The sequence below is a fragment of the Heterodontus francisci genome, chromosome 30, assembly GCF_036365525.1.
Source record: "Heterodontus francisci isolate sHetFra1 chromosome 30, sHetFra1.hap1, whole genome shotgun sequence".
NCBI classification, from domain to species: Eukaryota; Metazoa; Chordata; class Chondrichthyes; order Heterodontiformes; family Heterodontidae; genus Heterodontus; species Heterodontus francisci.
In genome coordinates this window covers 25,044,116-25,169,638 of record NC_090400.1, presented here as the reverse complement: position 1 = coordinate 25,169,638, position 125,523 = coordinate 25,044,116, and the positions used below count along the sequence as shown (strand labels likewise).

General features: G+C 44.3%; 2 protein-coding genes across 8 annotated transcripts; both read left to right on the top strand.

The window, feature by feature from the left end:
- Positions 1 to 20,229: 20,229 nt before the first annotated feature.
- On the top strand, positions 20,230 to 79,668 carry LOC137346632 (uncharacterized). 6 transcript variants are annotated; one of them, XM_068010241.1, is made up of 4 exons: positions 20,230 to 20,330; positions 44,089 to 44,162; positions 67,161 to 67,352; positions 79,236 to 79,668. In XM_068010241.1, the coding sequence occupies exon 4, from the start codon at positions 79,244 to 79,246 to the stop codon at positions 79,559 to 79,561; it is 318 nt and encodes a 105-aa protein (XP_067866342.1). In that variant the 5' UTR covers positions 20,230 to 20,330; positions 44,089 to 44,162; positions 67,161 to 67,352; positions 79,236 to 79,243; the 3' UTR covers positions 79,562 to 79,668. The 6 variants fall into 6 exon arrangements, with proteins under 6 accessions (XP_067866342.1, XP_067866343.1, XP_067866339.1 ...); XM_068010242.1 differs by having other exon boundaries at positions 67,140 to 67,352; XM_068010237.1 differs by lacking the exon at positions 67,161 to 67,352 and adding an exon at positions 39,123 to 39,208 and having other exon boundaries at positions 20,245 to 20,330.
- A 3,907-nt stretch (positions 79,669 to 83,575) lies between these two features.
- Positions 83,576 to 113,406, top strand: LOC137346486 (caspase-1-like). Of its 2 annotated transcripts, none has more exons than XM_068009948.1 (9): positions 83,576 to 83,900; positions 85,743 to 86,015; positions 92,234 to 92,278; positions 98,992 to 99,113; positions 104,088 to 104,264; positions 106,105 to 106,339; positions 108,965 to 109,093; positions 111,322 to 111,431; positions 113,029 to 113,406. In XM_068009948.1, exons 1-9 carry the CDS (start codon positions 83,888 to 83,890, stop codon positions 113,119 to 113,121), a joined length of 1,197 nt encoding a protein of 398 aa, XP_067866049.1. In that variant the 5' UTR covers positions 83,576 to 83,887; the 3' UTR covers positions 113,122 to 113,406. The 2 variants fall into 2 exon arrangements, with proteins under 2 accessions (XP_067866049.1, XP_067866048.1); XM_068009947.1 differs by having other exon boundaries at positions 83,577 to 83,900; positions 92,231 to 92,278.
- The last annotated feature ends 12,117 nt before the right edge of the window (positions 113,407 to 125,523 follow it).

Here is a 125,523-nt window from a genome sequence, read left to right as displayed (position 1 = left end):
CTGTGGATGGGCCCAGAGAGGTGGGTGTCATCAATGTACATGTGGAAACTGACTTTGTTTTTAGAGGATGTCGCTGATTGGCAGCATGTAGATGAAAAATAGGAGGGGGCCAAGGATCGGCTCTTGGGAGACACCAGAGTTAACTGTGAGGGAAGGGGAACCAAGCAGACTTCATTCCACTGCTTCCTGGCCTGCCATCCCTAATATTTATTCCATGGCATGAAATTTTCTGCAGAGGCAGCAGTCCAGCTGCCAGCGCCATAAGCGGTGGGCACCCAATCAGAGGGCCGGCAATTCAGTAGCCTCACCAGTGCCACCACGAGCAGTGGCCATTGCTGTGGCTGCACCTGGAGGATGAGGGCGCATCCATGGCCGGTGCCCTTGAAGCGGGGTATGTGGTATTGGGGGAGGCTGGGGCCTGGCTAGCATACCCCTGCAGTCAAAATGGGCCTTGGTGGACAGGTAGTGCCTTTGCCACAGGGGTAGCCATTGCCGTCAGGGGCCCCCTCCATGGGCCAAAGAGTGCTCAAAAAGAAGGACCCCCCACCCGGGAGCCCGCTTGGGGGGGTGGCCACCAGGTTTCACTGGATGATCTCCCCATATGGCAGCGAGCCACTCAGCTGCTGGAAAAATGCCCATGGAGGTGGGAAATGGCCCTTTATTGGCCACTTAAGTGGCTCAATTGGGCTCCGGGCATGTGCTGTCTTTCCTGCTGCTGACAAAATAGCATGGCAGTGGGAAGATGTTGGGCATGCCACCTGATGCCTACCCATTCCATTTTGCCAGCCTTTCCGCCTTCCAGCCATTCTCAAAGGGCTAGTAAAATTCAGCCCTGTGCCACTCCCTCCGCACAGGCTCTCGCCTCAGTTTCCCACTGCTGCCTGACTCCCCACTTCTTTTCTGCTCAACCCTACCATCCACAACTTTTGTTCCCTATCTGTCCTCTATATCTCCCTCCTCTGTCCTCCAGTAATCATTTCTCAGCTATTCATGGCCTTCTCTTGTGCCACACAATCTTCATTACTGGGCCATTTACAGCTTTTTCCTCTGCCCCTTAATCTTTCCACTTAACTCTTTTACTTCAATCTTTGCCCCTGCTCAGCCTGTTTGTTAGCTTCTCCAGTGTTGGAAATGCCAACGAGGGGGGAAAGCCAACGAGGGGGGGGAATGCCACTGAGAGGGGGGGAACACAGTTAGGGAGGGAGACAGAGAGTGAGAGAGAGTGATCAAGATCACTCCTGACTGATGGACATCTATCGCTACAAGAAATGTGTGGGCAAACATTGACTACTTAAAAAAAAGGTATCTCACTAAATCAGTGAAGAGAAAGTAAGTCAACAAATTAATCTTTTCATTTAAAGCTTCTTCACAAAAATGCACATTTGTTGTTCTGATTAATAGTAAGATAAATTTTTAATGCCTTTATCTTTCAGAAATTGTTTCACTGGCCCCCTATGTATGACAAAAATTGTAATGTGGCCCCCCACGCGAGAAAGGTTGGATAACCCTGATCTAGACCTTGGTGTACAGGGCACAATTTCAAAATTTGTGGATGATACAAAACTTGGAAACATTGTGAACTGCGAGCAGGATATGGACAGAGACAGGTTGATGGAATGGGCAGACAAGTGGCAGCTGAAATTTAATGCAGAGAAGGGTGAAGTGATTAATTTTGGCAGGAAGAACGCGGAGACACAATATTCAATAAAGGGTTCAATTCTAAAAGGAGTGCAGGAACAAAGGGACCTGGGTGTATATGTGCATAGATCATTGAAGGTGGAAGGACAGGTTGAGAGAGTGGTTAATAGAGCATACAGCATCCTAGACGTCATTAATAGGGGTATTGAGTACAAAAGCAAGAAAGTTATGTTAAACTTGTATAAAACACTGGTTCAGCCTCAACTGAAGTATTGTGTCCTGTTCTGGGCACCACACTTTAGGAAAGATATGAAGACATTGGTAAGAGTGCAGAAAAGGTTCACAAGAATGGTTCCAGAGATGAGGAACTTCTGGTACTTGGATAGATTGGAGAAGTGATTCTGGGTACTGCCTGTGTGGAGTTTGCAAGTTCTCCCTGTGACTGTGTGGGATTCGCCGGGTGCTCCGGTTTCCTCCCACAGCCAAAGACTTGCAGGTTGATCGGTAAATTGGCCATTGTAAATTGCCCCAAGTATAGGTAGGTGTAAGGGGAATTAAGGGAAGGTGGGGATATGGTAGGAACATGGGATTAATGTAGGATTAGTATAAATGGGTGGTTGATGGTCGGCACAGACTCGAAGGGCCTGTTTCAGTGCTGTATCTCTAAAATAAAAAAAAATAAAAAAGTTGAGAGGAGATTTGATTTGATTTGATAGATGTATTCAAAACCATGAGGGGTCTGGACAGAGTAGATAGGGAAAAACCATTCCCATTGGTGGAGGGATTGAGAACAAGAGGGCACAGATTTAAGGTAATTGGCAAAAGAAGCAATAGCGACATGATGGTTAGGATGTGGAATGCACTGCCTGAGAGTGTGGTGGAGGCAGGTTCAATCGAGGCATTCAAAAGGGAATTGGATTGTTATCTGAAAAGGAAGAATGTGCTGGGCTACAGGGAGGAGGCCGGGAAGTGGCACTAGATAAACTGCTCTTTTGGAGAGCCAGCACAAACACGACAGATCGAATGGCCACCTTCTGTGTTTAATAATTCGGTGTTCAACAATCCCCTCTTTGCGATGGTTCATAGCCCCCTCCATTCCAACATTTATCTTCTTCACTTCTATCAGCCTTCCTCTGCATTTCATGATCTTCAGGTCTCAGCTTTTCAATTTGATCTCTGCCTCTTCTTGCCCTCTTTAATTCTTTTCCCATTCCTTTCTCCTCCAAGTTTCATCTTTTCCCACGGATTATAACCTATCCCAACCTCTCCTCTTTCTACATCAAAACATACGTTATGGCGAGGAGATAATGGCCGGGATTTAACGACACAGAAGTGGATGGCACTGGAGGCAGGGGGGCTGTAACATTTCCTGGACTGGCGTCAGCACAGCCCTCCCAACGTTACCTCGCCTTGGCTGAATTTTACGAGTGGCTGAAGGGAAGATGTGTGGGGATGCCGCTTGTGTTTTCAAAATGGGCAATAGACAGTCACTTAAGTTAATTAATGAGGTAATTGACCGCAAATTAACGGGCCTGTCCAGATTTAACTGTAAGCACACCGGGTGTTGGAGCCTTGGCAGCTTATAAAGGGCGGCAATGAGACAGCAGCTGTTGCCATTGCTGCACTTGGCAACCATGGAGTAAGGCCTTTCTCTTTATTCTGTTGAAAGGAGTTGGGCAGTCATTGGATTTAGGGTTGAGGCCCCCTTGATGTCATTGTGCTTCTGGTAGGGGACTCACTAGAGAGGAGCTGGAGAGTGGGCAGGATTGGAGCAGCTACTGGCAGGGTATGCAAGTCAGAGTGGCAGTGCCCAAGAGTCATGGACATCATTCAATCCAGAGGAAGGTCCTCCAGTGAGGAAGAGAACCTGAGTTAGAGGGAGGTCCGGGCTCACAGATCGGGACAGCAGAAACCTCCTGGCCACCTGCAGGGGCAGCCTCCTGATGGGAAGGTGGCAGAAGGCCACAGAGGGGACCGTGAGCAGGCACCAGCACAGAGCTGAAGGTACCCTGCAGCAAGGATATACAGACAGAGGAGAAGCTACCTCCAGATGTTGGAGATTGCTGAAGTCTGCTCCTTCCCCCCCAAGAGGCTGTGACCGCTCTATGTGCCATAATGGTGGAGGAGGTGAGCTCTGCTTGCAATGGTGGTCATCAGGGTCACTGTGACCCTGAATTTCCATGTCTCAGGTTCATTCCAGGAGCCCGCTGGAGACATGTGCAGCATCTCCTATTCAGCCTCACATCACTGCATGAAGGTGGTGACAGATGCCCTCTTCAGCAGGGCCAGCCACTACATTCATTACCGAACTGATCCAGTCAGGATCAAAGCCAGAGGATTCCCCACCATGGCAGGTTTCCCCTAGGTACAAGGTGTGATAGACTGCAAGTATGTGGCCATCAAGGCTCCCACAGGCCAGCCAGTGATCTTCATTAACTGGAAGGGATTTCATTTCCTCAATATGCAACTTGTCTGCAACCACCATCAATGGATCCTGCAGGTGTGTGCACGGTATCTTGGGAGCCTCCTTGCATTCTCCGGCACTTGCAGGTGCCACAGCTTTTCACCACTCCCCATCAACACCACTCCCCCCCCACCACACCCCCGAGCTCCTTCAAGGATGGCTACTTGGCGACAAGGGATACCCGCTGAAAAGATGGCTGCTGACACCTGTGAGGAACCGTAGAATGGAGGCTGCGAACACTACGACGCGAGCCATGTGGCAACCTGCGCCACCATCGAGTAGACCATCGATCTCCTTAAGATGATATTCATGTGCCTGGATCGATCCGGTGTGGCACTTCAGTATGTCCCAACAAGGGTCTCTCGGATAGTAGTGGTCTGTTGCTCCTTACACAAGCTGGCACTGCATGCGGTGGGGGAGGCCTTGGCTGATGAGGACTTAGTGGAGCGCGAGAAGTCCCCAAATGAAGAGGAAGATGAGGAATCTGATGATCAGCTGCAGCATCCTGAAAGACATGAGGGGCTGCATGGAGGGTGCAATGATATAGGCGCAAGGGAGGATCAGGAGGCTGTTATGCTCTTATACACACTAATGCCACTTACCTCTGCTCTGAGCCCAGAGCCCCTCGGCCACTAGCACCTGGTGCTTCAGTATGAACACATAACCCTGGTTGCCCCCAGCCTGCCCTTGGGTCAATCCATGCCACTCTTACATTGACAGAGGGTTACAATGGATGGAAACTTACGTAAACCAAATCCAACATTTATTACTAAAAATCATCTCACACAAGCAGAGAGTCTTTTAACTATCCATTCACCCGTGAGGTCCAAGGAAACCTGGTGCTTTTTCTTAACTATTTTATGAGTGCTCCTACATGGTGCTCCCCTTTCGCTGCCAGCAGTGGTGGAGGCAGGCTGCTGACCTCATCACCCCATGGCCTAGGATGATCTTGGAGACAGTCCTCTGGCTGCTTGAGGCCCAGAGGGTCATCGCACTACTTGAGGTGCTGATATCACTGGCAGAGGGGCCGAGCAGCCTATGTCCACTCCAGTAGTGCTCTGAGAGGAGTCCCCGGAAGCTGAAGGCTCCTTCTTTGTAAGGCACACTTGCACCTCCCTGCTGGCCTGAGAAGGATAAGGACCTGGTGGAGACTCCAGGCGCCTCGTCCCTCTCTCACCTTGCCACTTCTGGATAGAACTCATGGATAAGGCAACAGCATGCAGGTCTGCACGCATCTTCAGCATTCACTAACTGGCCTGCTGGATGTGGCTCTCCATCAGAGTTGCTAATCTCTCCATGGAAGAGGCCAGGCACTCAGATGAGAGGGAGATCGCAGCATTCAAGGCCTGGATGGAGTCCTGCACTGTCCAAGCCAGGGGGCGCAGACTGTCTGGAATCCCCACCAGATCTTCAAGCACCTCACACTGGACTTGCAGCATCTGCCACCTCATGGTTGACTCCAGAGGCACGTCATCGGCCTGGAGCTTAGAATAGACCTGACCTCCCACACTCCTCCTAGTGTCAGTGGCCTCGGCTGTCATAGCCTCCACTAGCTGATCAGGCGCATGTGTGGTGCTGCCACCAGGTTGTGACCCTGATTCTGCTCCCGAACGCTTACCCACTGAGGTGCAAGTATCTGCACTAGTGTAGGCTGCGGGGGAATGTTGTGACACTGTGCCCTCTGAGATCCCCTCCACCTTCTCAGAGATGGACGACTGTCCTCCGGAGATGGCAGCTCTCTGTTCTTGTGATTGACCTGCGAGAGGGAACAGAATGACCAGCACTCCTCTCGTCTCCAGACAGGAGCCCACAGAATGGCCTTCATCTCACATTGATGCCTGTGTATTGGAGGACACATGAACACATCCCTCATGCTCACCTGAGGCTTCCCTTGTGCCCGCTGCTGAGGCAACTCACCCTCCTGTGAGTGCATTATTGCCTCCCCGTCCACGATGGACCAGCTGCCATGGTAACCTGCCAGCTCTAGAGCCTCCTCCTCCGTGGGCTTCACGATGGCGATCACTGGGAGACCGCCACTGACCCAGGCCCTCTCCCTGGCTCCTGGGCCCTCTTCTCCTGCGGGAACAAGGAAGAATAATGTTAGTGGCTGCACTAGAGCAAACACAACGCTTAATCAACTTGCATGCTTGATGCTGTGTCTGGGGCCAATGGCATGCATGTGCTATTATATCTCTCTTGAACCACCTGGCAAGGGCCAGCAGTGTGAGGCTCATTCGCATAGACAGAGCTGCAGCCATTCTTTATGAAGGAGATGCTGCAGCCTGTACCTATTGCCACCGACATGGTGGGCTCTCCATCCTCACCACCACTGATTTGGGTACTCACCCAAAGAGTGGAGAAGGTCATTGACACATTTGCGACACTGGAACCAGGTGCTCCGGATGACCCCACGGCTGCTGACTTCCTCTCAACCTCGGTCCAGGCTTGCTTGGTTAGGCAGGGAGGTCTCCTCCTTCTGTCCATGGGGAAGAGGATCTGCTGCCTTGCCCGAGTAGCCTGGAGGGGAACACGCAATGAGTCTTCACTGAATGGTGGATCTCTCTTCTGCTATGCCTACAAGGTTGTTTCTCCTGTGCCTTTCTTCTGAGGATGCTGGAAGGGTCACTGGCAGCTGGATGCTGGAGGGGCCACTGAATGCTGGAGAGGCCACTGGCAGCTGGATGCTGGAGAGGTCACTGGCAGCTGGATGCTGGAAGGGTCACTGGCAGCTGGATGCAGGAGGGGCCACTGAATGCTGGAGAGGTCACTGGCAGCTGGTTGCTGGAGGGGTCACTGGCAGCTGGATGCTGGAGGGGCCACTGAATGCTGGAGAGGTCACTGGCAGCTGGTTGCTGGAAGGGTCACTGGCAGCTAGATGCTGGAGGGGTCACTGGCAGCTGGATGCTGGAGGGGTCACTGGCAGCTGGATGCTGGAAGGGTCACTGGCAGCTGGATGCTGGAGGGGTCACTGGCAGCCGGATGCTGGAGGGGTCACTGGCAGCTGGATGCTGGAGGGGCCACTGAATGCTGGAGAGGTCACTGGCAGCTGGATGCTGGAGGGGTCACTGGCAGCTGGATGCTGGAGGGGCCACTGAATGCTGGAGAGGTCACTGGCAGCTGGATGCTGGAGAGGTCACTGGCAGCTGGTTGCTGGAGGGGTCACTGGCAGCTGGATGCTGGAGGGGTCACTGGCAGATGGATGCCTGAGTCCTTAGAAAATGTTTGCCGGGATGAGCACTGCAGAGTCGGAGGGGGAAGGCCTTTGCCACCCGCTTCCACTTCTGCCTTCTCTTTCCCAGCAGGTCCCGTAAAATCCCAGTTAATGAGAGGCTTTGTTTGCTTTCACAATTTGGCTCATATATTTTTGTTAAAAAAAATGACATTAGGATGAGGAAAGACACTGGGGGCGAAATTGGGCCCTGTGGCATCTGGTTTTTGGATGCCACGAGGCCTGTTAAAGTACCAAAATGGAATCCATGATGTATGCACACAATTCAACGGGATGTGTGTCGAACTCATTTGTAATGTAGTTCGTGGGCACGTACTGAACAACTGCTGGCAGCATGCAGAACAGACATGTCATGATGTGAATCAGTGCAATACTGATTTGGTGCCGACGCTGCTAATTAGGCTCCAGCCTATGTCCGCTCTTAAACTCACACATGTTAAATGACGTGAAAGAACCCCCACCAGCTCTATTTAGAGGGATCATGAATTACTTATATGTTAGTTTCTGGATTATTTCTGCTGGCCGTTGCCGTAATTCTACACATTTTGAGTGCTTTTCAATACTTGTTCAAAGTTTCAATGGTCTACAGGGAATGGGCTTGCTGGTGCTGAAGTACCTTTTTGGTGACGTAAAGGCTTGTGCACAAACCAGTTTCTCCCTCTTGTCATTGAGCATGACTGGCAGAATCAGAAGAAGCCACACAGAGCAGGACAAGCTGCCAGAAGAGGGAGGATAAGGAGGGAGAGGAGGAGGAGAAGAGTGAGGATAAGGAGGGAGAGGGAAGAGGAGGAGGAAGAGGAAAGGAGGCTGCCACCTAGACAGCCATTTTCTGCCTGGACTCTATGTGAGCAAATAATTAATGAGCGATACTAGTAACCTCAACCTCAATTCCCCATTAACCAGCAGTACCACACTCCTTATCTTTTGTTTGTCACTGACCATCATAATGTCCTATTTCCCACAATGCAAACAGAAAAGCCAAAATAAAGTATACATTCCCACGTAACTTTCTAAATTAAATCATGCCATAGTGAATAGAGAAATAAACTAAGCACTCTCGTGCATTCCCTTAATGCCTTTTCCGTATGCCTTTGTCTGTCCTTGTGCTTCTATGACGTGCTTCCTCAGTGGCTACAGCATAGCTGGTGAAAGGCTGCAGATGAGTTTGGATGGCAACCTCGAACAACCATCTCAGCCTGGGCTACAGTCATCTAGGCTGGCGGGCTGGCAGGGAACAGCATGGGCATTGGCAGAGTGGCAGGGTGGGAGCACAAATGCTGTCATCCTCAGAGAGGACAGCAGGTTCATACTCCATAGGACCACTTCCACTCTCCCGAGGCAGCACCTCAACCATCCTGGTAATGTGTTAGAGAGCTGATTGCTGTGACACCCTGGAGGCTCCTTTGCATAGTGGTTTCCAGAGCCATGATGGTAGGAGCCTGAGCTTGCATGGCAGCACTCAGACATTGGGTGGGTGCTGCTTTTGCTGCAATGGAAGCTGAGATATCAGCCCTCAGACACTGCATCATGGTTGGTTCCACAAGTCTGCTGCTGGAAAAAGCCACCTGTTCCATGCTGGAAAGGATGAGCTTCAAGCTCTGCACAAAGTCCTGTGCCACATTGGGGCCAGGATCCTCCATGCTCGTTGATATTGAACGCAGGCTTTCTAGCAGACCTCCTTTTGCACCAAGCATTTGGATGGTTACATCCATCAGCCTTCTTCTGCAGACTTGCCAATCAAAGACATCATTTGAGTCCTCTGCAACCTTGCCCTCCAGCACCTCTGCTATCCTTTCACCCTACACTGGCTGCATCACAATTGTGCCCATGACGTACAGCTCCCACCTCTATGCTATCCTCTAAATTACATGCAGTGTCAGTATCTGAGCTGCTGGTTGAGACTGTGAAATCGAGTGATGGTGTGTCTTCATCTTCACTGTTTTCTTGCTCTTTCTCCACTGGTTGGGCAGGTTGCAGTTTTGGGGTATCTGAAAGGAAAAAGGGACCAGGGTTGGGTTGTGGTGAGGGGAGAGGAGTAAGTAAGAAGTGTGTGCTTAGACCATCGACTGCCTGTGAGTCAGAAGAGATTGTGGAATGAGGAAGAAGTGGGATGAGAGAAGGAGGATTAAATATGTAGATACCCTCATGTTCAATCACTTCAACCCCACTGGTGGCCATGGCCTCAACATGGCTCTTCCAATAATGGCTAGCATTGTCTGCTCCATGGGAGTTAGAACATGCACTCACACCTCTCCCCAATAGTTCCTGCTGCCACCAGTTTTGCACCTCCTTCTCCTGAATGATGCGGTCTCCTCTACACTGGGGAGATCAAACGGAGGCTATAGAATCAGAGAATGGTTACAGCACAGAAGGAGGCCATTTAACCTTTCATGTCCATGTTGGTTCTCTGCAAGAGGCACTTAGCTAGTTCCACTTCCCTGCCCTTTCCCATCGACCTGCAATTTTTTTCTCTTCAGGTGTTTATCCAATTCCCTTTTAAAAGCCACTTTTGAATCATCCACCACCACGCGCTCAGGCAGGGTATTCCAAATCTGAACCACAGGCTGCGTAAAAGTGTTCTTCATGTTGCTGTTGGTTCTTTTGACATTCACCTTTAATCGGTGTCCTCTGGTTCTCGATTCATTTTCTAATGGGAGCAATTTCTCCCTATCTATGTTGTCCAGAAACCGCATGATTTTGAACACCTCTATCAAACCTCCTGTCAACATTCTCTTCTCTAAGGAGAACAACGCCAGCTTCTCCAATCGATTCACATAATTGAAGTCCCTAATACCAGGAACCATTCTCATAAATCTTTTCTGCACCCTCTCTAAAGCTTTCACATCCTTCCAAAATTGTGTTACCCCCGAATTGGGCACAATACTCCAATTGAGGCAAACCAGTGTTTTATAAAGGTGCATCATAAATTCATTGCTTTTTTACTTGATGCTTTTATTTATAAAGCCCAGGATCCCTATACCTTTTCAACCACTTTCTCAACCTGCCCTGCCACCTTCAACAATTTCTGCATGCATATCTCCAGGTTTCTCTGTTCCTGCATCATTAGTAGCATTCCTAATAACGATCATTTGTTCCTGCTGGGGGACTTTAACGCCAGGGTTGGGGCCGACCATGACTCATGGCCCTCCTGCCTTGGGCGCTATGGCATTGGAAGGATGAATGAGAATGGACAGAGACTGCTGGAGTTGTGTACCTATCATAACCTCTGCATCACCAACTCGTTCTTTCATACTAAACCCTGTCACCAGGTTTCATGGAGGCACCCCAGATCACATCGTTGGCACCAGCTGGACCTCATCGTCACAAGGCGAGCCTCTATAAACAGTGTCCAAATCACATGCAGCTTCCAGAGTGCGGACTGCGACACCGACCACTCCCTGGTGAGCAGCAAAGATAGACTCAAACCAAAGAAACTACATCACTCCAAGCAGAAGGGCCACCTGTGCATCAACACTAACAGAACTTCTTATCCACAGTTGTTACATAAGTTTCGAAATTCACTTGAAAAAGACCTTCAAAACACTCCTGCAGGGGATGCAGAGACCAAGTGGGCCCACATCAGAGAAGACATCTATGACTCAGCAATGACCACCTTTGGCAAACGTGTGAAGCAGAATGCAGACTGGTTTCAATCTCACTTTGAAGAGCTGGAACCTGTCATAGCCACTAAGTGCACTGCACGGTTGAACTACAAGAATGCCCCCAGCGAGTTAACATCTGTAGCACTTAAAGTAGCCAGAAGCACTGCACAAAGAACAGCCAAGTGCTGTGCAAATGACTACTGGTAACTCCTATGCAGTCGTATTCAGCTGGCCTCCGACACCAGAAATATCAGAGGAATGTATGATGGCATTAAGAGAGCTTTTGGGCCGACTATCAAGAAGATCGTCCCCCTCAAGTCTAAATCAGGGGACACGATCATTGACCAACGCAAGCAAATTGACCGCTGGGTTGAGCACTACCTAGAACTGTACTCCAGGGAGAATGTTGTCACTGATACGATTCTCAATGCAGCCCAGTCTCTGCCAGTCATGGATGAGCTGGACGAACAGCCAACAAAATCGGAACTCAGTGATGTTATTGATTCTCTAGCCAGTGGAAAAGCCCCTGGAAAGGGCGGCATTACCCCTGAAATAATCAAGAGTGCCAAGCCTGCTATACTCTCAGCACTCCATGAACTGCTTTGCCTGTGCTGGGATGAGGGAGCAGTACCACAGGACATGCGCGATGCCAATATCATCACCTCTATAAGAACAAGGGTGACCGCGGTGACTGCAACAACTACCGTGGAATCTCCCTGCTCAGCATAGTGGGGAAAGTCTTTGCTCAAGTCGTTTGAAACAGACTCCAGAAGCTGGCTGAGCATGTCTACCCTGAGGCACAGTGTGGCTTTCGAGCAGAGAAATCCACCATTGACATGCTGTTCTCCCTTCGCCAGCTACAGGAGAAATACCACGAACAACAGATGCCCCTCTACGTTGCTTTCATAGATCTCACCAAAGTCTTTGACCTCGTGAGCAGACATGGTCTCTTCAGACTACTAGCAAAGATCGGATGTCCACCAAAGCTACTAAGTATCATCACCTCATTCCATGACAATATGAAAGGCACAATTTAGCATAGCAGTGCCTCATCAGACCCCTTTCCTATCCTGAGTGGTGTGAAACAGGGCTGTGCTCTCGCACCTACACTGTTTGGGATCTTCTCACTGCTGCTCTCACATGTGTTCAAGTCTTCAGAAGAAGGAATTTTCCTCCACAAAGGTCAGGTGGGAGGTTGTTCAACCTTGCCCCTCTTAGAGCGAAGACCAAAGTATGGAAGGTCCTCTTCAGGGAACTCCTCTTTGCTGACGATGCTGCAGTAACATCCCACACAGAAGAGTGTCTGCAGAGTCTCATCGACAGGATTACGGCTGCCTGCAATGAATTTAGCCTAACCATCAGCCTCATAAAACAAACATCATGGGACAGGACGTCAGAAATGCTCCATCCATCAATATCGGCGACCACGCTCTGGAAGTGGTTCAACAGCTCCCCTACCCAGCCTCAACTATCACCAGTAACCTGTCTCTCGATGCAGAAATCAACAAGCGCATGGGAAAGGCATCTGCTGCTATGTCCAGACTGGCCAAGAGGGTGTGGGAAAATGGCGCACTGACACGGAACACATAAGTCCAAGTGTTTCAAGCCTGTGTCCTCAGTACCTTGCTCTACGGCAGCGAGGCCTGGACAATGTATGTCAGCCAAGAGTGACGTCTCAACTGATTCCATCTTTGCTGCCTCTGGAGAATCCTTGGCATCAGGTGGCAGGACCATATCTCCAATGCAGAAGTCCTCGAGACGGCCAACACCCCCAGCATATACACCCTACTGAGCCAGTGGCGCTTGAAATGGCTTGGCCATGTGAGCCGCATGGAAGATGGCAGGATCCCCAAAGACACATTGTACAGCGAGCTTGTCACTGGTATCAGACCTACTGGCCGTCCATGTCTCCGCTTTAAAGACGTCTGCAAATGCGACATGAAGTCCTGTGACATTGACCACAAGTCGTGGGAGTCAGTTGCCAATGATCGCCAGAGCTGGCTGACAGCCATAAAGGTGGGGCTGAAGTGTGGCGAGTCAAAGAGACTTAGCAGCTGGCAGGAAAAAGGACAGAAGCGCAAGGGGAGAGCCAACTGTGTAACAGCCCCGACAACCAATTTTATCTGCAGCGCCTCTGGAAGAGTCTGTCACTCTAGAATTGGCCTTTATAGCCAATCCAGGCGCTGCTCCACAAACCACTGACCACCTCTAGGCGCTTACCCATTGTCTCTCGAGGCAAGGAGGCCAAAGAAGAAGAAGAGTCCCATTAGAATTCTGCCCTTTAATTTATACTGCCTCTCCACGTTCTTCCTATCAAAATGTATCACTTCACACTTCGCTGCATTAAATTTCATCTGTCACATGTCCACCCATTCCCAGGGATGGGCACTTACATGTTGCACCACTGACATTTGACAAAACTATTAACTTAGCCATGGACATGAGGGTGATTAATCTGTATATAAAGTATATATCCAATCTAATGCCATCAAAACACAATCCAATTTAAAACACATTTCTCCCTCTCAATAAAGTAGCTAAGCATACAAATATCAATGGAAAGCAGAACAACTGTATTAGCTAACTAGCAAGCAAAATAGTATGCAATGCCAATGTGAATTACTTTTGCATTAGCTTTTGCTGCTAGGTTACTTTAAAACACAAGGTTAAAGGCTTGAAGCAGGGGTGCCCAACATTTTTATGTTGGGTCCACATCACAATTTTTGTCTTACGTAGGGGTCAATGAGACAATTTCAAAAAGATAAAGGCATTAAAAATTTATCTTACTATTAATCAAAACAACAACAAAGGTGCAGTTTTGTGAGGAAGCTTTAAATGAGAAGAGTAATTTATTGACTTACTTTCTGGTCCCTATGTTTAACACTGATTTAGTGAGACACCTGGCATTTTTTGGTTTGTACAAGCAGTCAATGTTTGCCTGCACATTGTTATAGCAATGCGGAGTATTCCGGATAGATGTCCATTGTCTGGAGTGGTCTTGTTGCTGTCTCTCCCATTTCTTTCTCTCTGTGTCTGTCCCTCTCTCTCTTTCTGTCACTCTCTCCTCCTCCCTCTCTGTGTCCCCCTATCTGTATTGTCCCCCCTCTTTGTGTTGTCCCCCTTTCGCTCTCTTCCCCTTTTCTCTCTCTCGCCCCTTTCTCTCTCTCTGCCCCTTCTCTCTCTCTCGCTCTGCCCCACTCTCTCTCTGCCCCTTCTCTCTCTCTCTCTTTATGCCCCTTGCCTCCCTGTGTAAATTCCCTTTTAGGTCCCTAATTGGCCCCACTCCTCCTTTTACCACCTTTTTACTATGTATATGCCTTTGGAAGGCTTTTATGTTAGCTGCCAGTATCTTTTCATATTCTCTCTTTGCTTCTTGTATTTTTTCACTCCCCCCACCCCCCCAAACCTTCTATAATCAGCCTGCTTCTCAATCGTATTACTAACCTGATACCTGTCAGTCATATGCATCCTCTTTTCAGCTTCATCTTATTCTTTATCTCTTCCGTCATTCAGGGAGCTCGGCATTTATTTTCCCTACCTTTCCTTCTTGTGGGAATGTACCCTGACTACCTGAGTTATTTCCTCTTTAAAGGCAACCCATTGTTCCATTGCAGTTTTGCCTGCCAATTTTTGCTTCCAATTTACTTGGGTCAGATCTGTTTTCACCCCATTGAAGTTAGCCCTCCTCCATTTAATTATTTTTATTCTGGATTGCTCCTTGTTTTTTTCCATAGCCAAACTAAACCTTATGATACTATGATCACTGTCCCCTAAATGTTCCCCTACTGTCACTCAATCTGCTTGTCCCATCTCATTCCCCAGAACTAGATCCTGCAATGCTTCCTTCCTCATTGGACTGGAAACGTACTGATATAGACAATTCTCCTAAAAACACTCGAGAAACTTTTGTCCATCTCTGCCTTTTACACTATTACTATCCCAGTCTATATTAGGATAATTAAAGTCCCCCATTACAGCTACTCTGGAATTCTTACACCTCTTTGTAATTTCCTTATAAATTTGTTCCTCTATATTTTTCCCACTAGTTGGCCTATAGAATGTAATGGTATCTCTGTTGTTTCTCATTTTAATTCTCCACCCCAGTCCCACTCTGACATTATATAATAAATCAAAGCAAAATTCTACTGATGCTGGATATCTGAAATATAAACAGAAAGTGCAGGAAATACTCAGCAGGTCAGGCAGCATCTGTGGAGAGAGAAGCCGAGTTAACATTTCAGGTCTGTGACCTATCATCAGTATACGCTAACCTTTCCGCCCTCGGCCTCCTAAACTACTAAAATGAAGCTCAAAATAACCTCAAGGAACAGCACCTCATCTTTCGACTGGGCACTTTACAGCCTTTCGGACTGCACACTGAGTTCAACAATTTCAGATCAAAACTTCTGCCCCTTTTTTATTGGATGGCACCAGTTGGTAAGTCTGCTTACTCCATTTACACTTCCTCTAGACACATATTTTGTTTCCTTACTTGTCCCGTTGCTATCTCATTTTGCTTTGCACGATCATCCCTTTTGTAATTTAATCTCTCCTGCCTTCCAATCTAGCACAGACCTTGTGTTCTTTCATCCCGTCCCTGCCTTGCTTATAAACTGTTACATCTCAAAGTACTCCCAGTTCTGATGAAGAGCCATCGACCTGAGACATTAACTCTGTTTCTCTATGCACAGATGCTGCCAGACGTGCTGAATATTATCAGAATTTTCTGTTTTTATTTCAGATTTCTTGGCTTTCAAACTACTTTGCTCTTTTTTTAAAATTCATTCATGGGATGTGGGCATCACTGGCTAGGTCAGTATTTATTGCCCATCCCTAATTGCCCTTGAGAAGTTGGTGATGAGCTACCTTCTTGAACTGCTGCAGTCCATGTGAGATAGGTACACCCACAGTGCTGTTAGGAAGGGAGTTTCAGGATTTTGACCCAATGACAGTGAAGGAACAGCGATATAGTTCCAAGTCAGGATGGTGTGTGACTTGGAGGGGAACTTGCAGGTGGTGGTGTTCCCATGCATTTGCTGCCCTTGTCCTTCTAGGTGGTAGAGATCGCAGGTTTGGAAGGTGCTGTCTAAGGAGACTTCGTGCGTGGCTGCAGTGCATCTTGTAGATGGTACACACTGCTGCCACTGTGCATCTGCGGTGGAGGCTTCTTGAGTGTTGTTGGAGTTGCACCCATCCCAGTCAAGTGGAGAGTATTCCATCACACTCCTGACATGTGCCTTGTAGATGGTTGACAGACTTTGGGGAGTCAGGAGGTGAGTTACTCACCGCAGGATTCCTAGCCTCTGACCTGCTCTTGTAGCCAAGGTATTTATATGGCAACTCCAGTTCAGTTTCTGGTTAATGGTAGCCCCGAGGATGTTGATAGTGGGGGATTCAGTGATGGTAATGCCATTGAATGTCAAGGGGAGATGGTTAGATTCTCTCTTGTTGGAGATGCTGTATTTCTACAAGGTCTCCTTCACTATCTGAGGAGTCACGAATGGTGCTGAACATTGTGCAATCATCAGCGAACATCCCCACTTCTGACATTATGATTGAAGGAAGGTCATTGATGAAGCAGCTGAAGATGGTTGGGCCTAGGACACTACCCTGAGGAACTCCTGCAGTGAAGCTGAGATAATTGACCTCCAACAACCACAACCATCTTCCTTTGTGCTAGGTATGACTCCAACCAGTGGAGAGTTTTTCCCCTGATTCCCATTGACTTCAGTTTTGCTAGGGCTCCTTGATGCCCTACTCGGTCAAATGCTGCCTTGATGTCAAGGGCAGTCACTCTCACCTCACCTCTTGCATTCAGCACTTTTGTCCATGTTTGAACCAAAGTTGTAATGAGGTCAGGAGATGAGTAGCCCTGGCGGAAACCAAACTGAGCGTCACTGAGCGGGTTATTATTTTTTTTATTCTTTCATGGGATGTGGGCGTCGCAGGCCAGGCCAGCATTTATTGCCCATCCCTAATTGTCCTTGAACTGAGTGGCTTGCTAGGCCATTTCAAGGGCATGTAAGAGTCAACCACATTGCTGTGGATCTGGAGTCACATGTAGGCCAGACCAGGTAAGGACAGCAGATTTCCTTCCCTAAAGGACATTAGTGAACCAGATGGGTTTTTACAACAATCGACAATGGTTCCATGGCCATCATTAGACTAGCTTTAAATTCCAGATTTATTAATTGAATTCAAATTCCACCTTCTGCTGTGGTGGGATTCGAACCCATGTCCCCAGAGAAATACCTTGGGTCTCTGGGTTACTAGTCCAGTGATAATACCACTAGGCCGCTTGATGGCGCTGTTGATAATACCTTCCATCACTTTACTGATGATTGAGAGTAGACTGATGGGGCGGTAATTGGCCAGGTTGGACTTGTCCTGTTTTTTGTGTACAGGACATACCTGGGCAATTTTCCACATTGCCAGTGCTGTAGCTGTACTGGTACAGCTTGGCTAGGGGCATGGCAAGTTCTGGAGCACAGGTCCTCATACTATTGCCAGAATATTGTCAGGGCCCATAGCCTTTGCAGTATCCAGTGCCTTCAGTCGTTTCTTGATATCACGCGGAGTGAATCGAATTGGCTGAAGTCTGGCATCTGTGATGCTGGGGACTTCAGGAGGAGGCCAAGATGGATCATCAACTCGGCACTTCTGGCTGAAGAGTGTTGCAAATGCTTCAGCCTTATCTTTTGCACTGATGTGCTGGGCTCCCCCATCATTAAGGTTTGGAATATTTGTGGAGCCACCTTCTCCAGTTAGTTGTTTAATTGTCCACCACCATTCACGGCTGGATGTGGCAGGACTGCAGAGCTTAGATCCAAGTCAATGAAGGCCAACATACCATTTGCCTACCTAACTGCTTGCTGCACCTGAACGCTTGCTTTCAGCGACTGGTGTACAAGGACACCCAGGTCTCGTTGCACCTCCCCCTGTCCCAATCTATCACCATTCAGATAATATTCTGCCTTTCTGTTTTTACAACCAAAGTGGATAAACCTCACATTTATCCACGTTATACTGCATCTGCCATGCATTTACCCAACTTGTCCAAATCACATTGGAGCCTCTTTGCATCCTCCTCATAGCTCACATTCACCCCCCCCCTCCCCCCCCCCCCCTCCCAGCTCTGTGTCATCTGCAAACTTGGAAATGTTACATTTAGTTCCCTCACCCAAGTCATTAAAATATATTGTGAATAGCTGGGGCCCAAGCACTGATTCTTGCGGTACCCCACTAGTCACTGCCTGCCACCCTGAAAAAGACCTGTTTATTCCTACTCTCTGTTTCCTGTCTGTCAACCAATTCTCAATCCAGTGTACTACCCTAGTATATTACCCCCAATCTCAAGTGCTTTAATTTTGCACACTAACCTCTTATGTGGGACCTTATCAAAAGCCTTCTGAAAATCCAAATACACAACATCCACTGGTTCTCCCTCATCTATTCTACTTGTTACATCCTCAAAAAACTCCAATAGATTTGGTGAGAATGATTTCCCTTTCATAAAACCATGCTGACTTTGCCCAATCCCGTTTATGCTTTCTAGATGTTCTGCTATCACATTCTTTATAATAGACTCTCACATTTTCCCCACTAAGGCTAACTGGTCTGTAGTTCCCTGTTTTTTCTCTCCCTATTTTTTTTAAATAGATGGGTTACATTTGCCACCCTCCAATCTGTAGGAACTGCTCCAAAGTCTATAGAATTTTGGAAGATGACCACCAATGCATCTACTATTTTCAGGGCCACTTCCTTTAGTACTCTGGGATGCAGATTATCAGGCCCTGGGGATTTGTCAGCCTTTAACCCCATTAATTTCCCTAGCACTATTTTTTTTTACTAATCCTTTACTAATCCTTCAGTTCCTCCCTCTCACGAGACCTTTGGTTCCCTTACATTTCTGGGAGGTTATTTGTGTCCTTCTTTGTGAAGGCAGAACCAAAGTATGTGTTTAATTGTTCTGCCATTTCTTTGTTTCCCATTATAATTTCCCCATTTCTCACTGTAAGGGACATACATTTGTCTTCACTAATCTTTATCTCTTAACATATTTATAGAAGCTTTTACAGTCAGTTTTTATGTTCCCCACAAGTTTACTCTGATACTCTATTTTCCCCCACTTAATCAACCTCTTTGTCCTCCTTTGCTGAAATCTAAACTGCTCCCAATCCTCAGGCTTGCTGCTTTTTCTGGCAATTTTATATGCCTTCTCTTTGGATCTAATCCCTAATTTCTTTTGTAAGCCATGGTTGAGCCACCTTTCCAGTTTTATTTTTGCGCCAGACAGGAATGAATAATTGTTGTAATTCATGCACACGTTCTTTAAATATTATCCATTGCCAATCCACCGTCAACCCTTTTAGTAAAGTTCCCCAACCTACCATAGCCAACTCGCGCCTCATACCTTTGTAGCTTCCTTTATTTAGATTCAGGACCCTAGTTTCAGATTCAACTACTTTGCTCTCTATCTTAATGAAGAATTCTATCATGTTATGGTTGCTCCTCCCCAAGGGACCCTGCACAACAAGATTGTTAATTAATGCTTTCTCATTGCACATTGCAGTCTGATAGCCTGTTCTCTAGTTCTGAAAAAGGGTCACTGACCTGAAATGTTAACTCTGCTTCTCTCTCCACAGATATTGCCAGACCTCCTGAGTATTTCCAGCATTTCTTGTTTTTATTATAGCCTGTTCTCTAGTTAGTTCCTCAACGTATTGGTCTATAAAAACGTCACGTACACACTCCAGGAAATCCTCCTCCACGGTATTATTGTTAATTTGGTTTGACCAATCTATATATAGATTAATGTCACCCATGATTACAGTTGTACCTTATTGCATGCGTCTCTAATTTCCTGTTTAATGCCATCCCTTACATCTCCAATACTGTTTGGGGGCCTATAGACAACCCCCATCAATGTTTTCTGCCCCTTAGTGTTTCTTAGCTTCACCCATACAGATTCCACATCTTGATTTTCCAGAACTTCATTTCCCAAGGGGGGGGGCAGTGTTTCTGGAATAAAAACAAGAAATGCTGGAAATACTCAGCAGGTCTGGCAGCATCTGTGGAAAGAGAAGCAGAGTTAACGTTTCGGGTCAGTGACCCTTCTTCCAGTGTTTCTGGAGGTTCCCGAGGGGGGGGGCAGTGTTTCTGGAGGTTGTGGGGGGGGTGGTGTTTTTGGAAGTTCCCGAGGGGGGCGGTGTTTCTGGAGGTTGTCAAGGGGGGCGGTGTTTCTGGAGGTTGTCAAGGGGGGCGGTGTTTCTGGAGGTTGCCGCCTGTAAAGCGGCTCTCGCGCGGTGTTTGAATGCCGCGGCTGCGCCGAGAGACAGTTGAAGAGAGTGGAAGCGGATGAGGGGCTGGAGGGACGCCCGGACTAGCACATTTACCTGTGAGTACCTGGCGCCAGGGGGATAATGACACAAATAAGAATCTAATGTGGGAGAAATTCAAACAGATGAATTAGTCGGTCAAGCATGTGAAGATGACGGCAAGTTGTTGAAATGCCGGCATGGAAGGACTGGCAGCGGCCAGGTTTCTGACTGAAAGTTTTCTCACCGCCCCAGTGCAAGGCTTGTATCTCACTGGGTGCGTCCCTCAGTTAGAAGTTGCGTGATCTACCTACCGATTCTCCTACCAGCTGAGTGTCTTCCCCCAATATCGGTGTAACCACTGCCAAAATGGTGATGAAGTCAAATTGCTTTGAGAGACTCTTCGGGCGATAGATCTTAATGCATTTATTGGACATTCCTGTGCATATTTACCGAGTTAGGGCATCTGCTGCAATAGCAGCATGTTCCTCCAACACGATTCAAGCACAAACACCTTGCACTTTTCCCATTTGAGTGCAGCAACTGAAACAGCTTGTCCAACATAAAGAAAAACAGAAAATGCTGACAATACTCAGCAGGTCTGGCAGCATCTGTGGAGAGAGGAACAGTTAACGTTGCAGGTCGATGACATTTTGTTCAAATTGACCATAGGTCATTTCCTTGAAAGGTTAACCGTTTCTCTCTCCACAGATGTTGCTTGTGCTGCTTAGTATTTTCAGCATTTTTGTTTCTTTATTTCAGATTTCCAGCATCTGCAGTAACACCATCGTCTAGGGCTCCAAACAGTCCTGGGCGAGACAGTGATTTGTTTGTACTTCTACCAACTCAGTATACTGTAATTGTTGCTCACAATGTGGTTTCTTCTCTATCGGGAAGACCAAATATAGATTCAGTGTTTGCTTTGTTCAGTGCCATTCTCTGTTCGTGTGACCTGCACTGCTGTGTTGCATTGCACTTCAATTTTTCACCCCACTCCCACTCTGACTTCTCTGTCTTTGCCCTTCAACACTGTTCGAGGGAAGCTCAATGTAAGGTTGAGGAACAGTATCTTATCTGTCTACAAGGCACTTGCTTGACAGCAGTCTTTATTATTGATTTAACTTCAGGCCGAACCATAGCTCTGCTTCGTTCTCTTGACAGTGGATGCTGATGAAGTAGGATGAGTGTAGTGCTCTCATGGATGGTGGAGGAAGCAGAATGGCCTAGTGCTGACTTGCCTTTTTTTTCCACCAGACTCCTGGGCCACTGGAGACTTTGCCAGGTTTTCGTGCAGCTTCTGTCCAACTTGGCTACCTCTTCAACTATTCACATTAGCTGGGTGTCATATGTCTTTTATCCTTTGCGATTATGGAAACCGGAGTAGGCCATTCAGCCGCCCCTTGAGTCTGTTCTACCATTCAGTGAGATCATGGCTGATCTGTAGCCTAACTCCATCCACTTGCTTTGGCTCCATATCTCTTGATACCTTCAGCTAACAAAGATCTTTCAATCTCAGTCTTGACCATTTCAATTAATGCAATATTCACGGCCTTTTGATGAAAGTTCCAGATTTTCACTACCCCTTGTGTGGAAAAAGTATTTTCTGATTTCACTTCAATATAACCTTGCCCTAATTTAAAAATTATTCCCGTTTGTTCTCATTGAGTCATAATGGCGAAGAAGGAGGCTTTCGGCTCATTGAGTCCATGCTGGCTCTCTGTAGAGCAATTCAATCAATCCCATGCCCCCGTTCTATCCCCAAAGCCATGCGGTTTATTTCTCTCAAGTGCCAATAAAATTTATTTTTGAAATCATTCATTGTTACTGCTTCCGTCATCCTCATGGGCAGCAAGTTCCAGGTCATTGCCATTCATTGCATAAAAAAGGTTCTTCCTCACATCCACCCTGCATCTCTTGCCTAAAACCTTAAATCTGTATCCACAGTCCTTGTACAATCAGCTAATGCGAATAGCTTTTGTCTATCTTATCGAAATCTCTCATCTTGTCCATCTCTATCAAATTTCCTCAATCTCCTGCTCTAGGGAGAACAACCCCAGCTTCTCCAGCCTAACCTTGTAACTAAAATCTCTCATCCTGGAATCATTTTGGTAAATCTCCTCCACACCCTGTCAAGATACAGGAGAGGTACCAAAGGATTGGAGATTTGCAAACATTGTACCATTGTTTAAAAAGGGTGTGAGGGATAGGCCAGATAATTACAGGCTGGTCAGTCTGACCTTGGTGGTGGGTAAATTATTCGTTTCAATTCTGAGAGACAGGATAAAATGCCACTTTAGAAAGGCATGGATTAATCAGGGATAGTCAGCATGGATTTGTTAAGGGAAGGTCATGTCTTACTAACTTGATTGAATTTTTTCAGGGAGTAGCAAGGAGGATTGATGAGGTTAGTGCGAAGAAGGATGAGAGGTGACTTGATAGAGGGGTACAAGATGATAGGCATAGATAGAGTGGATAGTCAGACTTTTTCCCAGGGTGGAAAGGGCTTTCACCAGGGGGCATAATTTTAAGGTGATTGGAGGAAGGTTTCGGGGAGATGTCAGAGGTAGGTTCTTTACACAGAGAGTGGTGGGTGCATGGAATGCGCTGCCAGCGGTGGTAGTAGAAACAGATACATTAGGGGCATTTAAGCGACTCTTGGATAGGTACATGAATGATAGTAGAATGGAGGGTAGGTAGTTAGTTTGATCTTAGAGTAGGTTAAAGGTTCGGCACAACATCGTGGGCCGAAGGGCCTGTACTGTTCTATGTTCTATGTATATGGTTTACATGGATTTTAGTAAGGTATTTGACAAGGTCCCACATGGCAGACTGGTTAGTAAAATGAAAGCCCGTGGGATACAGGGGAAAGTGGCAAGTTGGATTCAAAATTGGTTCAGTGACAGGAAACAAAGAGTAGTGGTCGACAGATGGTTTTGCAAATGGAAAGTGGTTTCCAGTGGTATTCCACAGGGCTCAGTGTTGGATTCCTTGCTGTCTGTGGTATATATTAATGATTTGGACTTAAATATGGGAGGCATGATTGGAAAATTTACAGATGACACAAAAATTGGTTGTGTAATTAATAGTGAAGAGGATAGCTGCAGACTCTAGAATTATATCAATGGTTTGGTTGAGTGGGCAGGAAAGTGGCAAATGGAATTCAATCCGGAGAAGTGAGGTAATGCATTTGGGGGACGGTGGCAAACAAAGCATGGGAATACACAATAAAAGGGAGGATATTGAGAGGGGTAGAAGAAGTGAGAGACCTTGGAGTGCATGTCCACAGGTCCCTGAAGGTGGCAGGACAGGTAGATAGCGTGGTAAAGAAGGCATATGGAATGCTTTCCTTTTTTGGCCGAGGTATAGAAGGCAAAAGTAGGGATGTAATGCTGGAACTGTATGAAACGCTGGTTAGGCCACAGCTGGAGTATTGCGTACAGTTCTGGTCACCACATTACAGGAGAGAGTACAGAGGAGATTTACAAGAATGTTACCAGGGCTTGAAAGTTGCAGCTATGAGGAATGATTGGATCGGCTAGGGTTGTTTTCCTTAGAGCAGAGGAGGCTGAGGGGTGACTTAATTGAGGTGTACAAAATTATGAGGGGCCTAGATAGAGTAGATAGGAAGGACTTGTTTCCCCTAGCAGAGAGGTCAGTTACCTGGGAGCACAGATTTAAGGTGATTAGTAGAAGGATTAGAGAGGACATGAGGAAAAACTTTTTCACTCAGAGACTGGTTGGTATCTGGAATTCACTGCTAGGAATGGTGGTGGAGGCAGATACCCACAATTCTTTTAAAAGTTACCTGAACATGCACCTGAAGTGCTGTAACCTGCAAGGCTATGGACCAGATGCTGGAAGGTGGGATTAGATTGGGCGGCTAGTTTTTTCAGCCACGCAGACACGATGGGCTGAATGGCCTCCTTCTGTGCCATAACTTTTCTATGACTCTAACCAGAGCTTTATAAAGATTCGGCAAAACCTCCTTGCTTTTGTACTCAATACCTCTATTTATGATGCCCGAGATCCCATCTGATTTTCTAACTACTCTCTCAATACGTCCTGCCACCTTCAAAGATCTATGCACATGAACCCCAGGTCCCTCTGTCTCTGCACGCTATTTAGAACTGTGCCATGAAGGATATATTGCCTCTCCATATATATCCCTTCTGCCTAAATACATCACCTCATACTTTTCAGTATTAAATTCCATCTGCACTTGTCTGCCCCTTCTACTAGCCTATCTCTGTCCTGTTGCAGTCGATTGGTATCACCTTCACTGTTTGCCACAACTCCAGGTTTGCTTTTGTTGACAAATTTTGAAATTTTACTCTGTATTTCAATGTCCAAGTCATTTAAAAATGTCAAAAGAGCAGTGGTCCTCGCACTAACCTTGGGGAACACCACTGTCTACCATCCTTTGGTCTGAAAAGCAATCATTTACGACAACTCGCTGTTTTCTGTCCTTAAGCCAATTTTTTATCCAAGCAGACACTGACATTCCTATTCAATGAGTCTCAGCTTCGTTAACCAGCCTTTTATTTGGTACTTTGTCAAATGCTTTCTTAAAATCCATATAGACAACATCTATTGCATTCCTTTCATCAGAAAATTCAATTAGATTAGCTAAACTTTATCTGCCTTTTACAAATCCATGCAGGCTCTTCCTAATTAATCCAACTTTCCTGCACCTTAGGACTGAAATGAATTATTTCCCTATGATATAGAAAAATTAGGTTGAAATAATGTCATTTATAAAAGAAAAAATGCTTATGGTAATTGTGTGACAGTTCTCTGCTGTGTTAATGTATACTTTAATTGGGTTGACACCCATATTTAAGTTGAAGACACAGGAATGTCAAATGAATGCATTAGTCATAGTCATTTGTGGCACAAAAGGAGGCCATTCGGCCCATCGAGTCCATGCCAGCTCTCCACAGGAGCTATTCAGTCAGTTCTACTCCCCCGCTTGATCCCCGTTGCCTTGCCAGTCTATTTCCTTCAAGTAACCATCCAATTAAGCATTCATTACAGCTATTTCCAATACACACCAACTCTAATTTATAAGATTTTGTTCCAGCAGAACAGCTCCCTGTTACGACCAGGTGAGAAAGAGGTCTAGGGTTCCCTCTCAGCCTTCACTTGGTCTTACCGTAACAGGGTTTAATTTTAAATACACCGTGTTTTTAGCTCCCCCTTGGTGAATCCTTGTTCACCACTTTCAATTATAACGCAAAGAAACCAACCCAAAACAGGTTTTCTTGGGTTTAACGAAGAAAGGTTGAAATTTATTAAACTTAAACTCTAATTCGGTTAACGCCTATGGATACATGACGCGCTCATGCTAGCATGCATACATGATACACACATATGCAGATAGAGGCAGAACAGAGCAGAAAAACTAAATTGGAAAAGTTTGAGGCAATCTCTGAAGAGGGTTTTTGTTATGGATCTTCGAGCTCACTGTAGAGTCCTTGATTGTAGGTAAATCTTGCTTTTTGTTGGGACCCAGTATTCTTCTTAAACCTTGTTCACTGTTGGAGACTTTTCTCTCTTGGGGTTCATGTGTCTTCAGTGGGTTTGGAGTTCTGTGAGAAAGAGAGGGAGAGCCTGCCAGGAGAGGTCTTTTCAGTCTAGGATCAAACCGACACACTCAGTCCAAACTGTTTGTATAATTCAGAAAAACCCAGGTTGCCAAACAGGTTAGTCTTGTGACTAGCTCGTCTGACCACGTCTGTTTGTGGATTCTCTGGTCTTAGCTGACCCTGGAATGTCTCTTCTTACACAATACCTGGTGCTCAAAGTCCATTGTGCATTAAATTGGAGCAGGGAATAGCCTCTTTGTCCTTCCAAGCACTGGCTGTTGGGATGCAAAAAATGTTTTTCCAGCCAAGGGCCTGGTTTTTTAACAAGTCCTTTCTTCACTTCAGCAACAGTTTGAAATTTAATGTCCATATGGTGAAATTAATATGCCTCACTCTTGGCAGGTGGGGGTCTAGCATGACATCCCATTGACATTAGTTAAGCTTGGTATAGTTGCTGCAACAGTTTCCCATCCTTCTATTTACTGCAAGATTGGAGCTGCCACATAGACTACAGAGAGCAGCATGGGGAAGATGTGGGAATTTGACAGGTCACTTACTCAGTGTGCAGGCCTTGAAAGAGGGCTTAAAGGTTGTTCATGAGTGGGTTGCTGAAATAAAAGTTGACAAGTCAGCACATGCTAAATATTAGTTGAAACTTTCTCAACTGTTCTTGGTGGTGGCTGTGCAAGTGTACCTCAGATAGTTGATCGCAGGAGAGATTTGTATGACAGCAACATGCTGTTTCAGCAAATATTAAAATTCAAGATAACATGTAAGAAAATGAGCCAAAACAAAGATGTTCATTTATGGACTTCTCATCGAGATTTTTTTTATTGAGAAAACAAGATAGAATTTAGGTCTATATAGCAGGCCAGCATTGACAACAGCAACTTGTATTTATACAGTGCCTTTTAATGTAGTAAAATGTCACAAGGGTCTTCACAGGAGTGTATCAAATAAAATTTGACACCAAACCTCATAAGACGATATTAGGGCAGAAGAGAGAGGTTTTAAGGAGTGTCTTAAAGGAGGAAAGAGAGGTGGGGAGGTTGAGAGGGAATTCCAGAGCGGTAGGGCCTTGGCAGCTGAAGGCACAGCTGACAATGGTGGAACAATTAAATTCAGGGATGACCAAGAGTCCAGAATTAGAGGAGTGCACTTATCTCGGAGGGTGGTAGGGCTGGAGGAGATTGCAGAGATAGGGAGGGGTGAGGCCATGAAGGGATTTGAAAACAAGGCTGAAAATTTTAACTGGGAGCCAATGTTGATCAACGGGCACAGGGGTGATATGTGAACGGACTTGGTGCGGGTTAGGACACGGGCAGCAGAGTTTGGACGATCTCAAGTTTACAAAGGTGGGAGGCTGGCCAGGAATGCATTAAAATAGTCAAGACTAGAGATAACAAAGGTATGGATGTGGGTTTCAGCAGTGGATCAGCTGAGACAAGAGGGCAGAGAAGGGCAACATTACTGAGGTGGAAATCAGCGGTCTTAATAATGGCATAGTTATGTGGTCGGCATCTCATTTTGGGGTCAGATATGATGCCAAGGCTGTGAACAGTCTGGTTCAGCGTTGTGGTTGCAAAGGAGAGTGGTGGAGTTGGTGGCTGAATGGAGTTCGTGGCAGGAACTATAGAGAATGACTTTGGTTTTCCCAATATTTAGTTCTAGGAAATTTCTACTCATCTAGGACTGGAGGCAGTCAGACAATTTAGAGAACAGTAAAAGTGAAGATAAAGTAATAATGATTTAGTGTCACCAAGCATTTGTTTTAAAAGCCTGTATATTGCATGAGGAAAAGAGGGCTTGGGAAGATGAGGAGTTAGAGCCGGAAACTGTTTGGATCTTGATTTCAACAGTGCATGAGCAAAGAGGCAAAACAAATGCTGATAATGGTACAGCTCAGGTAAAACAGACTGGGAGGGTAAAAAGCATCCAAACTGATAGTTAATGGGTAATTTGTGTAGTGTTTGATCGATTGGGTTTGATTGTGTCTGTCTGTCCATTATCTGTGTTCGCTGTGTTTGATTGCTTAAGCCTCTGGCTGCTGTCAAGACGTGCTGAAATCTGTAAGACCTTTATAGTTAAATGTTTTTGTAAATAAACCAGTTGGTTATTTAACACAGTGTGATATCTGCATTGCTCAGAGTTAAATCAGATATCGAATTAAACCCAGTAACCCAGCGAAAGCATAACAAAAACATGGCAACAAAGATGATTGAACAAAATCTAATGTTACCAGTTCCAGAACCTTTCCTTCTGATGCCAGGAAATCCTCCTTTGAATTGGGAGCAATGAATTTCGGGGTTCAGACCTACTTGCTCGCTAAGGGGATGGACAGCCCAGTTATAGCAGCAAACTGTAAGAAAGCAATACTCGTACATTGTTTAGGAGTAGAAGGACAGTGAGTCTTCGAGCAGCTCTCCGAAGCTCTCCTAAGTTTGATAAGGCAGTGAGTGCTCTCGAAAAATACTTCGGGCCAAAGAAAAGCGTGATGATAGAGTGAAATGCATTCCGCCAGAGATCGCAGGGACATGGTGAGTCCATTGAACAATACGTGAAGCAATTGGCATCTACATGTAAATTTGGCACACTAACCAACAAACTGATTCGTGACCAATTAATTGAAAAGACTTCAATTCCACGAATTAGGGAACGTCTTCTCATGGAGGATGATGATTTTACCTTGGAAAAAGCCATAACCTTAGCACTCCAGATCGAATCTGCCATGTTAGATTCAAAGAGGTAACACTCACATGTACCCTTAGACTTGGGGATGCAGATGCAGCTTGCCCAGCCAGCTTCGGTGCAAGGGTTAAGGCCAAGAAGACCTCATCAAACTATGCCCCATCATGGTCAGTTACCTTCAAAACTGTGCTCAAATGGTGGAAATCCTCATCGTCACGATGCCATGTCTAGCTCGAGGGACAAAGTGTAACTCATGTTCAAAATGAAACCATTTTGCGAAGATGTGCAGGTCATCAAAGGAAAAGACTTCATCGGTTCGACACGTAGAGGAGTCTGTTCCTGAGAGTAAGGTACAACATATATATTCCATCGCAAAAAGTAAAGCACCAGGTCATTTTAAGGAATGCTCAGTGGAGAGTGCAGGCTCTCAGTGTCACTTCTTATCGATGTTGGAGCAAAAGTATCTATTTTGAGTGACAAACTCGACCATCACTATTTTTCACAATTCTCTCTCACTCCTGTGATGGACATTCTTCAAGCTTATGACGACACTATCATTCCAGTTTCGAGGATCATCACAGTTCCAGTATGCTACAAAAACGTCACCCTAGACAGCTTCACTATCTATGTAGCTAAAGGCCGAAGCCTTATGGAGGTAAATCTTTTCGATAGGCTTGGATTCAAACTTGGTGACCCCCCAGCGGAGTACACATTAATGTGATTGATGAAGCAGACATGTAAGAAAATGAGCATCAGGAGCTAGAACCTGAACAGAATGGTTCAGATTCCATTTCCGAAAGTGAAAGCACCGAGACCAGCACCAAAGAAAGCCCTGATGACAGCCTGGTGTCCGGCTTCAAAGAAGAGCAGTGGAACTTGCTAAATCCAGAGGGCAAGAAGCGATATGACCAGGAATTTCTGCTAGGGTTCCAGTTCGTAGCAGCTAGTACCCAGAAGCTAGGTGGATTGCCAGCAATCAGCGATGTTGTTCTTGACTAGATTAACCAGACCACATCAATTGCAAGACCTTTAGACCTCTAACGAATCCTATCCCAAGGCCCAGACCTCATGCCATCCTATGCAGATTTCGGAAGGCAGCCACCACGTAGGTGAGCAGGAGCAGTGCTAAATGTTTGATCAAGGAGGTCACAGCACAGGCAAAGGAGAGAACCAAGGAAGTCACATCCTGCAGGGTCACATGAGTCGTCAAGTTCTTAACAAGGCAGTGGCACACAGCCTTCGGTCTGAAGTGGGAGCTAAAAACAAAAAGTGCTGGAGTTCAGTTTTTGAAGTCATAAGTAGTCTGAAAGAAGGGTGACACTAAAAACAATTAAGTGAACCCACAGCCAAGAGCCCTATTGTTACATATGTCATGGACTAGTAACCCAGAGACTGGTTCACATCCCACCATGGTCGCTGGTGGAGTCTAAATTCAATTAATAACAGATTAATTAATAAAAATCAGGAATTGAAAGCTAGTCTCAGTAATTGTGTCATGAAACTATCATTGATTGTTGTAAAAACCAATCTGGTTCACTACTGTGCTTTAGGGAAGGAAATCTGCCGTCCTTACCTTGTCTGGCCTATATGTGATTCCAGACCCACAGCAATGTGGTTGACTCTTAACTGCCCTTTGAAATGGTTTTGGAAGCCACTCAGTTGTATCAAACCGCAACAGAAAAGTCAAAAAGGAATAAAACCGGTAGGACAACTTGGCATCGACTTAGGCACTGGAAATATCAACGGCAGACCCAACACTACAAAATCCTCCTAAGGCCCTGAAAAGTGCCCAGTCTCGCTCAAATTACCCTGGAAGGGGAATATATCCCAAAAGTTCGAACAGGTAAAGCCAGCTGTTCCACGCTGCTACTATGCAGTAGCAACACGTGTAGTGTTTGCCATTAACAGGATGCTGCCGTCAAGCCAAAAAGATGTCCTGCCTGTCACACAAATGAGTATTGATATATGAATTTCAATGCCAGTGTGATGCTAGGTACATAGGTTGTACGTCCCAAACACTGGCGGATTGTATCAAACAACATGTCCCTTCTGCTGTTCACAATGGGCAAGGTACAGGCTGTACCCAACCAGCTCGTGCTTGCAAAACTCAAAACACAGTGTTCAACATTAGATGCGATTCCGCAATTGGACAACATTTGCTAAGAATTATACTGACAACCAATTTAAGATTGTCAGTAGGGCTCGCAGTGTGGCACATTTGTGCGTATTAGAAGCTACATATATTAATTTAAAGGGCCCTGTTCTTTGCAGACAGAAGGAATATGTACACACATTGTGCCTTTTTCACTGAACAAAATAAGTGACAGCCATTTGCTGGTTCATTCCTCAGAGCAATGCCTTGACTAATCAGAGATTGTGTAAGAGTTGACAATTTATTTCAATTAAATAGCTTAGGTAGGGGGTCACAATTTTAAGTTGTATAAGGCCAGGTCTAGGTAATTTAGTGGATATCTGGAACAGGCTGCCACCTCGGGTGATGTATGCCAATACTGAGTTCCTTCAGGTGAGAGCTAGACTTATTTCTGGCTGGAAGGGAGATCACCTCTTACAAAAGATAGGTACTATGAAGAAATATCAGAGCCAGAACGATCTTGTCGACTAGTTTTGGCTGTGTGCTGTGGGTGGTTGGAGACGAATTACCCAGATTTTGTCTCCCACTTGGTTGGCTGGGTTTTTATCTGGCTTTTCGTCTATCTGAGGAGAGCAAAAGGATTCTGGGTGTTGTGAAGTTTATATATTGTGATTCGCAAGGTATGGGTGAATGGACGTAAAAGAGCTCTTGGCACTATTTCAGAAGGAACAAGGGAGTTCTGCCCGATATACTGACCAATGTTTATCCCTTAACTGACATCACTAAAGTAGATTGGTCATTTTCATGTTGCTGTTAATGGAAGCATTCCATGTTCAAAATTGGCTGCATTTTCTACATTGCAACAGTGATGACGTATAAATTACTTTCTTGTGACATCCTGAGGTCATGAAAGGCACTATAAAAAATAAAAGATTTTTGACTTGGATGGACCCCAGTCTTTTTCCATCTAACAGTTCTTATGTACTTTTTAACCAAAACATGCCACCTTGTATTTACTGACATAGAATTGCATTTGTCACATTTTTGCCCATTCCATCATCATATCAATATCCCCTTGTAGCTTCCTTTGGTCTGCCGAATTAATTGCTATACCTTATATCTTAGTATCACTTGGATATCCCTCCCTCCTGCACTATATCCAAATCATTAATCTACACAGTAAACTGAAGTGATCCAGAATAGACACTGCTACCCAATTATAAACACTTTTTGTGAAACTCTTAACTCCTACTCTTCTATTTTCTCTTCTAGCCAGTTTTTAATTCAGTTTGTTACACTCCTTCGTTTCATGTCTCGTAACCTGCTCGTGGTGTCCTGTGTGATGCCACGTGAAGGGCTATTGGGTTTGTCTTCAAAGTGAGAATGTTATGGTAAGGTAAACTTGAACTATGATCAATTTGTTGGACCTAATGCCCAATTTTATTTTGTCCCTACATTAATCTGGACTTTCTCTCAGATCACTGCCTCTGTTGCGGACTGTCCAACTCTAGCTGCAGTGATCATTCAATAGTATGAAGTACTCCCAATGGGGAGAGGCACTCTGAGCACATCTAAGGAATTCGGAAGTGTGCAACTTGTCATTTTCCAATTGCACTCACTGCAAGTGCCGGGTTATGGAATCACATTTTAAGTCTCATGCGAGGCACGGTCTGGCTCAAAACATCTTGAAGTGATGGTTAATGATTGCTCAGTATTTTGAATCTCAAGGTTGTATTGCAGCTTGCAAGTTGGTTGATTTCCAGCTGGTAGGTTGTGGTCTGCATTTTGGCTATGCATTCTACCAGCCTGATATATGTAGATATTGTCTATAATATAATGGATCACTTCATCACTTAGTCATGATGTTTGGGATAGTTTGTTGTTCTACCAGTCTCGCTTTGAAGACGTTAACCTGCTGATCTTAGAAATTAATGTGAGTGATGTTATCTCACAAATTGATGCATCTGTGATGTAGCATAATGTTTTCATTTGATTGAGCCTGGGTGTTTGATCAGGACCTCAAATTCAACATTCCTTTGTTGGTTTCCCCAGTTATGTGATTTGCATGCCACATGAAGGTTTACTTCTCTGTTTTCATTGCTGAATTTAAGTCATGTAAAAAATCAGATCACTCCTCCTGCTCAACCCGTTCCCTGGCACCATCTGCTTTTGCACTTGGCCATTGCTTTTTCCATTATATTTCTCTGAATTCATCTGTCGGTCCGGCCCTGTTTTTGGTTTAACCCAATGATTTGCATCTATTAGAATAATATGCAGTTTCTATCTGCACTTTTCTGATTGGTCAGAGGGTTGAATTGGTGGGTGGAGCCAGCACACAGCAGAACGTTCATCAGCCCCATTTTCCACTGCCAGGGAGGTGAGTTGTGCAAATGAAAACTTTTTTTAGATTTGCCTCTAAATGAGCGATCAGGTCTACAGTGGATGTGCTCAAGGTTTTCACACGTACAGTGAAAGGTTTGTTTATTAAGCACTCCGAGACTATAATATAAAATTGCGACAGACACGTAAAATTTCATCGATGTAATGTCAAATATAGAGATAGATTGAGGTAAAGTTTAATCAGTGTAATATAGGGATTGCCCATTTTTAAAAATAGGACAACTTCTGTTGGGTTTGTAAGTCTTGGTTTGTGAAGTGTTTTGTAAGGTCCAGTGTAGTTTTGCACCTGTGGGCTGACAGTTAGTTAATTAGATATTGTAACATTTTGTTGTAGCATTAAAGATGGCATGGGGGTTTCTGGGGATGACAGCATGGGAGGTGGGAGGGATGATGGCATGTGGGGGATGACTGTGTGGGGGGAGGGGGGTAACTGCCTGGGAGTGGGGATGAAGGCATGGGAGAAGGAGGGGACATGACGGCATGGGAGGGGGAGAGGGATGATGGCATGGGGGATGACTGCGTGGGGGGGATGGTGACAGCATGAGAGGGGAGGGTGGATGATGGCATGGAAGAGGGTGGGGGATGACTGCATTGGAGGTGGGGGGGAAGATGGTGGAAGGGAGGTGTATGGCATGGGAGGGAGGGGGGAAGGGGACTGGGTTGATGGGATCAAAAATGGAAAAACCTACTTGGCCTCATCCTCACCAGTCTACCTGTCGCAGATGCATCTGTCATGACATTATTGGTAGGAGCAACCACCGCAAAGTCCTTGTGGGAACAGTCACATATTCACATTGAGGACACCCTCCATTGTGTTGTGTGGCATTATCACCTAAATGGGATAGATTCAAATTCAGATCTAGCAGCTCAAACTGTGAATTCATGAGGTACTGTGGACCATCAGCAGCACCAGAATTGTAATCCGCACCAATCTGTAACCTCACGGACCGCATGTCCCTCATTCAACCATCACCATCAAGCCAAGTGACCAACTGTGGTTCAAATAAGGAGTGTAGAAGAGCATGTCACGGGCAGCACCAGGCATATCTGAAAATGAGATACCAACCTGCTGAAGCTGCATCACAGGATTACATATATGTTAGGCAGCAGAAGCAGCTTGCTATAGACCGGGTTAAGTGATGCCATAATCAACAGTTCAGATTAAAGCTCTATAATCCTGCCACATCCAGTTGAGTGAGGGTGGGCAATTAAACAACTAATAGGAGGAGAAGGCTCCATGAACATCCCCATCCTCAACGAGTGTCGCCCAGCACAAGTACAAAAGACAAGGCTGAAGTGTTCGCAGCTGCCTTCAGTCATAAATGCCAAGTAGATGATCCCTGTTGACCTCCTTCTGAGGTCGTCTTCACAGTCTTTAGCTACTTTGATTCACTCCGTATAGTTTCAAGAAATATCTGAATGACTGGATACATACAGCAAATGCTATGGACCCTGACAACATTCTGGCTGTAGTACTTATGAAGACCTGTGCTCCAGAACTAGCTACACCTCAAGGCAAGCTGTTCGAGTACAGTTACAACACTGGCATCTACCTAACGTGGAAAAATTCCGAAGTATGTCCAGTCCGCAATGGTTGGCATCCTTCCATCTACGAAAGGTGATGGAAACACAGCAAACAATCCATTTAGGTTGGGTGTCTTCTCTTGGTGCACCTTTTGATGGCTGTGAAGGCCAATCCTTGAGAGGCAGGTTCTGGCACAAGAGCTGCACGTGAAGCTGCCAAGTGACACTGAGTTGTTTTTGACGTTGGTGCCTGATGACAAGCTGTTGTAACAACTGGTCATCGTGGTCGTGCACACCAGTCCACAGGATGTGTCGCCATTTCCCTCTTTCACCAGTTAGTGACTCCGAAGTGCAATAATCGACATTTAGGGCCTTCAAGGATGCTTGCAAGCATGACATGAAATGGAGTTTTGAACGCCCCACTGGTCATCTGGCACTGGCTACCTCACCATACAGAAGGTTCCTGGGTATGCAACCATCTTCCATCCTGTGTCCAATCAAAGCTGCCTCTGTTTGATTAGTGCCAACACACTTAGGAGCTCTGCCTTTGAGAGGACTGCCACATTTGTGATTTTGTCCTGCCGGTAATGCGCCGCAGACAGCTAAGATGGAAATTATTGAGCTGCTTTTCCAGGTAGCTGTAAGTCACTCATGTTTCACAGCCATACAACAAGGTGCTGAGAGCACAGGCCTTATAAACCATCAGCTTGGTCCCAAGGGTCAGCTTGGTATTATTCCGTGCGCGTTTTGCAAGTCAGCCAAATGTGGTAGCTGGTTTCCCTATCTGTGTATTGAGCTCTGCGTCAAGGGGCATATTGTCTGTCACCGTGGACCCGAGGTAGCAAAATTTGTTAATCACTTTCAGTGGGGTGCTATTTAGTGTGATCAGGGGTGGCGATGCAACACCTTGTCCCATGACCACGGTTTTCTTGATGCTTATAGTCAAGAAGAGCAAGTTACAGCATGGGAGAGACAGTCCATGAATCTTTGTAGTTGGGTTCCTGCGTGAGCGACAGGCGCAGCTTCATCAGCGTAGACGAGTTCTATGATCAGGACGCGATGTGTTTTTGTCTTTGATTTCAGTCTTGATAGAGTGTAGAGCTTGCCATCTGACCTAGTGTGCAAGTAGACTCCTTCTATATCTGCAGGGAAGGCGAAGGTCAGGAGCATGGAGAAGAAAATGCCAAACAGAGTGGGGACTAGGACACAACCCTGTTTCACTTCAGTCTTCACTCCGAAACTGACACAAGTGGAACCATCAAACTGTACCGTGCAGTGCATGTTGTCGTGGAAGAAGACTGAGGAGCTTCGGTGGACAACCAGCTTTTTCCAAAAGAGCCCTGCTCTGCTGACGGTGTTGAATGTCTTAGTGAGATCTACAAAAGTAAGGTAACTCTGTTCCCTACACTTCTCTTGTAGCTAGCATATGGAGATGATCATATCCACAGTAGATCTGCCGGCACTGAAACCGCACTGTGCTTCCAGGTACGCTCAATCTGCAAGTAAATGGAGTCTTTTAAGTTTGACCCTAGCAAAGGCCTTCCCCGTAATGCTAAGGAATGAGATACCCCTATAGTTGTAGTCTCCTCTGTCTCTTTTGTTTTTGTATAGTGTGATGATTTTGACATCCTGCATCTCCTGTGGAACAGAGCCTACTTTCCAGCAGAGAAGAAGGTCATAAAGGTGTAGCAATAGAGGGGACTTTCCATGCTTGAGCAGTTTGGCTGGGATTCCGTCCTTGCCAGGTGCCCTCTGTTCACTAGGCGGTCTGTGGCTGCCTTGAGCTCCAGTGATGAGGGTTCTTCATCTAACTCATCCATGACAGGAAGTTGCGGGAGAGTGTCAAGCGCAGACTGGGAGGTGTCCGACTCACAGGAGTACAGCTCACTGTAGTGTACAGCCCTTCGTACATAGCTTGAAGAATTCCTTTGTCACGTGCAGTTGGATTTCTTGTCATAAGTTGATCCAGTGTTTGCACAGTATCTCCCTCTCCATTGCATGGCTGTCTTGGCTACTTTCAGGTCATGCAGTGCCTTAGCTGTTGGGTTTATGTTGTGCATATGTAGACTTTGTTTTTTGCATCAATGACAAATATCATCTCAGCTGAGTAAGTCTCAAACCAGCCCTTGTTATGGGTTCCACCTTTACCAAATGATGCTTCTGCTGCTTCATTGATGATTGAGCTTAGTGCCTTACAAACTTCATCAATGTTGGCATCGGTGCTTCCCGTTAAGGCTTTGGTGGGTAGCAAGCGTTCTAGCGACAGTGCAAAGTGCTGGTATTTGGCATCATTGCTTAGGCAAGGGATGTTGATGTGTGGCGGGCCATCGTGTTTGGAACTGTGGAATATTCGGGGGTGCACCTTCACTCTATTGCTAAGAGAGTGGCTGGTGTCGCAATCTGTGCTATGGTAGTTACGGGTATGAAGAACACTGGGCAGATCATGCCTCCTTGTGCTGACTGGTGCCAATGATGAGACCTTGGGTGACGCCATGATACCTTGTGGCGATGTCTGCCCTGGAAGAAGGTTTTGGTGATGCAGAGTTTATTCAGGGCACAAAGCTAATGATGGCGTTGTCCATTATTGTTGATCTTGCCCACCCTATGACGACTGAGGCACGTTGGCCATGAGTCACTGTCAGCCCAACATGTGTGTTGAAGTCACCCAAGTTGAATAACCTCTCACCATTTGGGATGTTCCTCAGTGTCACCTAGGGAGTCATAGAACAGGACAGATCCAATCCAGATCAGTCTACTCTTAATCCTCAGCAGAGTGATGGAAGGTGGCATCGACAGTGCTATCAAGCGGCGCTTGCTCACCAGTAACCTGCTTACTGATGCTCAGTTTGGGTTCTGCTAGGACCATTCTGCTCCAGACCTCATTACAACCTTGGTCCAAACATGCACAAAAGAGCTGAAATCCAGAGGTGAGGTGATGGTGACGACCCTCAACATCAAGGAGCAATTGGAATCTGGGAAAACTCCAATGGCTGGAGTCATACTTAGCACAAAGGAAGATGGAGAACAGGAGAACCACTGGTGGTAATAACTTATTTATTCAACAAGATCCATTTTACAAAGAAATTCCTCAAATGTGACCTGCATCAATAGAGTGTTTAAATAAACATTCCTTCCACAGCTATAAGTGTTGGTATCATGGCTTCTTTCCTGTGCATCGCACCAATTCCTTGTTGCTTCTCTGAAGGTCAGATTTAATCTTGGCTTTACTCTTCCATGCCACAAACAATGCCTAAGTGAAGGCTATTGAAATTAGGCCTACTGTATCCAAATCAAGAGTTTTCTACCAGATGTATGGCCTTGTTATTGTTCTTCCTGAAGAAATCTGTGATATTGCCATGTAGTCGTGTGTTTGTACATTTGCAAGCCACTCTGTTCTGATTCTGACGGGAGTTACACCCTGGGCAAGGAAGCTTTCTTCTGTGTTGATTCATAATTTTTATTCCTCACGATTGGTAGAGCAATATATTCTCCTGATTTGCCACATGATCCAAAATATTGTAAAGTATGATACCCGCACATATATTTGTGCCTCTCCATCCTGTTTTATGTTGGTTGAAGGCAGTTTACAAGCGGGGATCTTTGTGTGAAGCTTCCTTTACTCTGACATCGTAAATGGAGTGTTCTGTGTTTATTCATGATGCCACAGTAGGGAGTGCAGCTGACAATCCATAGTTCTGTTTCATGATTCACAGAGGAAGAGTTTTTCTCAAGTGTGCTTCCAAACTGTCTTTAACCACTAGTCAGAAAGCATAAAATAGGACGGATATTATCAGTAAGTGCAAAGGTATGTCATTTGTATAAAGTTTAAGGTAATTCAGTAAAAATATATTTTCCTTCCAACTTATTGTTTTTATTACTTGATAGTTTATGTTGTCAATTCTCCCAGTATTTCACAATTATGAAGTTAGAAGAAAAAGGCTTCTCAAGTTCATCAGAATAGCTCTGGAATTTGCATGTCAGTATAGTTTCCATGTAAAATTGATATAGTTTTTACTATTTTAATTACCTAACCATATCAACAAGAAGTTATGGATTATACTGATAGCTTCTATTTTTATGCTGAATAAATGGGAATGTACGAGATGGTGTGCAAATACTGGCCTTCAATATTGGCTGGATGTGTTATTTCAGAAGTGAAGCTGGAGCCGTCGGCATGGTTACCTGAACCCGAGAGTAGTACAGTCTCCCATACATTCTTTCAGGATTTATTTTTTTGAAGGAGTGATGAGGATTGAATTATTTATTAACACTCACCAAGGTGAGGTGTGACAATGCTGGGGTATGGAATATATTTTGAATTTTTTGACATTTGGTGGTTGTATTAAGCACTCATAGGTCAACTATAGCAGGGGGTATTCAATCTAGCAACTCAACCATCAAAGCTTAGGGAACTCAGTTTTTTTTTTCACCTTTTTATTCACTGGTTTACATGTAGTATGATGCAGAGAACTGAATGCATTCTGTTTACTCCCTGTAATGATTTTCTTGATGTCAGTAAGTTTTTTTCTCTGCTTTTTTTTGTTGGGAACACCATATTCATCCTCTGGGTTTCCTTCTCCCAGGCATGGTGTTGGAAGGCTTTGGTCATCCATCCTGTTGACCTGAAGATAACCTGCAACAGAACTGCATCAGCCAGTTCAGATATTTGGTCAGTAAATTTTGGTTATTTATTTATTCTCTGTTTGGCTTACACTCCAAAACTTCACCCTCTTGTGATACTTCCTTTTAATATTCCCTGTCAGTTTAAAGTTCATTTGTGCACAATTTTTCACTTTCATCACTAATGTGTTCCGTACAGATGCCTAAATCTGTAACTGGATCTGTGAATACATATGCATACGTAATTGTGACCATTCACACTCATTGCTATTTACACAATTCTGTTCATTTGAACTTTGAAGTCATTTTGAAGTGGGAGAGGGTAATCACTTGTAAAAAAAAAAGACATAACAGCAACTTGCATTAATATAGCTCCTTTATTGCAGCAAAATGTTTTTTTTAGAGATTAGATTAGAGATACAGCACTGTAACAGGCCCTTCGGCCCACCGATTCTGTGCCGAACATCAACCACCCATTTATACTAATCCTACACTAATCCCATGTTCCTACCAAACATCCCCACCTGTCCCTATATTTCCCTACCACCTACCTATACTAGTGACAATTTATAATGGCCAATTTACCTATCAACCTGCAAGTCTTTTGGCTTGTGGGAGGAAACCGGAGCACCCGGAGAAAACCCACGCAGACACAGGGAGAACTTGCAAACTCCACACAGGCAGTACAAAAGAGGTAGGCTTTAAGGTGTGTCTTAAAAGAGCAGAGGAAATCACAGAATGTTTACATCATGTCCGCACCGGCTCTCTGAAAGCGCAACTTCCTCAGTTCCATTCTCCTGCCTTCTCCCCATAACCCTGCACATTCTTCCTTTTCATATAACTGTCTAAGTCCTTTTTGAATGCTTCAGTTGAACCTGCCTCCACCATGTTCTCAGGCAGCGCATTTCAGACCTTAACTACTCGCTGCATGAAGAAGTTTTTCCTCATGTCACTTTTGCTTCTCTTACCAAATAATTTAAATCTGTGCCCTCTTGTTCTCGATCCTTTCACGAGTGGGAACAGTTTCTCTATCTACTCTGCCCAGCTCTCTCATGATTTTGAATACCTCTATCAAATCAGCTCTCAGCCTTCTCTTCTCCAAGGAAAACAGTCCTAACTTCTCTAATCTATCTTCATAACTGAAATTCCTCATCCCTGGAACTATTCTTGTACTCTTCTGTACTCTCTCCAATGCCCTCACAGCTTTCCTCAAGTGCGGTGCCCAGAATTGGATGCATTACTCCAGCTGAGGACGAACTAGTGTCTTATACAAGTTCAACATAACTTCCTTGCTCTTGTAATCAATGCCCTTATTAATAAAGCCCAGGGTACTGTATGCTTTATTAATCACTCTCTCAACCTGTCCTGCCACCTTCAATGACTTATGCACATATACACCTAGGTCCCTCTGCTCCTGCACCCCCTTTAGAATTGTACTGTTTATTCTATATTGTCTCTCCAAGTTCTTCCTACCAAAATGAATCACTTCACATTTCTCAACACTGAACTTCATCTGCCACCTGTCTGCCCATTCCACCAACTTGTCTATGTCCTTTTGAAGTTCTACACTATCCTCCTCCACAGTTCACAATGCTTCCAAGTTTCGTATCATCTGCATACTTTGAAATTGTACCCTGTACACCAAGGTCTAGGTCATTAATATATATCAGGAAAAGCAAGGGTCCCAACACTGATCTCTGTGGACCTCCACTACAAACCTTCCTCCAGCCCGAAAAGCATTCATTAACTACTACTCTTTTTTTTTTTTCCTGTCACTCAGCCAATTTCTTATCCATGTTGCTACCATCCCTTTTATTCCTTGAGCTACAAGTTTGCACACAGGTCTGTTGTGCGGCACTGTGTCAAATGCCTTTTGCAAGTCCATGTACGCCACATCAACAGCATTGCCTTCATCAACCCTTTCTGTTACCTCTTCAAAAAACTCCAGCAAGTTAGTTCAACATGATTTTCCCTCAAGAAATCCATGCTGGCTTTCCTTAATTATCTCACATTTGATTTTGTCCTGAATTCTCTTTTCTAGAAGTTTTCCCACCACTGAAGTTAAACTGACTGGCCTGTAGTTGCTGGGCTTATCTTTACACCCTTTTTTGAACAAGGTGTAACATTTGCAATTCTCCAGTCCTTGGGTACCACTCCCGAGTCTAAGGAAGACTGAAAAATTATGGCCCGTGCCTCTGCGATTTCTACCCTCACTTCCCTCAGTATCCTTAGATGCATCTCATCCGGCCCTGGTGCTTTATTCACTTTAAGTTCAGACAGCCTATCTAATACTTCCTCTTTATCCATTTTAAACCCCTCTAGTGCCTGACTTACATCCTCTTTCAACATTGCCTGTGTTGCGTCTTCTTCCTTGGTAAAGACAGATGCAAAGTATTCATTTTATACCTCAGCTATGCCCTCTGCTTCCATGTGTAAATCCCCTTTCTGGTTTCTAATTAGTCCCACTCCTCTTACCACCCTTTTACTATTTATATGCCTATAGAAAAAAGAAGCGTTTTAGGGAGGAAATTCCGTAGCTTGGGGCCCAGACAGCTGAAAGCACGTCCATCAATTTGGAGGTGGTGGAGAATGCACGAGACCAGAATTGGAGGAAAACGGACTTTTGGACTTTTTTTATTCGTTCTTAGGATGCGAGTGTTGCTAGCAAGGCCAGCATTTATTGGCCTTCCCTAATTGCTGTTGAGCAGGTGGTGATGAGCCACCTTCTTGAACCACTGCAGTCCATGTGGTGTAGATATACCCACAGTGCTGATGGGGGGGGTGGGGGTGGAAATTTTGACCCAGAGACAATGTAGGAATGGCAATATTTGTACAAGTCAGGATAATGTGTGACTTGGAGGGGAACTTGCAGCTGGTGGTGTTCCCTTGTGTCTGCTGCCCTTGTTCTTCTAGGTGCTGTTGAAGGAGCCTTGGCGAGTGGCCATTGGCTGTAAAGGACTTTGGGACATCCTGAGGTTGTGAAGGATGCTATACAAATGTAAGTTCTTTTTTCCGAAGGGTTGTAGGGCTGGAGGAGGTTACAGAGATAGGGAGGGGCAAGGCTGTGGAGGAATTTGAACACAATGAGCATTTTAAAATGGAGACTTTGCTAGACTATAGGTCAACAACACAGGAGTGATGGTTTTTTGGGACTTGGTGCTAGTTGGGGTACGGCAGCAGAGTTTTGAATGCATTTAAGTTGATGGAGGGTGGAAGCTAGGAAGCCGACCAGGAGAGAATAACAAAAGCATGGATGAGGATTTCAGTAGCAGATGGATCTCAAATATTTTGAGGTTTAGCTGGACAGCCTTGTCAGCTATGGAAACATTTCAGAACTTTGTGAGGAAAAACTGTTTCATCACCTCCTTCAATAGATTAAACCATAGGGTGGCAAATTTCCATGACCTGTGAAAGGAACAAAATTAATGGGCTGAAGGGTATTCGTTGTTTCATATCGTAATCTAAATAGCTGGAGAGAACTTTATAGAATAACATGCTAACCAACCTATTGTCGTGGCATACTGTTAGGTAGTCTGGAAGATGACATGGCTCGTCATAAATCGATAAACTGTTTTTATCCAGATTACCTTCAGTTTGAAAGATTCTACAGGTGTGTGTCAATTTTTAATCAAAGATTGATGCATTTGTCTTTGATGTATCAGAAGAAAAATGTTTTATGTGCTGAATTAGCAATTGGAGACAGTTTACAACTAATAAAATTGAGCAGTCTAATTGAATGTATTGTAAAGTCATTGAGTGTTCATTTTGTATGAATTTTTATTATGAGAGGTTCTGTGAATCACATCAGACTACTGCCTGCCTCTATTCAGCAGAAAAGACAAGCGAAATATTAATTGTAGCATTTCCTGCAAGTGATTGTAATGTAGTCTGACATTGCCGTAGGGGAAATTGATTCTAATGGCCCACTATATGCAAATATATAAAACCCAAAGATTAGAAGTTCTTGTCAAAGAATATCTTGTAAATACCGGACTACTGTTTGGAAATGCTAAACATACTAAGTTCTGTTATATTAAATATGAAACTTACTACAAAACAAAAATGATGAAATGAATTGTGCAATGTTCTTTTTCGGTGCTTGTTTAGCTTCTAGATTTGTGGCACAGATACAAGTTGATTCATGTTATTAACAATGATACCTCCACAGTAAAAAACCTAATTTCTTAGTTCTCTGTATATTCTCTCTTCACCCGCCTCCAACGCCGCCCCCTACCCCAAGCAGAAATGTCACTTCTTAGGTCAGGGAACTGGGTGTCATACTTTATTGAGGGTGCAAGAGTATCCTCACACAAAGTACGTTAGATGAATACATTGTGCATTATCGTACTTGGGTTTGAATTGAGTTTAGACGATAGACGAAAGTGTCTTCCATAGCGGCAGACTGCTATAAATTTGCCACACTTGTCACTAAATCATCATTTTCACTCAGGCCTCAGGATGGAAGTGGTACAATGGAAGGTATACTCCTGAGTTTGCGGGTGTAAAGGACATTAATACCATATTAGGAGGAACTGCACTTGGCTTGTGCTATAACAGGCCTAGGAGCACTTATTGCTGACACTGATGCTAAAAGGGAATTTTATTGAATTCCTCCACACAGACATGCTTTGCACTGCACAGCACAAAATCTAAATATACGTGCAGAAATATTTCAGTATGATTTACAGGAAATACTGTTGGCGAGCAGCAAATATCATGTAGGTTTGAGTGTAACAGGACACTATGAGGAACGGCTACAGTTCTAATGCAATTTTGTTCTAATAGTAATGGCTATATAGCAAAAGGCATAAGAATGCAGGTTCCACAGTGCCTGGGAGTCTTTCAGGAATGAAACGTAGAAATGAGAACATCTGAGTCTGGAAGCAGTTTGAGCAGAAACACTAGTCAACTGTGCATTTTTATCCACAGTTTCTATCCACCTGTGAAAGTTATGATGAAACATGTGAAATTCCTTTTGGCAATGCAGCTACTATCTATAGCAGGTATGTCAGTTTGGAGTTCTGTTGCAGTTTTATAATTATGCATGGAAATGCTTTTAATTGTGTGATAATATTTGCTCTGAAACTCCTTAACATAACGTGGGAAGAAATCTTCAAAAGTGACACAACATATATTATTATAGTGATAAAATTGCACAACTTCAAGTTTAAATTCCCTTTGTAAAGAAATGAATATGTTTTGATAGCCCCTCTTTACATAATCATTTATGCAGTCATTTATATTGTCAGCTTCCAAGTTCTGAACAGTAGGTAGATGCTGGGAGTGCATCAAAGAGACAATATGATCTCATGGAATGTGAAAGAAATTACTAAAATTCTTCCAATTCCCTATAGGAATTAAAGGTAGTAAGTGATGTGTTTGCTTTAATACATCAGGGTAGAATAACCCATTTGAAATAGTCATCTTTTAAGTATACATTTTTGGTGAATTTTGTCTATTTATTTTAAGAATATTACTGCCGGGCAGTGGGACACTTTTTTTAAATTTTGCATCCTAATTTCATCATCCAGGACTCCTATGTCAGGTGTGGATAAAACAGGTTAGGTATAGTACAGGAATAAACAGCACCGAAATAAGCTATTCGGCCCAACCCGTTTGTGACACTGTTTATTCCGCAGTGCAAGCAAGTAGTTCTAATTGTGTATACCCACTTTACCTACCCTGTTCCCATATCCTTTCAACCTCTTTTCTTTTGTGCACCTATTGAATCTAATTTTGAATGTTTTAAATGGTTTCTGCCTCGACCACTAACCCTGGAACTCTTTGCAAACATTATTCTAACTGAGGCACTAACTCCATTTTGGAAAAAGCAATCCGTATGATCTTCCATTAGCCGCAGCAACTGCCACTATGGTCTTTCACGTAACCAAAATTGATAATTTGTCCCAAATTGTTGGCTTTGGACACAGCCTGTAGGAAACAGCGCAAACTAATTTCACATAGACATTTTATAACTGGCAGAGACCTTTTATTTTGTGAATCAGAAATAGATTTAAACCCAAGTTTCAAAATTTAAAGGACAAAATGTCAATCTACAGTGAACCCAACTTTGGAAGTACATCTCCAATATAAGAGTAATGCATGGCTAAACTAATCTTTATTTTACTTGAACAAAATGACATCAATATTTCATAGCAAAGGGCTTCAAACCATAGGGGAAAGGTGGGGGGTTACTTTCTTTTGGCAATTTTGATTTACTGCCATGAGTTAATGGGTTGAATGGCCTGGTCTCACACTGGACATGTGCTTTTATTTTAATTAGCATTCTGATAGTCATTATTGAAGTTTCCCAAAGTACGTGCAAGGACATATGATTTAAGTCCATAAGTTCATCGTCCTTTCAGAAAATGGCTGGAAAAGATGGGAGGTTAGGATCAATCTGATTAACTGAATTGTGTACAAAGAAATCTCTCATGCCAAAGCAAGACATACACCACTCCATTTCTCTCAGTCACACTTTATTACCCAGCATATCAGCCTGTTAGATTTTATATTGAATCAGGACTGGTACTCAAGCTACTATGTCCCTGCATATTCTTTATTTAATTAACAGATTTGAGAACCCATAAGGTAATACATCTGATACGTTTATTAGTTAAAGACAACAGATTAAGTAGTATATGCAAGTAATGCATGTTACATTTTGGGAAGTTGGAGTGAAGGTAATGTTTTCATCAATGAATTTTATCAGATGAGCTGCAGATGTCTCCTGTTTACTTAAAACGCATGTTTAAATAGACGCTGCAGCTGAGACTAGAGGATTAATAACTGGGATTTAGTTTTCTAATATAGTCTAGGCTTTTAATTTCCTTATTTTTCTTTCAGTTACAAACCAACTACCTTACTATACCTTTTGAAACATGATATTCAACATCAGAATCGGTATCAATGTAATTCAGTGACCAGTGTAATTTAACCTTGTAGGTTCAACAGACTACACGAAATGTATCCGCAGTACTACAAATGACTAGGCATTAACCAATGGGCGCAATTATTGTAAATAGTAATTCTGTCTCCATGTCTACATTCACGCAATCTGATGTGAAGGTTAAATGCAATTTCACCTTTTGAAAATGTGTCAAGTTCTAATGCTGTGGATACAGGTGAGGCTAGCAGTTATGTGCATAAAGAACCTTCCTGTGAATTACAGGAATTTTTGTAAAGTTATTAAGTAATCTACATTAATAACACCTTGCACAGACCAAAGTGCCCCACTGTTTTTTAAACTAATGGAAAACAAATAAAAGTAGAAAAACAATGACAGACAATTAGATATAGAAGAATTGAATCCCTGTTGTCTTGAGCTGAGAATTGGTGACAACCTGGGCTCAGCTGGCGTGGGTAAGGAGAAGTGAAGTGAAAATCTGTTCAGGCTAGGATAAGTCAGAAGAACAGCAGGGAACACTTGGACAGGTAGAGAATTCAAATGGGTGGGGTCTTGGTAACACTGCGACAGCTGCTCAGATACCACTACAGGGGAGTGCAAAGCACTATTTGTTTAAGTGAAGTTTTTTTTGTTATAATTTCTGGGATTATTGTTAGAATTTCTTGTTTATTTCTAACTTACCTAATCACATCTCCCTCTAAATGAGCAAATGAATCAGATATATTGTAGGCATTTGTGCTTAATTAACTGTTTTATAATGTATCTAATATTTCAATAATTTACTTATGAAATTGTTAACCGACTGCATTTATTTATTTAGCGATTCAGCATCACAGTTACAATGTTTCGTTTCTCTGGCTTTGTCCAGCTTTTTGCAGCAGCCAAAAAACAAACATATGTAGAAGATATTTAAATATATACAGGAACTTCCAGAAACATTTCAGTAGAAGACCCTGTAAACCACTACCACTGTCATTTCTGTTTGGTATTCATATTGGTGCCTCACTAATCCTGTCCTATTCTTTACAGAAGATGGATGCTGGACCCCACCAGAGACAGAAGGCAGTTGAAGAGCTTGATTACATCTTAATAGATGTCCCATAATGTTTTATTGTGACATTCTGTCTTCTGTAGAGAAATGTCACTCTTCTCTCTGACTCCCATCTCTAACCCTCCACATATTGATTCAGTGAAAAGTAGAGGCCTTTAGTTGCATCTTAACAGGCAAGTCCTGGACAGTTATGCTGTACAATACAGATGTTGGCATTGACAACTATTTCCAGAACTTCTCTAACCTTCGAACTAACACCACTACCAGGAAGCTCTGCATTTGATATGCTTTCAGCTTGATCTGTAATTCTTCAAGGTGGAACACAAAAACTCCTGAGAAACTTAAATATTAGAGTCTCAGGTAAAGTATAGACTGCAAAGAAATCCTCTCAACTTAATGGCCCAACTGTGCTCTCTGTTTGTTGTATCAGATTTCTGTAATCGAAGCCTGGTTACTAAAAATTGTCCCCAGTTTCAACTACAGAACCTGATTCAATACACCTATGACAATGGTTTGCAGCTTTGAGTCATGTGGGAGAGGGGGTTGAGTTGATCATTAGCAGTGGCACAAAATGGGCAATTGCAAATTAACATCCCATTCTAAAATTGATGGGGTGTAAAATCCAATTCACCATCACCTGCTTTGCGATATCACCAAAGAACATTGATCACCCCCTTGATGTCTGTTCACCTCTCTCTTTGTCACTCTCTCTTGATCCAAGTATGGTTACTAAAAATTGTACCATCTCAACAGTAGCATCGGAATCAACATGCTTCTGATCATGGTCCGATGCTTTTATTCTCTCTACCTCTTTTTTCAGATATCAAATATTTTGAATTCCTCAGGAATCCAGCATGAGCAACCAGTCAGAACAGCTGTGCTGTGGCTGTAGAGCATTTAGTTAAGTTTCCCCACCTCTTTGTAAACTGACCAAGTTACTAGGAATGATTATAGCAGCCCTTCAAACTAACTGTTAGATAATTGATGATTTAAACCAGATTTTGATGCTGATCCAATGTGCTATATTCGGGACAATTTCTTAGAACAATATGTTATGGAACCAACCAGTGAACAGGCTATTTTAGATCTGGTAATGTGTGATGAGACCAGATTAATTCATGATCTCAGTGAAGGATCTTCTAAGGAAGAGTGATCATAACAGGATAGAATTTCATATTCAGTTTGAGGGTGAGAAACTTGGGTCTGAAGCTATTGTCTTAAATTTAAATAAAGGCAATTACAAAGGTATGAAGACAGAGTTGGCTAAACTTGACTGGGAAAATAAATTAAAAGGTAAGACAGTAGATAAGCAATGGCAGACATTTAATGAAATATTTCATAATTCTCAACAAAGATATATTCCATTGAGGGAGAGAGAGACTCTGCAAGAAGGATGAACCATCTGTGGCTAACTAAGGAAGCTACAGATGGTATCAAATTGGAAAAAAAGGCATACAATGTTGCAAAGATTAGTGATGGGGCAGAAAATTGAGAAAATTTTAGACACCAGTTAAAGATGACTTAAAAAATGGAAGAAAATAGATTGAGAATAATATAGCAAGAAATATAAAAACAGACAGTAAGAGCTTCGACAAGGATATAAAAAGGAAAGCTAAAGTAAATGTTGCTCCATTAAAGAATGAGACTGGCAATCAATAATGGGAAACAAGTAAATAGCAAAGACTTTGAACGAATATTTTGCATCTGTCTTCATGGTAGAAGACAAAGAACAAAGAACAGTACAGCACAGGAACAGGCCATTCGGCCCTCCAAGCCTGCGCCGATCTTGATGCCTGCCTAAACTAACGCCTTCTGCACTTCCGGGACCCATATCCCTCTATTCTCTTCCTATTCATATATTTGTCAAGATGTCTCTTAAACGTCGCTATCGTATCTGCTTCCACCACCTCCCCTGGCATCAAGTTCCAGGCACTCACCACCCTCTGTGTAAAGAACTTGCCTCGCACATCCCCTCTAAACTTTGCCTCTCGCACCTTAAACCTATGTCCCCTAGTAACTGACTCTTCCACCCTGGGAAAAAGCTTCTGACTATCCACTCTGTCCATGCCGCTCATAACTTTGTAAACCTCTATCATGTCGCCCCTCCACCTCCGTCGTTCCAGTGAAAACAATCCGGGTTTTTCCAACCTCTCCTCATAGCTAATGCCCTCCAGAGCAGGCAACATCCTGGTAAACCTCCTCTGTACCCTCTCCAAAGCCTCTACGTCCTTCTGGTAGTGTGGCGACCAGAAGACACTAAAAGTATCGCAATAATAATTGAAAATCAGAGGGCAAAAACGAGGGAGGAACTTGAAACATTTATCGGGCAAAGTATTATGCAAACTTATGGGTCTAAAGGCTGACAAGTCCCCTGGACCTGATGCCCTGCATCCTCGGGGCTTAAAAGAAGTGGCTGCAAAGAGAGTGGCTGCATTAATCGTAATTTTCCCAAATTCTCTCGATTTGGGAAAGTTCCCAGTGGAATGCAAAACTGAAAATGTAACATTCATTAAGGGAGGGAGACGGAAAGCAGGAAACTACAAGCCAGTTAGCCTAACATCAGTCAATGGGAAAATGTTGGAATCAATTATTAAGGAAGTAATTGGGTATTTAGGAAATCATAATGCAATCAAGCAGAGTCAACATGGTTTTATTGAAAGGAAATCATGCATGACAAATTTATTAAAAGTTCTTTGAGGATGTAACAAGCAGGATGGATAAAGGTAGATGTAGTGTATCTGGATTTCCAAAAAGCATTTGATAAGGTGCCACAAAACGATTACTGCAGAAGATAGGAGCCCATGGTGTTGTGGTTAATAACATGGATAGAGGATTGGCTAACTAACAGAAAACAGAGTTGCGATAAATGGTCATTTTCAGTTTCGCAAACTGTAACAAGTGGGGTGCCACAGGGATCAGTGCTGGGGCCTCAACTATTTACAATCTATAAATGACTTGGATGAAGGGCCTAAGTGTATTGTGGCCAAATTTGCTGACAATATGAAGATGGGTGGAAAAGCAGGTTGTGAGGAGGACACAGAGTCTGCAAAGTGGTAGAGATATGTTAAGTGAGTGAGCAAAAATTTGGCAAATGGACTGTAATGTGGGGCAATGTGAGGTTATCCGCTTTGGTAGGAAGAATAGAAAAGCAAAGTATTATTTCAATGGAGAGAGACTACAGAATGCTGCGATACAGGGGGATTTGGGTGTCCTCGTATTTGAAACACAAAAATGTAGCATGCAAGTACAGCAAGTAATCAGAAAGGCAAATGGGATGTTGGCCTTTAATTGCAAGGGGGATGGAGTTTAAACGTAGGGAAGTCTTGCTACAACTGTACAGGGCATTGGTGAACACACACAGTACTGCTTACAGTTTTGGTGTCCTTATTTAAGGACGGATATACTTGCGTAGGAGGCAGTTCAGAGAAGGTTCACTGGTTAGATTTTTTTTTTTAATTCATTCATGGGATGTGAGTGTCGCTGGCAAGCCCAGCATTTGTTGCCCATCCATAACTGCCCTTGAAAAGGTGGTGGTAAGCTGCTAGCTTGAACCTCTGCAGTTCCTGGGGTGTAGTTACACCCGCAATGCTGTTAGGAAGGGAGTTCCAGATTTTTGACCCAGCGATAGTGGAGGAACTGCGATATAGTTCCAAGTCAGGATGGTGTGTGGCTTGGAGGGCAACTTGTAAGTGGTGCTGTTCCCATGCGTCAGCTGCCCTTGTCCTTCTAGGTGGTAGAGGTCGTGGGTTTGGAAGGTGCTATCAAACTTGCTGCAGTGTATCTTGTAGAAAGTACACACTGCTGCCACTGTGCATCAATGATGGAAGGACTGAATGTTTAAGGTGGTGGATGGGGTGCTGATCAAGTGGGCTGGTTTGCCCTGAATGGTGTCAAACTTCTTGATTGTTGTTGGAGCTGCACTCACCAAGGTAAATGGAGAGTATTCCATCACGCTCCTGACTTGTGCCTTGTAGATGGTGGACAGACTTTGGGGAGTCAGGGGGTGAGTTACTCATTGCAGAATTCCCAGCTTCTGACCTGCTTTTGTAGCCACTGTATATGGCTGGTCCAGTTACGTTTCTGGTCACTGTTAACTCCCAGGCTGTTGTTGATTGGAAATTCAGTAATGGTCATGCTTTTGAATGTCAAGGGGAGATGGTTAGATTGTCTCTTGCTGGAGATGGTCATTGCCTGGCACTTTGTTGTAAAAATATTAGTTGTGTCATGCTCACAGGAAGTACAGTGATGGAAATACAAAAATAAACCAAAGAGTTATAAAAAATAAAATAATTTAAAAAGACTATACGCTTGCCTTTAACAAGATGGAGAACAAAGTCACATGATGCACACCTTCTGCACTGAAATACACATTCATGTCTGCTAGAACTGAAACTCATTAACCTCATCTGCATTGAAATTAAACAGCTCATCCCACATGAATGTGAGCTATCCACAAAATAAGCTAAAACAAAGGCACTCTCAGATGGCATGTCTCTAGCTACAATCATCGCAAAGTGTGAACATCCCTCATTTTATCAAAATGGGTTGAAATCAGATGCTATTATATAGCCCTTCAGAAACTGAAAACCTAAAGTCACATGGGCAAAACTAACACTTTATGAATTTACCTTTAAGGTAACCTTTTTGGAGAACAAAGTCATCAAAACATCAGTCTAAAATCAGCAGCCGCAGAGAGAACATCGAACGCTACCTTGAATTCCAGCACAAGGCTGAGAGAGAGATCAATTCCAGCTAAGACAGTTGAACCTTGTTGAGCCGAGTTGTAACCAACTGCAGCAAGAAATAAGAGAGTGACTTTTTAACAACTCCACTTGTGAAAATCTTCAAACTGAAATGTTGACTGCCAGAAGACTTCAGCAACCCAGCAAGGACAAGACAGCCATGAAACAGGCTTGTAACTTCAAAAATTTACCTTCCAAGAGGATCCCACGAGTTTTTCCTGAAAACAGGAGACTTTTACATCTTCAATTCTTAACACCTCTTACCCTTTACTGTCTATCTTTTAAGTGTACATGTGAGAGTGCGTGCATGCGTGGGTAGAAACATAGGAAAAGGAGTAGGCCATTCGGCTCATTGAGCCTGCCCCGTCATTCAGTACGATCATGGCAGATCACTTCCATGCTTTTTTCCCCAAACTATCCTCATATACCCTTACGTCATTGGTATTTAGAAATCTGTTAATCTCTGCTTTAAACCTATTCAATGCCTGAACTTCCACAGCCCTCTGGGATAGAGAATTCCAAAGATTCACAACCCTCTGACTAAAGAAATTTCTCCTCCTCTATCCTAAGTGGCTTCCCCCTTATTTTGAAATTGTGACCCCTGGTTCTGGACTCCCCAACCAGGGGAAACATCTTACCTGCATCTACCCTGTCTATCCCTTTTCAATATTTTGTCGGTTTCAATGAGATCACCTCTCATTCTTCAAAACGCTAGAGAATACAGGCCCAGTTTCCCCAATTTCTCTTCATGGGTGATTATTGTTCAATAAATATTTAATCTTCTGTTTTACACTCACGAGAAAACCTGTCACTGTGTCTATTTGGCCAACAAAACACAGTGGCTGAAATACCAGTGACCATTTCCCACCTGTCCAATAACAGTTGCCACTTATCAGCCCAAGCCCGAATATTGTCCAGGTCTTGCTGCACGTGGGCATGGACTGCTTCAGTACCTTGAGTATTGAATGGTACTGAACACTGTGCAATCATCAGCGAACATTCCCTCCTGACCTTATGATGCAGAAAAGGTCGTTGATAAAGCAGCTGAAGATGGTTGGGCCTAGGACACCATCTGAGGAACTCCTGCAACAACATCCTGAGGCTGAGATGATTGGCCTCCAACAACCACAGCCGCCTTCCTTTGTGCAAGGTATGACTCCAACTAGTGGAGAGTTTTCCCCCTGATTCTCATTGAATTCGATTTTGCTAGGGCTCCTTGATCACAGACTTGGCGAAATACTGCCTTGATGTCAAGAGCAGTCACTCTTCCCTTGTATCTGGACTTCAGCTCTTTTGCCCGTGTTTGTACCAAGGCTGTAAAGAGGTTTGGAGCTGAGTGCCCCAGCAAAACCCAAACTGAGCATCAGTGAGCAAATTATTGCCAAGTAAGTGCCACTTGATAGCACTACCAATGACACCTTCCATCGCTTTGCTGTTGATTGAGACTAAACTGTTGGGACGGTAATTGACCAGATTGGATTTCTCCTGCTTTTTGTGGACAGGACATAGCTGGGCAATTTTACACATTGTCGGGTAGATATCATTGTCGTAGTTGTATTGGAACAGCTTGGCTAGGGGTACGACTAGTTCTGGAGCACATCTTCAGTACTACAGCTAGGATGTAGTCATGACCCATAGCCTTTGCTGTATCCTGAGATAAAGGGTCTTATGAGGAAAGGTTATGTAGGTTGGGCGTATATTCATTGGAGTTTGGAAGAAAGATTCTGAGGGGGCTTGACCGGATAGATGCTGAGAGGATGCTTCCCCTCTTGGGGAAATCTAGATCTAGAGGACATAGTTTCATAAGGGGTCGCCCATTTCAGACAGAGGTAAAGAAGGATTTCTTCTCTGAGGTTTATGAAAGTAGAGTTGAAGCCAAGATCAGATCAGCCTTGATCTTATTGAATGGCAGAGCAGGCTTGAGGGGCCGTATGGCCTACACCCGCTCCTATTTCTTATGTTCTTCTTGAATATTTTCAGCCTTTTTTTAAAGACCTAGCTATCTAAAGATTGGCTGCATTCAACATAGTCAGCAGTCCCTTTGGAGCAGTATTTCAAACTTTTGACTTCGCGAAGGTCTTTCAAGGCATTCCTTTGTAATTTTTCTCCCACGGGTCTGATTTCTATTGCCAAATCATGACTAGAATGATGGGCATTTAACCCCTCTCTCTGCACTGAAAGAAACACTTAACATGTTTTTGGCACCTCAAAACTCACCCATTTGGGTGGAAGTTGCACAGAGTTTTGGACAAGTTAAAATTTAATGGGAGTAGTTGAGTTTGTGGTGAGGACTTGAGGCAAGTAGGTAATGTTGCAAAGATGAAAGTAAATAATTTTGGTCATGGATAGGATATGTGGTTTAAAGCTCAGCTCCAGGTCAAGCATTGAACAATCAAAACTACAGAGGGTGTGAATGAATAGAGAGACCTAGGGTTGAGTCATACAATTCCTTGGAAATTTGAGTGCAGGCAATGGCATTTTGTGTTTCATAAATAGAGGCACAGAGCTCAGTAGCAAAGAGTTGTGATGAAGCTGTGAAAAGCAAAGGTTAGACCATGGTTAGAGAAATTTGGAGGCCCTATGCTAGAAAGGATATTAACGTGATAGAGAGTATATAGTATAGATTTCCCAAAAGGAAACCAGGGATCAGAACCTGTAATTATGAGGAAAAGCTTTTAATACTGGGACTATTTCCATTTGAGCAAACAAGGCTGAGGAGAATTGTTTTTTTTTAACATTGTGAATCAGGAAAGACTTTCCCACGGAAAGTCAGTTGACAAGATAATTACAAATGAGGAAGGTGGTCTGCCATTTTACTCATCTTTCTGGAAAGACTCCAAAGTCCCCTCATAGTAACACCCAATTGTTTCTTAAACAATTCCAGAATTTTTATCTCAACTACTATGTTAAGGAACCCATTTCATCTATTGATCACTGTTTGTGTGAAAAAGAGCTCCTGGATGCAAGTCCTAATTTTTTCTTTTACGAGTTTAAACCCATGCCCCCTTATCCTACTTTTGCAGTTTAGTTTAATTTTCCTTTTCCATACCGTTTACTATCTATTGAACCTCTAAGATTACCTTTCGCGCATCTCCTGTCAAGGCTGAAAAGCTCAAGATTTTCCAGTGTTTCACAAATTTAAATCTGCCATTTACATGTTTTTCAAGCATGAATGCTTTGGCAATACATCTTTTAAGAGAAACTGGATAAACATTTGAAGATGTTGATTCCAGGCTATGAATAATCTTTTATTAGTGCACATCTGCTCAACAAATTGTTGCTTTTTCCCCCCTGAGATTCAAGCAATCAACGTGACACTGCTTTATTTCCAACAGCAGTCTTGGTCTTCATCTATTCACAAAATAGTTTAATGCAGCAAAGGTTAAAAATTACCAATAATCTCTCATTTCAAAATGCCTTACTCAATGACAAAGAACCATGTTATGTCCTTAGCAATTGTAAATTGTGCAGGCCCTCGCATTTCTTGAGCGGATGGTTTGAACAACAAGAAATTTTCCTGGTAATTGAAGCCTTTGCCTGGAAGCTGACCTGTTATCTCTTGTTATGACCATGCGAGGAAGGGGTCTCAGGCTCCCCTTTTGCCCCTTCTCTGGTTTGACTGCAACAGGGCTTATTCTTTTAACACAGTGATTTAGTTTACCACCTCAGTGAGCACTTGCTCACTGTTCCTCTATAATTGTAACTGAACCAGGCCAGGTTTTCTTGAGTTTAAACAAAGATGTAAGTTTATTGACCTTATCACACTAAACTCGTTAAAATTGCTAAACTATGCAATGTATCCATGCTCACATTCATACAAGAACACAAACTCAGTATTTGAATTCCATTTATTACAGACTGTGGCACACACACACACAGTTAGATACAGGGGGGAGAAAAAGAGTTGGGAGGTTGAAGTAAAGTCTGTAATAAATGGAATTCAAATACTGAGTTTGTGTTCTTAGCTGAAGTTAAAGTCTTGAAGTCCTCAGTAGGCCATGTGCACAATTCGGGCTTGCTTCTCTGGTTCCAGAAGGCAGGAGAGAGGCTTTATCTGTCCTTGTTGCCTGTAAGGATCTGCAGTCATGAGGCTTAGTAGCTGCTACTGAGGCACCCCTGGGACTTGGCTGGAGAGGGAGACAAGAGAGAGAGATGTTCCTTCTTTGAAGTTCAGTTATTGTCTTCTAAATCACTATTAGCAAAACCTCAGAGTTACACAGGTAGTCATGTCATGTGACCACCTCTTTGTTTGAAACACATTTCTGGAAGGCTTTTTGAAATTCAAAGTTCTTCTCTCAAGCTGTGCAAACATACTTGGGGGTGGGGTGTGGTGGAGGGGTTGGCTTTTTCACAGTCAATGGGTGTCGATGGCTGTTGATGACCAATGTTGACAAAACCATTCTAGTTAATTGAATCAGGGCGCATCCCCATTGTTCTGGCTAAAATAGGCAATCACCTCTGACTCCCAGCCAGCCTTTGGCTTCTCTTATGCAAATTGTGCATGGCCATTGTTAGTTATTTGTAATAATGTCCAGTAAAAGGTCTCGGGTAAAGTTTCATATGACAAAATTAATATTTTTCATTTGGCATGTGGGTTTTCCATCACATTATCAGTACTATCCATCAGTACTACGCTGAATGAAATGCGATATTGGAGAGCATTTCATTATATGTTTTTAAAAAATGAGAAAACACACATGGATTTCTCTCATTTACTCTCATCCATTCCGAAATCTTACCAAAGTTGTTGCAGCTTGTCTTTTTACTGCTGTAGCAGTGCTAGTTTAAACGACCTTTTTCTCTTGAGGTTGGTCTGAGATAGTTAGGTGTTGTCCAATGGGTTTAAAGTTTCTTTAAAGTTTGCAATAAGCTGGGAATGGGCAACCCAATAAAGATGTGATTGCTGGGGGAGCTTGGTGTCTGCAAATTTCCATAATTGTCGAGGGTGAGTTTTTCTTTGTGCACAACCTTTAACCCCTTAGCTGCTGTTTCTGCAACATGTGGTTCTAACTCTTCAGGCTTTAGTACCTTGTTAATTTCTCTCCCCATGGTCGTAGTGGGTAATAAATTGGTTTTAAACCCATGTGAGGTGTTTGAGATTTCCTGTGGGCCTTCGTTCTTGTTGGGATCTGCAGGGAGATTGTTGGATTTAATTAGCTCTGGACTTGAGCTCTGATCATGAGAGTCTGCAATTGTGGATCCACTCTGACCTCACTTTCAGTGTTCAGGTGTGTCATCCAAGTGCTGCTCACTTTAGAGCATTTTTGTTTCCCTTTTCTCCTGGTTGTAGGGAGGGTCTCTTTGCTAATCTCCCCTATGTCCTCTTGGACATTCCTGCTCACAGGTATTTGTCCAGATTCCATTGCACTCCCCTGCAGCACTTCGACTGGGTGAGGCATCACCCGAACTGTTTGCCATTTTGGGAACTTTCCTTGTCCCTGCAGGTTTCTGTAAATGCTGTTAGCAGCCATGGTAGGATGCTCCTTTTGTCTTCATTAACGTAGGAAGTTATAGGGTCTAATTTTTCCAACATTTCGGGGTTGGTTGACCGGACAGTAGGGGGTTTCATTTGGGAATCCTTCTTTGACCTGTCCTTTTTGTCCCCGTCCTCCCTAACTCTCCCAGACCTGTGCCTGTCTGTCCCCCTTTGTTCTCAGTAGGGATTCCTCTCAATTCACCACCCCTCTGCTGGAGCATTCTCCAAACGCCGGTACAGGAATTAGGGGTGCAGATTTCACCACAGGTTGGGGCTTTCTCACAACCTGGCAGGTGTGGCAAGTTCTACAGTCTACACCCATGAGGAGTTTTGGCCAGTCAAGCTGCTGCCTATGCGGGCTTTGGTTTTTCATACACAGACATGTACAGCCATTGTAAACTCATGGGCCATTCTTAATATTTCTCTTGGTACCTCGGCGGCACCACTAACTGGTGAACCACTGTCCACTCTATGTTCTCCGGTCTGTGAGGAGAGCTCCACTTCCTCATCAGCACATCATTCTTCACATATAGTAGCAACCAGGGAGTCCCTTTGCTTCAATTTCAGTTTGGGCAGTCTGTGCTAGCTTTCTTAATACTGGGTTGGTTTGCTGAGTCTCAACTTGGGAAGATTCAGTTAATCCATTCCTTGGGTCCTCTAACTTCCTCGAGAAAGTTTCAGACAACCAGACAGCATGGTCATCTATCTGTAGTGCCAGTTCAGTCTCTGCTGAGGTAGCTGCTTTGGCTGTGGCCCGAGTCACTCCACAATTGGGGGAAATGCGGGGACCATCTCCTGCCCCTGCCCTGTCTCTTTGACCTCCTTTGGTCTCTCTACCACTACTGGGGAAGTTACCACCTTCACCCCCACCAGATCATTACCTAGGAGCAGGTCAACCCCGTCCACAAGCAAACTAGGGACAATCCCTACAGTCAACGGTCCTGAAACTGGGTTGCACTCCAGGTGCACTGGATATAAAGGTACGGTAGTACACTGCCCTCCGATGCCATTCACTACCATCCTCGCATTCGCTGCACTCTGAGGGAAAGGTCATTCCTTTTCCCAGCAAAAGGGATCTGGTGGCCCCTGTATCCCTGATTCTGACGATGGGTATGCTTACCCCAATTAAGGGGTATGGGGTAACTTTCCCTTTGGACACAAAATTCTGATAACCTTCAGGGATCTCGTTAAATATTTCTGCACACAGCAGTATTTTTCTGGGTCTTACTGCTGTTGCAGTTTAAGCCACAGTCTGCTCTGCTGTGCTTTCCATCAGGGTCCCTTCTCCTGCACTGGGCGGGTGTGCCCTGATTAACCCTACAGTCTTTCCCCGTAGTTTCCAGCAGTCAACTCTGAGGTGACCTGCCTTGTTACAATGGAGACACGTAGGTCTTCAGGACTCACTCCTGCTTTTTCAGCACTATCTGTTTTGGCAAGAGGAGGGCCCCCTGTGCATGCAATTTTTCTCAGTCTCTCAGGACTTTTTGGGCTCCGATCACCCTCCCACCTTTTATCCTTGTCAATGTTTGTGGGTGACTAGGAAAGGTTTTGTCTTGGGTTACGGACTTGTAAATGAGAGCGAACTCATCAGCCAGAACTGCGGTTTGCCTCGCTCTGTGCACTTTTTGTTCCTCGACATAGGTCTTTATAGAGAGGGGGAGAGAGTTTTCAAATTCCTCAAGTAGAATCACCTCTCTGAGGTTTTCATGTATGGGCCCTTAACCACTCATCAAAAACCAGTTATTTACTTCTCTCAAACCAGATAAGTTTGATCAGCTTGATTCCGGAGGTTTCGGAATTTCCGGCGATAGGCTTCTGGTACTATCACACATAACCAGAATTGTTACAGTGCAGAAGAAGGCCATTCAGCACATCGTGTCCGCATCGTGTCTCTGAGAGAGAAACTCCCTCAGTTCCATTCCCCTGTCTTCTCTCCAAAACCCTGCACGTTCTTCCTTTTCATGTACCTGTCTTTCTTTCTTTCTTTGGCCTCCTTGTCTCGAGAGACAATGGGTAAGCGCCTGGAGGTGGTCAGTGGTTTGTGAAGCAGCCCCTGGAGTGGCTATAAAGGCAAATTCTAGAGTGACAGACTCTTCCACAGGTGCTGCAGATAAAATTGGTTGTCGGGGCTGTTACACAGTTGGCTCTCCCCTTGCGCTTCTGTCTTTTTTCCTGCCAACAACTAAGTCTCTTTGACTCGCCATTCTTTAGCCCTGCCTTTATGGCTGTCTGCCAGCTCTGGCGATCACTGGCAACTGACTCCCATGATTTGTGATCAATGTCACAGGACTTCATGTCGCGTTTGCAGATGTCTTTAAAGCGGAGATATGGATGGCTGGTGGGTCTGATACCAGTGATGAGCTCACTGTACAATGTGTCCTTGGGGATTCTGCCAACTTCCATGCGGCTCACATGGCCAAGACATCTCAAGTGTCGCTGGCTCAGTAGGGTATATATGCTGGGGATTTTGGCTGCCTCGAGGATTTCTGCATTGGAGATATGGTCCTGCCTCCTGATGCCAAGGGTTCTCTGGAGGCAGCGAAGATGGAATCAATTGAGACATCGCTCTTGGCTGACATACGTTGTCCGGGCTTCCATAGAGCAAGGTACTGAGGACACAGGCTTGTTACACTCGGACTTTTGTGTTCCGTGACTGTGCCATTTTCCCATTCTCTCTTGGCCAGTCTGGACATAGCAGCGGATGCCTTTTCCATGCGCTTGTTGATTTCTGCATTGAGAGACAGGTTACTGGTGATAGTGGAGCCGAGGTAGGTGAACTCTTGAACCACTTCCAGAGCGTGGTTGCCGATATTGATGGATGGAGCATTTCTGACATCCTGTCCCATGATGTTCGTTTTCTTGAGGCTGATGGTTAGGCAAAATTCGTTGCAGGCAGCCGCAATCCTGTCGATGAGTCTCTGCAGACACTCTTCTGTGTGGGATGTTACTGCAGCATCGTCAGAAAAGAGGAGTTCCCTGATGAGGCCTTTCCGTACTTTGGTCTTTGCTCTCAGAGGGGCAAGGTTGAATAACCTGCCATCTCATCTTGTGTGGAGGAAAATTCCTTCTTCTGAAGACTTGAACGCATGTGAGATCAGCAGGGAGAAGAAGATCCCAAAAAGTGTGGGTGCGGGAGCACAGCCCTGTTTCTCGCCACTCAGGATAGGAAAGGGGTCTGATGAGGCGCCGCTATGTTGAATTGTGCCTTTTCACGTCATGGAATGAGGTAATGATACTTAGTAGCTTTGGTGGACATCCGATCTTTTCACGTAGTTTGAAGAGACCACGTCTGCTGACGAGGTCAAAGGCTTTGGTGAGATCTTTGAAAGCAACGTAGAGGGGCAATCTGTTATTGGCAGCATTTCTCCTGTAGTTGGCGAAGGGAGAACAGCATATCAATGGTGGATCTCTCTGCTTGAAAGCCATACTGTGCCTCAGGGTGGACATGCTCAGCCAGCTTCTGGAGCCTGTTTAAAACGACTCGAGTGAAGACTTTCCCCACTATGCTGAGCAGGGACATTCCACGGTGGTTGTTGCAGTCACCGCGGTCACCCTTGTTCTTATAGAAGGTGATATTGGCATCGCGCATGTCCTGTGGTACTGCTCCCTCATCCAGCACAGGCAAAGCAGTTCATGGAGTGTTGAGAGTATAGCAGGCTTAGCATTCTTGATTATTTCAGGGGTAATGCCGTCCTTCCCAGGGGCTTTTCCACTGTTGGCTGTTCGTCCAGCTCGTCCATGACTGGCAGAGACTGGGCTGCATTGTGGGCGGTCTCAGTGACAACATTTTCCCTGGAGTACAGTTCTAGGTAGTGCTCCACCCAGCGGTCCATTTGCTTGCGTTGGTCAGTGATTGTGTCCCTGATTTAGACTTGAGGGGGGCGATCTCCTGATGGTTGGCCCAAAAGCTCTCTTAATGCCATCATGCATTCATCTGATGTTTCCGGTGTCTGAGGCCAGCTGAATACGACTTTTGCCAGTCGTCATTTGTGTATCACCTGGCTGTTCTTTGTGCAGCGCTTCTGGCTACTTTAAGTGCTACGGATGTTAACTCGCTGGGGGCTTTCTTGCAGTTCAACAGTGCAATGTGCTTAGCGGCTATAACAGGTTCCAGCTCTTCAAAGTGAGATTGAAACCAGTCTGCATTCTGCTTCTCACGTTTGCCATAGGTGGTCATTGTTAAGTCACAGATGGCGTCTCTGATGTGGGCCCACTTGATCTCTGCATCCCCTGTAGGAGTGTTTTGAAGGACTTTTTCAAGTGAATTTAGAAACTTACGTAACAGCTGTGGATAAGAAATTCTGTTAGTGTTGATGCACGGGCGGCCCTTCTGCTTGGAGTGATGCAGCTTCTTTGGTTTGAGTGTAACCTTGCACACCAGGGAGTGGTCGGTGTCGCAGTCCGCACTGTGGAAGCTGTGTGTGATTTGAACGCTGTTTAAAGAGGCTCGCCTTGTGACAATGAGGTCCAGCTGGTGCCAATGATGTGATCGTGGGTGCCTCCATGAAACCTGGTGACAGGGTTTAGTATGAAAGAATGAGTTGGTGATGCAGAGGTTATGATAGGTACACAACTCCAGCAGTCTTTGTCCATTCTCATTCATCCTTCCAATGCCATCGCGCCCAAGGCAGGGGGGCCATGAGTCATGGTCGGGGCCATGAGTCATGGTCGGCCCCAACCCTGGCGTTAAAGTCCCCCAGCAGGAACAAATGTTCGGTATTGGGAATGCTACGAATGAAATTATGGAGTTCCTCATAGAACTGGTCTTTAACTTCAGGTGGGGAGCGGGGTGTTGGAGCATAGATGCTGAGTCTGTGTACTGGACCAGAGGCGCTGAGCAGTCGGATGGACAGTATGCGTTCCGAGCCATTTGAAGGTGGCTCTATCATGCTAACCAAAGAGTTTCTGATGGCGAAGCCCACTCCATGCTGTCTTGGTTCTTCAGGATACCTGCCCTTCCAGAAGAAGGTGTAGTCTTGCTCTCTTAGAGATATGCTCGCAGGGAGGCGTGTCTCCTGAAGTGCTGCAATGTCCGCATTGAGTCTGCTGAGCTCGTTGTTAATGCTGGCGGTCTTCCGAGAATCGTTGATTTGAGTAAGGTCTTCCAACAGGCCAGGACACATAGTTCTGACGTTCCAGCTTGAAAAACGAAGGGCTGATGCCGCCTTTCCTTTTTTGTCGTGCTGTTTGGTGTGGTGTTACAGTCCAGTTGTCGGGCAATGACCCTGAGCTCCAAGCACCCATTGAAGCAGGTGGACTGTGGTGGGACAGAACCTTACTGACCGGGGGCTGCCTGGTTTGAGGCGGGCGGTAGCTATCCAGTGAGATACGATGACCTCTCCCACTGACAAAGGCAACCCATGACGCCCAATGTCTACGCCAATTGAGCTGGACTCATAACCCGTAACTGCTGCTTTCCGTGTTGTTTTGGTCGCTATAAAGCGACTATGGAGTGACCTCTCTGTGGCGCGTGCCTGGGCGGCTGTATGGAAGTTGTGAGTTGCCCAAGCGTCAAAACCCCCCTTCTCGGCCTTCCTGGTGGGGTCCAAAGGAGTGCAGAGCCTGACGTTTGGCACCGGTATGGCTGCAGGAACTGCTGGAAACATGCCATAGGTGACACATGACCTCCTTCGGGGTTCCGCTCAGGATTTTCTGTTAGGGTTTACTCCCTTAGCCTTGGCCTGCCGAGACATTCACAAGGCAGTGGGGTTGTTAGCTCCTATCCCTGCACAGGGGCCCTAACATGGAGGGAGAGGGAAGGGGGGGATGGGGTGCGGTGGATGGTGGGGGGGAAGGGTGGTGCAGGGGGGGAGGGGAAGTTGGTGCGGGTGCGAGGGGGCTGAGCTGGGCGAGGTGAGGGTGGTGAGCTGGAAGGGGGTGCGAGGGGGCAGCTGGGGAGGGGGTGGGGGTAGGGAGTGCGAGGGAGGATTTGGGAAGGGGGTGGGGGGAAGGGGTGCGGTGGGTGAGCTGGGAATGGGGAACTGTCTACTTCCCAACTAACTCATATGCCCCGAGGATAGCATTTTTAGTCAATTCATAATTTAATGAACTTTCCTCTGGCTACAGGGAATAAACCTCATTGGCTTTTCCTGTTAGTTTGCTTTGCAGCAGAGGGTCCAGCTCTTGGCCGGCCATTTTAACTGCCTTGCAAGCTTTTGAAAAGTTACAAAAAATGCTTCCACGTCTCCCTTATTGAACTTTGGGATCAATTTGGAAGTTTTAAGAGCTCAGCAAATGGCCCTGAGTTAAGTGTAGCCTCCACATTGGCCGTGCTTTCACTGGGGTTACTGTAGAGTCCCCTAGCTAATTCAAGCCGCCTCAACTACTTTTTCTCCTGCTTCTTCTGGAAAGTTCTCCCTCTTTCTCATGTTTCTCTGTCTTCTAATTCGTTTCCTTTGTTCCAGTTGTATCTTAGCTAACATTACCTTTTCTGAATCAGATTCCAACCCTGTCTCTGACTCTTCAGGTTTGAGGGAAGCATGGTCGGCCACAAGTCTTCAGAGTTTGGATTTCTTAGCTTTGGCATGGAAAATGATCCCACTCTGCCCAGCCATATTCCTCATCCCTTCCATCGATGGTGCCTTTTACTTATACCAAGTTATGTCACCCTGGCTTGGGGAGGTACTGGCTTCGGATGTGCATGTTAGCATTCTAGCAACACAAACCACAAGAAAACCTGTAGTAAAGTCTTTTTTTTTGATTGGGATCAATTTGGTTTCCCACTTGCAATTTCTCATCTGGCTAGAGCCCCCAAATTTCTGTTACAACCAGGTGAGGAAGGTGCCTCAAGCTTTCCTTTTGCCCGTTCTCTGGTTTGACTGCAACAGGGTTTATACTTTTAACACAGTGATTTAGCTTACCACCTCAGTGAACATTTTCTCACTGTACCTCTAATTATTATTGTAAATGAACCAATCAGACCGGTTTTCTTGAGTTTAAACAAGAAAGATGTAAGTTTATTAACCTGATCACTCTAAACCGGTTAAAATGACTGAAATATGTAAAGCATCCACGCTCACATTCATATGAGAGGCGCACATACACACTAATAGATACAGAGGGGAAAAAAGAGTTGGGAGGTTGGACTGTAATAAATGGAATTCAAATACTGAGTTTGTGTTCTTCAGGAGGTTGAAGTCCTTGGTGGGCCACGTGCACAATTCAGGCTTGCTTCTCTGGGTCCAAAAGGCAGGAGAGAGACTTTATCTGTCCTCCTTATTGGCTGTAAGAATATGCAATCTTGAGGCTTAGTAGCTGCCACCGAGGCTCCCCTGGGACTTGGCTGGAGAGGGAGACGAGAGAGAGAGATGTTCTTTCCTTGGAGTTCAGTTACTGTCTTTTTTTCTAAAGCACAATTCACAAAACCTTAGAGTTACACAGGCAGTCATGTCATGGGGCCTCCTCTTTGTTTGAAACACGTTTCTGGAAAGTTTCTTGAAATTCAGAGTTCTTAAGCTGTGCAAACATACTTGGTATGGTGGGGGGTGGGGGGGTGGTTGGCTCTTTCACAGTCGATGTGTGTTTATGGCTGTTGACCAAAGTTGACAAAGCTATTCTAGTGAATTGAATCAGGGAGCACCCCCATTGTTCTGGCTATACTGGGCAATCACCACGATCTCCCAGCTGGCCTTTGGCTTCTCATATGCAAATTGTGCATGGCCTTCTTTAGTTGTTCTGTTTTTAAAAGTTATTTGTAATAATGTCCAATAAAAGGTCTCATATGACAAAATTAATATTTTTCCATTTGGCATGTGGGTTTTCCATCACGCTCTCCTGATGATGCCTGCTGCTGATTTTGAATTGTCAATTTTTAACTGCCAACTGAGCGGATAAAGCTCACCATAAACGCTTTTCTCTTTCGGTTTACCTCCTCGCTTTCTTTTCCACCCAGAGCAGAAAATAAGAAATTACAAAGCCACAGTACTTCCAATGGCTACCAGTTGTTCCCTTTGCAGTGATGTTGTAATATGATCTAATTATCCTTGTAGAACCACTTCTGCTGCAAAGGCGCTAGATCTTGTTGAGTCATCTTCCTGCTCAAGTACAGCTCCACTTTGTATGATATTGAAAACTACAATATTATCCGAGCATATTGTTGAAATCGGCAACCTTCTGCTGTCTGATAAACATTGGTTACAAAGCAGTAAGCTTTTTAAAAATTGCACAGCGACCATTCTTTCCTTTTAGGAGATTGTTAAAAGGCCTTAGTTTTGGTTCTTTAAAGACCTCAACTTTTAAGGGCAAGATGTAAGTGTCAGTTGGCCTATATCTGCACGTCATTAAAATGTTTTCATGTTGCTATATGGAATTCTACATCCTATTCTTTGCTAGTGAGATCTTAATTGAGTTCTCAATGCCTTCCATACTTTAGCTTTCAAACTGCACTGAGACACAAAGCTAGAAATTAGAATGCAGCTTGTGCCCAATTTGTGTCCAATATAGAAATTAGTCATGTTTCTGTTTCACAATCCATTTGCTAAATTCATAAAAACTAGTTGGAGCTTGTGCTGCACAATTTCTGCCTAGTTTTTTCAGATCTACAACGACTTGACCTGTGGTCCTTAAAGGGACTGCATGAGACCACGCAAGAAACCAAGTAAGTTTATTTATACTTACCTCAGTTTGGAGGCAGAAGAAGCAAGAGTGCTTCTCCTGCTCCCACATTAACACTGCGGACTGGCTTGGCATCTAAACCAGATGAAATTGGGATGGCCTAGCGTGGTAAGGAGCATTGCTGTTTTTACAGTGAGGCTCTCTTTGACCTCTGGGTGCAGAGATTGTTTCCCTGCACCCATTTGGCACTCAAAAAACAGCTTAACCCAATTTCTCCCTATTTTTGAGATAGGAGTGTTTTTAACCAAATTCCTTTATCTCTAGTTCTTTAGGTAGAAGGCTTTCTTATGCCCCTCATGAGTTTGTTTCATTCATATTTTGAGATCCATCTTCTGCTTGTCTTCACAAAACAGCTTAGCAGTAAAGTTTCGATCTTGGCTTGTGATTTACTTTTCAACAATTGTGATGCGTTACAATGCAAGTCCCATCGATGGAGCTGATGATCTTTTTATAGCCCATTTGAAAACAAGTGATGCAGTCAAAAGCTATGATCAAAACAGAATGATTGGGCAGCTGTGGAAAAGTACTTGCTCCCATTGGTTCTGGAGAAGTTGAATTCCTACAGTATGCAACAAATGGCCGAATGAAGAAAATCCTTCTGGCTCTACAAGGAAATATTGTGCCTCCCCTCTCCCCCTTTTCCATCCCCACCCTGAATGATATCTCCCGACTCCCCTCCCCTGAATATAAGGGACCATTACTTTGGTTCCCCAGCTACATCCTGCTACCACCCAACATCCTGCTGGCCAGCTGGCGCTTCCCTTGGCGTTTTCCATTCATCTTAGCCCCTGCCTTTACACCTCCCATCAACCGCTAAAATCAGCCCTTATGTATTTTCATTCAGCCACTGGGCTATTCACATTTTCTGAAGGTTTGTTTCATTCAAACTGAGGAGTTCTGAGGCATCCAAGCAGGCGCTTCCCCATTCAAAGCGTATATTTCATTCACCTGCATCACAGCTTTTAAATCCCTTTACCCTTCACCCAGGACTGGTTTATTTTGCCTTACTGGTTTCTTGCATCTCCTATTGAAAAGAATGTTACAGAATTAGTGAAGCACCAACATAAATAAAAAGTAATAGATCCCAAAGTACACCATTTTTAATTTTACTTGTCACTATTCCTTATACACCCCCTCCACCCTTCCCTGCAATATTCTTTCTTCTGGTTGGCCTAATATCTTCCTTCCTAGATTATTTTGTCTGGTTTCTAGATCACTAACTGAATTGCTGCAGAAAAGTTCGAGGCTGGTGCATGAACAAACCACAAGGGATTATGGGAAACCAATTGGTGAGATCATCAAACTTAACTGCCTGCTTTCTCAGGCTGGGGTCCGGCATCCATCTCCGATAAAGAATGTGACATGATTAATGAAGCCCATTGCTCTACAAAACACCTTTACCAGGTAAGTAAATCAATATCCCCTTTCCTGGGCAAAAATCGCTTACAAAGAACTTCATGATTCTCTGTTGTGGGCTTTGCTTACACCTGGCGCCAAGAATGTACTCACCATTGTGCTTTTACATATTTAGGGCTTTATTCTCAAAGGATTGTCCTTTACTGCAGTTTTTATTGCAGCCCTCACCAGCCCACCAGCTTTATTGGCAATACAGCATAATAACTGGTTTCCATCTCAATCTGCAATGTGAAGAGTATGCATTTAAGTTACATCTGAGTCATTGTAGGTGATGCATTACAATGCAAGTCCCATTGATGGAGCTGATTTACTTTATATAGCTCATCTGAAAACAAATGGTGCAGTCAAAAGCCATGATCAAAACAGTATGATTGGGCAGCTGTAGTAAAGTACTTGCTCTCATTGGTTCTGGAGAAATTCAATTCTGACAGTTTACAACGAATGGCCAAATGAAGAAAATCGTTTTGACCCTACAAGGAAGCTTTGTGCCTCCACCCTCCCCTTTTTCCATCCCCACCCTGGATGACATCCTCCGACTCTCCTCCCAACCACCTACCTTAATATAGGAACCGTTACTTTGGTTCGCCAGCTACATCCTCCTGCCACCCGACGTCCCGCTGGCCAGCTAGCGCTTCCCTTGGCGTTTGCCATTTAGTTTGGCCCTTGCCTTTACGCCTACCATCAAGAGTTAAAATCAGCCCTTTTGTATTTTCGTTCAGCCACTGGGCTCTTCACATGGAAGCTCAATGCAGTCTTATATGAATTGACAATCCTATAAGGAAAAAGCTGCCTTTTGTTTTATTTTAAAAACTGGCATGTACCCAGATCTCTGGCATACATTGCTGAATTGAGCATTGCAGAGAGCTAGAAAACTTCCAGCAGGCAGTGTGAATTTTGAGGAAAGAAAGGCTTCCCTATCAAAAAAAAAATACCAAGCACCTGTGTTTGTATTTGTGTAATCCAGTAACATAAAAGATCTTGGCTTAAAGTAGCACAGAGGATGGTATTTTGGCAGGGTCCTTGGAGCATGACTTAAGCAAAGAGGGTGTAAGGATAACAATTCAAAAAGCTGAAAATGCCAGTGTACCTTTGTACAGCCAGATCCAATAAATATAACGATAAATATAGTCTCCAGAGAGAGAAGCAATCCAGACACCCCTAGATATTAGCTGGGATCGCACCAATGGTGCACCAATCTGTATTCATAGTGAAATGAAGAGTCAAGAAGAGAGAATAGCTACAAAAGGCTTCAAACATTGTTAAAAATTACAACAGTCCCATTTTTTTTTCTTGTGGTGACATAGGACAATTGTTAAACTCTTATTTCTTCAATTTATGATCCAGCTGTTTGCCTTGGGCTCAGGCTAAAGATAACAGCTTAAAATTGACAAAATAGAAGTTATAAAATGAAGCAGAGCCTCTAAAAGATAGCCAAAAATGTTTCCTGTAAGGTACTTCTAACTGTGATTTACTTGCACTTTTCAAAGGGTGGACCTGGAATAGTAAGAGTGCCATTGAGCAACACTGCAGGTCATTAAATGGAAGACAATGTGGAATTCCAAGCATTGGACCTATGACAAACACATGCTCATGTGCAGCAGCCAAACTATCTCCACAGGGAGCTACCAGGCTGATAGGACATCAGCAGCCTGTTCTTGGTTCAGCCAGCTTCAATAGCCTCACATTGTACAGATGAGGTCAAACAAAACAAATCCATATTGGTCTCAGTAACCTTAGAAACAGGCAGATCATTTATATTATCACATTATGACAAACAAAATAAATACTTCTACTGGTCTCTAGGAACTGTTGTTTAGAACATAATTTTGCCACCTTAGCCAAGAAACAATGGTTTCCTTGGAGCATTTCTAATGATAATGGACTTCAGTGGGAAGTAGCAATGAGTGGATCGAGCAAGGACGGAAGGTTGGAGGTAGTCAGTTGGGATGGGTTAAGGGGAGTGTGAAGCTCAGACAAGGAAGATGGAAGAGTAGAGCGGGAAGACAACATAGCACAAAACAAAAGGGTAGAGCAGAAGTAGAGCTCCATCACGTGAATATAACTTTTTTCAAAAATATACTTTATTCATAAAAATCTGTTTTAAAAAAAAAAGTTACAAAACAGTTCCAGGTTGGCATTCCAGGAAGTGCAAAAGAAATCAGTTCTCTTCAGTACAGAATATGCGTTGCCTCACAATCATTTCATTCCATTTGCATTACCCAGCAAAACCATATTTTGGTGCATATAGTCAGAGGGGTTTTACACAAGTTCCAGCCCCGCTTAGTTCACTATGGCGGGAGGCCTTACACAGTGGCCCTTCCCCATTGGGCCTTTGTGGTGTCTGGCCCAAGCTTTAGTGCGTCCCTCAGCACATAGTCCTGGACCTTGGAATGCACCAGTCTGCAACACTCAGTCATAGACGACTCTTTGCACTGGAAGACCAGAAAATTTCCGGCAGACCAAAGAACATCTTTCATCGAGTTGATGGTCCTCCAACAGTAGTTGATATTTATCTCTGTGTTCGTTCCTGGGAACAGACCGTACAGCACAGACTCCTGTGTTACAGAGCTGCTTGGGATGAAGCTTAACAAAAACTATTGCATCTCTTTCCACACCTGCTTTGCAAAGGCACATTCCAGAAGGAGGTGGGCAACAGTCTCTTCCTCACCACAGCCAGCTTGAGGGCAGCGTGAGGAGACAGTGAGATTCCAGGCGTGCAGGAAGGATCTGACGGGGTGAGCCTTTCTCACCACCAGCCAGGCTACGACTTGGCGCTTGTTTGAAAGTTCTGCTGATGAGGCATTCTGCCAAATAACTTTGGCAGTCTGCTCAGGGAACCATTCGACAGGATCCACTATCTCCTTTTCCCGTAGGGCCTTGAGGACTTTCTGTGCAGACCACTGCATGATGGATTGGTGGTCAAAGGTGTTTTCCCGCAGAAACTTTCCCACGGAGGATAGGTGGCGCGGCACGGTCCAACTGGATGGAGTGTTACGCGCAATGTGGCCAGTCCCAACCTTCGGGACAGATAGAAGCTTAGCACGTAGTGACGCTTGGTGTTTGCGTACTGAGGTTCTATGCAGGCAAAGGTGGCTATCAGGATGAGGGCGACGTTGGGTACATTTTTCCCCCTTTATCCAGAAGTTTAAACATCGTGTCCCTGCAGACACAGTCCATTTTGGATCTCCAGATAAAGCGGAAGATGATTCGAGTGACCACCACAGTGCAGGAGTGGGGTATGGACCAGATCTGCGCCACGTACAGTAACATGAACGCCTCGCACCTGATGACCAGGCTCTTACCCGCAAGGGAGAGAAAACGCTGCTCCCACATGCTCAGTTTATGGTGTACCATGGCTGCTCGGTCCTTCCAGGTCTTGGTGCATGCCCCGGCCCCTCCAAACGATATCCCCAGCACCTTCAGGTTCCCAAAGAACATGGCATCACCCTTGCCGCGATTTACTTTGGCTCCCGAGGCCACTTCAAACTAGTTGCAAATGCTCATCAGCCTGCGAATGGACAGCCGATCGGAGCAGAAGACAGCAATGTTGTCCATGTGCAGGAGCTTTTACCTGAGTGCCTCCACTGCCTGGGATTGTCACCCATCTTATGCCCGCATTCTTCCTAATGGACTCAGCAAAAGGTTCAATATAGCAAACAAACAAGACGGGAGAGAGGACAACCCTGTCTGACTCCAGATTTGATCAGAAATCCTTCTGATTCCCACCCTTTGATTAAGACTGCGCTACTGATGTTTGTGCAGAGCAGTTGGATCCAATTGCGGATTCCATCCCCAAACCCCATTTTGGAGAGCACGCCCATCAGGTATGTGTGCGATATCCTGTCAAAAGCCGCCTCCTGGTCCAAGCTGATGAGGCAGGTGTCCACTCCCCTGTCCTGTACATAGGCAATCCCTGAGTAGCGCGAGGCTATTCGAGATCTTCCTGCCGGGTACAATACAGGTCTGATCAGGGTAGATCACCAACTCCCGAGCAGACTTGACCCGACTGGCGATGACTTTGGACAGAATCTTGTCTACATTAAGCAGTGAGATGGGCTGCCAATTTCTGATTTCCGCCCTCTCCCCCTTCCGTTTGTAGATGAGGGTGATAATGCCTTTCCTCATGGATTCTGACATGCTGCCAGCCAGAAGCATACTCTCGTACGCTTCCAGCAGGTCTGGACCGATCCAGAGTCCCACAGACTCGAATACAACTCAACCGGTAAGCCATCGCTTCCAGGAGTTTTATTCGTCTTGAAGGAACTGACGGCCTTTGTCAGCTCGTCCAGAGTTAGCAATTTGTCCAGACTCTCCTGCATACTGTCATCTAAGACGTCCATGATAGATAACAGGAAAGACTGGGAGGTCGTGCTGTTTGTAGCCGGCATAAAAGGATTTGCTAATCCTTAGTATGTCAGATTTCGATAGTACAGAGCTCTCTGTGTGTATCTTTTGGAAGAAGAAACGTGAGCACGTCTCATCCTGCTCAATGGACCGGACTCTGGACTGGAAGATGATCCTGGAGGCCTCTGTGGCAAAAGCGAGGCCTGCTGGCTCTTCCCCTCTTGGAGATCCTCCTTGACCTTGACCCCCATCGACTGCAGCCGGAGCAGATTCTGCATTCTTTCCTGGAGTCAGAACATTTCCCTCTGTCTCTCTCTCTCTCACCTTCTGAACATCTTTGAGGATAAAGAACCTCTGTGGCGGTGCAGTGGTTAGCACCACAGCCTCACAGCTCCAGCAACCCGGGTTCAGTTCTGGGTACTGCGTGTGTGGAGTTTGCAAGTTCTCCCTGTGATCGTGTGGGTTTCCGCTGGGTGCTTTGGTTTCCTCCCACAGCCAAAGACTTGCAGGTTGATAGGTAAATTGGCCGTTGAAAATTGCCCCTAGCGTAGGTAGGTGGTAGGAGAATTGAGGGAAGGTGGGGATGTGGTAGGGAATATGGGATTAATGTAGGATTAGTATAAATGGGTGATTGATGATCAGCACAGACTTGGTGGGCCGAAGGGCCTGTTTCAGTGCTGTGTCTCTCAATGACTCTATGTTTGCCTTGATCGCTTCCCACAAGTGCACCAGAAACTCTAAGAGGGTTTTCACGGTTCTCCAACCTTTGTAATCCCTTTTGAGTTCCTCTGGGGTCAGCGATGTTATATTCAGCTTCCATGTCTCCCTGCCAACCCGCTGGTTGTCCTGTAAGTGACAGTCAGGCAGTAAGAGGCAGTGGCCAGACAAGCTGGGAGGCTTCCTCTTCCAGCTCCTTTACATTCTACTGCTTCTTTTGTAGGTATCAACTTTCCAGCCTTTCCTCGTCTGATGAGGAGCAGCTGCCGTAGTCCGTCTCAGACGGTAGCCTCCTCTTGCCACTGGTTTGGATGGTGACCTGTCCTTTTTTCTGGGGCTTCTTCTTTGTGGTTCTCCTTTTGACCACTGCCACTGACCCTCTGCTGCCTCCTCCACTGTCTGTTGAGGAGGAGTTTCTGGGCACGGGTAGGTGTTGGGTCACTTGTTGCAGCTGCCTCCCCCCTTTCTTCTTAGATGGATTTTCTTGGCTGGGGGGAGGGTTGCTGGTCTCCTTCGCAGCACCAGGCGTCTTCACTGTTCCTTGAACATCACATTGAAATAGCCACTGCTGGGGAAGTCCTGCAGGCAGAAGATGTCCGCAGCTTGGAATCCACAGCATTCAGTCAGGATTCTCTTAAAGAGGAAGGCGTGGTCAATGGGTGCACTTCCTTCGCTATCTTTCACTGCCACCCTAACGGTGTTACGCGCCCCCTGGCCTGGAGCTCTGTTGTTGGTTGCAGCCATTTTTTGCTTGAAGCTTTCCTGGGGCAGGCACTAAAACCCCAACCAACTGGAAAACAAAAACCACGTTAGATCTCCAATCCCAAAGGGCGAAATGCCATAAAAACGACACTGAACCTCCCCCCACCCCCAAACAAAAAACACAAAAACACCACTGATAATGATCTCTCCGCTGCCAGATAAGTATCAAGTGAATATACAACTAGCACATTGCTATCGAGCTCTTGGATGTCTATCTCGATTCAGCTCATTGAACAACATGGCAACAGATGCTCTAAGCCACCATACAGTTCCTTTGTATGAATGGAAGATTCATAGTTATTTCTGCAATTCCTGTGGTATGGGGCTATTCAGAGCTAGACCTATTTGTATCTTTGAACTTATTTCTGTTCCTAGATAAGGGACATATTTGCCTGAAAGTTGTATTGCCTCTTGGTACATGAATTTGCATACAAATTTCCTTTGTTACTGTGGTCTCCACTGTGCTGCACAAAGCACACTCAGAAAAGACAAAATGCCACTCTAATAATCTAATTACACCAGCTGTAGTTTTGGCCATACAGGCCTGCATCAACTTGCCTCAGGTGAGATCTGCTCTTGCAGCTCAGGGAGACAGAAGTCAGATTCTACACCTGGAATTAGAGTATTTCTCACTGACAGCATGATTGTCAGCATATAGGAAAATATTTTCTTTAATGGTAGTTTATACTTTGATTAGTTCCTATAATACATCCAATAAAAGGGCTTTCAGAAGAAGTTTATGGTCTGCCACCAAGTCAATTACCTCCAATATGTAGTATATATCATAATTTATTAATACCTACAATATTTGTGTGAACTGGAATTAACCCCTACTTTCATTTGTATGTTTGGGCTATCGTAGCCTTTCATGAGCCACTGGCCTCAAAGCTAATTAGAGAACATCCTTTGAGATCTCACAGCATATAGACAGAAAACTACACCAGATAGAACTCTAAAATAAAAGCAAAATACTGCAGATGCTGGAAATCTAAAATAAAAACAGAAAGTGCTGGAAATACTCAGCAGGTTTGGCAGCATCTATGGAAAGAGAAGCACTTCTCTCTCCACAGATGCTGCCAGACCTACTGAGTATTTCCTGCACTTTCTGTTTTTCTACCAGATAGAACTCACTTGTTTCTAAATTAGGACATCAATGTAGTTCTGAAGTGCATGTCCCCACAGTTTGAGCCACTGAGTATGCAATTTAAAGTTCCTGATGTTGAGAATAGGACTGTTAGCAACAGTTTCAGCTTTCAAAATTAGGGCATCTTAATGTAGATCAACCTTATTTGATTTAGCAAAAAGAGGACTTCTTAGAACTCGCCTAGGAATTAGCCCAGACTTTTTTCCAGTTTCATCTAAATCAATAAATTGTTCTTCCCTTGCTTTATCTGTATTTTATGGCAGAAAGATGCTTGGCAAATCAGTAACAAAACAGTGGATAGCAAAATGGCTGGTAGAATGCATTCTTCACTGCCGTCATTGTCGTCAGCTGTCCCTCAATTCGAGGATGACGTCTACTCAAGGTCACTTGTTCCTGCCATGGATCTTCAGGTGACTGAACAGGCCGATTCTCAACCCACAGACCTTTGGGCACAGGAGCAGGACGTCCCATGAGGTAGAAGGATCCGGAGTGCAGGACTTGCTTCCTTTCCTTCTCTGCCGCCGCTCTGCTTCATCATTAAGGCACTTGGACTCAAAGCATGATGCAGCTTGATGGACAAGTTGTCACCATTTTGAACAATTGGTAATAAGCTCCTCCCAGTCATCAATGTCAATGCTGCTGCGCTTCAAAGAGTGTCTTTGAACCGTTTTCTTTGTCCTCCCCTGGAACGCTAGCTATTTCAAAGTTGATAAAACAGGACCCGGTGAGGGAGATAGTTTTTGGCCATGTGGACAATTCGCAGTCTATCGAAGTTGGTTTCACAGGAGTTTTGCCCGAATGCTTGTGGAGCTGGCTTTAAGAAGGACACTTGCGTTTGTTCGACTGTGCTCCATTGAATCCAGAGGATGCGGCAAAGGCATTGCTGATGGAATTTCTCTAGCACTCTTATGCGTCGCTGAGACACAGTCCAGGTCTGTACACTAGGACTTTTGTTGACTTGTGGAGGTTTTTGTTGTCAAACGTTCGCTGTTGTAGTTTGTAGAAGGCTGGGCTGGCGCGGCTGATCCAGTGTTGGATCTCCTCGTCAATGGTGGCCTTTTGGGAGAAGTGGCTGCCAAGATATGGGAAGTGCTCAACATATTCCAAAGTCTCTCCTTCAACATATATGGGAAGTGGAATATTTGACTGACTAGGTGTGGGTTGATAGATGCATTTTGTTATGGCAACATTCAAGGACAGGCCGAGTCTCTTGTATGCAGAATTGAAGAGATCGAGAGTGGCTTGCAAATCTGGTGCAGAGTGAGCAATGACACTGCATCATCCGCAAACTAGATCATGTATGTCTATGGTGGTCAGTTTAGTTTTGGCACGGAGGCAACTGAGGTTAAAAAGTTTTCCATCTAGGTGGTATTTAATACTCTCACCAGAGGGCAGCTGATCTTTCACGAGGTGAATAGCCACTGTCAGGTAGATTATCAATAGCATGGAGGCAATTCAGGAGAATGCGTGCCAGGATTTTCCCTTCTATGAACAAGAGGGAAATAACTTGATAGTTTCCATAGCATGATTATTCTTCACTACCACTGTATAACAGGCCAGCAGTTGAGTCGAATTATGGCCTGTTTTGTGCATTTCACAACTACTGTCTGGATAGCCCCTTCTCATTTTGTGTCTTTTTCCTGGATACTAGCTTCATTGGATGCATGAAGTATTGCTCACACAATACCTAAATATTGCTGTTTAAATTTGGAATGTGCACAGGATGGGAGTTTTTGGCAGATCTATTTGGCAACAGGGCCTCCCTCCTGCTAAATTCTGTACTCAAATGTGGCTTCTATGGAATGTGAAAGATGCTCAAATGAAGAAAGTGTTATGACTAGGTGAGAAAGGGGTCTAGGGTTCCCTCTTAGCCTTCACTGGGTCTTATCGTAACAGGGTTTAATTTTAACCACACCGTGTTTCTAGCTCCCCCTTGGTGAATCCTTGTTCACTGCTTTCCAACTATAAAGCAAAGAAACCAACACACACACACACACACACACACACACACACACACACACAGGTTTTCTTAGCTTTCCAGGAGAAAGTTTGAAATTTATTAAACTTAAACTCTAATTTGGTTAACGCCTACGGATACACGACGCGTCCACACTAGCGTGCATACACACATGCAGATAGAGACAGAACAGAGCAGAAGAAATAAAGTGGAAAGGCAATCTCTGAAGAGCGTTTTTGTTACAGATCTTCAAGCTCACTTTAGAGTCATAGAGAGATACAGCACTGAAACAGGCCCTTTGGCCCACCATCAACCACCCATTTATACTAATCCTACATTACTCCCAAGTCTCCTACCACATCCCCACAATTCTCCTACCTGCACTAGGGGCAATTTACAATGGCCAATTTACCTCTCAACCTGCAAGTCTTTGGCTGTGGGAGGAAACCAAAGCACCCAGCAGAAACCCACACAGTCACAGGGAGAACTTGCAAACTCCACGCAGGTAGTACCCAGTACTGAACCCAGGTCACTGGAGCTGTGAGGCTGCGGTGCTAACCACTGCGCCACCCCAAATTATAGCTAGAGCTTGCTTTTTGTTGGGGCCCAGTATTCCTCTTAAACTTTGTTGGCTGTAGGAAACTTTTCTCTCTTGGGGTTCATGTGTCTTCACTGGATTTGGAGTTCTGTGAGAAAGAGATGGGAGCAGAGAAGTGAGGCTCTGGCAAGCCAGCCAGGAGAGGTCTTTTCAGTCCGAGATCAAACAGACACTCTCAGTTCAAACTGTTTGTGCAATTCAGAAAAACCCAGGTTGCCAAGCAGGTTAGTCATGTGACTAGCTGGTCTGTTAATGGATTCTCTGGTCTTAGCTGACCCTGGAATGTCTCTTCTTACACACAATACCTGGTGCTCAAAGTCCATTGTGGGTTAAATTGGAGTAGGGAATCGCCCCTTTTTCCTTCCAAGCACTGGCTGTTGGTGTGCAAAAATGTTTTTCAGCCAAAGACCTGGTGATTTTTTAACAAGTCCTTTCTTCACTTCAACAGTTTGAAATTTAATGTCCATATGGCGAAAGGCAACGTTTGCTGACAACACAGCCACTAGGTGGCGCTGTACTAGCAAATGCCGCCTCTTCCATTGAAATGTCACTGTCTGCTACATTTAGGCAGCTGCCAGAATTAAAGATGGTGCTGTTCAATTTATCACAGGAAATGCTTATGGCTAGTTAGTTCTAGCAAACTAACCTTACATTAAGTTGGATGGAAGCCCAGAAATATACTAGTATGTAGAATAGGATACTAACTGAGATCATTTAATCAGATCCACTTAATATTCCAGTAATCCTATTAAATACAAAAGGAATTTTATGATTAAATTTCCATGTTCTGATACTTTTAGGAGATAGTGAATTGGCACCCCAATCGATGGAGAAGAAAATTGGGCAGAGTATAAAATGTGCTGCCAATTCGTTATCCACATTTTATATGACTGACCAGGACTGATTTCACCCCAACTCAGCTACTCGCTCCAGACCTCGCTGCCACCCCCCCGACCCCCACCACCACTCCCTGGCCGATTCTCCTCGCTTCGCGCCACCTCCTCCCCCCAGCTCTAGGCTGCGCCACTTCCCACCTCTCAGCCACTAGCTCCCACGTTTGATCGTTCTCCGTACGCCGCCCGAAAAAGTCGGGCCGCGATGGGTGACGGGGTGACATAGGAGCGAGTGGCCAAGAGGAGGGAAGTGGCGGGGCCTAGAGCTGGTGGGGGGGGTGGTGCAAGTGGGGAGCAACGGGCCGGTGAGTGGGGTGGCGCAAAGCGAAGAGAGGGGAACAATTGGCCAGGGGAGTGGGGGGGGGGGGGAGCAGCCAGGTCTGGAGCAAGCGGCTGAGGGTGGGGGGGGGAGGAAGTGTTGAGCAAGCAGCGGAGATCGAGCACCAGCTTCAAAGGGGCAAAGACCGATGATGCTTTATCGCGCATGCACGAAGACCAGACGCATGCATGGAGACCGACCAGGCGCGGATGTGCAATGATGTTGGCGCTACGCGATGACATTATCCTGCGCTTGTCATACTTAGTCCTGGCAAGACCTAGGCTGCGCATGTGTGCAGCTTGGAGAATTGTGATGATGTCAGTGGGCACTGCATTGTCAGGAGTCACTTTGATGGTGAAATTAATATGCCTCATTCTTGGCAGGTGGGAGTCTAGCATGACAAAAGATAGATTATTAATCTTGTATAGACTCCTTCATTCTTTCATGGGGAGGATTCATGTCTATGTCTAACAGCATCTCAAGCCCAGATGACATTTTTTTGGCTTGGTTTTCAATTTCATTGTGCAGTTAATTAGATCACCTTTTGGCACCTGGTACAACACAGGGTTAGGAGGTCATACATAACTCTGTCCAATGGAGCTGCACCCATCCAGACAAGTGAAGAGTATTTCATCACATTTCTGACTTGTGCTTTGTAGGTGGTAGACAGGTTTTGGGGAGTAAGGAGAACTCCCCACAGAATACCCAACCTCTGACCTGCTCTTGTAGCCATGGCATTTAGGTGGCTGCTCCATTTGAATTTCAGGTCGGTGCTGGCCCCAGGATGTTGATGGGGAACTTGCCAGTGATAATGCCATGTTGTCTAGGTCTTGCGACATGCAGGAATATACTGCCTCATTATGGAAGTGAATGGAACTGAACACTGCAATCATCAGTGAACAGCCCTAATTCTGACCATAGACATTGAACTAGAATATGATTAGTACAGGTGGAGCTATACTCTGCCACCTTCAGAAGAGAACATAATGCAAGCTCTGAATTAAAACATATTGTTAAAGTGTCTTGAAATAGGTTCAACATCATTTGTACAGGAAATCACTGAAGGAATTAGTATTTAATGATAAAATACATTTAAGCTTTGTTTATATTTTTTAATCACCTTGTTTTGTTTTCTAGTATTCCAAATGAAAGCCACAAAAGATATTGAAGACTATTATGAGAAGATGAAGAGGGCTGTTAATGAAAGAATTCCTGCTGGTGGTTATTACGAGAAGGCAAAGAGGGATCTAGATGAGGATGAGGATGAAGATGAGGACTATGAGGATGAGGATGATGATGACGATGATGACGATTCTGATGTTGATTATGATGATTCAAACACCAAAGCTAAGCGACATGTGCACAGAACAAAAAAAGCATTAGATGAAGAAAGGGAGAAGAGAGAGTACGAGTATTATTCTCGTGGGAAATTTGCCAGGGATATTGATGACTATGTGCGTTAGTTACAGCATTAGTGGTCCATTGCTTTGTCAGATGTTCAAAATGTAATTTGTCAATACAGTGCCTGCCTAAAAGACGTAGTAAGAGGAAATAAAGATTTCTACATGTGTCCATTTGATTTTGTTGGTCATAAACTTTACATTGGTAGTTTGAGCTTAGAGTTTGCAGTTGGTAACCTGATCACCTTTATTGCAGAATTCATTTGGATTTGAGTGTAATTTGAAACACACTCATATCTCTGGAGCTCTGTACATAAGAAGTTCAAGGGGCTTTAATCCTAAGTCAACAGAAAAAAGCCTCCCTCGATTCTTTCCGTTAGAAGCTATTGGTCTGAAAATCAATCAAGATTTCCGCTCAAAGCAATAAAGGGGTTTTAGGGATGCTGCTGAGCTCTGGCATACGCTTTCACTATTCAAAAAGATTTCTGGATAATCTATTCATTTCTGATGGGTAACCTCTCAACATATGTGGATAGAAATATGGCAGAAACCTATTCATCATGTGTATTTGCATATAAAAGAAGTTATGGTGCAAGATTGCAGAATCACCAAGGAGCCACATTTGCAGGTTGAATGAGTGAGAGATAGGATTATGAAATATTGTAACTCTGATTTTACAATCTGTGCTCCTTGCATGTGCAGCCCTCTGCTGGGGGACAGGATGGTGGAATCACTTCAACTATCTTTCCTGATAATTGATCGTAAATCACTTTGTTAATAAATATAAAATAATAACACCGGAGTTGTTAACTTGCAGGTAAAAATTGTGCCTGAATGATATAAAGTGCTGTTGTAGTGACATCCATGATGGCAGTTACTGCAGGAGCAAAGGTGAACCAAAAACATTTATGCAGATCTGTCTGTCACACTCGTGGCATTCGTATATGTTAAGTGCACCTCACACTTAAATGTATTAAACGTCATTTACAACATAGGAACAACTCACAATCAAGTTCAGCAGTGTAATTATGTTACTGGACTAATGAACCAAAGAAAATAAGTTCAGATCCTACACAGACTCGAATTTATATAGTGCTTTTCACAACCACTGGACATCTCAAAGCGCTTTTCAGCCAATGAAGTCCATCATGACAGTTTGTGAATTTGAGTTAAGTTTTTTAAAATTTGGAAGTAAAAAGATGGTATAAGTGAAAATGACATTAAAGCTGTCAAATTTCCTTTAATATCCTTTAGACTGCTGTCTTTAATCAGTGGGGCAAATATGTGACTCCAGCCCCTCACCAATGTGGTTGACTCTTAAGTGACTTAGTAAGCCACTCAATTGCATCAAAGAATAGCATTTAAAAAAGGTGGCCCACTACCACATTATCATGGCAACTAGGGATGAGCAATAAATAATGTCTTTGCCAATGCTGGTCACATTTCGAGAATGAATTTTTTAAATAAATAGGAAATAAGCAAGAACAAAAACTACCAACGAAGAAGTACCAAGAATATACTTAAACTACCAATCAAAAATCAGCAGTCAACAAGGAGAAGTGGAACCAATAAAATCATACAATATATATCTTGATAATCCTTTTAGCTGCCATCTTGTTTTGTCAGGTAATCCAAGACGATACAACTAAAAAAAATGTTTCATCACAGAAAAATGATTAAATTTACCCATATAATTACCTTTTGAGTGTTTGAAATTCTGCCCCCTCTCAAGCATCAACATCTTGAATATATAGGGCTTCCCATAGCTGCCACTGTCAATTCAATGAAGAGGAAGCAGACTATACTTTCCAGAATGCTCTAGTGTCACCTTGCCAGGATGCAACTTACGACTGATTCCCTTCTGATTGTACTGAATACAGAACGTTTTGAAATAGTATATAATACATGCTGGCATTTTTAATAATTTAATAGTAAGACTGGCCATTTACAGAGTAAGATGAGGTGTTTGTAAGCCTAAAACTAATCAATAACATTATGAGGGCCAATGAATGTTTGAAATGTAGTTGTGATTTTTTTTTAACTGAAATTAAAAAAGGCATGAATTGTGGATCTAATATGAGGAAAAATGTGATTATTTACAACTTGTACATATTCAAAACAGATACAGCAACAAAAACCTTTGGAGTGTTATGAAAGTGATTCTGTTTTTGTTAAAATATTTTTTGAGGAATTCATAGTCAAACTGAAGAAATGTTTGATCAATTTTTTTTCAAGAGCGTCATCAAGAGGACACTGAAAGAACTAGTTTGGCAGCAATGTTTACTGGTTGCCACATGACTCAAGTTAAAAATAGAACAGAAACCCTGGTAATTGGGGAAGATGTGTGCAGAGAAGTGTCAGTCACGTGCCCCTTGCTAGGACAGAACCCCAGCTAGGTCCAGCCTGTACCATCTATTTAAAAAGACTGCAGAAGGAGAAGAGAATTCCCAATGGAGAGAAGACCACAACCCAGCTCAGCTATCCAGCACTTCTCTAAAAGACCACTGTGTCAACTCACCGAGTCTCCTGTCTTTGAAGAAAAACCTGCTAAATTAATGCTCAATGTTGCCTGAAAATAACTGTTCTAAAAACTCATAAAAATATTGACCCGCCTACGTGTACTCAGAGGCTAGACTGTATGCTAGTTTTGGAACACAACATATCTCATATGCTGTTTTCTTCAAGAATGAGCAAGTATTCCACCTAAGTGGTTTTATTTTTGTCTGTAACAGCTCTGAACAAAAATCCCTTTTATTTTTCCGGTTAACCGGTGTGTGTGAGTAACTAAGGTAAAAAGGGAACTTTAAAATTTCAATCTGTGTGTTTATGCCTTACTTCATTACTGGTTAAGACTTGTTTTATAATAAAATGATAATTTTGTTGTTCATTAAAGAAACATGGTTCGTGTATCTTATTCTTGGAAAAATAGAGTATATGATTGACCATTAATTAAGTGGGAAATTTTAAATATATGTTGTGACCTGTGGAGATGTGGACCTAGAATAAACAGTGCACTCCTCCTGCCTTGGTTGCTACAGGAACTTTAATCCGTTCTCAACCATCTCGACTGCCATTTTCTCCATCCTACCTTGCCTTATGTGTAGGGCCCTACCAAATTCACCGTCAGATTTTACAAATTTCACGGTCATGGCATTTTAAGAATCATGAATTTCACGATTTCATGTATTTAAATTGTAAATTTCATGGTGTCACAACAAACCATGAAAATGATCAATTTAAAACAAAAAAAACTAGGAAGGTTTCTGATTTCATATGGCATTTATTGTATGTTCAAAAAGTATTGTTAAAAAGGTGACTATAAACAGGTCACCTTCTTTACTCACTGAAGTCAGTGGTTGAATGTGAGCAGATACATACATGTGTTCATTTGAGACTGCATCTCCTCACAATGTGTAGCAAAAACCTTCAGTAGGCAGTCCTGTCATAGTTTATTTGTACTTGGCAAGCAACTACCATTTTGCACATTATATTGAATGAATACTCGCAGTGATCAGGTTTTTCCAATGGTATGTTGGCACTTGCAAAAGCATCCACGAGTTCCATTGCAACCAATTTTCTGAGCTGTCTGTTGACTTCTTACAAAGAGATGAAATCGTTGCTTTTTTGTGTGTTTGTTTTCCAGCAATGTGGTGTCGGACGTTCTCTTTCTGCTGTGATGGCTTTCAGACGCTAAGTGGCGTCCGTATGTGATCCAACGAAACATTGCAGCATGTACAAATCAGTATACCACCACCGGCATCCAGAATTTGGCTTCCAAATTCTTTCACTCAATGTGTTTCTGTAATGGTTGTGGCCGTTTTTGATTTGCTCATTCTGGCATTCTCACTTCTCTGCCAATGCTTGAGACTGCTTCTCTCAAAACTGCACTGGAAGCCCTTCCTCATAGGCCAATCAGCTAGTTGAGTCTTGTGTCAATCACTAAAACGCGCGATGTTCACAACATGCCCAGCAATCAGAGATGAGCCTTGTGTCAATGAATAAAATGTGCAAAGTTCGCAAAATGGTCTAGTTAATAGGGGACCTGAGATTTTATTATCTGTGACACATTTTTCACAGCCGTGAATGTGGTAGGGCTCGACCTATCTGTGATTCCCTTAGATTCAGCATTGTTTTAATGTACTACTGTGTATTGTGCGACCACCGCCCCCCGAATCTTTCTAGTTATTTTGCACATATTAACATCTTCCTCTCCTACTTCCTGGTTTAATGGCCCTGGTGTAATAGGCCGGCTGAGATGTTTCGGACGGATTTGAAACTTTCAGCCAATCGGGTATGAAGCAAAATCGAAAGTGATTGTTCGGGGAGAGCGGAAGAGCTTCGGAACGATACTGATCGGATCCTCCATTCTGAGTGGACTAACAAAGAAGGATGGAGACAGCAGGTAAATAAATGTCTGTAACTGGCCCGTACGTCTGGAGAGCGGCCAAAGGAAGTAGAGCCTGTATCTGCCCTCGGCTTTTCCATGAATTTAGTTCTGCTCATTTTCAACTATTGATTAATAGCTGTAAGTGCCCAGATCTGGTTCGAGAGAATCGCACTGAACGACCGTTTAATGCGAGTCTCAGGCGAGACACTAGATTTGAGGGCATCTCATTGAGAAGGTGGGAGTTACCTGTGTAGATCTGCTGCAAATATTGGCCCTGGTTTCGTGGTGGGCTGCGAATAATGGGCGCTAGCTGTTCATTCCAGTTACCTTTGGCTCAAACTTCTGCACTGGAACTTGTATCTTTCTGTATCTTTAAAAAGCTAAAAAAAAATTGGCGTCCTCTACAGAACATTGGGGACCTGTGTGAACAGGGCAAGCAGCGTCTCCCTTATCAATCCGTTTAAAAACTGTATACAGGCTCTAATTTTTGTAAAATTTGGTTGTCTAAATTTTAGGATTCTTCTGTCAAGTTGATTTTCAAAAATTGATCATTATTAGGTACTTTCACTCTCAATACAATTAAGACATTATCACAATTAGCTGAATTCCAATAAGTCATACGCCCATGAACAAAAGCTTTGTTTTGAAAGTTTCTGTAACTGTCACCCTTTCTCTAATTCTTTGTCTTTTTTATTCATTCACGGGATATGGCCACGCTGGTACGGCCGACATTTATTGCCTATCTTTATTGTCCTTGAAAAAGCATAAACATAGAAACATAGAAAATAGGAGCAAGAGTAGGCCATTTGGCTCTTCGAGCCTGCTCCGCCATGGTGAGCAGCCTTCTTGAATACAACTCAATGGCTTGCTAGGCCATTTCAGAGGGCAAATAAGAGTCAACCACATTGCTGTAGTTCTGGAGTCACATATAGGGTGGACTGCGTAAGGACAGCAGATATCCTTCCCTAAAGGACATTAATGAACCAGCTGAGTTTTTATGACGACCTTGTAGTTTCATGGTGACCATTACTATTACTAACTTTTTATTTCAGATTTTATTTCGTTAATTGAATTTAAATTCCCCAGTTTCTGTGGTGGGATTTGAACTCATGTATCTGGATCATTAGTCCAGACTTCTGCATTATTAGTCCAGTGACATAATCACTATGCTGATGTTCCCTTAAAAAAAATTATTTTATCCTATTCATCCAAAAATAACATTCAGTTCATTTTAGATGTATAAAGTATAATTTCTGGCATGAGCTTTCTGGGCCAGATTGGAAATTCTGCCATGTGCTGCTTTAATAGTCAGAAAATATGGGCAATGTGCACCTGAATTTCTGGTCTGAGCTGCTGGTGGGTGAGGCACCCTGCCAAGCGTGCAACCTCATAAAATACCACATTACTACATACACACAATATACACACCGCTACTTGCATTCTGAGTAATAATCTACTCATTGAACCTGTTAGTAATAATCTGTTCACTGAACCTGTACAGTAGCAGCTTTAGGAATAGTCCACTCGCTGAACATGTATAGTAACATAATTAGTAATACACCATCCACTGACCCTGTACAATAAAAATGTTAGTAATATACTACTCCTTTAGCCTGTACAATAGCACTTTACAACTCCTTCATTCATTGACTCCGTACAGTAATATTGTATAAAGCCTGCACTCACTAACCCTATATAGTAACACAGATAGTAATACTCTGCTCACTGATCCTGTACAGTAACACTTTGGTAATATTACACTCAATGACCTAGTAAATCAGTATCCAGCTCACCTGTGTTCAAGTCACGTACAAATAGAATAGCAAAAACCATCAAAGTTTATTTTCTTAATTTCAGACCAGAGACTGAAGCGCCTGAGAATAGATTTACTGAATGGACTCAGCAGCGGTGTCATTGCTGATCTGGTCGATGAAATGCAAGGGGCAGAAGTGATCAATACTTCAGAATCTGAAAATATTCTCCAAGCAAATTCAACAACGAAAAACAAGGCGAGAGATCTTATAGACACCGTTTCAAGAAAGGGAGCAAAAGCCAGTGAAAAATTCATTCAGAGTTTGAACAGAGCTGACAAAGAGCTATGCGGAAAACTGGGCCTTGATCTGGCAGAAAGTAGGTAAAGAACAAAATAGTGAATGTGGGCACGGTGACTAAGTACGAACAAAGGTTTCAGAGTAGGAATGGGATCATATCATGTAAAGTGGGAAGATGCATTCAATCAGCAGTCCCAAACCAGGGGAGCTGTGTACTCACACTTTCAATTTCCAATCCACAGGAGCTGTGTACTCACACTCTCAATCCCCAATCCACAAGAGCTGTGCACTCACACTCTCAATCCCCAATCCACAGGAGCTGTGTACTCACACTCTCAATCCCCAATCCACAGGAGCAGTGTACTCACACTCTCAATCCCCAATCCACAAGAGCTGTGTACTGACACTCTCAATCCCCAATCCACAAGAGCTGTGTACTCACACTCTCAATCCCCAATCCACAGGAGCTGTGTACTCACACTCTCAATCCCCAATCCACAGGAGCTGTGTACTCACACTCTCAATCCCCAATCCACAGGAGCTGTGTACTTTCTCTCAATCCCCAATCTACAAGAGCTGTGTACTCACACTCTCAATCCCCAATCCACAGGAGCTGTGTACTCACACTCTCAATCCTCAATCCATAGAAGCTGTGTACTAACACTTTCAATCCCCAATCCACAGGAGCTGTGTACTCACACTCTCAATCCCCAATCCACAAGAGCTGTGTACTCACACTCTCAGTCCCCAATCCACAGGAGCTGTGTACTCACACTCTCAATCCCCAATCCACAGGAGCTGTGTACTCACACTCTCAATCCCCAATCCACAAGAGCTGTGTACTCACACTCTCAATCCCCAATCCACAGGAGCTGTGTACTCACACTCTCAATCCCCAATCCACAGGAGCTGTGTACTCACACTCTCAATCCCCAATCCACAGGAGCTGTGTACTTTCTCTCAATCCCCAATCCACAGGAGCTGTGTACTCACACTCTCAATCCTCAATCCATAGAAGCTGTGTACTAACACTTTCAATCCCCAATCCACAGGAGCTGTGTACTCACACTCTCAATCCCCAATCCACAAGAGCTGTGTACTCAGACTCTCAATCCCCAATCCACAGGAGCTGTGTACTTTCTCTCAATCCCCAATCTACAAGAGCTGTGTACTCACACTCTCAATCCCCAACCTACAAGAGCTGTGTACTCACACTCTCAGTCCCCAATCCACAGGAGCTGTGTACTCACACTCTCAATCCCCAATCCACAAGAGCAGTGTACTCACACTCTCAATCCCCAATCCACAGGAGCTGTGTACTTTCTCTCAATCCCCAATCTACAAGAGCTGTGTACTCACACTCTCAATCCCCAATCCACAGGAGCTGTGTACTCACACTCTCAATCCTCAATCCATAGAAGCTGTGTACTCACACTCTCAATCCCCAATCCCCAATCCACAAGAGCAGTGTACTCACACTCTCAATCACCAATTCAAAAGAGCGGTGTACTCACTCTCTCAATCCCCAATCCACAGGAGCTGTGTACTCACACTCTCAATCCCCAATCCACAAGAGCTGTGTACTCACACTCTCAATCCCCAATCCACAGGAGCTGTGTACTCACACTCTCAATCCCCAATCCACAGGAGCTGTGTACTCACACTCTCAATCCCCAATCCACAGGAGCTGTGTACTTTCTCTCAATCCCCAATCCACAGGAGCTGTGTACTCACACTCTCAATCCTCAATCCATAGAAGCTGTGTACTAACACTTTCAATCCCCAATCCACAGGAGCTGTGTACTCACACTCTCAATCCCCAATCCACAAGAGCTGTGTACTCAGACTCTCAATCCCCAATCCACAGGAGCTGTGTACTTTCTCTCAATCCCCAATCTACAAGAGCTGTGTACTCACACTCTCAATCCCCAACCTACAAGAGCTGTGTACTCACACTCTCAGTCCCCAATCCACAGGAGCTGTGTACTCACACTCTCAATCCCCAATCCACAAGAGCAGTGTACTCACACTCTCAATCCCCAATCCACAGGAGCTGTGTACTTTCTCTCAATCCCCAATCTACAAGAGCTGTGTACTCACACTCTCAATCCCCAATCCACAGGAGCTGTGTACTCACACTCTCAATCCTCAATCCATAGAAGCTGTGTACTCACACTCTCAATCCCCAATCCCCAATCCACAAGAGCAGTGTACTCACTCTCTCAATCCCCAATCCACAGGAGCTGTGTACTCACACTCTCAATCCCCAATCCACAGGAGCTGTGTACTCACACTCTCAATCCTCAATCCATAGAAGCTGTGTACTCACACTCTCAATCCCCAATCCCCAATTCAAAAGAGCGGTGTACTCACTCTCTCAATCCCCAATCCACAGGAGCTGTGTACTCACACTCTCAATCCCCAATCCCCAATCCACAAGAGCAGTGTACTCACACTCTCAATCACCAATTCAAAAGAGCGGTGTACTCACTCTCTCAATCCCCAATCCACAGGAGCTGTGTACTCACACTCTCAATCCCCAATCCACAGGAGCTGTGTACTCACACTCTCAATCCCCAATCCACAGGAGCTGTGTACTCACACTCTCAATCCCCAATCCACAGGAGCTGTGTACTCACACTCTCAATCCCCAATCCACAAGAGCTGTGTACTCACACTCTCAATCCCCAATCCACAGGAGCTGTGTACTCACACTCTCAATCCCCAATCCACAAGAGCTGTGTACTCACACTCTCAATCCCCAATCCACAAGAGCTGTGTACTGACACTCTCAATCCCCAATCCACAGGAGCTGTGTACTGACACTCTCAATCCCCAATCCACAAGAGCTGTGTACTCACACTCTCAATCCCCAATCCACAGGAGCTGTGTACTCACACTCTCAATCCCCAATCCACAAGAGCTGTGTACTCACACTCTCAATCCCCAATCCACAGGAGCTGTGTACTCACACTCTCAATCCCCAATCCACAGGAGCTGTGTACTCACACTCTCAATCCCCAATCCACAAGAGCTGTGTACTCACACTCTCAATCCCCAATCCACAGGAGCTGTGTACTCACACTCTCAATCCCCAATCCACAAGAGCTGTGTACTCACACTCTCAATCCCCAATCCACAACAGCTGTGTACTCACACTCTCAATCCCCAATCCACAGGAGCTGTGTACTCACACTCTCAATCCTCAATCCACAGGAGCTGTGTACTCACACTCTCAATCCCCAATCCACAGGAGCTGTGTACTCACACTCTCAATCCCCAATCCACAAGAGCTGTGTACTCACACTCTCAATCCCCAATCCACAGGAGCTGTGTACTCACTCTCTCAATGCCCAATCCACAGGAGGTGTGTACTCACACTCTCAATCCCCAATCCACAGGAGCTGTGTACCCACACTCTCAATCCCCAATCCACAACAGCTGTGTACTGACACTTTCAATCCCCAATCCACAGGAGCTGTGTACTCACACTCTCAATGCCCAATCCACAGGAGGTGTGTACTCACACTCTCAATCCCCAATCCACAGGAGCTATGTACTCACACTCTCAATCCCCAATCCACAGGAGCTATGTACTCACACTCTCAGTCCCCAATCCACAGGAACTGTGTACCCATACTCTCAATCCCCAATCCACAAGAGTAGTGTACTCACACTCTCAATCCCCAATCCACAGGAGCTGTGTATTCACACTCTCAGTCCCCAATCCACAACAGCTGTGTACTCACACTCTCAATCCTCAATCCATAGAAGCTGTGTACTAACACTTTCAATCCCCAATCCACAGGAGCTGTGTACTCACACTCTCAATCCCCAATCCACAAGAGCTGTGTACTCACACTCTCAATCCCCAATCCACAGGAGCTGTGTACTTTCTCTCAATCCCCAATCTACAAGAGCTGTGTACTCACACTCTCAATCCCCAACCTACAAGAGCTGTGTACTCACACTCTCAGTCCCCAATCCACAGGAGCTGTGTACTCACACTCTCAATCCCCAATCCACAAGAGCAGTGTACTCAGACTCTCAATCCCCAATCCACAGGAGCTGTGTACTTTCTCTCAATCCCCAATCTACAAGAGCTGTGTACTCACACTCTCAATCCCCAATCCACAGGAGCTGTGTACTCACACTCTCAATCCTCAATCCATAGAAGCTGTGTACTCACACTCTCAATCCCCAATCCCCAATCCACAAGAGCAGTGTACTCACACTCTCAATCACCAATTCAAAAGAGCGGTGTACTCACTCTCTCAATCCCCAATCCACAGGAGCTGTGTACTCACACTCTCAATCCCCAATCCACAAGAGCAGTGTACTCACACTCTCAATCACCAATTCAAAAGAGCGGTGTACTCACTCTCTCAATCCCCAATCCACAGGAGCTGTGTACTCACACTCTCAATCCCCAATCCACAGGAGCTGTGTACTCACACTCTCAATCCCCAATCCACAAGAGCTGTGTACTCACACTCTCAATCCCCAATCCACAGGAGCTGTGTACTCACACTCTCAATCCCCAATCCACAGGAGCTGTGTACTCACACTCTCAATCCCCAATCCACAAGAGCTGTGTACTCACACTCTCAATCCCCAATCCACAAGAGCTGTGTACTGACACTCTCAATCCCCAATCCACAGGAGCTGTGTACTGACACTCTCAATCCCCAATCCACAAGAGCTGTGTACTCACACTCTCAATCCCAATCCACAGGAGCTGTGTACTCACACTCTCAATCCCCAATCCACAAGAGCTGTGTACTCACACTCTCAATCCCCAATCCACAGGAGCTGTGTACTCACACTCTCAATCCCCAATCCACAGGAGCTGTGTACTCACACTCTCAATCCCCAATCCACAAGAGCTGTGTACTCACACTCTCAATCCCCAATCCACAGGAGCTGTGTACTCACACTCTCAATCCCCAATCCACAAGAGCTGTGTACTCACACTCTCAATCCCCAATCCACAACAGCTGTGTACTCACACTCTCAATCCCCAATCCACAGGAGCTGTGTACTCACACTCTCAATCCCCAATCCACAGGAGCTGTGTACTCACACTCTCAATCCCCAATCCACAAGAGCTGTGTACTCACACTCTCAATCCCCAGTCCACAGGAGCTGTGTACTCACTCTCTCAATGCCCAATCCACAGGAGGTGTGTACTCACACTCTCAATCCCCAATCCACAGGAGCTGTGTACCCACACTCTCAATCCCCAATCCACAAGAGCTGTGTACTCATACTCTCAATGCCCAATCCACAGGAGGTGTGTACTCACACTCTCAATCCCCAATCCACAGGAGCTATGTACTCACACTCTCAATCCCCAATCCACAGGAGCTATGTACTCACACTCTCAGTCCCCAATCCACAGGAACTGTGTACCCATACTCTCAATCCCCAATCCACAAGAGTAGTGTACTCACACTCTCAATCCCCAATCCACAGGAGCTGTTTAGTCACACTCTCAATCCCCAATCCGCAGGAGCTGTGTATTTACACTCTCAGTCCCCAATCCACAACAGCTGTGTACTCACACTCTCAATCCCCAATCCACAACAGCTGTGTACTCACACTCTCAATCCCCAATCCACAAGAGCTGTGTACTCACACTCTCAATCCCCAATCCACAGGAGCTGTGTACTCACACTCTCAATCCCCAATCCACAAGAGCTGTGTACTCACACTCTCAATCCCCAATCCACAGGAGCTGTGTACTCACTCTTTCAAACTCCAATCCACAGGAGCTGTGTACTCGCACTCTCAATCCCCAATCCACAGGAGGTGTGTACTCACACTCTCAATCCCCAATGCACAAGAGCTGTGTGCTCACCAATCACCAGAAGGACAGGGAACCCTTCTTGTCGTTTACTCAAGGCACGATACGTAGTTCCTGGGTGAATTTTCTCACCTCTGCATCCCAGAAGAGAAAATTAGCCTGGGTGCACAGTGCTGATTGCCATTTGCAAAAACATAATGTATGCATCTCAGGCACGCACAGGATCAGTATTGACTATAATCCCCATTGTTTGGATTGTCACTGACATTGACTGGCTTTCTTCACATAGGGAGAATGATTATAGGATGGTTACCATATCGTGACCTGCGCGCCACATAAAATGTGTGTGTTAGTAGAAATGCCTTGGTTAGTCCTAATCTGGAATGTCCATGTATCTGAAAGCTGTCCTAGGATGCTTTGTTCAATAGCTTTGTCTATACTGCAGGTAGCTTGTGGTTGCTGTACTGATAGTATTTCTGTTCTTCCAGCAGATGCATCTACTGCTGTTCCAAAGCAAGCTCCCCCAACTCCAGCAGGTGCTGTATCTTTTTCTATATTTTGCATGTACCTACGTTGAGCAATACACTACCTGTATGTTTTTCCTGTGTAACTGCACATCACCTCTCTCTGTTCTGCTTGATAAAGGAAAAGTACTGCAGATGCTCAAAAACTGAAATAAAAGCAGAAAATGCTGGAAATACTCAGCAGGTCTGATAGCATCTGTGGAGAGAGAAACAGAGTTAATGTTTCAGGTCGATGAAGTCTGTTTTTGTTTCTGTTCTGTTTGAGTTGGTCTTGCTGGCAGCTGTAATTACTGGAGTTTTGTACAATTCCCAGTTCCCAGTGTTTTTTCATATCTGCAATCAGAGCAAATTTAATGTATTTTCTTGAAATAAAATAACCAAATGCTAATATCTTGAATCTGTCTAATGTGTGCCGATCCCTAAATCTCTCCGTCCGTGTAAACGCCCCAGCCCATGTTCTTGGCCACCCCCTTGACCTTGCCATCTCATGTCGTCTTGCTAGTCTCATCGTAGCAATCACAGATCAGGCCATCTCTGATCACTTCCTGTATCACTTACCACCCACATCCTTCTTCTGTGCCCCAACCCCATCTCCTTCTGTATCCGTCCCTGGAAAAAACTATCTCCTAATTTATTTACAACTGCAGTTTCAAAGTCCTAACTGTCTGACCTTTGGCCTTCTGTTCGACACATTATTACTGCAGCTACTGATTTGCTCAGCCACACCCTCACCTCCACCTTTGATGCCCTAGACCCCAATAAAACCATTACACTCTCTCACCCTGGTTGTTCCCCCTGGTACAGCACTCATCTCCACTTCCCTAAAGGCCAAGGGATGCAGGCTTGAAAGGATATGGCGGACAACTGGTTTGCTATCCACCGCCACTTCTGGCTGGACCACATAAAGCACTATCAGGGTCTGCTCTCATCTTCTAAAACTGCTTACTATTTGCAGAGATAACCCCTGATTTCTTTCCCCTAATGCCCACTGTCTTCTTAAAACCCTCTCCCCTGTGCCCTCCACCCTCACCTCCAACAATAAGTGCAAGCAGCTCATGGGCTTCTTTGTTACCAAGATTGAGACTACCTGATCAACCACCTCTGCTGTGTCCCTCCCTTCCACTAGCCCACTGGACCAAACTTGCTCTCATGCTCCCCCAGCCATAGACCTGAACGTGCATCTTTCTGTAGTTTCTCTCCTATTGACCCTCATGCCCTCTTTGAGCTCATCTTGTCCAAGTCATAGTGAAAGAGTAGGTAGTTGAGACACTGCATGGGCTAAAAATTGATAAAGTAGAGCTATTAGATAGGTTGGCCATACTTAAAAGTTTGATAAGTCACCAGGACGGGATGAGATGCATCCAAGGATACTGAGGGAAGTAAGGATGGAAATTGTGGAGGCACTGACCATAATCTTCCAAAACTCCATATATACAGGGGTGGTGCCAGAGGACTAGAGAATTGCAAATGTTACACCCTTTTTTGAACAAGGGTATAAGTGTGAGCCCAGCAACTACAGACCAGTTAGTTTAGCCTCGGTGGTGGGAAAGCTTTTAGAAATGATAATTCAACAGAAAATGAAGTCATTTGGACAAATGTGGATTAATTAAAGAAAGCCAGCACTGAATTGTCAAAGGCAATTTAACTAGCTTGTTTGAGTTTTTTGATGAGTTAACAGAGAAGGTTGATGAAGGTTATACAGTTGATATGATGTACATGAACTTCCAAAAGGCATTTGATAAAGTGCCACATAACAGGCTTATCAACAAAGTTAGAGCCCATGGAATAAAAGGGACAGTAGCAGCATGGATACGAAATCAGCTGAGTGAAAGGAAACAGAGCGTAGTAGTGAATGGTTATTTTTCGGACTGGAGCAAGGTATATAGTGATGTCCCACAGGGGTCAGTGTTAGGACCACTGCTTTTCTTGATATATATTAATGACCTAGACTGCATGTACAGGATACAATTTCAAAATTTGCAGTTGACACAAAACGTGGAAGTATTTCAAATTGTGAGGAGGATAGTATAAACTTCAAGAGGACATAGGCAGGCTGATGGAATGGGCGACAAGTGGCCATGAAATTTAATGCAGAGGAGTGTGAAGTGATTCAGTTTGATAGGAAGAACGAGGAGAGGCAATATAAAATAAAGGGTACAGTTCTAAAGGGGGTGCAGGAGAAGAGGGACCTGAGGGGTTTCTGAAGGTGGCAGGGCAGGTTGAAAAAGCGGTTAATAAAATATATGGGATCCTGGGCTTTATAAGTAGGGACATAGAGTACAAAAACAAGGAAGTTATGATAAACCTGTATAAAACACTGTTCATCCTCAACTGGAGTATTGTGTACAGTTCTGGGCACCACACTTTAGGATGTGAAGGCATTAGAGAAGGTGCAGAAAAGATTCATGAAAATGGTTCCAGGGATGAGGAATTTCAGTTACGTGGATAGATTGGAGAAGCTGGGGCTGTTCTCCTTGGGGAAGAGGAGATTTGATAGAGGTCTTCAAAGCCATGAGGGGTCTGAACAGAGCAGACAGGGAGAAACTGTTCCCGTTGGTGGAAGGATCGAGAGCCAGAGGAAACCCATTTAAGGTAATTGGCAAAAAAAGCAATGGCGACATGAGGAAAAACTTTTTACATAGTGAGCAGTTAGGATCTGGACTGCACTGGCTGAGAGTGTCATGGAGGCAGATTAAATGGTGGCTTTCAAAAGAGAATCGGACAATGATCTAAAGAGAAAAGAATTACAGGGAAAAGGAGGGGGGAGTGGGACTAGGTGAGTTGCTCTTGCAGTGAGCTGGTACAGACATGATGGGTTGAATTGCTTCCTTCTGTGCTGTAACCATTCTATGATTCTATGAGACCCACCTCCTACCCCCTCGATCCTATTCCCACTAAACTGCTGACCACCCAGTTTCCCCTCTTGGTCCCCATGTTAACAAATATTGTTAATGATTCTCTCTCTTCAGTTGTTGTCTCTCTCTCTTTAATACAGCCATTCTCACCCCTATCCTCATATAAATAACTCTTGACCCCAATGTCCTTGCAAACAACTGTCTCATCTCCAACCTCCCTTTCCTCTCCAAAGTCCTTGAATGTGCTGTCACCTGCCAAATGTGTTCCCATCTTTCATGGAATTCCATATTTGAATCCCCCCAATCAGGTTTCCACCTCTGTCACAGTACCAAATCAGCTCTTAGCAAAGTAACAAATGACATCCTGTGTGATTGTGACAAAGGAAACTTTTGCTCCTTGTCCTTCTCGACCTGTCTGCAGCCTTTGACATGGTTGACCACACCATCCTCCTCCAGCACCTCTCCACTGTCGTCCAGCTGGGTGGGACTGCTCTCACCTGGTTCCATTCTTATCTATCTAATCATAGCCAGTGTATCACTTGCAGTGGATTCTGTTCCAGCTCCTGCCCCATTACCTCTGGTGCCCCTAAGATTCTATTCTTGGCCCAGCCCTTCCTACTTCTCATCTACATGCTGCTCTCCACGACATATCCAAAAGCACAGTGTTAGTTTTCACATGTATGCTGGCAACGCCCAGCTCTACCTCACTACCACCTCTCTCAATTCCTTCACTGTTGCTAAATTATCAGACTGCCTATCCGACATCCAGTACTGAATGAGCAAAAGTTTCTTCCAATTAAGCATTGAGAAGACTGAAGCCATTGTTTTTGATCCCCTGTCCAAACTCTGTTCCCTAGCTACCAATTCCATCCATTTCCCTGGCAACAGTCTGAGATTAAACTAGTCTGTTTGCAACTTTGGTGTCACATTTGACCCAATGATGAGCTTCTAACCTCATATTCATGCTATCACTAAGACCACCTATTTCCACCTCTGTAACATTGCCCGACTTCATCCCCGTCTCAGCTGAACTGCTGCTGAAACCCTTATTCATGCCTTCGTTACCTTTAGACTTGACTATTCCAATACAACCCTGGCTGGTCTCTCACGTTGTACCCTCCGTAAACTTAAGGTCATCCAAAACTCTACTGGCTGTGTCTTAACTCAAACCAAGTCCCGTTCCCCTATCACCCTGTGCTCGCTGATCTACTTTGACTCCCGGTCAAGCAATGTCTTAATTTTAAAATTCTCTTCTTTGTTTTCAAATTTCTCCATGGCCTCACCTCTCCCTAGCTCTGTAATCTCCTCCAGCTCCATAACCCTCCAACATATCTACACTCCTCTAATTCTAGCCCCTTGAACATCCCCGATTTTAATCGCTGCACCATTGGTGGTCATCCCTTCAGTTGCTTAGGCCTTAAGCTACTACCTACAGGACTGCATCCAGTTTTGGTTTCCCTATTTAAGGAGGGATATACTTGCATTGGAGGCAGTTCAGAGAAGGTTCACTAGGTTGATTCCTGGGATGATGGAGGTGTCTTATGAAAGGTTCAACAGGTGGGGCCTATACTCATTGGAGTTTCGAAGAATGAGTAGTGATCTTATTGAAACATAAAATTCTGAGGGCGCTTGACAGCGTAAATGCTGAGAGGATGTTTCCTATCATGGGGAATTCTGGAACGCGGGGGCACAGTTTCAGAATAAGGGGTCTCCTATTTAAAATGGAGAAAAAGTGGAATTTTTTCTCTCAGAGGGTCGTTAATCTTTGGAATTCTCTATCCCAGAGACCAATGGAGGCTGGGTCATTGAATATATTCAAGGCTGATTTAGGCAGATTTTGTTTATCTACAAGGGAGTCAAGGGTATGGGGGGTAGGCAGGAAAGTGAGGTTGAGGCCACAATCAGATCAGCCTTGATCTTATTGAATGACCAAGCAGGCCTGAGGGGCCTAATGGCCTACACCCGCACCTATTTCTTATGTTCAGATGTAAGCTCCAGAAAACCCTCCCTACACTTCTCTACCTCTCTACCTCACTTTCCTCCTTTAAGACACTCCTTAAAAACTACCTCTTTGACCAAGCTTTTAGTCATCTGACCAAATGTTTCCTTATGTGGCTTGGTGTCATATTTTGTTTAATAATGCTCCTGTGAGTCACCTTGGGACATTTTATTATGTTAAAAGTGCTATATAAATATATGTTGTTGTTGTGTGAATTTTACATATTCCATGCAATGTTTTTTTTTTGTTTTTGTCACGTTTTAAGTGTTTACTAAGTTGCCCCTGGATAGTAAATTTGCTAGCAATGACTCCAGTCATTGAGTACTGTGGGGCTGTTCTGATAGTTTATGCTGTTAATTATTCCACTTTTTTTCAAATGAGAATCTGAATATTGTAAATCACATTGAGAACAACTGGTAAACTTGGAGTGTAACTGGGTGTAAATTACTCATGGAAATGGAAATCTTAAACTTGTAATATTATCACCACTGGGCCCGGGAGCAGTACAGAACTCCTCAATTGGTTTAACTTGCACTTAATCCTTTTTAATCTTTTACCTACTGTATACAACTAACAAAACACTAGAATAAATCGCAGTCTGGGATAATGCCAGATTTAACCAGGAAGAGTCTGACCAATATGCATTCAGCAGCCCTCAATTGCCAGTGCTTCTATCCTCAATCCTTCCAGCACTTGGTTATTCCCAGGCCATGACCCATCCAGCAGCCAGTCACTCCCAGGCCATGACCAACAGCCAGTCACTCCCAGGCCATGACCCATCCAGCAACCAGTCACTCCCAGTCCATCACCAACAGCCAGTCACTCCCAGGCCATGACCCGTCCAACATCCAGTCACTCCCCGGCCATGACCCGCCCAGCACCCAGTCACTCCCAGGCCATGACCCGCCCAGAACCCAGTCACTCCCAGGCCATGACCCGCCCAGAACCCAGTCACTCCCAGGCCATGACCTGCCCAGAACCCAGTCACTCCCAGGCCATGACCCGCCCAGAACCCAGTCACTCCCCGGCCATGACCCGCCCAGAACCCAGTCACTCCCAGGCCATGGCCCGCCCAGAACCCAGTCACTCCCAGGCCATGATCCTCCTAGCAGCCAGTCACTCCAAGCAATGACCCACCCAGCAGCCAGTCATTCCCAGGCCATGATCCTCCTAGCACCCAGTCACTCCCAGGCCATGATCCTCCTAGCACCCAGTCACTCCCAGGCCATGATCCACCTAGCACCCAGTCACTCCCAGGCCATGGCCTGTCCACCACCTTGTTATTCCCAGTTCTTAACCCATCTCGGAGCAGGTCACTCCTAGACCATGATCTGTGTAGCCACTGGTCACGCCCAGGTTATGATCCATCCTGCAGCCAGCCACTTCCAACAGTCAATCTCTCCTGGTCCATTCCAGCTGTTGATCTCTCCTAGAGTTTTCCCACTGCAGTTGCTTGTCTCTTCCAGGCACATTATTGTGTCACTCCAGCCAAAGTTCTCATTGCTGCAAGTTCTCTCCAAAATGCTGCAGCCAGTTGTAAACCCCCTCGACACGAGACTGAATTTCTCCTTCCAAGTATGTGTGTATTTGTATTGATTTATGGCCATTAGTGAGATAAAACCCTCTACATGTCACTTGTGTATGTTACACAACTGTGAGTGAGACCCAGTGCATTATGTATTGATGTGTAAATTACACACCTGCCATGATGTCTATTGGCGGATTTCTTATTGCATCGTCTCTTGGTATTGCATATACAGTACTGATATTAAGATATTCCATCTGTAAGAATTTTTGCATGTGTCTGAGTGTATGTGTGCTCTCTGTTTGAAAGTTGTAATAAAATAGAATCTCATTCCTGTGCTCTACAGGTATTGGATCAGCTGTCCCAACCACTTCCACTCAACCAACGCCAGTGATACCTGTTTCTGATGAGTGGATAACTCCATGTAGGCAGCAGCACTATGATGAGATTTCCCAGAAGACAAGTGAGGTACTGTACTGACAATCTGAGCTAGTGCAATGTTGCTGACAGTGAGGTACATACAAATATGCCGGAGTTGACTACTGTAGCCATTATACTTTGAGAATTGGCTCCTGAGGTTAATGAAAACAAATTAAAAAGCATTTGGACCCAGTTCTGTTTGATGTTTAAGGTAAATCCCCTGGTACAGTAATATTACAGCGTCCCCGGCACTGTCCCTTTAGAATCATAGTTTCCACACAGAAGAATCAATTGGACCTATCATGCCTCTGCTGGTGCTATTTTCATGCCGGAACTAGAAAAAAACAAATAGGGTTAAATTAGGACTGTGGACTAAGTTACAGTAAAGACCTAAAGCATGTAACTCAATTTAATAAATTAAACAAGGTTAGTACCTAAATTAAAAACTATAAATGGACAATTGAGTGATATTTCAAAGCTGGAATTCTCTACCCTAGAGCACTGTGGAGGTTGAGTCATTGAATATATTCCAGACTGAGAGAGACAGATGTATGGGGGAGTCAAGGGTTATGGGGAAGAGGCAGGAAAGTGATGGAGATGAGGCCAAGATCAGATCAGCCATGATCTTACTGAATGGTGGAGTAGACTCTAGTGGGGCTGTATAGCCTACTCTTGTTTCTATTTCTTATGTCCTTATGAACTATCTACTCTAATCCCATTTTCCTTTTTTTCTTCTGCCCTTTCATATTTTTCTTCTACTGTTTACATAACACCTTGTATATCTTGTTTAACATTGCAGGGTATAACATATTTAGAAAGGAGAGAGTGGGAAAAAGTGGGAGGTGGAGTAGCTGTGTTTACTGGAAATAACAATGGCAGTAGAAAAATCTAACAACCATCGGTAAGACGTTGTAGTAGAAATAGAACCCATGTGGATGATGATAAATGATCTATTAGACTGATAGGGGTAGTCTACAACGTATGTCAGCCAAGAGCGACGTCTCAATTCATTCCATCTTCGCTGCCTCCGGAGAATACTTGGCATCAGGTGGCAGGACCGTATCTCCAACACAGAAGTCCTCGAGGCGGCCAGCATCCCCAGCTTATACACACTACTGAGTCAGCGGCGCTTGAGATGGCTTGGCCATGTGAGCTGCATGGAAGATGGCAGGATCCCCAAAGACACATTGTACAGCGAGCTCGCCACTGGTATCAGACCCACCGGCCGTCCATGTCTCCGCTTTAAAGAGGTCTGCAAACGCGACATGAAATCCTGTGACATTGATCACAAGTCGTGGGAGTCAGTTGTCAGCGTTCGCCAGAGCTGGCGGGCAGCCATAAAGACGGGGCTAAAGTGTGGCGAGTCGAAGAGACTTAGTAGTTGGCAGGAAAAAAGACAGAGACGCAAGGGGAGAGCCACCTGTGTAACAGCCCCGACAAACAAATTTCTCTGCAGCACCTGTGGAAGAGCCTGTCACTCTAGAATTGGCCTTTATAGCCACTCCAGGCGCTGCTTCACAAACCACTGACCACCTGCAGGCGCTTATCCATTGTCTCTCAAGACAAGGAGGCCAAAGAAGACATACCACATAATAGTGGAAGGGAATAGGAGGAAGAAATATGCAAACAAATTAGCGAAACGAGTAAAAATATAGAATAATAATCATGGAGGATTTCAACTACCCCAAGATTAATTGGCCAGAAGAGGTAGGTAAAGGGGATAAAGAAACGGAGCTCCTACAATGTTTACTGGACTCCTTTCTAACCCAGTACATAAGAAGCACAACAAGGGAGGATTTTCTATTGGATCTAGTAATGTGCAATGGACCAGAGCAGATAAGAAGAGTGGAAGTAGGATATATCTAGGCAATAGTGACCATCATACATGGTTTAGGATAATCATTGAGAAGGACATAAGCATGACAGGGCCAGCATAATAGATTGGAGAAAAGCTGATTTTGAAGAGCTCAGAATAGAACTTGGGAAAATAAAATGGACAACAGTATTGCAAACAATGATGCAGAAGAGCAATTAAAAGTGTTCAACAGAGCCCAGGAAAAATATATGTGGAGGCGCCGTGCCATTGCTTTCCTGCCCCTCTGCCATTTTATTAGCGGTGGGGGAAATGGCAGGTGGTTCGCCTGCCGTTAGGCCTTTGAGGCCCTTAAGTGGCCATTTAAAGGCCTCTTCCCACTGCCGTTGGTATTTTACCAGTGGTGGACTGGCACTTTGGCACCTTAGGAGATTGCCGAGTAATAATCTGGCAGACTCTGTGTGGGCTGTAGGGGATCCCTCTTGATCGGGCACCCCTCTGCCCTACACATCTGGTGGCGCTGCTGGGACTGAAGAGCTGCCGGGCCTCTGATTATTCAGCAGCTCTTGGAGGCAGGTCTTCCTAGCTCAGAGGTGGGGGGGGCCCAATTGCTGCCAATTAAGGGCCTGAGCCATGCAAAAGAGTAGTGTGGCTTGCAGGCCTGGTGGAGGCTAGCCCGCCCCGGTTTTCTAGCCAGTGGGCAGGGCACCACCTCATCACAAAATTCCAGTCATGATATCACACTAGTGAATCCACATTGTACCTTTTCTGTGACTCCAACACCCTTTCTGTAAAGCAGTGCCCAAATCTGTGCACAGTACTCAACTTGTGGCTTAACCATTTACATAATCATTTTCTCACTTATACTGAGTGTGTAAATATATAAAACCAAGAATTCCATTTGCGTTTTAATGTTTTTCTATATGCGATCCTTGTTTCAAAAATCTGTCTAACCTTTGAACTGAGACTTAAGTGTGTCTCAGTTTATTTTCACTGTTTTACTAAATATATTTAGATGTGGCAGAGGGTTGAATAGCTACCAACATTAGCTGGCTGGGATCACATAGCGAGAATGGTGACTGGTGCCCATAGAGCCATATAAAATGTGTCTGTTGGCAGAAATGCATTGGTCAGCTCCTTCTCTGTCCATTGAATCTCAAAGCAGAGCTAGGATGCTTTTTCCAGTGGTTTTATATGTACTGCAGGTGGCTTGTGTGTTGCCCATGAGAAATTCTCATGTGTGTCTCCTGACTTTTGCTGAGTTAACTGATTTCAGAGAAACAATAGTGAGGATACAATAGGTTTCAGTCTCCTTGAGTTACCAGAGGAGAAATAATAAATCTTCTCTAGTTATTATCCAGTGACCCTTGCTGTAAATTGTCTGTTTGTGAATGTTGGGTGAAGACAGGTTGGACTGAGCTATGATGCGTCCCACAGTTGAATATCCTCCCAACACATGAGAAAAGGCAATTTAGTTAATTTACTGAAGGGAATCTGACACCTATAGATGTATATCCCAGCAAGGTGTCAAATACTATGGAAGAAAATTGAAATAAAAGAAAAGAAATATTCTGGGTCTCACACACACACACACACACTTGTACAGCTGACAACCCATACCTGCCCATAGTCACCATATGGCCTCATAGTTTGGACAGGAAGAAAATTCAGCTCCTCACAATATTTAACCCATAAAAACAGTAACCTGGCTCTGCTGTTGGGAACAAAAACAAGAAATGCTGGAATCACTCAGCAGGTCTGGCAGCATCTGTGGAAAGAGAAGCAGAGTTAACGTTTCGGGTCAGTGACCCTTCTTCGGGATATTGGCTTGTCTGCTCAGAGTTCAATTTGGGGTTGTTGCCACTAAAGTCATGACCTCACTATTCTCAGACTCCTCTGTAGGGTTAACACACACAGAGTGAGAAATGAAACTTGCCATTGAACTATTATGTGTTGCCTCAGTATGTGAATCCTTTGGATAGAGCCTTTGTTATCTAGCTTGAAAATTATTTTGGTGAAGGATGGCCTGTGGGAGACTGACTTTTGTGGCTGAAATGTACCTCAACTATTTTTAAGTGTTACTGTTCTGCAGATGGATGAGACATGCCTTATTAATGGATGTGTGTGTGTATGTATGCACAGCCTAAATTCAGAAAGGGTTGTATGAAATGTACACATTTGTTTCTCTTGGGACCAGCCATAGGCACTGCCTCAATTTCACCCAGACTGCTAACTTGCTCATTTCTAGTGCCCAAAGTAGAGCTGTAGGCTGGTGCACACTGCAGCTTAAGGCCTTTCGGATGCTACATAAAGCCAATCATTAAATACTTGAGAGATGCATAACTCATACACCACACACAACCTATATACCACACTAAGTAGAAAAAACACAAAATACTTTACTGCATGTGGCTATTGAGGTAGAAAGAGTACTAGCACTTAAAACAAAATGGAAGAATACTTTAAAAGAAAAACCATAAAAGGAGATGGGGAAAGGGCAAGAAATGAGATAAGAGCAGTTGCCCCAGTTGAAGATTTAGCGCCAGCACAAGTACCTTCTTCTGTGCTATAATTTGCATGATTTGATGAGACACAAACAACTTAAATAAATACATGGAACAATGCAATGAACAATTTGTCAAATGACTTTACACAGAGCATTATACAACTTTGATCCTTCTGATTTTGAGCTTTTTCTTAGTATATCCAAGAGGAAGTCCTGTACCTGCACACTTGGGTAATGTGACTGGATTGGTTCCATGTTTGGGATGTGTGGCTGGATAGGTTTAGTGTTTGGGATGTATGACTTGATTGTTTGGGTGTTTGCAGTATGAGACTGAAATGATTGGATATTTGAGTTGTGTGTCTTGATTGGTTGCGTGTTTTAGGTGTATTGTTGGATTGGTTGGGTGTTTGGGATGTATGACTTAATTGGTTTGATCCTCGGGGTGCGTGACTGGATTGGTTAGATGCTTGGTTCATGTGACTGGCTGGTTCAGTATCTGGGATGTGTAGTTGGATTGCTTAGATGTTTGGGGTGTGGGGCCAAATTTGTTAGATCTTTTGAGCTTTGTGACTGGATTTGTTCTGTTTTGGATTAGGTTACTTGATCAGATTGTCGCTGGATTGTGATGTAGTTTCTATTCCCATGTCTATGAGTAATTCAATACTATTAAAGGCCAAAATCACAGCTGTAACTTTTTTTCTAGGTATATGAGATATTGCTAAAACACACCAGGAAGCGCCTGGCCCTGCTGATCAACAACATTGAGTTTGAGAATCCCAACATGAAGAGGCGAGGTGCAGAGGTCGATGAAGAACAAATGCAGAAACTGCTGAATGGCTTTGGATACGAAGTGGAAAAGCACAATAATTTAACAGCAGAGGTAAAGCTCTTGGTTAATGTTGGAATGTTCTTTTCAGCTCAGCATTCACAGTAAATCTCCCTCTGTATTTGGCTTGACTGCATTCCACATTGTCCTGACTTTCCTTCGCTCAAAGTCGCCCCCTGTAGACCAGAAAAGGCCATTTCAGTTGTCCTTTGTCAGACGATTGAATTGTATTATCTATTCGGGTGGATTTGGTGGCTTTACTGACTCAGGATTAATTACTTTATTTGTCCCCTTGCATTGTGTTGAGTTACCTTATAGTTTAGAGAATCACAAGGAGAACCAATAAGAGGCTGTTGATAACCCTATGCTCTACAGAATAGATAAAATCTTTTTATTTATGAATGAACTGCTCCACAGAATCCACACTGTCATACTAGTTCCGTCCCAGCTAGTGAGGACTCGACAAAGCCGCATTCTGGAGCAAAGACACTTGATGCCATACAGCAAAATTTATTCCATCACATTCAGTGACGCAATACTTTATTGCATAGCCAAAATATAATTGCAAGTTTTATCTATGATCAAATATGACATTGGAAAGCCGTGTCTAAGACCTACCAGCAGATTCACCGGTTGAGAATTTACTATATGGGGGCAGAGTTACTGAGCCAACAGGTATGAATCTGAGTCCACAAGGATGCTGATGCCAATCTTGACAGCATAATCCGAATTTGCAGAGTAATATAGAGAGCTGAAAACTGAGGATTTTGAATGGAGTGTGGTATCTACAGAGTATGATTTTGTGCATCATGTAGACTAAAATTGAGAGAAGTTTGTAGAATTCACTCAGAATCTCCCACTGAACAACAAATTATAATATAGCTGTCAGACATTTCTCTCCACAGACTCTCCAGTCCATTCTTCCAGCAGTAAAGATACAAAGGGATTAGTGCACATCCTGCGACAGCAACAGATAGTTCCACATTCTAGAGTGTTATCAGTAATGTTATTCTTTTTGAACATGGATCCAACAGAGAACATTCATTAAATGTTATGGCCAATCTTTTATATCTCAAGAAGCTGTGTATATAACTTCAGTATCAGTGACTGACCACTTAAAACCTCATTCCAGAGGTTATTTGGGGCCTTACTCAGACAGTGCAAACATTTGTAGAACTGGTGTTTTACAGTCTTCATACATGCTATTGGTAAGTTCCAAGGCAGAAGAAGGAAATATGATTTAAATTTATCTGAGACCATTGGAACTGACAGCTGCAGCCATATTTGTAATACCAGAAATAACGCTTTTCACTAAACTTCAGCAGCCCAGTCTGCTGACAGTTAGATGATTTCCCCTCAACCAGCCTAATTTCAGTAGAAGAATACATGGCTAAATTGAGATGCAGTTCTACAGAGCAAGTAGCTATACCTTCCGTCACTATGTTAACTCGTGGCCCATATTGTTGTAGACAGGACTTCATTGGGGAACATCCGATAACTGTCACACTTTGGGTAACTAAGCACTCAACATACTCACTGCGTAAACCTATGCTACATAAACTTCTAATCATGAAAAACTGCACTGCATAGAATCCTGTTGTCCAGATACAGAGCAAAAATGATCCATGCAATAGACTCTCTTTTGGGACACAAGATAGAACCAGCTTATTCCTGCACTTCATCTACCAAATGTCTTGATAGAGTACTGAGCGCAAGAGTTTACAGTAGTCAGTACTCCATAATAGTCATATTTATGAATTGAATGGGTCCTCAGAAGTTAATATTTTAATTGAATGAATGAATAATGTATTTTTATGATGAATAGTATCCAGTGGATTTCAGAATGCATTAGTCTTGTTCAAAAAGTACTGATACACCATGAATTGTATTTCAGGGAATGAAGGAAGCACTGACTGTATTTTCAAATCGAGAGGAGCACATGCAGTCTGACAGCACCTTTGTGGTTCTCATGTCCCATGGGCTCAGAGATCAAATCTGTGGCATACATCACAATGAGAACAGGCAAGATACTCTTCACATTGACAATGTCTTTAACATTTTAAACAACAAGAATTGCAAAGGACTGAGAGGAAAACCCAAAGTTATCATCATCCAGGCCTGTCGTGGAAGTGAGTGTCCCTTTAAAACGTTTTTTTTTACAATCTGCTCAGACACTGTGCGAATGAAAAGGAATAACAGAGATGGTGTATATGATAGAGAATAGCAGCCCCTAAGTATGTTATAGAGAACAGCAGACCATATAATTATTCCAGAGAATAACAGGCCCTGTATTTATTTTAGAGATTAGCAGCTCCTGGTTGTAATAAAGGGAATAAAAGACTAGAGAGTTATGTTGGCCAAGCTGAATACAGGCATTAAGTGGGTACTGTGCCACTAAGACACTGTTTGAAAGTCTGGTATGAGCACACAGCTTTGGGCCTAATTGCTGATTACCATAATTTGAACTTGTCTCTAGTTGCTAAATCAGGCACCTGCAGTTCGAGAACTCAAGTGCTGCTTAGATGCAGTTATCCTATTAGGAGCAGTATATGTGGGCTCCTCACACCCAGTTCCACTGAAGATGTGGAGTGCTCTGGCTAACATGCAGCAACATTTTACAGAATGGTTTGGGAACTGAGGGAGGGGGTGCACAGGTTCTCAGACACAGCACTGGAGGTCCTGGTGGAGGAAGTCCAGAGGAGGAGGAATGTACCTGCAGGGGGGAAGAAGGTACTTCACCCTCCTCTCACTCCTGTCCCCCTCTCCTGCAGCAGCTGGTGCTGCTCTTCCTAGCCTCATTTCCTCCTTCCCATTTCCCATCCAGACTAAGGGTTCCCCAAGCAAGATGCCCATAAGGAAGCACTCCCTTTCTCCTGGTGACTCCAAAAAGGTGGAGTAGCACAGCACTCCCTCTTTTTAGGTGAAGCCCTCATAGAATTTCTGGGTAAAAATGTTGCTAGAGTGTTGGTGAAGTCTTGACAGTGTCCCAGAAAACCTCCTGTTGTGTTTTGGAGGTCCTGTTCACATCTCCAGCAGCAAATGAACATGAAAGGGTGAGTATCCCTTTAAGTAGTGCTTGAAATCCACATCAAGGCCTTGTATACTCCCAGACAACTGGTTGCTGTTAGGAGAGGCCATTAGGACAAGGGCTAGCCACTAAAATACCATACAGCGTTCTTAATGAGCACTAGCAGACATTTTAAGTAGCAATCAGCCTGTTAATGAGCCTCCAGGTAGCTGTTCCTAGTGCACTTCAACTTCTTTACAAAGATGACACATTGCACTAAATGCAGGCTACACTCTCATTTCAGCTCCATCTTGCTGCCTTGGAGGATCTTTAGTGTTTGAAAGCACTGCTGAAAATTGCCCTCCTCCATTTGTCATGTAGATTCTATAGAATAATAGATGCAGGGTATATTATAGTCAATAACAACTCCTGTATTTATTAACCTCCACTAAATGTGATTGTTACGACCAGGTGAGAAAGGTGTCTATGGGTCTCTTTCAGCTTTCACCTGGTCTTATTGTAACAGGATTTAATTTTTAAACACACTGTGTTTTGAGCTCTCCCTTGGTGAATCCTTGTTCACTGCTTTCCAATTATAAGGCAAAGAAATGAGCACAAACAAACTTTCTTAGGTTTAAAGAAGAAAAGTGAAATTTATTAAAACTTAAATCTAATTTGGTTAACGCCAATGGATACATGCCACGCCCCACGGTAGCATGCATACGCGATACGCAAATGCAAAGAGAAGCAGAAAAGAGCAGAAGAAAAATAGTGGAGAGGTTTGAGGCAATCTCTGAAGAGGGGTTTTTGTTACTATGCTTCAAGCTCACTGTAGCCCTTGCTTGTAGGTAGATCTTGCTTTTTGTTGGGGTCCAGTATTCTTCTTAAATCTTGTCCACTGTAGGAGACTTTTCTCTCTCGGGGTTCATATGTCTTCAATGGATTCTGAAGCTGGTGAGAGAGATGTTCTCAGTCCAGGAGCAAAACTGGCTCAGTTCAAAAAATACTCTGTGGCAAGTTCAAATTCAAAAAACTCTAACAGCCAGTTAGTCATGTGACTAAACTGGTCTAACCATGTCTCTTTGTGTATTCGGCCATCTTAGCAATTAACCTGGAATGCTAGCTTCTCCACCTTCAACGTCTGGTAATCAAAAGTCCATCGTGGATTAAATTGGAGGAGGGAGTGGCCCCTTTGCAAAATTAACATATCTCATTCTTGGCAGGTGGGGGCCTGATGACAGTGATACCAGATATTTTGTTGCTAATTTTTTTATCCTTAAATTTGTTGAATTCATAACTGAATGACAGAATAAAGTTTAATTTCAGATTTTTATGCTATCCAGAGATAAGCTTGAAATCTTGGTACTAAACTATTTTCTGTATTAGATAGCAATTACAGAACTGATCTCCAAGGCTGCAAATGATTTTCATTTATGATGGTGCCCATTTTGCATTGATTGTCAAGTAGAATTTCATCGTTGTTGATCATGGACTAAAATGGTTCAATTATATTGCTTCCTTTGCAAAAATTCCACTCCGTTTTCATATTGAAGGTTATGTTAATTAAACTGAGATGAGGCAATGTGGTCAGTCAATAAAATGATCACTAGAGTTGCATCTGGTCTGGTTTCTTTTTGTAAACAAATTAATTGAGAATAAATATAATAATACCAACCAGTTATAAATTGTGTGTTGTGTGATTGAAGTGGGTTAACATCCTTCAGTAATTTGCACTGTTTCTTTGCAGCAAACCCTGGCCATGCCTATGTTAGTGACTCTGCAACTCCTGAGGCCTACACTGATTATGAAGAAGAAGGTCCTTTTTACCAAGTACACAAAGAAAGTGATTTTATCTGTTTCTGCTCCACCACCCCAGGTAACTATGCATCTCAGATCAACATAAACAAGCTCTGCTTCTTAATAGCATGGCCGACAGTTCATTTCAGGGAATAGTCTAACATGGTGCAGTCATTAAGAAAACACAGCGTCATTTTCCTCATGTATGCTGATGACACAAAGCTCTACTTCACCATCACCTCTCTTGACCTCTCCACTGTCTTTAAATGATCAGACTACTCATCCAAAATCCAGTCCTGGAAGAGCAGAAATTTCCTCCAGTTAAATATTGGGAAGACCGAAGTCGTCTCCAGTCCGCGCCACAAACTCCACTCCCTAGCCATTGACTCCATTCCTCTTTCTGGCAACTCTCTGATGCTGAACCAGACTGTTCGCAAACTTGGTGTCATATTTGAGCCCAAAATGAGCTTTCGACCACAAATCCATTCCATCATTAGGACCACCTATTTTTACCTCCATAACATCTCCCGATTCCGCCGCTGCCTCATCTTATCTACTGCTGAAATCCTCATCCATTCCTTTGTTACATCTAAACTTGACTATTCTAATGCACTCTTGGCCGGCCATCCACATTCTACCCTCCATAAACTTGATATCATCCAAAACTCTGCTGCTCGTGACCTTATTCGTACCAAGCCCCATTCATCTATCATCCCGTACTCGCTGACCTACACTGGCTCCCACTTAAGCAACGCCTTGATTTTAAACTTCTCCTCCTTGTTTTCAAAGGCCTCGAACCTCCCTGTCTCTGTAATCTCCTCCAGTTCCACAAACCTCCAAGATATCTGTGCTGCTATAGTTCTGGCCTCTTGAACATCCTCGATTTCAGTTGCTGCACCATTGGTGGCTGTGCCTTCAGCTGCCAAGGCCCTAAGCTCTAGAATTCCCTTCGTAAACTTCTCCGCCTCTCTACCTCATTTTCTTCCTTTAACACCCTCCTTAAAACGTACCTCTAACTAAGCTTTTGGTGATCTACCCTAATATCTCCTTATGTGGCTATGTGTCATATTTTGTTTTATAATGCTCCTGTTAAGTGTCTTGGGACATTTTATTTTTATTATGTTAAAAGTGCTATATAAGTACAGGCCATTGTTATTGAGAGACAGAAATCCGAGAGAGATAGCAGGGATCCAAGATAAATGATAGGGATGTGAGAGGGTGGTGCTGCCCAAGGGCTAAGATTTGTTTATGCCCATTTGTTATATAATAAAAGCAAAATACTGCAGATGCTGGAAATCTGAAATAAAAACAAAAAGTGCTGGAAAATACGCAGCAGGTCTGGCAGTATCTGTGGAGAGAAGCAAAGTTAACGTTTCAGGTCAGTGACCGTGGTAATGACAATGATGCTGAGACTCCCGACTACTCTCTCAAGTTAACTTAATAGATCACGTGGCATTCTTTCAGAGAAGAGCAGACGAGTTCTCCCTGGTGCCCCAGCCAATATTTGTCTGTCAACCAACATCATTAACTGATTATCTGGACTTCAGCACCTAATATCAGCTGACACTTTGTTAGTGCAGTTCTGAGGGAGTGCTGTACTGTCAGAACGTTGCCTTTTGGAAGAGATGTTAAACCGAGATCCTGTCTGCCCCCTCATGGCACTATTTGAACATCACTAAAGCCATTTTATTGATCATTTATCTCATTGCTGTTTGTGGGACCTTGCTGTGTGTAAATTGGCTCCTCCATTTCCTACTTTACAACAGTGATGACACTTTAAAATGTACTTAATTGGCTGTAAAGGGCTTTTGTATGCTCTGAGGCTGTGAAAGGTGTTGTAGAAATGCAAGTCTTTTTCTTTTTATGGGATGGAGCTGTTTAGTATTAAATATAATATTAAATTGATACCTTGAGAGTTTTGTTTAATTGTTTTTAGAGATCAGAAAGACATTTCAAATATATTTACCCCTAGAGTTACGTTATCTTCCTTAGGAGACAGAATATGTTGGGAAAGTGCATGACATTGAAAATTGCATTAGGTGTATCAGACAGTCCAGGTTGGAGGGCCTCGTCTTATTTAAGCACTATTGGATGTTCTTGTATCAAGGGTTATGAATGTACTAGTCCAGCAACAAATGGAGAGATTTTAAATCTACAGGATTAATGGGTTTACCAATAATATGAACAGTAGATAGAAAGTGGCATCATTCAGGGGCCAGTTGAATGGTGTGGCTGCTTTCCCTCTTACGGGTGTCCAGGAATCCTCTTTTCATTATCCACTAATGCTGTTGTCCTTTTGCTTTGCAGAAAATGTATCCCTTAGGCATGTTCAAAAGGGAAGCATATTCATCCAGAACTTGGTTGATGTAATGAGGCAAAACGCAGCAAACTGTGATGTCGAGGAGATTTTCTTCAAGGTAAGGAAGTGAGAATAGCTTTTGCAGGGACTAAAGGAATTACAAGGGGATGCAAAGTGGTCTCCCATGCCCTTGGACAATTCCTTGCCCTAGAAGGTGGGCAGATACCTGCTTCATGGGCTCTGCCAATGCTGCTGTCTAATCACTTTCCAAGAAGTTAGGTAAGAGTGGGTAAAGGTGGCATGTTCTCTAGTTTCCCCTCCCATGTGGATGTGCCTGGACTTGCCTCAGCATTCCTCACCCCATCTCCCCTCCATCAACAGCATTGTAGAGACAGACCGATCACTTTGAGGAGGAAAACGTGCAAACCTGCAACAACCAATCCCTGCCCAACCTATATTGAATACCAGCCAAAGTACTATTGAAGAAATTATCTATAAACTTTTACTATCTCCAGAGTCCAATATTCAAACCTGATCCCTCCAGAATCTGGAATTAGCTGATTAACGATTAAATGAGCCTGCTTACTGTGAGGCATCACATGGCTTTAGGAGGTAATAAAAGTTAGTATTTAACTTTTTAGGTTATTTCTGTGTTCCACAGATAAATAACTGTGATTAGGGGTGGAATGGCTATATAGGAAATCATGAAATTTCCTGAGTGCCTGCAAGAATGGTCCAATGGCACTGCATTCTCAGCACACAATACCCCACTTTTTACTGTGAGAATGCCAAAGAATCCCGCACCCTTTCATTGGAGCTAGTCTGTGTTATATTCCGGAAAGCCAGCTGGTAAAGGTTAGTACTGCAGGCAATCTTTACTCAGTCCAACATTTATTTACAGAGTGAAACATTACAAGCATACACCTCCTAACTGAGCCACACCACAGTTTCAGTCAGTGTCCCTTTATGCGCGCTCAAGTGAAACCCCAGTTAATGCCCTCCACCTGCATATAATTAAACACAATTGATATACAATTAATGGTCCACCCCTGACTGCAATGCTGCCTGTCTATAGCTGTGTGTAATATGGAATTTTGCTGCAACAAAGCAGTTCTGGAGTAAGTAACAGCTTCAGTGAAACAAATGGAAAACAGTTGCTATTATGCACACAAGTCGTCCACGACAGCACATGATCATAATGGCTTTCATGTGACTTTATAAAAATGGCTAACTACCCTTAGTGTTCAAATTATTTTTTAAAAATTGAAGTTTTCCCTTATATATTATGTTTGGGAGACCCAGACAGAGCAGTTTGCTGTGGAATCCCTCACATGTCTGATCTTCCACGGAGTGAGCAAGTTGTGGTTTCAGTTTCATCCTATAACCAAACTTTAGTCTTACATTAACAAAAAAAAGTGCAACACTTAAACAGCAACATTATTGTGGAGTGACAGCAAGAAATGGGAGAAGCGCAGGAACTGGGAAAGTATGAGGAAAGGGGAATGTGAATGTAAGAATGGAGAAATGTGAACAATTAAGAATAAGATGATAAAAGATGGGGGGTGTGGGAAATGTGCATCAGAGTTACTATAAGGAATGGGGAAGCGTTTGGAATGGGGACTATGTTGTGGTACCATGCTAAGCTGGAGGGAAGCCCATCCACAGGTTGGCTGGCTCTGTTGGTAACTGGAACTGTGTGGCTTCTCCCCTTTCAGGTCCAACAGTCATTCCAGAACTTTACCAGACAACTACCTGTGAAGGAGAGAAGCACGCTGCTGAAGAAGTTTTACCTGTTTCCTGGCATTTAGCACATCGGTTCCCAGAAGCGAACCTCAACGTCTGACCTTAAATCTAGCAGCAAAATTACGGAGAATGCCCAGAAATCAAAGTTTCCTTTAGATCTGCCACTTCCACAGCAGAACATTCATAGGGATTTGGGGAATTATTTTTTAAAGCATTCCTTGGGGCGGAGGGGTTAGAGGACAATGGGGAAGGAGGTTTGTTGAATAAGCTGAAAATTATAAATGGTTCCTAAAGGATTTTATGTGCCTCCCGAGGCGGGGTCGGAGGCAGGGGGGGGCCCATAGAATTATGGCGGGGGCGGAGGCAGGGTGTGCCCATAGAATCATGACGGGGTCGGAGGCGGGGGGGGGGCCCATAGAATCATGGCGGGGGCGGAGGCAGGGGGTGCCCATAGAATCATGACGGGGTCGGAGGCAGGGGGGGGCCCATAGAATCATGGCGGGGGCGGAGGCAGGGGGGTGCCCATAGAATCATGGCGGGGGCGGAGGCAGGGGGTGCCCATACAATCATGGCGGGGGCGGAGGCACGGGGGCGGGCCATAGAATCATGGCGGGGGCGGAGGCACGGGGGCGGGCCATAGAATCATGGCGGGGGCGGAGGGTTGTTGCCAAGCGATTTTTGTTTTTTTTTGCCGAGGTGGGATAGGCCAAAGATGGCCAATTATTAATGGCCACTTACGGGCCTCTTCATGCCGCCGCTGAGATCTACCCAGCTGTGTGGGGGGGGGGGTGTGCCTCATAAAATGAGGCACCCTCCCTGCGGGCATGGCGGGGGTGTCTCTTTTTCATGGGCCATCTAACCCACAGAGGACCCCCGCTGGCAAAACCTACAACTTCATGGTTCCCCCTCACCTGGACGTCATGCCCACCCTCCCTTCCCTCCCTTGATGGTCCCACTAAGTGCCAGTATGTTTATGATCCTAAATGCATCATGCTAATGTAATTAGTGCTTTTTCTTGCTTTGCTAGCAGATTACTTTATTACTTCACTAAATCTCAAACAGAGTCACAGTAGATCAGTGCATTGTCATTTTATGTCATTCTGTACACTCTCGCACATATCACTGCCAAACTATCAAACCTGCTGCTTTACTCAACAGACGGAGAAAATCTACTATTTGTGAACGTGCTGTTTTCCAAAGTCCATCCAAACTCAAGAGGGCAAAGGTCATTTTTCTAACCTCTGCTGTTGATCTGGCCACTCCGATCTGATTTATCTCCTCGAGAAGATACTAGCTTTAAAACTATCAAGACTGACTTTTTGAGGGGATTTGTTCTTTTCTTGGTCTCCTGGAATGTTTTACTTGGAACAGGATGTTTATTTGTTTGCCCTCATTAGCTTTCAACTTTTACTGCTACAATTTAGCACACCTTGGCCCACTCATTGTGCTGCCAATGCCATTCAGCCATTAGCTGTCTCTTGCCACCTTTCAGCACAAAAGCCAACAGAAAAGGCCTAGTTTCAAACTTTGCTACCGGCAGGAAATGCAGGTCCCACTTTAAGAAGCAGCAGAAACACATTTCTGTTCCTTCCCAGGAAATCCCTACCTTGGTACTCTCACTACATCATAGGAAATGGAGTAGGTCATTCAGCAACTCAAGCCGGCTCTACCATTCATTTGTCCAAAGAAGGATATACTTGCCTTAGAGTGGGTACAACAAAGGTTCAATAGATTGATTCCTAGGATGAGAGGTCTGTCCTATGAGGAGAGATTGAGTAGAATGAGCCTATATTCTCTGGAGTTTAGAAGAATGAGAGGTGATCTCATTGAAATGTATAAAATTTTTATTGAGCTTGACAAGGTATATACTGAGAAGCTATTTCCCTGGCTGGAGAGTCTAGAATTTGGGGTCATAGTCTCAGGATAAAGGGTCGACTGAGATGAGGAGAGAATTCTTCACTTAGAGAGTTGTGAATCTTTGAAATTCTCTAACCCAGAGGGCTGTTGATGCACAGCCAATGAGTATATTCATGAGTGAGATTGATAGATTTTGGGCAATAAGGTAATCAAGGGATATGGGGATAGGGTGGAAAAGTTCAGCCATGATCATATTGAATGGCGGAGCATGCTTGCGGCACCGCATGTTCTACTCCTGCCCGTTTCTTATGTTCAGTTATACCGTGGGCGGTCTGTACCTGAACTCCATTTACTCCCTTTAGCTCCATATCTCTTGATACCCTTGCGTAACAAAAACCTATCCATCTCAATTCCGAAAGCTCCAATTGGCCCAGCAGCCATAGTCCTTTGGGGGTTAGAATTCCAGGTTTTTACAACCCTTTGTGTGGAAAAATGTCCCCATATTCTTGATTGTCCAGCCAGAGCAAATAGTTTCTCCATATGTACCTTATTAAATCCTTCTAACATTTTAAACCCTTCAATCTCCTTTAGTCAAGGGAATACCAGCCAGTTTATGCAACCTGTCCTCATGTTTAACCCTCTGAGTCATTCTGGTGAAACTCCACCGCACCCCCTCTAAGGCCAGTGTATCCTTCCTAAGGTGTGGTGTGCAAAACTGAATGCAGTACTCCAGATGAGATCAGAGCAAGGCTCTGTACAACATGCAACTTACAATGCAAGTGCATGAGAAATATTTAACTGAAGACAGTAAGGACACTGCAGAAATCCTTTAGTTCACAGTTCTTCAGCTGGAGAAATAGAGCAGGGGCGGTGTCAATGCCAGGTTTTGGCAGCAGAGGGCAGTCACTGCCAGACTTTGCCTGTGTGCGTGCCCATGCCCATTTGTGTAGGGTCACTCATGAAGTGAGGTCTGCCATTGCCTGTTTGATGAGGTGAGCCAGTGTTTGCATTGCTGCCCTGTGCTGAAGACCCTATTACTATTGTACGCTCTTCAGTGATATTCACTCACTGTTGGAAATTTTAATCCTAAATTGTTGAATCAAACAGGAGTAAGACAGTTGTAAGGTTGCTTCCGTTGCTTTGTTGCTACTTATACACTTTTTTTAATTGGTTCTGCTTTTTAATAAATGCAGATGTTACTGCAATTTCATTAATCACAGTTTGGGTTATTTGAATTGTTTTAATGTGAATGCTGTTGGAGAAGATTTAGAAATTTGCCAATAAACCTCATCCTTGGAGAATAAAACTGGCTGAGATGTTTAATTTTTCTTTTCCCAAAAATGTATTTTATTGTTTTGGACAAGGGATTCCCACATTTAAGCTCATGGTTTGATGCAGCATATAAGCTATGTTACAATGTTAAACTATGTTTTGGGTGGCGCAGTGGTTAGCACCGCAGCCTCACAGCTCCAACGACCCGGGTTTGATTCTGGGTACTGCCTGTGTGGAGTTTGCAAGTTCTCCCTGTGACCGTGTGGGTTTTCGCCGGGTGCTCCGGTTTCCTCCCACAGCTAAAGACTTGCAGGTTGATAGGTAAATTGGCCATTATAATTTGCCCCTAGTGTAGGTAGGGGAATTGAGGGAAGGTGGGGATGTGGTAGGAATATAGGATTAGTATAAATGGGTGGTTGATGGTCAGCACAGACTCAGTGAGCCGAAGGGCCTGTTTCAGTGCTGTATCTCTAAATAAATACATATGTTATATATAAGCTATGTTACAGACTATGCAATACCTGTGGGTATAGATATTGAATATCATGTTACACATTTTTGTACCTTCTGGTGGGGCTGCTCAGAGACAAGGGTGGGATCCTTTACAAGCAAGGTGCTGGGGCTCATGGAGTGCCATTGGATCTTTTACACTTGAACAGGTGGACACAGCATCAGTTTAATGCATCATCCAAAAAATCACAAGGACAAGACAGATACTTCTCCCCAACCCAATCATTGCTCTTCCATGTTGAACACCACTTGGAAGAAATATTGAGGGTAGCAAGGGCCTAGAATGTACTCTCGGGTCGGGATTTTACGGGCTCCCCCAAGGCAGGATCAAAGGGGAGGCACAGAGTATCATGACTGGGGGGGTGGAGGGCCTGCCGCCTCCCTGTCGCCCAGTCATCTTCCCGGGGGGCAGGATAGGCTGATGACGCCATTCGCGCTCAGAGGCCAATTGAGGCCCTTAAGTGGCCTATTAAGAACCTCTTCCCGCTACTGCTGGGATCTTACCAGTGGTGGGGGGGGTGGTGGAGGGTGGGCCTCCGCCATGCTGGGAGGATGCCTTGTAGAACAAGCACCCTCCCTACAGGCTTTGTGGGGGGGGTGGGGGGTTGGCCCTCCTCAGTGGGCAATTTGTGGTTCATGGACGACCCCCACCAGGATCAACTTTACCCCCTGGGACCCCTCCTCCCCCTGGACTGAATAACCAAGCACCCATCCCCCATGCTGGGGCCTTCTAGACTGGCCCCGGCGACCCTGTCTCACCGTGCTGGGCCTGGGTCCGAGGCCTCTGCAGTAGCCACTGCTCCTGGTCGCGCTGCCGATGCTTCGGAGCTGCTGGCCCTCTGATTGGCCAGCAGCTCTTGGAGGCAGGATCCCCCTCCCTTTAAAGTCTTTAAAGGGAGGGGAATCCTGCCTCCTGAAACTTTGAATGAAAAAGCCTGGAGGATCGCTTTGAGTGGGGCACAAAAAGGCAGAGGTGGGGATCCCCTTGCCTTTTCGGCCTGGCACCGGGAGCCCCGTCTCCAGTGCAAAATCCAGCCCTAGCTGGGGGACTTCAAGGTCCATCACCAAAAGTGACTGGGGAGCACCACTACTGATCGAGCTGACCGAGTCTTGAAGGACTTATCTGCCAGACTGGGCCTGCAGCAGGTGGTGAGAAAGGGAACAAGAGGGAAAAACCTACTTGACCTCGTCATCATCAATCGACCTGTCGCAGGTGCATTTGTCTGTGAGTGACCACCGCACAGTCCTTGTGGCGATGAAGTCCCGTCCTCACACTGAGGACAGCCTCCATGCTAACTGGAATGGATTCAGAACAGATCTAGTAGCTCAAAACTGGGCATCTATAAGATGCTGTGGACCATTAGCAGCAGGAGAATTGTATTCAATCACAATCTGCAGCCTCATGGCCCTCACTCTACCATTATCATTGAATCCAGGGGATAAATCCTGGTTCATAAAGGAGTGCAGGAGAGCGTGTCAGGAACAGCATGGGACAATGACCATCTCCAACAAGAATTTAACCATCCATCTTAACATTCAACAGCATTGCCATTGCTGAACTCCCACCATCATCATCCTGGGGTTACTATTGACCAGAAACTTGACTAGGCCAGCCGTATAAATACTGTGGCTACAAGAATAGATCACAGACTGGGAATTCTATGGTGAGAAACTCATCTCCTGACTCCCCAAAGGCTGTACACCATCTACAAGGCACAAGTCAGGAGTGTGATGGAGTACTTTGCACTTTCCTGAATGAGTGCAGCTCCAAAACACTCAGGAAACTCAACACTAATCCAGGACAAAGCAACCCGCTCGATCAGCACCCATCCACCACTTCGTCCACCACCAATGCACTGCGGCAGCAGTGTGTACAATCTACTGGATGCCCTGCAGCAACTCACCAAGTGTCCTTCAACAGCACCTTCCAAACTCTCAAACTCTACCACCTATAAGAACAAGGGCAGCAGACGCATGGGAACGCCACCACCTGCAAGTTCCACTCCAAGTCACACACTATCCTGACTTGGAAATATATCGCCGTTCCTGTCACTGGGTCAAAATCCTGGAACTCCCTCCCTAACAGCACTGTGGGTGTACCTGCACCAGATGCAACTACAGCAGTTCAAGAAGGCAGCTCACTACCACCATCTCAAGGGTAATTAGAGATTGGCAATAAATGCTGGCCTTGCCAGCAATGCTAACACCAATAAAAAAAATCCCGAGGCTTTGCATTAGGGAAGAATCATAACAAAAGCATACATTATGCCATGTTGACCTCAATGCCATAGGTTGGTGTGGGGAAGCTGGGAAAAATCAGCCAGAGATCTTGGCCTTAAATGTCATTAACCATTGAGAACATAAGAAATAGGAGCAGGAGTAGGCCATTTGGCACCTGGAGCCTGCTCCGCCATTCAATAAGATCATGGCTGATCTGACTGTGGCCTTAACTCCACTTTCCTGCCTGCCCCCCAAAACCCTTGACTTTCTTGTGGATCAAAAATCTGTATAACTCAGCCTTGAATATATTCAATGACCCAGCCTCCACTGCTCTCTGGGGAAGAGGATTCCAAGGATTAACGACTCTGAGAGATTAAATTCCTTCTCACCTCCACCTTAAAAGGGAAACCCCTTATTTTGAAATTGTGCCTATTTATTTAGAGATACAGCACTGAAACAGGCCCTTTGGCCCACCAAGTCTGTGCCAACCATCAACCACCCATTTATACTAATCCTACATTAATCCCATATTCCTACCACATCCCCACCTTCCTATACTAGGAGCAATTTATAATGGCCAATTTAATTATCAACCTGCAAGTCTTTGGGTGTGGGAGGAAACCAGAGCACCCAGCGAAAACCCACATGGTCACAGGGAGAACTTGCAAACTCTGCACAGGCAGTACCCAGAATTGAACCCGGGTCGCTGGAGCTGTGAGGCTACGGTGCTAACCACTGCGCCACTGTGCCGCCCTATTATGAGGGTTGGACCATGTAACATGATTATGTTTTAAAAATTTTGAATTTCAAAAGTTCAAGATGGAGGTGTACAAGATTATGATAGGTTTAGATAAGGTGAAGAAAGGCTGTTCTCAATAGCTGATCGTACAAGGACTAGGGGACACAGATTTAAGGTTTTAGGCAAGAGATGCAGGGAGATGTTAGGAAGGATTTCTTTTGCAGCGGGTGGTAATGACCTGGAACCCGTTGCCTACATGTGGTGGAAGTGAAGACGACAAATGATTTCAAAAGGAAATTAAGTGTGTACTTGTGGGTAATAAGCTTGAAGGGCTATGGGAATATAATGGGGGAATGGGACTGACTGGATTGCTCTATAGAGGGCAGGGATGGACCTGAAGGGATGAATGGCCTCCTTCTGTGCCATAATGACTTTATAGGCTGAATTTTCCCAGACGGAGGTGGGAAGGCCATAAAATAGTGAGGGAAGACAGGACAGATGCCTCTCGCCTTCCCAATGCCATTTGATTTTGTTGGGGCAGGAAGGCCAAAAACAGCCTTCCTGCCCAGTCCAATTAAGGCCCTTAAATGGCCAATTAATGGCCACTTAAGGGCTTCTTCCTGTTGCTGCTGTCATTTTACCAACAAACAACCTCTCGTGGCCCATGGAGGGCCTCCGGTGTCAAAGGCTGCCACTGTGCAAACAACCGCCCCCTCCCCCCACCCTCAACAACCAGTCTCCCCACTCCCCCTCACCGGGGCCTGCCGGACTGGCCCTGGTGAGCCCGCCCTACTTATCTGAGGTCTGGGGCTCCGGCACTGCTCCTGGTCCTGGGCTTCCTGTAGTAATGCTGATGGCCACTGTGCCCGGTGGCACCACCGGTACGGCAGTGCTGCTGGCCTTCCAATTGGCTGGCAGCTCTTGGGGGCAGGATCCCCATCCTCAAAGGCATGGGGGTGCCAATGGCAAGGAGTTAATTGGCTGCCCGCTGTGGAATTCGGCCAGGGGTTCAAAACAGGGCCAAGGCGGGGTTGCCCTTTGCCTTCCAGCCCGTTGCTGGGACCCCCACCGGCAGGGTAAAATCCAGCCCCATGAGTCTATAAACCACCCAATTCCAACAATATCCACCAGCTCTACCTCCCAGTGTGCATCCTCTGATATCCTGCTGAATGTACCCTGCTTCTGCTCTTCCATCAGTAGCCATACCCCTATTCCCTGTTATTCCCCCCTTTACCCTTCTGAATAATATCTCTCTTTAAAATGTTCCTAAAAACAAACCTTTTTAATTACTCTCTTGGTTAGTGTCCACTACTCCAACTGTAAAGCACCTGGTGGCATTTTGTTGCATGAAAGACGCAAAACAATTGCAAGTAGTTGTTTAGGACCGATCATGTCTTATTAACAATCAAGCATCAGTTGGTTAACCAACTTCTCCCTCACCCACTCATTTGCACTGGCTGATCTAGGTTTCAGCCATTTCTCTATAGTTTCCACCAAAGTTACTATGCGAGATCGGGACAATCCTCTGGAAATTCTATCCCTAATATTTGTAAAAATACAGCAATCCTAACAAAAGTCACCTATTAAATCTCACTTTATCTCAGAGGCCTCAAGACCTTGACGATATACACTGCATACTACTGATGAAAGTTCATTTATTTGATATGTCCAGAATATTGTCAACCAGTCAGCTATAGAGATCCAATTGACACAAACAAATAGATAGACTGCCCATGATTTACATCATGAATCTTATAACATGATTCAGTTATATTCATATTTTAACTGAATATAGAACATTCTCAGTTCTATATGTCACAGGGACAACATCACAGAATCAAACTTCATGATAGTTTTAGTGTAACTTGAGGCCTTTGTATTTGCTAAAGCTAAGCCAGCAAATGTTTTGTATGTGATGTCTTGGATGGATGTCCTCATCAAGGAGGATACAACTACATTGTACATTGATATAGCACCTTTCACAACCTCAGGAGACCATAAAAGCACTTTACAGCTAATCAAGTACTTTTAAAGTGTAATTACTGCTGTAGTGTAGGAAACACTCCTGCTAATTTTGCACACAGCAAGGTTCCACACTGAGATAATGAGCAGATAATTTATATTTTAAGTGTCGGCTGAGGGATAAATATTGGCAGAAACACCAGGAGAACTCCAGTGTTCTTCTTCAAACAATTTTTTTATGTTCACCCAAGAGGGCAGACAGGATTTAGCATCTCTTCTGAAAGATGGCAACGCCAACAGTATTGCACTGTCTCACTATTGCCCTGGTGTGTCCGCCTGGATTTTGTGAGACATGAACCTACACTCATCTAACAGGCAACATTGCTACCATCAAACCATGGCTGGTACCTAATATGTTAATAATGCAGTTCTATTTGAGAGAGAAAGATATACAGAGAGAGACAGTTTCATTCTATATGCACTCCCACAGCTTATTGACTCTGTCCTTTAGGACAAGATTGTTGCACATATTTTATCAAAGTGTCTTTAAACTTTTGAGTTCCTCAAAATGATCAGACCAAGCATTTCCTCAACGGTTTCAACAAAACTCAGGAAGAAGGAGCTTCCATTGCTTGTATCTCTTTAGACCTTGAAAGCATCAAATAGACAAAATCAGGTCGTTTAAGGAACCACAGCTATCATCTCTTTAAAACTGTGATTAGGTGCAAGAAATAAATGTCAGGCTGGAGTCGCCCATCCTGTGTTCACATTATTCAGAGATGCCAGGAAATGCACAAGCAGCATTAAAGCCTTCAAATCTCAACCTGCAAGGTCAAGCAGTAGTGTCACTTTCAATGGAGAACAAAGTGACAGTGCAGTGAAACTGTGGACAGATAAGGCACAGAAAAAAAGTCAGACCAGAGCTTGCTAAAAAGCTGGATTTTGCTGCCACCACTGCCCTGCGTGCTCCAGCAGTGATCTCATGCTTCACCTCACTGTCCAAAATCAACAGGAATTCATTAGCAGCCACGTAGGCAGATTATACTTTGAGCTATCCCTGAGTTCATCTTCTCAAACAGGTCACAGCAATGAGGGCAAAACATAGGAGGATGGCTAAACGAATGATTTACCCCATGAGATCACAAAACTGCTTCTCTAACAATGTTCCCATGACATATTAAACAAGCCCACATCCCACTTTTAGCTGTTATTGTAAATTTCTGGTGTTAAAAGACCTGAATACCTGGCACTGAGTTTTAATTTTAAATTGAGCCTAATGCTGGGCAGTCCAACCAGAAATAATTGTCCTGATAATACTTTCACTGGCTCCGAACTCCCCACTGGATGGCTATATTTAGTTGTATGTTAATCCATCTTTCTTCTCTTGGATAATGTCTTCACAATTCCTTGTACTTTATTATTATTCAGAGGCTCAAAATTCCCTCAGCCTTCCCTTCCCTTTTATATTTTCAGTCTGCATTTGTCCTGTCCCTCTCCCTGATCTTTTCAGCATTAAATGATCCCTCTTGCTAGCCTACATTAAGCGTGTGTTGCACTGACATACTGGGGTCACCCCTAATGCAGTGGAATAACTTCATTGTGCCAGTTCTTGCCCACAAATGCTACTGAAAGCTAAATGGTTTAACAGACAAAACAAAAGCAAAATAATATAGCTGTTGGAAATGTGAAAGTAAAATAAAAAATGCTGGAAATACTTGTACATTAGGCAGCATCTGTGAACAGAGAAACAAAATGTTTCAGAACTCAATTGTTTCACAAGAGTTCCCACTTCGTTACCTCTCTTCCCTTACATGTGAACAAAGTTGAGATAAGTTGTTCTGGGTACTGATCATAGTGACACAACTGTCAGACTATTGCAACTTCAATGACTAGAATACACTCAGTCACTTCATAATAGGACATGAAAATGAACAGCTGATGATGTTACTGCGTAATGACTATCATCCCCAGTTTTATATGCAAAGCTCTGCTGCATTTCCACCTTACATCTGGACTTAGAAAACGCTCCAAAAAAAGCTTTAACTGAAAAAATAAATTCCAATTTCACAACAGAATCTGCCACCATGTTCACACTACGAGCACATTGTAAACGAACAGAAGTTAATTTAGCAATTGCCCAGTAGCTAAACACACCTCTTCAGACCCATACAAGATCAAAAGCTCCCTGGTCTTTTTCTGAATTAGACGATCTTCACGTGTTGAAATCCTACAATTGGCCTCAGTACCCTAGGTTTGGGAAGAAAATGAAATAATGTACTTGTGATATCAGAGTGACTCACATTTTCCCTATTTATGAAATATGTGAATGTTTTCTTTACATTAAAGGCACTATATAAATGGAAGTTGTTGCTTTCACAATAACTACTGTCAGTGTTGATGTATTGCTGTTGTTACCTCCAGGTACCTTCTCTCTTTGTGAAGTCTCATTATTTGCAGCATACCAAGAAAATCAAGCAATGCTCGCTAACAGCATGTTTGTGATCATGTTAGCTTGTCATATGAAAAAGAAACTTCTTATAATTACAGTTACAGCAACAATGTTTGGCAAAGGACACCAGGTATGATGGAGACTGTGACTCTAAGAAGCAGGACAGTTGGTTCATACATGGAACAGATGCCTGATAGAGACAGGGCAGATGGTCTACTATAGACAGTGGCTACAGGCACAGTCAGATGGTTGTTGATAGAAATGTTACAAATAATGGTAGCTGGGAGAAAAAGTCAGAGCTCGCCACCATCCAGGACAAAACAGCTGCTTGATCAGCACCCCATCCACCACCTTAACCATTCACTCCCTCCACCACTGGTGCACAGTGGCAGCAGTGTGTACTATTTTCAAGATGCACTGCAGCAACTAACAAAGGCTTCTTTGACAGCACCTCCCAAACCCACAACTTCTACTGTCTAGAAGAACAAGGGCAGCAGGCGCCTGGGAACACCACCAGCTACAAGTTCTCCTTCAATTTACAGACCACCCTGACTTGGAAATATATTGCTGTTCTTTCATTGTTGTTGGGTCAAATTCCTGGAACTCCCTACCTAACAGCACTGTGGGTTTTTCTACACATCATGGAATGCAGTGGTTCATAAAGGCAGCTTACCCCACCTTCTCAAGGGTAATTACAGATGGGCAATAAATGCTGGCCTTGATAGTGATGCCCACATTCCATGAATGAATGAAAAAAAAGATTGACATTCCTGCAAAGTGGAAGCATTTAGATTCGACGTTAGTAGCTTTTGCAGTGCTTTGTTGTATTATTTGAGTTTGTTGTGACCTCATGGTCCATCAAAGTCAGGCAGACAGAGCTAAATCTCACCCTGGTTGCACACGTAAACACCTTCTCATGGAAACCTGGCTCCACTCCAGAGTTGTCCCAGTTCCTTGTTTACTTCCTCATACTCGTCATTGTCTTAACTTTTTGAAAAAGCAGTGTACATGACGATCTGTTACAGACAGTGTACGTGACTATTTTATACTCAGTGCATGTTACAGACATTCTGTTATAGATAGTATATGTGCGTTTTCAATTACAGGCAGTGTGTAAGACTAATAGACACTGTAAAGTCTAATATGGACAGTGTCTATTAGTATGGATGTAAATGTTAAGTTCTCTCTTTTTACACCAATATCTATTACAGTGCATATGACTGTCTTTCCATTATAGAGCATGTATTTGAGTTTCTGTACAGTATATACTGTGTATATGACTGCTCATCCATTATTGACAATGGATAAGTCCATACACACTTATCAGAAATAACGTAAGTGTTTTCTTACCACTCAAGAATTCAATAACCACACTTTATTATGTAATAAATAAGATTTTATTCAACAAGCATTATATGGCACCATCCAGTCATTGGAGAGCTTGTAGAATGTGCTTTC

What these genes read in the sequence shown, in the direction of transcription:
- LOC137346632 (XM_068010238.1), top strand. Translation starts at nt 44,111, where the DNA reads ATGATGAAACATGTGAAATTCCTTTTGGCAATGCAGCTACTATCTATA. An exon ending in GCAGCTACTATCTATAGCAG is followed by an intron (nt 44,163 to 79,235) that starts GTATGTCAGTTT and finishes TTTGTTTTCTAG; the next exon opens with TATTCCAAATGAAAGCCACA.
- LOC137346486 (XM_068009947.1), top strand. An exon ending in AGCTCCCCCAACTCCAGCAG is followed by an intron (nt 92,279 to 98,991) that starts GTGCTGTATCTT and finishes TGTGCTCTACAG; the next exon opens with GTATTGGATCAGCTGTCCCA. An exon ending in TTTCCCAGAAGACAAGTGAG is followed by an intron (nt 99,114 to 104,087) that starts GTACTGTACTGA and finishes CTTTTTTTCTAG; the next exon opens with GTATATGAGATATTGCTAAA.